Source organism: Lynx rufus, unplaced genomic scaffold, assembly GCF_022079265.1.
Source record: "Lynx rufus isolate CCGP_SWC_20201006 ecotype Redwood Valley unplaced genomic scaffold, mLynRuf1.p SCAF_24, whole genome shotgun sequence".
Lineage (NCBI taxonomy): Eukaryota > Metazoa > Chordata > Mammalia > Carnivora > Felidae > Lynx > Lynx rufus.
Genome location: NW_025814839.1, coordinates 3,102,206 through 3,246,384, shown reverse-complemented (window position 1 = coordinate 3,246,384; position 144,179 = coordinate 3,102,206). Strand labels below are relative to the sequence as shown.

Sequence of the window (144,179 nt, the reverse complement as noted above, 5' to 3'; positions counted from 1 at the left end):
ATATAATGTCGCCAGTAAGCACAATAAAGGAAAGTGAAGCAGAGTGAGTGGACACAGTGTGAGTGGGCAAGAGCGACCAGACAAAGCCTCAGTGGAGGTGATATTTGAGTAGAAGCCTGACTAAGTGAAGGTGTGAGCCATGCAGATGTCTAGGGGAAGACAGTTCCCAGAAGAGGGCCTGAGTGTGATGAAAGAAGCATTTGAGAGTTTTAAGGAAGGGCATGAAGTGATCTCATTTATGTTTGAGAAAGTTCTTTCTCGCTGCTGTGCGGAGAATGGATATGGGGAGGAGGTGGGAGGCTGCTGCAGTAATCTAGGCAAGAGATGGCAAGATATGGTGGGGAGAGGTGGTCTTCCTTGGGAAGTTAGCTTACAGGCAGTGCCAACAATTTGCTGTTAGGTAAGTATTGAATGAGGAAGAAGACATTTAAAGAATGATGCCAATGGTATTGGCCTAAGGAATTAGACAAATGGAATGCCACAAACTGAGATGGGGACGTTTGGGTGGCAAATGAATAATTCTGCCTTGAACTTGCTAGGTATAAGATAGCTCTCAGATAACTAAGGGTGATGCCCTTAGTTGAGAAGGGGATTGGAGCTGGTGTTTATGTATAATCAGTGTACAGATGGCTTTTAATGCTGTGCCGCTAAATGAGAACCCCTAGGAACTGAGCATGGAGAAGAGAGGTGATCATAGGCCTGAGCCCTAGGAATGTCAATTCTTAAATGTAAGGTCTTCCTCTTAGGGAATCCAGCAGAAGAGACTGGTAAGAAGTAATCATTGGGGTGGGAGGAAAACCGGGAGAATATGGAATCCCAGAAGCCAGTGAAACAAGTGTGTGAGGGAAGGAGTGACCTATTGTGTTCAGTGCTGCCAAGTGGGTATATGGACGTCATCAGAGACCTAGAGCCACGCGGTCCGTTCGTGTTAACTGCTGTATAGTATGCCATCGTGTGAATAGAAAAGGCTCATTCCTCTCTCTCCCACCATTTACATGAACATTTGCAGCGAACGTTCTTGAACATATCACTGATTTGAGCACATGTGGGGGGTTCCTCTTTGGAGTCTTTCTAGGAATGGAATCACTAGTTATTAAGGAAGATATGTACCTCTTCAACTTGACAAAACGATGCCAGATTGTTTCCCAGAACAGTGGTACCAGAGTTTATGCCTGTGCTCAGTGTTCAAGAGATGGCCCACATCTTTGCCAACATTTGCTGTTGCAGACTTTAGAATTCTTGCCACTCACATTTTCCTGAGTACTAGTGAGGTGGTGGGTCTCTGCCACTTGGGTTTCCTTTCGTGTGACCTGCCTGTTAATATCAGGCAGTTTTCAATGGAGTTGTCTTTTTTTTTTTTTTAAGTTGTATGATTTCTTTATATATATTCTGGACACTAAACCTCCATTAAATACATTGCAAATAATGTGTGTGTCACACCCAGTCTGTGGTGTGTCTTAACTTGGTAGGGTTGTGGGTATGTGTATGTGATATAAAAGCTTTTTGCTTTTCTTGTCGATGATGTTTTTAGAGAGAGCACCAGCAGGGAAGAGGGGCAGAGGGAGAGAGAGAATCCCAAGCAGGCTTCACACACAGCATGGAGCCTGACACAGGGCTTGATCCCACACCCTGGGATCATGAACTGAGCTGCAATCAAGAGTTGGACACTCAACTGACTGAGACACCCAGGCACCCCAAAATAGATTTGAGTTTTGATGAATCAAATCTATGTGTTTGCTTTGTTTTGTGTCTTATTTAATCAACCTTTCCCTATTTGAAGGTCATAAAAACACTTGCCAATATTTTTTTTTCTAAGACTTTAAAAGTTTTTTTTTTTTTTAATTATAAATGTTATGGTTAATGCATTGGAGATTCTGTGTAGGGTGTGAGGTAGGGATCTTTTATGTTTGCTTCCTCTTGTGAAGGCCAGGTCTTCTGACCTCTCCAGCCTCTTCCCACTGATCTGCATTGCCACCACCATCACACACATTTCCTACAGGGGAATAGGTCTGGTTGGGGCTTTTTTTTCCTAATCCACTGATCATATTGCCCATTCTTGGACTCATGCCTAGAAGTTTTCATTATTGAACTTCATAAGAAACTTGCTATCTGACAGGGCAAGCTGGGCAAAGGGAGGAGGATTATTTGTTTTTTGCTCTGAAGTCATTTGTCTTTAAACAGCTGTCCATAGTGTACTTAAAACAGCACTGGTCGAACTTGGGAAAAAGCTATTTGCCACTCACATATCAAGAACTAATCTGTGGCATAAAGAGGGGGGCCTCACTTTTCCGTGAAACTCTGGGTACTTTTACTTTTGACTTTCCACACCCTTGCCCCGCCAACTCTCACCTCCGGTTTTTCAGGTTGTGATGTCTCTGAACCATGGGGCCACTCTTCCGGTATTTACACGTGGTGGGTATTTTGTGACTGAGCTGTGGTACCAATTTCATTGGTTATTGCCAACCAGACCATAGTGACAGGCCTGACGGGTTCTGGGGTTTCCTGTTGCCTCATCGGCACTGAGACCCCGGATTCCAAAAATAAAAGCACAAGAAACCACCGTGACCTCACGGTCTCTGCTTGCACGGTCCTCTGAACGCCAGGGCTGTTTTCCGCCCCCCACGGCCTGGCCCGGCCTGGACCCTGCTCCCTGCCAGAGCAACGTGGGGCCTGAGTGGCCTGGACAGGCTCTGAGGGCCGTCCCCCCCACCTGAGAACTTGCTCATTGTCCCCCCTCTTCAGGCTGGCTCCCGCAGGGCCAAAGTGGCTCCGGCAGAGAGGATGAGCAAGTTCTTGAAGCATTTCACTGTCGTTGGGGACGATTACCATGCCTGGAACATCAACTACAAGAAATGGGAGAATGAGGAAGATGAGGAGGACGAGGAGGAGCAGCCGCCACCAACACCTGCCTCCGGTGAGGAGGGCAGAGCTGCCGACCCGGCTGCGGCCCCTGTCCCTGCGCCCAGGCCCCCCCTAGACTTCAGGACCACATTGAGGAAGCTGTTCAGCTCCCACAGGTTTCAGGTAGGTGGGCAGAGGCCCAAGATGCCCAGGGTGGGGCAGAGCTGTCAGCCAAGAGTCACGAGGCCAAGGTGGGAGCCCGTCTCTGCCACTGTATGCCTACTGAATGCTAACCGTGTGTCAGGTGCCCCGTCCAGCACTGGGCAGATCCCGTGTTGTCAGGGATAAAATAAGTCACAATCCAAAGTCAGTTAAAGGTCTAGCACCTGATGAGTGAATAAACAAAATGTAGTCTGTCCGTGCTCGGCCAGGAGGAGGAAGGAGGCACGGACACCTGCTACAAAGTGGAGGAGGCTTGACAACGTGGTACTCCATGAAAGGAGCCAGACACAAAGACCACAGAGCGTATGATTCCATTTATGTGAAATGTTCAAAATCGGCAAATCCGTAGAGACAGACAGCAGATTGGTGGTAACAAGTTGGAGGGAGGGTAGAATGGCAATGGTCTGCTTACCGGACACGGGTTTCCATTTGGAGTGATGAAAACGTTCCAGAACTACATAGTGGTGATGATTGTACCACCCTGTGAATGTGCTAAATGCCCCTGAACTATAAGCCAACTTAAAAATGATTCAAATGTTTTATGGTAGATTTTAGGTTATGCAGATTTTATGATACACAAAAAGTAAACTAAAGGGTAAACACTGGAGCCAGAAAAAAATGTTCCTGTGTTCATTCAGCAAACACTGAGTGCGTGCCCTGAGTTGAACAAAGCCAAGATGGGTCCCGTGTCCCAGACACATCACCCTGGGGGCTTCAGTCTCTAATGTTGTAGAGCGATCTGCATAGTGTAGCCCACGGCTGACCTCGGGGTGCAGTTAGGGGAGAACATGAGAGGGAGATGTGGACTTGAGAGAATAGCGAAGCGTCTGTTGGCATCTTCTGACTTCGAAAGACAAGCACAGGTCGAGTCTGGCTGGCCCCATCTCAGCCCCGAAGTGGGCAAGCAGTGTCTGGAAACGTGTTCTGAGAGCCCCAGGAGAATTCGGGAGGCCCAGGGATACTAAGGAAGCATGCAGCCCCCCAGGTCCTGTAATGGAGCCATTTTGGGGACCCTGTTGCTGGCGTCCTCCTAAAGCAAAATAAACCAGCGCCTCCCAAAGCTGACTTCCCTTCTGGAAGCAGAAACAGCCCTTGCCTCTCCCGTCACTGACTTTGTTCCAGGGTGAAATAGAAAAAAAAAAAAAAATTTTTTTTAAATTTTGGTCTTTTTCTCATTCTTGCGTAGCTTAGAGAAATGAAGCAGGCCAAAGAGCCCAACAAGCCTTGCAGCTCAGCACTTTCCTCTGCGGCTGTGACAGGAAAGGAAACGTGGTATTAAGTTGTTGGGGTTGAAATCCCAAACCCTCAATTTCAGGAGCAGAAGGAAGGCATCAGTTTCCCTTCAGCTGCAAGGGAAACCCTGGACCTCCCAGCTCTGGGAGGTCCTCCCGAGGGGGCACAGGGCTGGCCCCCTGCGCCAGGACCCCTAAGGACACTCCTACTGGATAAGCCGGACTGTGGAAACATAGAGATGCTTAGTCATTCACTCGACAGTCACTTCTCAAGCACACACTGCGTGCCAGGGGTACAGCAGCAGGCATGGCAGATGTGTCCCTGTCCTTATTCTTGAAGGACCCACGGTCTGTGGAGAGGCAGGCACTCCAGGAACCATCACCCAGACTGATGCTGGTTATGAGTGAAGGGAAGCCCTCTGTAAGAAAACAGAAGGGGGCTCCCAGAGATCCTGGGGGCAGGGAGCCACCTGACCCAGGATTGGGTGTCAGAAGACATGTAGTGGAGGAGGTGACATTTCACCTGACACCTGAAGCTTAGGCAGGGCTGAGCTCTGTGAATGGGGAGGGGAGGAGCTCTCCAGGCAGAGGGACTGTGTTTGCAAAGGGCCGAAATAGGAAAGGACCTGTCATATTCCTGGAATTGAGAAGGGTCCACATCGGCTTCCGTGTAGCAAGTAAAGGGATAACTTGGCGAGAGAGGAGGTGCTGGAAGGTCACCTGTGGGCAGTGGGCAGCCATGGAAAGTCGAAATGCGTGGGTGGGAGGGAGTGACACAACTAGATTTGTAGAGAGGCTCAGGGAGACCACCGCGGAGTGGGGATACCAGTGCAGGGGTTTGATCTCTGCCGGTAGAATCAGCACGCAAAAGGATTCTGGAATCCCTTTCTTGGATGCGTTCTCTACCTGTTCCCGTGGTTTGAGGCAGCCTAGGTGACCAGATATATAGTTAATTGCCATCACTTCTCACACAGGATGGTACAAGCAAGGGAAAGAATATAGGGCGTGTTGGGCCTCTGTGGAATCCATGGGTGGACAGGGTGGCTGAGCTGGGGAGGACGATTGTGAAGGTCAAGGAGCTTCACTTTATTACCTGCTCACTACAGCCGGGCCCTGTGCCTTATAAGCACCCTTCACACATTACCTCATGTAATGCTCCCTGTGTCATTCTAGGGTGTAAAATGTGGTCAACCGCATTTTCTCCAAGAGTACGCTGAAGCTTGGAGTTAACACTTGAGAGACGTGCCCAAGGTCTAGGCCAACGCAGGAGCCGGCCCGGTGCTGGCGGCCCCATAGCCTTCACTCTCACCATGGCCGTCTTTGCCCCATCTGGGTTTGGAATTAACCGGCTTCCCTGAATTCTCAGCTTTTCTCTTTGTGACATGACTCCCCTCAGAAATAGCACTGCCTTGTGAAGTGGCAATTTCAGGGTCTGGGGATGTTTTCACAGCGGTCAGGATTGGAGCCCAGACATTGTAGTTTTATGACCTTCGGTCTGTCTCACCTTTTTTAATTGAAGAAAAATTCACATAATCATTTTATTACAATTATTTAAGAGAGAGCGAGAGAGTGCACATGGATAGGGACAGAGAGAGGGAAAGAGAGACTTCCGAGCAGGCTCCACACTGACACAGTGTAGAGCCCAATGTGAGGCTCGAACTTACAAACCGTGAGATCGTGACCCAAGGCGAAATCAGGAGTCATTCACTTAACTGACTTGACTGAACCAGCCAGGTGCCCCTAAAGTTAATCATTTTAAAGTGAGCAATTCAGTGGCATTTTGTACATTCACAGTGTTGTGCCACCCCCACCACGGTCTAGTTCCAGAATGTTTTCATCACCCCAAAAGGAGATCCAGTACCCATTAAACAATAACCCTCGGGCCCCCGGGGACCACTAATCTGCTTTCTGTCTGTATGGATTTGCCCGTTCGGGACTTCATAGGAATGGAATCAGACAACGCGTGGTCTGGACGCCCGGCTTCTTCCTCCGCGTCACGTCTTCCCCGTCACTCATGCTGTAGTGTGCCAGTGCCGCTTCCGTTTTACGGCTGAATATTCAGTCTGCTTTTAATGTCTCTGTGCCTTGGTTTTAGACCAGACAAGCTCTCACATCCCTTCAGCTCTAAAATAAAACCAAGGATGAAGAAAGAAAGAAAAGGAAAAACAACCTGCCAGAGGCTGGAATCTTTATTGGGCTACTGAATTTGAATATGTGTGAAAACTTCATTACAGAGCAATTTGGCATGCAATTTTCACAGTAAACCATGTCACTGAACACTGTAATTACTGAAATAATTAGCTACGGGCTGAAATGGTCAAAGGGTTTACTAGTCCATCCTCACACAGGCCTAAACTTGGGTTTCAGCCCTAAACTGCGGGCACTGCCAAGAAAATGGCAGATGAACTTGCGGAATCTACCCCGGAGTGTTGGATGTAGGAAGGGCCCTGAGGGAGGCGAGGGAGGGTCCACAGTTCCCAAGGGAAGAGAGGGGTTACACGGCGTCCTTTGGGTCTCCTCCCATCGCTGCCATTTCCACCACCGGACCCCGTCACCCCCACCCTGCCATTATAGAGGCCTCACCAGCATCGTCACTGTCACCATGCCCCCCCACCCCCATTGGTGAGAGCACGCCCTCACTGCACCCCACTCTCACGGAGCCCGCAAGATGGTCCTCCTCCCACCACTCTCTTCAGTCCCCAGGAGACCCAGGACTCCCTCTGCCCTTGGCCCCCTAACGAGCACGCGTGAGCTGGGCAAATATTCGCGGCTCTGGACGGAAGCTATTTCGTGTGTCCCGTGGACATCACTGTAATCCGGCTGCCTGAAGCAGGCAGTCCCTGGAGGCCTTCCATGACTCAGATCTGTGAGACAGATCTTTTTAATTATTTACCGAACATCTGTTCTGGGCGTACCCTGGCAAGAAGATCTCCAGAAACAGAAAAATTAAAACTTAAAAAACATTTTCTTGCCATCTAGGAATCGGCAGTTTGGCTTGAGAGATGCTGAGACACAGTGAATGAATACGAAGACTGGTGGTGACGGAGTGTCACTCAGCCACACAGAGAAGCTCCAGGGGGACAGACACTTCCCAGCGGGTGGGGGGGGGGGGGCGGCGCAGGCAACAGGCCTGGAAGGCGCTTGACTGTGGGCCGCGGCCTCCCATCCTTGGCACCTTTACCCAGGATGGTTTCCCCTAGATGTTTCTGGCCTAATGTTTCTTGCGCCTTCCCTTGGTCTGCAGGTTATCATCATTTGCCTGGTCATTCTGGATGCCCTCCTGGTGCTCGCTGAGCTCATTCTGGACCTGAAGATCATCAAGGCTGACAAGAACGCCGTCAAGGTAGTGTGTCAGCAGCCCTTTAATACGGCTCAGTTCTGTTATCTTTCCTGAGGCGGGCAGAGTGGGGCAGACGGCACCCGCCTGGGAGTCGCAAGTCCTTAACAGAGTAGGTTGACTGGGTGCTTTTAACCAAAGAGCAGAGAAAATGTCTTTCTTTCCAAACTGTAGACAAGCATTTACTACAAACAAGAAACCTCATTTCGTGTGATGGCTCGAATCTCAAGTGGTGCTAGACCGCGGAGCTGGAGCCTGCTGCTGCTTCTAGAGGATCTGACCGAGAGAGGGCTACTGTCCCATCTTTAGGGGCAGACGAGCTATTTCTCTGCCTGTCAACATTCTGATGCGGTCCCCATGTTGGAGATGTGCCCACTGTTTATCCCCCAGTTCACAGCTGCTGCCTGAGCCTGCCCCAGACGTTTGTCCAGCCTTCCCAAGGCAGCTGCTAGCTTTTCTTCTGTGGCCAGCCCGAATCCTTCCGTAATATTTTTCCTCTCTCTCTAAACTTAATCACAGACATACCTGCTGTACTCACTCTCTTGTGCCTTTTTCTTCAACTTTTTATTATGAAAAATGGCAAATAAACATTTGCTGTATTTGCTTTCTCTATATCCACAAACACACCCATGTATTTTTCACCATTTGAAAGTAAGTTAGACATTAGGACACAAATATTTCAACTTGCTTAAGTATAAGGTCCTTCTGGGGCGCCTGGGTGGCTCAGTCGGTTGAGTGTCCAACTTCGGCTCAGGCCATGATTTTACAGCTTGTGAGTTCAAGCCTTGCATCGGGCTCTGTGTTGACAGTTCAGAGCCTGGAACCTGCTTCTGATTTTGCCCCTCTCTGCCCCTCCCGTTCTCTCTTTTTCTCTCAAAATAAACATTAAAAAATTTTTTTAGGGGCGCCTGGGTGGCGCAGTCGGTTAAGCGTCCGATTTCAGCCAGGTCACGATCTCGCGGTCCGTGAGTTCGAGCCCCGCGTCAGGCTCTGGGCTGATGGCTCGGAGCCTGGAGCCTGTTTCTGATTCTGTGTCTCCCTCTCTCTCTGCCCCTCCCCCGTTCATGCTCTGTCTCTCTCTGTCCCAAAAATAAATAAACGTTGAAAAAAAAAATTAAAAAAAAAAAATTTTTTTTTAATAAAATTTTAAAAAAAGGTCTTTCTCCTACAGAACCATAATATTATCAATTCCTGAAAAGTTATCAATGATTCTATAATAACCAGTTTATATTCAAATGTCCTCATTTGTCCCAAGAGTATCTGTTATAATGTTTTTATTTTTTCAAACTAGGATCCAGACGTCTGATATTATACTCGGTCATATCTCCACAGGCTCTTTTAATCTAGAAGAGTCCTCCCACCTTTAATTTTTTCCCCTTAGGACACTGACTTTTTGGAGTCCAGCCAGTCATCTTGTTAAGTGTCCCGTGATCTGGATTTGCCTGTTTCCACAGAGGTCCTTCCAGCTTGTTCCCCTATCCCCTGTACACCATAGGTGAGGTCCGGAGGCACAATTAGCAATAGTTCTTGGCTGGTGGGGTGTTTTCTTTATAGCAGAGCACATCGCTACCACTGATCCTCACTGAGACCACTTAAGGCAGTAATTGCTGAGCTGTTCCACTGTCCAGGGACACTTTCCCTTTGCAGTTATAGATAATCTGCAGTGACACTTGACTGCCATGCAAAAATCCTCTTCTCCACTTAGCGTCCACCTGATGGTCACTGTCTGAGTCAGTGAATACATTGGGGGATGCGAACTCAGATTTCCATCATTCATTTTACATCTAGTAGGTGGTAATTTTTTTATATATATAAAGAAGAGCTTTCCTTTCCCCCCCATGTGTGTATACATATCACTATGGGGGACTCGTGGATTTTTTGGGTGTATTCAGTGTATGATAATCATAGTCCTTCTGTTCACTGTTCAAATTGTCCCAAATTTGGTCACTGTGAGCCTCTTCAAACTGACTATATCTTTTTTTTTTTTTTTTTTTTTTAAATTTTTTTTTTCAACGTTTATTTATTTTTGGGACAGAGAGAGAGACAGAGCATGAACGGGGGAGGGCCAGAGAGAGAGGGAGACACAGAATGGGAAACAGGCTCCAGGCTCTGAGCCATCAGCCCAGAGCCCGACGCGGGGCTCGAACTCGCGGACCGCGAGATCGTGACCTGGCTGAAGTCGGACGCTTAACCGACTGCGCCACCCAGGCGCCCCAGACTATATCTTTTTAACATAACTCCGTAGGCTCTGAGCATTTCTTGCTCTCTGGCGCAAGACGATGTCCCAGCTGAGTTTGTACTTTCCCTGTCCTAGAATGGAAATGGTTACTTTAAGGAAACGTAGTATTTATAAATAAAGATCTAGCAATCCTCTTCAATTACCGTCTACCTGGGAGATAATTTCTCGTCAGTACGTAGGAGTCAGCCTTGGTCCTTTGCCCAGTGCTCCATATGGAGGTGCCATAATGCATCTGCCAGATGCCCTCTAATATTTCTATACTGCAAAGAATATAGAAGATCTTTTGTCTGTAAATGATGCTGCAGCGAATATCCCTACAACATGCCTTTGTGCACGTGTCAGTTTAGCTGTAGGATAGATTCCTAGCATTGGAGTCACCGGGCCAAAGGACATGGTTTTCAAATCCTGCCATTGCCCAACTGCCTGTCAGAGGGCAGGCAGGGCAGAGCCCCGGTCTGTGGTGTTCTGGCCGTATTCCCAGGCCAAGAACTGCACCCGTGGAGTTTGGGGTCAAATCAATGAGTTCACTCTCCGGTGCCCGGGCAGGTGCACTCAAGGCCAGCTCGTCTGTGTGCCCTGCCCCAACCTGTGACCAGCCCTGGATCTGCACTCACTGTGCTGCCTCTGTCCTCTCCAGGTGTTTCACTGCATGAGCATTGCCATCTTGACCTTCTTTATGATGGAGATTTTTCTAAAATTATATGTCTTCCGCTTGGAGTTCTTCCACCACAAGTTTGAAATCCTGGACACCATCGTGGTGGTGATTTCCTTCATCCTTGACATTGTCCTCCTGTTCCATGAGCACCAGTTTGAGGCTCTTGGCCTACTGATTCTGCTTCGGCTGTGGCGGGTGGCCCGGATCATCAACGGTATGTTCCCTGCACTCCCGGGCTGCAGAGGGAATTGGAGGGTGGGCACAGCCTGAGAGTGGACCCAGAGGCCATGGTTCTTCCTCCTTCTGGCTAGCATTTTCTAGGGAAAAAGGGGGTGACCTGAGTTTGTAGCCTCTGTGGCTACAAATCGACACGGCGTCACATGCTCAAAGAGGAACCACATTTCTCCTGTAGGCCTTGTTTTCATGATAATTAGAAGATATTTATAGAAGGGGTCAGACGAATGCCTCATTGGTCCCTACAGCTTGGTCCCCAGAGCACCTTTGTTGTTTGGTGTTTTCCCGAAGATTGTTCCACCGCACCCCACCCACTGGGAGGGGTACCATCCAGAAGGGGTGCAAGTAAGCTGACAAACGCTGCACCCTAGATTCTGGCCCTTTGAGGAAGTCACAGCACTTGTTAACATGAGGAAGACTTTGAGAACTGTTTTCCAAACTGACAAACTGGACAGTTTGGGGGCAGATAACACCTCTTAACATGACGCAGACTTTGGCTCTAGAGAACACGCTTGGGGAAAGAATGCTCTACCATATTCCTCATACATACCCTGTTGGTGCAGGGAGGCTGTTTCAGAGAAGCCATGTTTGTGCTGTTATTGGGTGGACACAGTGATCACCAACTGGTTCAGCTCTCCCTGAACGAGTCAGGGTTGTTCTGAAGCCTGTCTGTAGACCCACCGCACCAGAATCCCCTTCAGGGCTCTTGTTTTTTCACTGGAGAGTCTGATGCGACGTCTGGGTGGACCCTCGTGGGGTGTCTGTTTTTGAAGTGCTACCAGGTGACCTGGGCGTCCAGACAGGCTTGGGAATCCCTAGACAAGCGTCCAGCCCGACAGACTGTAGGTCAATGCCAGGAGAGTGAGGCAGGCCCGTCCTAGGATGTGCAGCTCCTTCACTGGGCAGCAACGAGTCCCACCCCGGCCTTCCGTGCTGGCGGTGAGGGGTCACATCTGCTCCGATGCGGGGCTCTGCCTGTGGGCACTGCGGGCTCCCACAGGCTTTAGGAGCCAGTTCAGATCTGATTAAAGTTTATTAAGAATATTCACTTGGGGGGCTGAGTGGGTTAAACATCCGACTCTTGATTTCGGCTCAGGTCATGATCTCACGGTTTGTGAGATTGAGCCCTGTGTCAGGCTCTGCACTGAGAGCAAGGATACTTGCTTGGGACTCTCTCCCATTCTCTCTCACAAAATAAGCAGACATTAAAAAAAAAATTAATTTGGGCTCCATCAAAGGAAATAAAGGAAGTTTTCCACTTTACTGAATATGCTTATGCTGATTATTTCATTCATCAAACAGAAATACTCTGTGCAAAGGTTAGCACAATTGAAATGGATCAACCATTACAAACTATGAATGACTCCGGAATAGTTACTACCCATTACTCTCCTATCACACCATTGTGAGATGTGCTTTTACAGATAAAACCAAAAGCCTGAGCTCTGTTCATTTTCTTGGTCCAAATGGTAGCAGGGCACAGGACTGCCTAATAATGCGCACTATTGCATCGCTATCAAATTTAGGGGCAGGACATGAAAGGTCTGAGAAAGCAACACAAGCTTCAACTGGATTCAGACAATCAAGAATGCTGGGGACTGGGGGCCAGTGCTCCCCGACCTATGGCTACTGAGTCCACACATGGTCACTCTTAGTTGGAAGGCACAGAGCATCCCCAGTTGCTGCACAGTCTTTTGAGGTCATGTCCCCACTGTGGCATGGGCATTTGGGAGCCACCAGATAAGGCCGATGACCCCCCTGTCAGCCAAGGCTTTGTTGATGGCCTGATAGCTGAATTGGCCATAGCTGTGAGAGGCGGAAAGTCAGGACAATGACAATTCCAAGGCCAAGCTTGAGCATTTCCAGCCTTGTACTTTCGTGGCTTTTGTGCAGAGTGCTAATAAGCCACGCCGTCATGAACACACTCTGTGTTAAGGAGCTTAACACTCACGTGGTCAGGGACTATTAAGGACTTCTTAGCCCATGTGGGCTAAAGGGAAATCTTTAGGAGCCAGTTCAGGTCTGATTAAAGTTCCTTAAGAATATTCATTTGGGGAGCACCTGGGTACTGAGTAGCTCAGAGATAAACTCTGACCCTCCTAGTTCTGATGTCTTTAAGGGACTGACCATGCTGTCACCAGCTGGACACTTTTATAAATAATACAGGGCTTTTTCCAAGTGGTTAAACTAGAAACCTATATCACTGAGACCCTTAATTATTTTACAGGAATAATTATCTCCGTTAAGACACGTTCAGAACGGCAACTATTGAGGTTAAAACAGATGAATATACAGTTGGCCGCCAAGATCCAACACCTTGAATTCAGCTGCTCTGAGAAGGTAAGACCACAGTTTTGGGAAAATGCCACCTGTCTGCCTTCAGTTCTGCACTTCTCCCTGCCAGGCCCTTGCTCGGACACAGGCCTCGACTAAGTCTTCCTTGTTCTTTCAGACTCAGGTTAGGCATCGCCTCCTTCCCCAGAGCTATGTCAGGTGTCCCTCCTCTGAGTACCTCCTGTCACTGGAGTCGCCCACTGGACCCCATCTGACTGAGGCAGGCTCCACTGGCAGACTCCAGTAGGAGTGTAGCATTCATTCGGCTGTGCATCCGGGGGACCCACTGAATGCTCGCCACATCTCTGGGGAGGCTCAGAAGGTAAACTGACTTGTTTGTCTGCTTTTGTAATGACAGGAACAAGAAATTGAAAGACTTAACAAGCTCTTGAGACAGCACGGACTTCTTGGTGAGGTCAACTAGATGCGCACCTGCTCCACCCCAAAGAGAAGACCCTGCTTCCACGGGCTTGTGTCTCTGAGAGAAAGACAGCTGCCTCTCCTGGGCCCGTTTCGGGGAGAGGTTTGGTTCGATGCCTTTGCCTCACCTCCACCCAGCTTGGATTCCGGGGTGGGGAGGGGGAAGGCAGGGGAAAGGCTTGCCCTTCCTTTCTTGGCGTGACCAAGAGCTTCCCATCCCGTCCTCACTCCACATCACCATGTATCATAAACTATATTCTCTCATGTTGACACTTTTGCTTGAAAATGAACGAAGCTGGACAACTACTAGTTGTATATAAAATTTTATCTCATCAGTGTACTTTTCACATTTCGCGTGTATATTGAGGAACCAGTGCCTTCTTTCATATGGGCATTCTGAAAGACAAAGGAAAAAAGAAAGCTACCTTAGCTACCAGCCCATTCTAGAACGTCTTCTCTTCCCAAGCTGTTCTCAACAGCTCCTCTTGGTGCATATTCCTCCAGGGAGGTTGTCCTCAGGTACCCAGCCCCTCCTCTGCCGCATCTAGCTTCTAACTGGCTCTACCCAGTTCCGCCACCTGACAACTTTTTTCTCAATTACTGTGCAATTAATGTATAAAAGCAACTCCCTCCCTCGGGACCTCCTACTCTATTCTTTCCAGCATCAACTGCTAGGAACTGCTCTGTGGTATTCCGTACAACCACCCGTTGGAGAGCTCCAGTGCCTGCCACCGAAATAGCAATTAGACCCAAGACTCCATGTAATGAAGGTGACACCGGGGAAAGATCCCCTCATGAGGCCCTGTGCTCTACTTGCATGATTTTGTACAATTTTGCTATTTTTGTATTCGTTTCCACGGGACCAGTAAAGGAAAGAAAACCTGGACTACAAACAATGAGTATTTTTAAAATAAGTCATGTTGAAGCAGAGGATGAATACACTGGATGAACCCTCGATGCCTGAGCTACTTCAGGGTCTGTCCCCTGTACCATCTTCCCAAAGCTGCAATTTGCTTTCCACACGTGACCTATGTGCCGACAGTACTGGAAATCACCAAGACCAGACGGTGCCCCATTCTAAGGTCACACTAAGTAGAATTTCCAAAAGGAAAAAGGAGGGAAGTGAGCGGAGAGAGGAGATGTGTGGTTTGAGGGCAACCCCACAGGTCAGAGGTGTAACACCACAGGAGGTCTCCAAGGGAGCCCACGCCCCACAGCACTTGATTCTAGAGGTGGGGTGTCATTTCCTTGATTAAAAACTTACGTCAAACAAAGGGGAAGAAGAAATTAAACGGCAGCTTGGCATTGATGGTTGGCCGAGCCCTGAAGCCCGCCTCTGCAGGTGCAGACACATCCACAAAAGTAACCGCAGTGGAAATAAGAACCGTTCTTTCATTTCCTGAGTTGGTCTGTAATAAAAAGAGCGATGCAAGCCCTGCCTTCCAGCGTGCTAACAAAGATGGGACATGTTGCGTTCTTTTCCGCACGTGACCGTGGTCAGTGCATCTCATAGGTATGCGGAGGGCCCATCAGCCACTAACTTGGATGAAAGATACCACTATTACCCAGGTTGTCCTAACCCATCAATGTCAATCGCAACTCAATTTTCAATGAATTTTAAGGATCAAATCTAAACAAGAACGCTAATGTGAATTCAACTGTTGTCAGAATTTTCTAACTAAATGACTGCTAAAGTGTTTAAATTTCAATAATTTTTTCACAGAATAAATTTTATTATCACACTTGAGTTTTGTCTGGACTTACATCTTAACCAATACCTTGATTTTTTTAAGTTTGTTTATTTTGAGAAAAGTGTGGGAGGGGCAAAAGGAGAGAGAATCTTAAGCAGGCTCCATACTCAGCGTGGAGCCCAACACAGGGCTCAATCCCATGACCCTGGGATCGTGACCTGAGCTGAAATCAAGAGTCTTGACGCCCATCCAAGCCACCCAGGGGCCCCTTAACCAATACCTTTCTACTCAAGTTAGACGTACCTCAGGAAATGAGGATGCAATTAGATTTGCAGTGACATTAACTATTTTAGCCTGTGGGTTCAGTAAGGATCCGTACTTTGTCCACTTCACTTCTATAACCAAAGCCACTGGGAGCTGGCAGGAATCCTGCAAAACAAAATGCCATTCACCAGTCTGAACATTACACAACCTCATGTCAAACTTAATCTGCAGTTCAGTTTTAATTATAAAATGTTTCGCATATTACAAAATGTTCTGAACAAGAGAGTGAATAGACTCTAGAAGTCAGACGAAAACAGCTGAGAGCACATATTTTAAAGTACTCAGTGCTCCAAAAATATTTTAACACCTAAAGCATCATTTTTCCGTGCTCTCCTGTTTCTAGAAAGACCAGCCATTATTGGGAAGTTGTGGAGATCCCAACACCAAACTGGAACACGGGGCTTCAAATGCCCCAACTTCAGCTCAGGGATTCTTTAGGGGAGAAACTGGCATTGGGTGGGGAGAGAAGAGAGGATGGGGTTATTCACAGAAATTAAACCTAATTGCAGATCACGTTAAAACACACCTGGAAGAAATGCAGTTGCTCTCTTTCCATTTATTTAATCTCATCAGTTGGCGATCAAGGTGTTACACAGGAACGTATAGAAATGAGTCTGTAAGGGGCGCCTGGGTGGCTCAGTCGGTTAAGCGTCCGACTTCGGCTCAGGTCATGATCTCACGGTCTGTGAGTTCGAGCCCCGCATCGGGCTCTGTGCTGACCGCTTGGAGCCTGGAGCCTGTTTCAGATTCTGTGTCTCCCTCTCTCTCTGACCCTCCCCCGTTCATGCTCTGTCTCTCCCTGTCTCAAAAATAAATAAACGTTAAAAAAAAAAAAATTAAAAAAAAAAAAGAAATGAGTCTGTAAGTTGTCAAAGATACTAAGTCTCCTGTGGACTGAGAGCATTGCTCCCACAGTTACACCTCCTGAGGCCTCTGCCCCCGGGCAGAACAGGCCAGCAGCCTCCCAACCTTTTTCTTGCCTTTACATCTGGTTTGTTGGCAAATGTGATAACCACTGAAGCTGCTTGACCGATAGAAGGGATTCCATTGTAATACTCGACTTCTGTGTGTGTGTTTGACATTTTCCCCACAATAACAAGTTTTTAAAAATACGCCTCTTTAGGGCACGAAAAGCTACCAAGCCTGCTAAATTTGGTGCCTGCCAAAAAGGCACTGGTGGAACTCCTTAGCTTGGAACTGCCTTTTAAGAAGTTTGCAGGCAAAAAAATCCCTGTGACTATCCTGTTATTAGAAGATGCGATACACCACTGGCAGAAACTAAGCTTATTAGCACAAGCTCTCATGTCTGCTACTGGAGTTTCCTGGAAGGGGAGTACAAAACCCACTCCAGGCTCTCTGAGCTCCCTGGACCAGCAAAACCCTGAAAACGCTAATGTCTGCACTGCCTCTCCTCCCAACCTGTTTTCCCCTCTGAGGGGTCCTAATAACTGGATGTCTCAACCCAACCGCCAGAAGCCAGAAGCAATTTGCCTCGCTCCGAGGTGGCAGACCCGAGCCAAGACATAGCAGCTGAACAGCAGGGACTGAGTAATCATGGGTCTCTGCCGGGGACTCAGGAGGAGGGCCGGATCAGAGCTAGAGAGCTAGTCCTCAGCCCCATTGTCCCCATGCTATAAATACGCTAAGCAGATAATGAGAGGCCCGAGAAGCTGCCACAAGCAAACGCTGGGCAATTAAAGGAGAAGATGGAGAGCACGCCTCCGGTGATGGGGACCAGCCCACGCTCTGACGGCTGAGACAAAAGAACAAGGTGGGCAGAGCAATCACATGTGATCAGGAACCTCTCTGTAGCATGTCAAGTTCCATTAAACTCTTCAGGGAACTTTGGAACTGAAAGCTCTCACGTGTGGGCTGCCTTTATAGACCAGGGAACGAGAGATGGGACAGCGATGTGGACAGGAGGAGTCTCTCTTTCTGTGACAGTCCATGTCATACTCCCCTGTCCTGTCACGATGCCTCATGTCACACCAGCAGTGATCGTAGGAAGTCAGGATGGTGATGGGTGGTAGTTTCCACGTTTGGAGCGGCTACTAGGCACCACGAATGTCCCTCATTTAACTCCACCACCCCGTGTGGCTGACACTGTAGCCCTCACTCCCTGTTTCACAGATGAGGAAACAGGCTCAAACCCTCAAGGGCAAGAGCGCTAATGAGGGGCAAAAACAGTTTTCAAGACCCAGGCCCATCTGACAGCAAAGCCTGGGCTCCGGCCCAGAGCCATCCATCTCCTCAACAGCTCCCCTACCTCCCCACGGGGAGCAGTGGGAATAGGAGAGACCACTCGCGCGCAGGGGCGGCCTTCCACTTCCCCTTTACCTTCATGTGGGGCGCCTGGGTGATGAAGTGGATGGGTACCCAGTCCAGCACATCCTGGGCCCGGGAATTTCCAAAAGGGGCCACATAATCCGGGAAGCCATGGCCCTTCAGGAGGCTCTTCACTTTCTGCACTGCAAGCTGACACGTGATGGCTTTGGTCAGTCTCGTGGGAAGGAAGAAGAGGTTGATGCAATGAGGCTGTTGTTCATTCCAACAGTTTTCACCGGCTCAACAACACACGTGCCCTCTCCAGTTTATTTTTATTTTCTCACTCCAAACCCATCATTTGACAGAAGCCAAACTGTCTCTAACTCTGAGAAACCTCGGTTAGCTCTGTACAAGCAGAGTTTCCATGGCCAAAAGTTTGGGAAATACTGCATGCCCACATCCCTCCTCAAGCACACTGGCATATTAGAGGCTCTCCTTACAGTAAGGAATCATGTTTTTAAATTTAGTTTGGTGTTGCTCAAACATATTGATTGGACCACAGACATACCCCTACTGACTCTTGTGGAAATGTAGTCCCTGAAACTCCCTCAGAGAAATACTGGTCTAAAGTGATCAGAACCAAAAATGGAAATGGAATGTGTTGGTCTAACCAAAACAATGCTATAATTACCCTGAGGGGAGGTAGGGATGGGAAGTGTAGGGTAGGAGAAGAAAGGGGTAAGAGCCAAATCTTGGTCTTCCATAGTGGGGACTCAATAATTCATAAGACCAAAATATCAAGAAGCAGCATTACATAAAGGTTATTCACAGATTTGGGAGTAAGTTTCCAAAAACTCAGGTATAGGAACTTCAAGAGATTGCCTGCAGAGGGGGGAAATGAGGGTAAGCCACGCGGAGCTGACATTTTACGTTATATGTATGATGTTAACACGGTAAAAACAGAGATCACATGCAGGCTTCCTCTCAATGGGCTTGTTGCACTATGTAAATTAAATTTCAGAAATATAGAAAGGACTTTCAGGGACAGCTTTTTTTGTTTTTTGTTTTTTTTGTTGTGAACTCAGATGCTATGTATGCAACCTTAAAACCAAATCTCCAAAAGCCTTGAGATTTTTACTCTGCCACATCTGATAAGAAAAATGATCTAAACAATTTTCCTTTGAATCATGACAAATGGTGTATGGCTGTGAAAACTAAAATTAGAAAACAAAGGTACTGTCACTAGTGCCAACAGGTCACACTGTGGCTTTCACGTGCGCTTGCAGGCTGATGGGGAGGTTCGACTGAGATGGGGGAAGAGTAGGAATGTCTTGTTTTCTGATCAACACAAGTTCCAAAAGAAACAAGTTTCTCTCTTACCTTAGCTTACAGCCAGATTGCATATCATAACCAAATAACACTGGGGTCCGGATCCCCTCGAGTGCTAAGCAGTCTTTCTCCGCTGTGCTTCGAAGAATAGTAAGTTGTCCATATCTGTTCATGGTCTGAATAATCCCAGATATTCACAGAAAGTTAAGGGACAATCACCCAGTACAAAAGCAGTCCGATTTTCAGGAGACAGTGACACATGTGTGACATGAAGTGAAACCCAAATATCCCTTCTCTAGGCATCTGCGATTTTGACAGTTATTTCCTGGGACAGAGCAAAAAACGGTTCTATTCTCCTTGATTAGGAGATCCTCAGAAGGAAAATCCTCAGAAACCGTTCCTCCTTTAAAATATTTCCAATTTTTCAAAATCACTAAATGTGTTTAAGAGTCTCTGTTTGGGGCGCCTGGGTGGCGCAGTCGGTTAAGCGTCCGACTTCAGCCAGGTCACGATCTCGCGGTCCGGGAGTTCGAGCCCCGCGTCAGGCTCTGGGCTGATGGCTCAGAGCCTGGAGCCTGTTTCTGATTCTGTGTCTCCCTCTCTCTCTGCCCCTCCCCCGTTCATGCTCTGTCTCTCTCTGTCCCAAAAATAAAAATAAACGTTGAAAAAAAAAAAAATTAAAAAAAAAAAAAGAGTCTCTGTTTAAGTATGCAATTAAATATATCTAAAAGTCTGTCAACTTTTCTGTCTTAAGATTTTCACTATAAAACACGTTTTCCAGGGTCACGCTGTTTCACCCCCAACCACCCCACGTACCTCACGTGCTCTGCGGCCAGACCCGCCACCCAACAGAGCCAACCAGAGAAGTCCTGGCCAGAACTAGTCTCCAGCTCACAGGACCCTCAGCAATAAAGACAAGAGCGACACACACAAGTGGACAGGGAAATCAACCTTGTCTACAGAACCAAAAAGGATATCCCTTCTGAGGCTGAAATCCAGCAGCTAATGGGAGCCCTACAACATAACCAGGGTTTCCACTGAGAGGAACCGGCTTTGTATTTTGCTGAAAGACAAAGAAGAAATGCCCCCAAATAATTCTTAATTTAATAAGGAAATAGGGTGAAAATAAAATGCTTTTCACAGTGAAATCTAGGATTTCCAACCAATAAAAGAATTCCTCCCCCCTACTCAGAACTATAAATATATCTGCTGAGTGTAGGAGTAGATCATTCTATAAAAGAACAAGCTCACATGGAAGAAAATCTTACTCCCAGAAAGGATAAGATACAAGGACTCTGCCTGATTTCCTCACAAACACATGCGACATAAACCCTTCATTTAGTACAAATGGATAGATGGTAATACTTCTAAATTGGGATACCTTTTCCCCTAAGAAGTTATGGTTTCTTTTTATTTGCAATTAAATATGTGTACAAAATTGATCAAACCTACCTGAATGAAACGAATTTCAAACTTTTGCTCAAGTGGAAGCATTGCACTGCTCACTGTCCCCAGAAGGAGAGAGAGATCAGCTTTGGTTATTTCCCCTGCATCTGTATATGTGAGGCTGTACTTGACCTGAAAACAAAACGATACTCCAAATCCACCTGTTCCTGCTGCATTTCTGTAGCTGTATTAATAATTCAAAATACATATAGAAGGCAAGTCCTTTCCCATTTCTCTATTCATGGAAGCTTTTCTGTCCTGGCTCATCAGACTTCAGGACGAGTTGCCTCACCACCCCCAGCTGACAGTGTCATCTGAGCCTCTCTGTACCGAGTTACGTGTATTCCAAATCAGCAGGTTTGAGCAGATCGTGATCAGTCCATCTCCGCAGGGGAAATGTGGTAAAACAACAGCAACGACAAATTTTGGTATATTCTTGAAAGTCACTAGGTTTGTGGAGAAAAACCACACGTGATGCTTTCAGAGACCCTAAAGAAGCATCCTCTAATGACAGAGCATGAAGGCAAGCAGGAGGGCAAGCCAAGAAAACCAACACATCAGAATGGGCCAGAGCCCCCTCTGAAGGGCGTCCAGGTCCTCCCTCGGGGCCACGCAGCCTGAGTCTGCCACACAGACTCTGCTTTCAAAGCCAAACTGGGCACCTACCTCAAGAACAACGTTAGTGCAGATTTTAACGTCCCCAGCCTCAACAAGAGTCTGGTTCAGTACATCTGTGTCCTCCAGTCGGGCTAGCGTTTTATTCAGAGACTCCATGAGGATGGACTGAACAGTGATAGGGATCTGCCAAGTAAAGGAGATGGCTCACTGAGGACACCGTCCAATAGAGATGAATCGGTTACAGTAACGAAAAACTGGAGACAAACTCCGCCGACAGACTGCCAAGCAGGGAAAAGCATGCCACACAACAGTATGCATATTATAGTTCCACACTTGCAAAAATACATTTGCTTATATGTAGATATATTTACACAGAAAATACTAGAGAAGGATATTACCAAATCTTTCAAAGTGGTTATCTCCGAAAATCTATGGTACACAAATGTTCACAGCAGCATTCCTAACAGCCAAAAACTGAAAACAATGCAATGATCCATCAACTGATAAATGGAAAAATGTAGTATGGCCATACAAAAGAATATTATTCATCCATAAAATGGAATGAAGTGCTGATTCATTCCACAACATAGATGAATCTTGAAAACATGATGCTAAGTGAAAGAAGCCAGACACAAAAGGTCACATATTACATGATCCCATTTATCGGAAATGTCCAGAACAGGCAAATCCACAGTGACAGAAAGTAGATTAGTGGTTGCCTAGGGGTTGACGGAGAGGATTAGAGAAGAATGAGGAGTGCCTGCTAATGAGCACAGGGGTTCTTTCTGAGGTGATGAAAATGTTCTGGGTGGCTCAGTTGGTTGAACGTCTGACTTCAGCTCATGTCACGATCTCACATTTCGTTAGTTCAAGCTCCACTTCAGGCTTGCTGGAGCCTGCTTCGGATCCCGTCTCCTCTCTCTTTGCCCCTCCGCAACATGCGCGCGCACGCTCGCTCTCTCTCACTCTCAAAAATAAACATTTTAAATTAATTAAAAAATGTTCTGGAATTAGGTAGTGGTGATGGTTACACAACCTTGTGAATATACTAAAAACTGCACAAATCGCACACTTAAAAATGGTGAGTTTTATGGTATGTGAATTGTATCTCACATTCACATATATTCACTTCCAGAGCACAGCTCCTACCGATAAATGCACTCATTCTGTACACACGAGCACATTCTGCACAGTCCCAGAACAAAGCTCCCTATACCCCCACACCCTCCCTGAATATACCCTTGGCCCACTTCACACCCAACTTCTACACACACCCTTACACACACACACACACACACACACACACAGTGGTGGGATCATGGTAAGAGAAAACAGAGACAGATAAATCTTTCAAGCAGAATCAGGAAGCTCTGCTTAACCCAATGCTATTAAAGGACATTTTTCATGGGGCACCTGGGTGCTCAGTCGGTGGAGTGTCCGACGCTTGACTTTGGTTCAGGTCATGATCTCACCATGTGTCGGTTCAAACCCCGTGTCGGGCTCTGGACGCTGACAGCATGGAACCTGCTTGGGATTCTCTCTCTCCCTCTCTCTCTCTGCCCCTCCCCTGCTTGCGTGCTCCTCTCTCTCTCCCTCCCTCAAAATAAATAACATTGTTTTAAAAAATAAAGGACATTTTTCATTTATGGCCACAGCCAGCAGAACAACAAGCAGCAAGCAATCCTTTAAATGGCTCAACCCTCTAGGGAGTTGGGCCTCTTCATACCATGTGACAAATCTGATGTTTGCTTTAAATGTCAGTACTCAGAAATCACTGTTTAGGAAGGAATCTAACTTGTATCTAGTTGTTTATATTGCTTTGAACTTTGCCCTCAATCATGTACCATGCTGTTTATAATTCAAAATTACTAGGTATTTAAGCTGTCATTTTATAGATAAATAAGTAGTTGTTACACATCTGCTCCCATGACCAAAAGGACCTGTAACTGTCCTTATAAGTCAAACCTCTAGGAACGTGACAGGGTTTGGAAGCAAAGACAAGCTGTCATGTGACAACAGTGGCAAAAGGGCACCACCAAGCACCACAACACCCTCTGCATAACAAGCCCACCAATCCACGTAAGACCTACATAGGGAGTCCCTTGCTATGAGTTAATGAACTCTTCGGTTTACGTCCTCAAAAGACAACTCTGGATCTCTTTATCTGAACCTACTGATCCCTGGTTCAGCACGAATCCTGGGTTCTAAGAAAGCGCACACCCTTCCACACCAGCCTGTGATGGAGCCATTCCAGTGGTATACAGACGTAGTTGGCAAAAACCGAAGGGCCCAGGTTAGACAAGCTTTGGAAAGACTGGTCTGGCAACAGCCACTGGAATAGTCACAGAATGAAAATGGTGGGGCTACTCTGGTTTCCTGAATGTCCTATTCAGTCCTATCCCACCCCCAAGCTACCCTGTGGCAAAGAACTAAAGCGTACGTAACGGTGGAAACATAGTGCCGTAACTTAATCTTTCATTGATGGTTCAATAGATATTAACAACGATTCCAGGCAAGCCTAACAGGCTGCACTTAACGGGGAGCCTAGATCCAATTTTTATACTCCTGATCCTCTAACAAATCTTGGAAGTTGCTTTTTAAAAATCTTTATAAACAATCTCTGATATTAGTTGATATATTTGTCCTTTAGAGCACAAGCTTTGGTATCACACAAATCTGAGTTCTAAGTCCCAGTGCCACTTCCTGACTGCATGGCCATAGGAGGCAGAGAAGGAATGTGTGTGAAGCTTGTAACTGGGGGCCTGGCACACAGTATAACTTGTCCAGTGTTGTGGTTGAGAGTTAGGTCTTTGGAGATTCCTATCCCAGCTCTGCCACTTCCCCACTGGGCAGCCTTGAGCAAGCTAATTCAACTGCTCTGTAACTCATGTGCCAGGGAGTGACAACAGGCCCTACTCCCAGGACTGCTGAGACTAACAGACTAATGGACTTCAGACGTGCATAGGAATGAGAACAGTGTTCAGCACGCAGCACGCCCCTTCCCATAACACCCATCATCCTCACACTAGGTCTTCCCTGCTTGATTGAACCAATCCCCTAGGCACTGATTCAATTAACACGTAACCCACTGAGTACCCAGTACATACTAGGCACCAGCTTACTACTATGGATATGTCATGAACAAGATGGACAGGATCGCTGTCCCCACAGACCGTTCACGTTTTGAATGGTAGAATCAAAGCACTTTGATTTGAGGTATTTGAAAGCTAGTCTATTGTATGGTTTTCAAACTGGGTTCCTGGGAGCCATAGGTTCCTCAGAAGGACTAAACAGGAGAGAGATGGGGAGGCCAGGCAGGTGGAGAGCTCTGGGCCCCACCCCTGCTCCAACCAGGGGCTTTGGATTCAATCCAACTTAACACAGTAGGGAGAGTTCTGCTTAAGATCACATTTGAAAAACTCTGAACAAGTTTGAAAACACCTTCACAGATGAGGAAATCCAGGCCTACACACAGAAGTGTGAAGTCCAAAATCACATGACTATTTCCTTTCAAATGTCTACCTCAAACACATTTGTGTCTAGAGACTTAACGAAATCAATTACAGTAGGTATCACTGTCCCAAGTGCTCCCTGGGCACCAGACACTGTGCAGAGTACCTATGTGCATTCTCCCACTCAAGCCTTACACCTTCTCTGGGGCACACACTTACCATCTGCTCAACAACTGGGGAGAGTGAGGCATATGTCATATGAGAAAATAATGGCGAAGTTGAATTTTGAACCAAGGTCAACCAATTCCATGAGCTTTGGTGGGAGACCATGACAAGGCCATCAACTTGGTCCTCCTTGCGAACTGTATTCACAGGCACAGGGTGCAGACCCAAAAATAAGGGGTAGATCCGTGTTCCTCTGCTCTAACATACCCACGAGAAGACCTTGGCCTCTCGACCACAGCCTGACAGAGCCTCTGGAGTGGGGTCGGACAGAATCGACACCCATACCTCAACCCCTGAAGCTATACCAAGAGGGTTCAGCTCCTACACAAGTGTGGACATTCACAGGACCATTCACTGTTTCTACCTTCTACCCCAGACAGATGGACAGACGGCATCCTGGTAGCTAACCAGCTCTCCTGACAGGAGACCAAGAAGACCTAAAGGGATGCCTGGAAAGCACAGAAGCCAATGGGTGTGAACCCACTGTCAATAACATAGCTAAACCATTTAAATATGAAAAAGTGCAAACTATGAAAACGGGGGTTTTGAAAATTTTGTATTTTTCAAAATTTTACAGATTTTCAAAATCTGTAATTACAAAAAGGTCCTCTACTAAGGAGTTTCCCTATTTCATTTCTGTTTGCCTTTTGGCAAATGTTTTTGTTATTGGCAGTAAGGTACCCTTCTAATCATAAGTGTATTCATTTCAAAGGGCTCAGAAATAAGACCATATATTACAATCTATCTTACTTTCCACCAAGAAATACTCTTACCTCTGCCTTTGTTCTTAAACCAGGCACCTAAACAAAAAGAAACAACAAATTTTGTTAAGTACAATGGAAAGAAACATTTCTATTGCTTTTTCAGACCGCAGGTTAAAGGATATATTCAACTTATCACAGACTTCACAAAGAAGAAAACAGTTTCCTTAATCAAGACTTGCCACCTACATATTTTTACATCTGTCTCCTAATCCAAAGGTAACTTTATGTCTTCCTTCTATATTCATTTCTTTTAGACTGGAAGCTTAATGGAACAGCCTGACAGAACTGGTCTCTGGAAGCCTCCATGCTTCACTGTAATCTTTACGTACTTTCTACATGGTCACCAGTGACACAGTACTGTGGGGGAGATGTGGCTCCTACCCTCCTAGGTCACCCTCCTGCACCTGTCCTCACTGGAAGGCCACTGTCACCGGCCCAGGTGATTCCACAGCCTCCTAACTGCTCTTCCTGCCTTTAGCCCAAACTACTCAATGGTGAGCTCCTGCGTCCCCAACACAGCAGAGTACTCTTCCGAAGGCCTCGACCTCCCTTCACTCTCCATCCCCGTCTCCCCCAACCTCACTTTTCATCATAAGACACCCTACCAGGCCAAAGGGAACTTAGGGGTGGGGGCTGAGTAGACATGTTTGGGGAGGCCTGAGCTGAGAGCGCGGAGACTGCACGCTTGAGGGGCTACTTCCAGCACCACCATGAGAGGTCAAATACCTGCAAGAATTCAAAGATCTACATGGCTGACTTATGAGGAGAGGGGAAGAGGGAAAGGGATGGGAGAGGAAAAGCTTAAACTTGGTTCTGAAAACTGCAGCCCAGATGAATACTGATGTCATGGACCACCCTCCTCCCTTCCCATTCCCCCCAAAATAAGGAAATCAGGAGGTGAGGGTTCACAGCAATCATATGGTTTTTCATTATTGAAAATAACTTTTACCTCTCACAACCCTCCATGCCATCCACCAAGTGGGCCAGTGGCCTCTCTTATTGACTCCCTTTCAGCTTTGGTCACTGCAACCAGAAAGAAGGGGCCTCGATAACACCGTGACCTCTTCTCCTTCTCCAGAAATCCTATCTCCTACCTGTCTTTTCCTGCTTATTTCATCAGTGAACCAGAACGTGGATTTTCTATTCTTTTCCAGCCTGCTTCTCAGAGAGGTATCTTTTTGGTGCTAATATGATTATTTCTGCCACAGACATTAAGATGTTTTTATAATTTCTAAAGTTTTCAGTTCTTAAATAAAGTCTTTTTTTATTCAGGAGACAGACCTTATCGGTTACCATGAAAATGAGCGAGAGCCCCCCGCCCCGCAAAAAAAAAAAAACCCACAATGACTAAAAGCAAAATATGAGCTATGTAAAAATAAAAATTACTTTAAGTGATTATTTCAATATCTTTGGTAACAGTATACTGAAGAACCAGAGGAGACAAATTTAAACTTGAATTGTCAATCAGGTACTGAAATTTTTCTATACTTGTCATTATTTCAAAAGAGCGCAAAGAACATGAGGCACCTGGGTGGCTCAGTTGGTTGGGCAGCCAACTTCAGCTCAGGTCATGATCTCACGGTTCGTGGGTTCGAGCCCCACATCGGGCTCTGTGCTGACACCTTGGAGCCTGGAGCCTGCTTCTGATTCTGTGTCTCCCCCTCTCTCTGACCCTCCTCTGCTCACGCTCTGTGTCTGTCTCTCAATAATAAATAAATCTTTAAAAAAAAATTTATAAAAAAAAAAAAGAGTGCAAAGAACAGAAAACAAACCTGATGAATAAGTTTCACTTCAAAATAATTCTTACCCTCAAAATTTTAGGGCTGCTGTAATAAGCCATGCCCAGGGCTTCAATTTCTTCACACTGTGCCAAATTTATCCTTCTGGTGCACTTAACAGCTTGGTTCACCAGAAATGCTAGAAATCATAACGTTCCCAAGGGGGGAAAAAGAGAGAGAGAAGAAATTTTTCAACTGTCCAATGGTAACTAAAAACCTGTAATCTAAGTAAAATCGTAAAATAAGTTATAACACAGATATACAACATGCTTCAAATAGGGTTTAAGAAATTGTGTTTTGAATAGGTTATACATTCACACAATTCAAAAGGCACAAAAGGATATTGAGAGTCTCTCTCCAACCCTTGTCCCCTTCCCCCCATCCCCGCCCCGGCCCAGCCACCACCAGAAACAACTGCTTGTCTCCAGAGACGATCAGCGTCAAGTTTGTTGTGTATCTTTCTGGAAATATTCTACGCAAATAAAAGCGTGGGTATATGTATTTTTAGTATTCCTTTCCCCTTTTAGAAACAAATATGTGCTATATATTCTGCCCTTCACCTTTTTTCACTGAACAATATATTTTGGAGTTCGGTCTAGCTCAGAATATGAAGAGATTTCTCCTTTTTTTTTTTAGGGATAATCAGTATTCTATCATAGATCTGCCACAATTTATTCAACCAGTTCCACATTAATGGACGCTTAAGTTATCTCTGGCTTTGCCATCACCAACAATGCTGCGATCTACAATTTTGCATGTGGGCCAGACATTCTGTAGAACCAACTCCTAGAAGCAGAACAGTGGGTCAAAGGGCATATTCACCTGCAATTTTGACACATACTGCTAAATTGCTCTTCACAGAGGCTGTACCAATTTATGGTCCCACCAGGTATGTAAGATCAATGCCTGGAGATCAAGACTCTCCAGAGTCTTAAATTTCTTAAGCTTTGCCAATCCACTGGATGGAAATGGTATCTCAGTTTGGTTTTAATTTACACTGTTCCTATTGTGAGCAAGATTGAGCATCTTTTCAACAGAATCCACTTCTATTCCTGTACGAAATGATGTTCCATTCGGCCACATGTGACCATACACTACTCAGCTAGCTTCTTCACTGTGATGCTGCCTTAAGGATTGGAGAGCCATGTCTGCTGCCTCCCACTGCCAGGACGGTGACTCCACAGTGTCTATGATGCTCCTGAAAGGAGAAGCAGGATCCATGGGAAGCAGCTGCATGGGCTGCTGAATGTTCCTCAGTTTCCTCATGGAAAAACACGTGGAAGCACTTAATACAATACCCAGCACAAAGTAGGTGTTTAATAAACATTAGCTATTGACAAACTTTAGCTCCAGTGAAGAAAGAACTCCCCCCAAGCTTGGCAGGGTTAAACAACGGTGGGCTGGTTTCAGGTAGTGAGTTCCCCATCACTACAAGTGCTCATGCAGTCACATGGTAGAAAAGATTTGGGCACTGGTTGGGAATCTAAACTGCATAACCTTTGAGACCTCTTTCAAAGATAGACTATTTCTAGTTATGAAGCCTGTTCCATTATGACTACTATAAATTTAAACTAAGAGCAAACTCTGTTTATAGAGAGAAAGAAAAAATTGCCCACTGTCTTACCTGCAGGGTTATCATCAGTGCAGAGAGATGACGTAAGGGGAGAGGGAAATCTCAAGAATGAATCTGAAGTCTGTAGACGAACCCCATACTGTGAACAGACCAACCAATAGCTATTATGGTGCTATTAAAAGCATTCATTCAACACTTACTAGACACCTACTATGTGCCAGACAGAGTTACAGGCATCAGGAACACAGTGATGAACAAAAAACAGATATGGTCCCTGCCCACACGGAGCTTACACCCATGTGCCCCATCCCTTTCTTTTAAGGATGTATGTCTCTGTGTGTGAACATTATTGTATTTGCAGGGTTTTTGTTTTGTTTTTTTATTACAGAATTCCTCCAGAGAGGTATATAAGAAGTTGACATAGCATCTTCCAATGCAGACAGAAACTGGGTAGCCAGCAACGGAAGTGAGACAGGTAATTATTTTTTATTAGCAATAATTATTTAATAACAGATACGGTATACATCAAAATCATAAAAATGATAGGCCTTCTTTCCCCAAACCAAACCATGTGAAACTTTTCCCCAATATTCAAATCAAAATTTGCAGCTATTGGGCATACAGCCAATTTTCTTGAATCTCGGTGCCAACAAGGATCTAGGGAAACAAGCCCTCTCCTTCACTGGGCCTGGGAGTTGAAACTCCTATAATCTTTCTGGAGGGCAACCTGAGACAGAGGTTTTAAACTTCCATTCATTTTGCCCAAGTTAATCCAGTTATAGGAATGTATCCTAAGGATTTAATCAGACAAAGATATACGTATCTATCAGAATGTTCCTTATGGATTATTTATGATAGCAAAAACCGTAAACAAATGTCTGTTAATAGTGGAATGGTTCAACAATAAATGATGATACATACACAGAGGGTATACTTTGTATCAGTGAACTGTAGCTCCGACAGTAGTCTGATAAGTTACTTTCCTAGACTGAAGTTTCTTTTTCTCATCGGTTAATGGGGACAAGACGCATTATTTCAGGGTTGTGTGAAGTAATGTCTGGAAAGCTTTGCACAGTGCCTGGCATGTGGAAAATGATCAAGAAATGGTAATTTTTATATTGATATGGGAAGATGCGTAAGATTTATCACTGAATAAAAAAGGAAGCTTACATAACAATGTAGATAACTACAAATCCTACTTCCATACAATACTATACATGTATATTTTTATAGATGCATTTAAAAATCAGGAATATATGCTGATCTATTAACAGTGATTTCCAATGTGTATTTTCATGGACATTATGGCCTTTCCATCATATGTACCTCGATGTTTTTACCTTTTAGAATTAGCACAGAATGTTTTTATATTTCTCTTTTAAGATGTTTCCAAAAAATCTGAAGTTTATTCAAAGTTAATGTATATTACATTGAAAAGTTTACTAGTATATATATAATACATATATATAGTATATATATATAGTATATAAAATAGCACACATTTTTCTAAAATCTGTAAAACTAAATACAGCTTGGAGAAGTGGACCAGGCACACAACTAATCCACTCTGTGTCCCCAACAGCATGACTCACACACTCTGCTGCGTCTTTTGAGGTGGAGAAGCACAAAGATTTCTGCAGAGAAAAATGCAGGCTTACTAAAGAATAAAAAAACCTTATGTTAGAATTCAACTACTCAATTTTAATCTTTGTGATCTTTGATTTGTAGGCATGAACATGAAGTTTTCCCCTCTGTCTCAGGGAAACCAGTTTTGCTGATAACATACTGAAAAATTAACTCACAAGGACAGGATATTTGCAACAAGATGAATGGACTTAATCAAGTTCTTGATTCACCTCATATTTTGCAGTATCTGGAGCATCTGACTGGATTGTGAAAGAAATCTCTGATTCTGAATTCAAGGAAAAACCATCAGATGTTTCCATCAATTTATCAAAATTATTTTCATCAGGCACTTCTGGATTAATAAATGATAATGCAGGTTTATCTGTTTTTAGAAAAAGTATTTTAAGTCAGCATACAATATAATATGAGCATTATATATAACACATAATATTTTGGAAACAGCTTTTAAGTAGCATTAAGGCTGATGTGAGGGGGGCCTGGGTGGCTCAGTCAGTTAAGTGTCCAACTTCGGCTCAGGTCATGATCTTGCAGTTCATGAGTTCAAGCCCCGTGTCAGGCTCTGTGCAGACAGCTCAGAGCCTGGAGCCTGCTTCAGACTCTGTATCTCCCTTGCTCTCTGCCCCTCCCCCACTCGTGCTTGCTTGCTCGCTCTCTCTCAAAAAGAAACATTAAATTTTTTTTTAAAGGCTGATATGAAAAAAAAAAGTGTCTCTTTCCATATTTACTTTACCCAAAATTTCTCGAGTCTTATTAAATAAACAGGATCCCTAGATTCGGCCTGTTTCTCTAACAGTGTGGAAGTAATGGTTTGTAAAGCCTGCAGGCGAAGCACAACAAAAGCCAATAATAATCAATCTTTCTGCAGCCCACGGACTGGGGAGCCAGCTGCATCAACCTCTGAGTTGCAGCTCTCTGCAGATGGTGACAGGGACAAAAGACTGTGTTTCTACCATCACGCAGCCACCTCCAACCAACGCCCAGGAGAACAATGTGCTGTGTATGGAATAGAGAGGAGGAAATGGGCTGGTATGCTCAGTTGCCTGGTCTTACGTCATAGGACCCGACAATAACTGACCAGTCATTACTTTAGATTACCAATCACAGTGCATTCGCCTGGTTTTCGACTGCAAGGGAACGAACTCAAAATATAAAGACGTTCTGAAAAGATGATGAAGTTTAAGCAATAAAACCATAAATATGTCTTTGATCTTGGATATCTTAATAACACTTTGCACTTATATGTACTTTTGGCTCTAGACCCCTATCTGAGCTCAATGCTCAGATAAAAATAAAGATCCTGTTTTCATGCAAATATTCTTAGTAAAAATAAAAGAGAAAAAAGGAAATTGAAACCAAAGCTGAACCTGATTTTCAACCATTAAAAAACCAGGAGAAAATAAAAAACTACATAAATATACACACAACCTAAATAAATCTAGATTCCTACGCATGCCTACATATTATAAACACCTGTGAAATAAAGTATGTAACTTCAAAAGACAACTACATAAGCACATTAGTTTTAATGAAAACACGCGTGCCCACAGGCCTATCAAGTTTTTGCAGTCGCCTGTGAAAAGGCCTCAGAAGATACACCTGAGCCAAACCATAACCTGAATGCTTTAAATCTAACTGAATGAGACATTTTTTCCATAAAAGAACTTTTTAAAGAAAAAATTTCCAGGGCTTCTCAAAGTATATCAGCATCAAATACTTACAGTTTGTAATATGAATGCAGAAAATAGATGGATTAATCTGGTCAACAAGTTTAAATATCCTTTGAGGTGGGTTTGCTGTAAAATTCAATGAATAGATGGCTGCTTTTTGACTACAAAACTGACTATCACCCCTGGAAATTAAAAAATAATAATACAAAATTTTAAGGCATATGCACACAATCTTAGCAAGATTATTTTAAAACTGTCAGATGCTTGTACTGTACTATGTTAACAACTACATGGAAGATATTTATGAAAGCGTGATGTTAGAACTGAATCCATTTTTATTTGGTTTATTCAGTGTTAAAATGTTCGGCATTTGAAACTCTTTCCTTTAACAGAGAAAATATTAAGACAAGTAGAATAACCTTTAAGGAAATCGTATCAAGTATAGAATATAGATCAGTGTATAATTTTGATGTAAATGAACCTTGTAAAACTCTGACACCATCAATTATAAAATTTTGCAGAACTTCAGATTGTTTACAAGTACCCAGAATGGATCCAAAATTCCTTGTCTTTAGAATAAAGCTGCCTTCAACAGACTGAAAATCAGAAAATGTGAAGTCATCTGGAAGTTTGCAGGCTTAGAAGTTAGGGTACAGTCAAGACTTCAACCAATCCCAGATTTGACAAAGTGTTATCATTTTGATACAGGTATGGTGTGAAGATAGCAAGGTAACAAAAATGGGATCATATTCTATGTGCTGCTTTTAAGACCTTTTCTCAGTATATACTGCCCAACGTTTCTCATGTCATCAATATGTTTTTGCAATACTATATGAAATGGCTTCATTCTATACCAATTTATTTAAGTAAGCTACCCCAATTTTTTTTAGCCAATTCTCTATTGTTGGTCTAGGTTGTTTCTCGCTTTCCCCAATTACATATAACGCTTTAACATCACCCTTGCACATATTTATGAACGTCTCCAGCTATTTCCTCAGGCTGTGTTCCCTGAGGTAGAATTGCTGGGTCAAAAGGTAGGTGTATTGTTCAAGGCTTCTGAGACATGCTGCCAGATTCCCTCCAGAAAGGGAAGACGCGTGCTCACCAGTACTGCAGTTAAGAGTGCCTATGTCCCGGGGCGCCTGGGTGGCACAGTCGGTTAAGCGTCCGACTTCAGCCAGGTCACGATCTCACGGTCCGTGAGTTTGAGCCCCGCGTCAGGCTCTGGGCTGATGGCTCAGAGCCTGGAGCCTGTTTCCGATTCTGTGTCTCCCTCTCTCTCTGCCCCTCGCCCGTTCATGCTCTGTCTCTCTCTGTCCCAAAAATAAATAAACGTTGAAAAAAAAAAATTTAAGAGTGCCTATGTCCCTGTACTATTGCCAAGAGTACACATTATTCAGTTTCTACACTTTGCCAATTTCACAGGCAAAAATCTGCTATCTCATTGTTTTAATTTGACTTTTCTCATTTACTAGTGAGTGTAAACATTTTTCCATATGGTTATTGCTCACTGGTATTTCTTCGGTAAGGTGCTTCTTCATACCTATTCAACATTTTTTATGAGGATATTTGTCTTCTCATTGGTTTGCAAGAATCCATTTTTTTTTTTTCAACGTTTATTTATTTTTTTTGGGACAGAGAGAGACACACAGCATGAACGGGGGAGGGGCAGAGAGAGAGGGAGACACAGAATCGGAAACAGGCTCCAGGCTCCGAGCCATCAGCCCAGAGCCTGACGCGGGGCTCGAACTCACGGACCGCGAGATCGTGACCTGGCTGAAGTCGGACGCTTAACCGACTGCGCCACCCAGGCGCCCCATCAAGAATCCATTTTTTAAGAATCTCGAGTGTCATGTGTTGTAAATATTTTTTCCCTGTTTGCTATCTTTCAATTTTATGGTGTTTTTTGTCATAAAGAAGTTTTAATCTTTTTTTTTTTTTTTAAGATTTTATTTTTGGGGCATGTGGGTGGCTCAGTCAGTTAAGCATTAGACTCTTGATCTCAGCTCAGGTCCTGATCTCAGGGTCATGAGTTCAAGCCTGGTGTTGGGCTCCATGCTGGGCATGAAGCCTTACTTAAAAAAAAATTTTTTTTAACCCAAAGGTTTTATTTTTAAGTAATCTCTACACCCAACATGGGGCTTGAACTCACAACCTTGACATGAAGAGTCACATGCTCTGTGGACTGAGCCAGCCAGGTACCCCTTGATTTTTTAAATAAAATTATCAATCTTTTATGGTTTGCCTGTGAGCTTATGCTTAAAAGACATTCCTTAACCCAAGAACAACAAATTTCACTTATATTTTTCATTTTTTCATTAATTTTTTTAACATTTTACTCTTTGATCTATTGGTAATTTACTGATATAACGCTATGACGCAGAAGTCTAACATTTTTACTTTTCAATAGTTACCATCTTACATCATTTACTGAGTGATCCAAACTTTACTCCATTGTTGTAAAATCATACTTACTATATATTAAACAGGAAAAAAATACATAGTATTTTGTGGGTTTTTTAAAATCAGTACACAGAACGGATTTTGGGACTATTCTCATCCTAATCTACCTATCTGTCTTGAAGCAATATGCATTACTTTCATTACTATAATGTTACGACATGTTTGAAAGCTGATAGTTTGCTCTTCTTATTCAATAATGTCTTGGCTGTTCTCAGGTTTATTCTTCTAGATGAATTTTCAATCATGCTGATGTATTATCCACCCCACCCCATCTGACAATGGAATTACACTTCAAATTAAGGTGTTTTTTTTTTTAACTATTTTTTTCTATTTATTTAATTACCTGAGAGACAGTGAGCAGGGGACAGGCAGAGAAAGAGGGAGAGACAGAATCCCAAGCACGCTGTGTGGTACCAGCACACAAACCATGAGATCATGACCTGAGCCAAAATCAGGAGCCGGATGCCCAAGTGAGCCACCCAGGCACCCCTACAAATTAAGTTTTTATAAGTTAAAGTGTTTACACAATGATTCTTCTCATCCCACTACAAAAATTATCTCTCCATGTATTCAAATGTTTTAGGTCTCGCACCATATTTCAGTTTTCTTCACATAAATTCTAAGTACTTACGTTTTATGTGACATTTCTATGGGGTGTTATGAATAGGATCCATTTTCATTATATTTTTTGATGGTTATTGCTGAAGTATAAGGAAGCTATCAATTTTATAAGTGGCTGCTTTTCCAAAAGCTCTGTATAATTCTAATGGCATATTGGTCATTACTGTGGGCATAAAGAACCTATAAATAGTATTTATGAGAAAAGATCCAGCACTAAAAAATTTACGAGGCCTACTGCGTCTTAAAGGATGTACAGGAGTTAGAGAGTGCAAGAATGGCATTGGCCAAGGATGGGTAATGTACTGATGGGGTCTAGAAAATTCTTGAGTACCAAAGTTCGGATGCATGGAGGAGACAAGACGGGTTAGTAGGAAGTAGGATCTGAAAGAGTTTGGGGATAGATCTGAATCGGGATAGATCTGAATCCAGGCTAAGAAGTATGTAGGTAATGAGAGCTTCTGAAGGCTTTTTTATAGCAAGCGACAAAATGAGGTGTGACCTTGTACAGAGGGAGTAGGAATGGACAGACACAGGGCTAGTGTAAAGAATTCAGTAGAACGGAACTCCTTACTCTTCCCCTTCCAGTCTGCCTGCTCTCAAATCCTGTGCAGCAGAGGGGTATCGGTTCTGCATATGTCTCTAGTCACGACCTTCAGCGTGGGGAGGAGGGCACCTGTTCATCCGTATCTCCGTTCAACCAGTTTCTTACTTGGTTCCCTGCCACCAGGCTTAGCCCCTGTGACCCATCATCACCCGTGCTGCCGCAGAACTGCTTAAGGTGGGAATCTAATCCCCTCACCCCCGGCATCCTGCAGAGTTCAGGACAAAACCCAAACCCTCAGTGTGCACACAAGGCCCCTCAGGATCTCACCCCGGCCACTGCAGCATACTCCTCTCGGTCCCGCTCTCCGGCCACACTCAGCTACCTGCAGTTAAGGCAACAGGCCAGGCCATACCCCCTCACTCCCAGGACTCTGTCACGTGGCTCCCTCGGCCTGGAATGCCCTCCCCGATTCCATGCTGGCCAACTTCACATCCTTCAGGACCCAGCTCAGATTGTCTTTTCTAGAAAGACTTCCTTAGTCCAACTGCCCAGGTTAGATGCCACTCTTCTCAGTTGTCTCAGTGCCTGGGGCAGCACTGCCACCATTCCTCTGTCTCCCTTTGTCAGTGAGCTCTTGGAGGGCAGGGCTGCATGTAGCTCATCTTCTACACTGGTGCTCATGGAAGCACGAGGTGTGAAAGACAGCTAGATGGAGAAGGCAAAGAAGAGGAAGGGGTCAGGGTAGCCTGCAGGTTCTGGCCTGGCTGTCTTCCTGAGAGGACAGTGGTAGAGAGGTCAAAAGAGAATACCAGAGGGCCGGTTAGGGGTGGAGGGGAGAAACTCACCCACAGAGTCAACTCACTTCTAATGAGGGCCAACTGTGTGGCAGGAGCTAGACTAGGCACTAGTGACAGAAAGTATGTAAGAGGGATATTAATCTTGCTTTCATGAACCTCACATCTGGTGAGGAAAACAGACATTAACCTAATAACCTTAACAATAAATTTACAAATCATTAATTAGCTGCTGACAGTTGAGCATATGTAAACAAACCTTTTATGAATTAGAACCTACATAATGAAAATAATTAATTAGGATTATTAATTTTTATTTCATTATTTCTACACTTCGTATTTAGGAGAAAGTCATAAGTAAAACTAACTCATGGGAATGCAAACTGGTGCAGCCACTCTGGAAAACAGTATGGAGGCTCCTCAAAAAATTAAAAATAGAACTACCCTATGACCCAGCAATTGCACTACTAGGTATTTATCCATGGGATACAGGTATGTTATTTCAAAGGGGCACATGCACCTCCATGTTTATAGCAGCGCTATCAACAATAGCCAAAGTATGGCAAGAGCCCAAAGACCCATTGATGGATGAATGGATAAAGAAGATGTGGGGGGCACCTGGGTGGCTCAGTGAGTTAAGCGTCCAACTTCGGCTCAGGTCATGATCTCACTGTTCATGAGTTCAAGCCCCACATGGGGCTCTGTGTTGACAGCTCAGAGCCCGGAGCCTGCTTCGGATTCTGTGTCTCCCTCTCTCTCTGCCCCCTCTCTGCTCATGCTATCTCTCTCTCTCTCTCTCTCTCTCAAAAATAAATACACTTTAAAAAAATTTTTTTTAAACAAATAAAAAGATGTGGAGAATATATATATCTCTCTCTCTCAAAAATAAACTTAAAAAAAATTTTTAAACAAATAAAAAGATATGGAGAATATATATATATGTACACACACACACACACACACAATGGAGTATTACTCGGCAATCAAAAAGAATGAAGTCTTGCCATTTGCAACTACGTGGATGGAACTAGAGGGTATTATGTTAAGTGAAATTAGCCAGTCAGAGAAAGACAAGTATTATACGACTTCACTCATATGAGGAATTTAAGATACAAAACCGATGAACATAAGGGAAGGGAAGCAAAAATAACATAAAAACAAGGAGATACAAAAACATAAGATACTCTTAAATACAGAGAACAAACTGAGGGTTGCTGGAGGGTTTGTGGGTAGGGAGATGGGCTAAATGGGTGAGGGGCATTAGGGAGGACACTTGTTGGGATGAGCACTGGGTGTTATACATAGGGGATGAATCACTTGAATCTACTCCTGAAATCATTATAGCACTATATGTTAACTAACTTGGATGTAAATTAAACAAATTTTTAAAAATGAATATTTATAAATGTAACTTTTTAAATGTAAATAAATAAATAAGTAAGGGGGGCAGAAAACTAACTCAAAAAAAATTCTGAGGTCCTTTCCTGAGGGCACTATGGATTCAGCTCTAATGTCTATACCAGGAGTCCACAAACCACACCTAATTTTGTAAAACTTCATTGAAACACAGTCATGCCCATTCATTTACACATTGTCTATGGCTGCTTTTGCTCATCAATGGTAGAGTTGAGGAAGTTGCAACAGAGACCACTGGTCTATGAAGCTTTTTTTTTAAGTTTATTATTTATTTTGAGAAAAAGAGTACACACAGGAGGGGCAGGGAGGGAGGGAGGGAGGGTGGGGAGAGAGAGGAACAGAGAGAGAAGCCCAAGCATACTCCACATTATCTTGGTGTGGAGCCTGATGCGGGGCTCGAACTCATGAACCGTGAAATCATGACTTGAGCCGCAATCAAGAGTTGGTCGCTCAACCGCCTAAGCCACCCAGGCACCCCTGGCCTGTGAAGCTTAAAATATTTACTATGTGGCCTTCCACAGGAAAAGCTTGCTGACCCATATTCTAAATAGTCTATATCTAAAATTCAGTATTGACTAATAAAAAAAAAAGATTCTAAATAATCATCTCGAATTGGAGCTGAAATCTCTCTCAGGCTCCTGTTACTTACTAAGGCAGAAAAGCAGAATGGTTTCTAACAAAGATTTAACTATGATGTAGCCCAGATAACCAGAAAAGTAATCTGACTACAACATACCATTCTCCAAACATTTTTACAATATTGGGAGTAGATTCACTTTCTCATTGATCAATAAAATAGTTCTTCATGGAAAAACACATCCTACTTCCAAAAAGCATTCAATCTGTCAAGTATCAACTGCTACAATTTACTACAAATTTAGCTACAGAGATAGCTAAATTTAAGTTAGCTATCTCTGAATAATAAATTGGTCCCATCCTGAATAAATTAACCTCTTTTAAGTGCTATATTTTTCAAAGAGCTTTGAAATCTGAATTACGAGAAACAAACCATTCAGTATATGTGCTGCCGAAGCGAGCACGAGAAACAAACCATTCAGAAGAGATTATTTCTTAACCTGATAATCAACTGGGAATGTTATTTGCCATTATTCTCCTATACAGTGTGAACTGTGAGAATCCCCAGATTTACACATCATAAAAGTATAAACAAAGCTTTCCTATCTGTTTAATTTTTTGTTACAAGTACTATATCCACAACAAAAGCTGTAAAATTAAACTGCACTTTTCACCCTACGCTATATACATGAGACTAATTCACCTATACAAATATGTGCACATTATCTGTTTACAAATCAGAGTGAAATGTAATTCAGTCTCTGGAAACAAAGATTTCCTTATACTCTTAACCAAGTAGACTCTCTCTTCTCTTTGGCCTGCACTATCAGCTGGCTGGATGCAAATAAGGCATACTCCAAACATATTGGTTTGGACAGCATGGCTTCTGAATGATGCAAAATTCAGGAAACCAGGTATGGGTTTTTCAGCCTGGAAGAGTTTTCACTTTCTGTCCTCAAATTTTATAATCTTGGTTCAATTCCATCAAAACTGCATGCATCACAAACTTACGTGACACTTGGAACTGAACAGGCAGAAAAGACACTGAAATCCACAGGGCTGCAATCAGGATCACAACAGCAGTTGACGTCACACTGCGCTGGAGACAAGTCACAGACACACAGAGCAGCAACTACAGAAACAAAAGAGGTGGGATGCAGAACTTCACAATCAGCAGGGAGTGACTGCCCCCTGCCACTGCAAAGTACCAAAAGTCCATATCATACAAAAGGTCCATTTGATTTTTCCCACTGCACTTCAGGTTGGGGGCGGAGAGGGAAATTTGTGAAGTGAAAATTAGTCAGTTTGAATACTCCTCAATCTGAAGTTTCCCCAAAATAGCTAATCATCTGACTCACTTGGAAAGTTCTGTTTGTGCTTTACCTACAAAGACTCTGATTTGGTAAGCTATGAAACCCAGACATTTGTGTTTTTCAAAACTATCCAGGTGATGCTGATAATTTAAGAACCAGCATGCTAAATCACTTGCCGGACCATAAGAACCTGGTGTAATAGTACAGATTCCCAAGCCCCTCCTCTGGAGACTCTGATTCAGAGGAAGAGCCCAATGAAGGCCACCAGGAATCAGGGTTCTCAATCTTATTTCTCTCCTCAGATGTCACCTTGCAGCTTTAAAACAGAGCCCACATTCAAACTATTAGCCAAGAATCAAACTGGCTCAGGTGCTTTGTACCTGGGGTTCTGGAAATATCTTTGGTAATTTAGACAATAAAACATGGGGGGGGGATAGAAAGGGTAGAAATCTCCCCAGTTCACAACATTTAATTTTTAATAATGACTATCTGGATTTTTAAATCTCTATTTTATTCTGTCAAACAGGGGAGAGATAACCCTTTTAAAGATGGCAGAGCATAAGAATGATAAACAGGGAATTCATGGTAGTAATTATTCCTGAGAAGAGGAGAATAAGATCATGCTTCAGTCTTACGTAAAATGTTTTGTTTCCTTTTTCAAAAAAAAAAAAATCTCATGCAAAACAAACAAGGATCTTAAGCAAATGGTGGTAGAGAGTCAATTCAACATTCTGATTTGCATGAATGAACTATTTCACAACAAAAATCAGCTTTACAAAATACACCTCAAAAAAGGTACAACAGCATCCTCTGGAAGGAGGTGTAAGAGGAAGGTTTTGCCAATAAATACACAATCCTTTCTTCATCTGAGACACAAAAGTTTTCCCCCTTAAGCTTACATACTTCCCTCTAGCCAAGGACTCTCCTATGTGCTTAGAGAAATGAAAAGGCAACGTGTGCAAGCTAATGTAAAAAAAAAAAAAAAGTGTTTAGGCTCCCTGCCTTATGTGCTTAAAATTACAATCTTGACTTGTTTTTCAGAACTCAAAACCCTTGTAAGTAACTATATGACCAGTAAGGACAAAGCAATAGTGTTTAAGAATGCCACTTAGGGAAGAAGAAAAAAAAAAAAGGTCTCTATCCAGGATGTGAGTGCACTTAATCAGCCAACAAGTATCTGCTGAGCGCTCCCAAGGTCTAAGTAGCGCTCAGCTGCTCTTCTAGACCTCTTAACATCTACATGCCTGGCTCTAGAGCAAGATATTAATGAACAGAGCTCAGACCAAGAATGAAGTTATCACTTTTCTCTTCTATCTATAACCCATTCTCCACTCCATCAGCCCCTGCTCCAACTCAGGGCAGGGGTGGGACCTAAAATCAGGCAACTAATTCACCTACCCAGAAAATGGGGATAACCCACACCATTGGGAATTAAATGAGATACATTAAGATGAAAAGCTTAGCACAGGGCCTGCTGCTACACGGTAAGCAGTTAATAAATGCCAACTGTCATTTCTTACCATTATAGTCACAGATCTAGAGAGGGGTCCTTTAAAAAGATGAAATGCAAATGCATCCCCCATACTGGAAAAACAGCCCTGAACACATGCCCAAATAATGATGGTTCAAGAATAGATTTATTGTGGGGAGAAAGTACATAAACAGATGGAATACTTAGATGGATAAAGGATAACCCAGTCCCAACCTTAGAGAATTGTGGATATTGAATTCTGTTCCTGTATATCATTTATTTACCTCCCCTAATTCACCAAATCGACAGTTTCAATATAGAAGTTTGGTTAATATATACTGAAACAGAAAATGTAAAAATGTATTTCTCTGTACGTTTCCTTACACACAATGTATAAAGGAGGCCATCTGGAAAAATGATGATTCAGGAACTGAAGTCCTAGAGTACATGGGGTCAGCCAATCACAACTTTTCAACTAATACTGAGCCTTACTCAAGATCTTTTTCTCTCACAAAGGAAAAAAAAAAAATACTGCATGCCTATTGGGGTTGCAGTCAGAGGACTTACAGTTTTGATGTTTTGGTCTGGTTTGTTTTTTGAGATCACAAACCCCTTTGAGAAACTGCTCACTGCTAAGAACCCTCACCCAGAAAAAAGCATATTCACAAAATTTTGCACTCTGAGCATCTCAGGGTTACAGCCACCCCCTTAAGTCATCCATGTCTTATCACATTATACAATATTCACTAATGTGTAACTCCAGCATTAGGTCACTTTCTGAGAAATATGTTAATTATCCCTCAGGATGAATCCTAAGAGGTGGGCATCACCCCTCACCTCATCGCTTCCCACCTCCAACTCAACATGAGAGGAATCCTGGGTTTTCATAACTGAAGTCAACAGACAAGGGCCTAGTCACACTTAGTAAACTAGACATCTGGCGTCTCTTTTTGATAAATCAAAAGTTCAACGCATCCTACGCATTCAACTTCCATAACTGCCCAGAAACTTTGGATTTACATAATTTCACCTTTGGCTGCAAAGGTGTAACAGTTCGTTCATTATTACCTCTAGCATAATGTTGTCCAGGACCACTGCAAGTAATTGCAAAGATTTTATACTGTCACACGCTCTGTGAGCCTCAATTTTCTCATGTGTAGGAGAGGGATAATGAGGTCTATCTACCCTTAAGGGCTGCTGAGAGACTCAAAGCCTATGAAATACTTAGAAATGCCTGCACACAGCTGCGTGTTCCATAAATATTAACTATCATTATTACATCCTCACCCGGGCTAACCGCTCCAGGTTGGATCACTCTGGATCCCCAGGAACTGCCACTTGGTACCCACCGTCCGTGACCGGAGTGGGCCTGGGGCCAGAGAAGGGCCCAGGGGCCTTGGGGGTTCCGGGGGGCCTAGGAGACAAGGCGGGTCGGAGAGTCATCCAGGCTGCCTCCGTAGAGTTGAAGCCCTCCGTCGTCACAGGCGGGGTGGCAGCGGCCTGGGCGCTCACGGAGGCGCAGCAATCCAGGAGCACAAGAAGGAGCGGCCGAAGGCCGGGGGAACCCATAGCCCAGCGGAACCCCACGCGACCCGCAGCGGGGACCCCGCGCGTTGCCTGGCAACCGCGGCCTGGCGCGGGGCATTATGGGAATGGTCCCGCGAGGCCACACGAGACCGCGGTGGGCGGGGCCTGGGTAAGGCCGGCTACGAGGGGCGGGGACAGGGGCGGGACGAGGGGGTGAAGACCTGGGGTGGCGTGAAGCTAGTGAAAGCTAGTAGGGGTAAAAGGCTTGTAAATCCCCGCAGCAGTTTGCAAGCCAACTTCCAGGCTTGTTTAAAAAATGCGTATTTCCAAGTACTTTCCCGGGATTCAGACTCAGTAAGTCTGGAGTAGCGTCCAGGAATATATATATACATATATATATTTTTTTTTTTAATTACGTGATTTTTTATGGTATTTTTGTGCTATATTATATTGCTAGACTCTATTTTTTATTTTTTATTTTAGAGAGAGCATGAGCAGGGGAGAGGGAGGGGGAGAGAGAGAGACAGAGAAAGAGAAAACTTAAGCAGGCTGCGCACTCAGCGAGGAACCCCACGTGAGGCTCAATCCCATGATCCTCGGAAGGTGACCTGAGCCGAAACCAAGAGTCCAATCCTTAATTGACTGAGCCACCCAGTCACCTCCAGGAATCAATATTTTTAACAAATGTCCTGACGCAACCAGTGACAGGAGGGAAATTTGGGAACCTATCCCCTAAAGCTACTAAATATTTTTTTTTAATTTCTAATGTTTATTTATTATTTTGAAAGAGAGAGACTGAGCGGAGGAGGGGCAAAGAGAGGGAGACACAGAATCAGAAGCAGGTTCCAGCCTCTGAGCTGTTAGCACACAGCTGGACAAGGGGCTTGAACCCACGGGCGTATGGTCATGACCTGAGCTGAAGTTGGACCTGAGCTGAAGTTGGTCGCTTAAACGACTAAGCTACACAGATGCCCCTAAAGCTATAAATACTAAAGGAACACAGAGAACACATCACAGCCCTTGAATTTCTCCATGTCATACACTGTTGACACTTGCTTTGCCTTTTTTGTTTTAGATGGCCAGATCTAAGGAGGTCGCCAGATAACTTCTAGTCACCCTGTTGTAATAAGGGGGACAAATGAACACTTTTTTTTACAGATAAAAAAAATTGATGAAAATTAAGCAGAATGATTTACAAGTTTTAAAAGAAAAGAAAGAAAACAAATCTGTATGTAATTCTACCAAAGGGGATGGAGACCACAAGACTTAAGAAAGCCCCTACAATCTAAACTGGCTTATTTATAAAGATACCCCAGTCCAGGGATGTTGGCTGTATCATTGACCCTTAATCTCCTTACAATTCAGAAGTAAATGTCAAGGGGCGCCTGGGTGGCGCAGTCGGTTAAGCGTCCGACTTCAGCCAGGTCACGATCTCGCGGTCCGTGAGTTCGAGCCCCGCGTCAGGCTCTGGGCTGATGGCTCAGAGCCTGGAGCCTGTTTCCGATTCTGTGTCTCCCTCTCTCTCTGCCCCTCCCCCGTTCATGCTCTGTCTCTCTCTGTCCCACAAATAAAATAAACGTTGAAAAAAAAAAATTTAAAAAAAAAAAAAAAAGCGAAAAAAAAAAAAAAAAGAAGTAAATGTCAAAATACTTAAAATCTCATGGTATTTACTCACGAGACACATTTACCAATTCAGAAAAATGCCAAAACAGTACATACATCTAGTTTGTTAAATTTAGCAAAACTAAATCATCAAAGTGGCACCTGTAGCACCTTTGTCTGGCATGCTGGACAAAGTGTAGAAAGATAAAATTGGATCAAATGTATACTACAGATATTTCCTTTTTTTTTTTCTACAAAGGATTACTTTAACATCTGACTGAAATTCTGGACCACTTTTAATAACTGGTGTAATGCTTCCCTTTAAAAAAAAAAAACACTGTATTTTCCAAACCTTTATTTCATAACTTCTAAATCCAGGACTTACTGTTGTTTTTTAAAACCTTCTCTTTAGGGGTGCCTGGGTGGCTCAGTCGGTTGGGCGTCGACTTCAGCTCTGGTTACAATCTCGCGGTCCGTGAGTTTGAGCCCCGCGTCGGGCTCTGGGCTGATGGCTCAGAACCTGGAGCCTGCTTCCGATTCTGTGTCTCCCTCTCTCTCTGCCCCTCCCCCATTCATGCTCTGTCTCTCTCTGTCCCAAAAATAAATAAACGTTAAAATAAATAAATAAATAAAACCTTCTCTTTACTTCCAGGTACTAATTTCCTTTCTTTCTTTCTTTCTTTTTTTTTTTTTTTTTTTGTTTAAGAGAGAGAGTGGTAGGTGCAGAGAGAGAAAGAGAATCTCAAGCAGACTCCACACTGTCACCACAGAGCCTGATGAGGGGCTCAAACTCACGAACCGTGAGATTGTGATCTGAGCCAAAATCAAGAGTCAGACACTGAACCAACTGAGCCACCCAAGAGCCCCCAGGTACTACTTTCCTTTCTATTCCTTAATATCTGTGAATCTCTTTGCCCTGTTTTCTGTTTTGAAATTTTAGGCTGTTGGATTAAATTTTGATGAGGTGTCTTTTGGCTCTAACATTTTCATTTTATGGTTTGGGAAATAATCTTCCCACCCTTTTTGTCCAATTTCAAACAGTCAGTAAGCAATTTTATGACATCTTGCAAAGTTGAAATGAGGGTTACAATCAACTCAAATCAATTTTGCAAACCTTAGGAACATTGAAACTTTTCATTTCACGGGTGACCCATTTCTGCCAGGCTTTTTTCATCTTTCAACCCAGAGGATCCTTTCTCCCTTCCTTCTCCCCTGCCTTTGGCAGGTTCCTTCATTAGGATGGAAAGGCACAAGGAAGGCTAAAATCAATTTCCATATTTATCCAAAACTGCATCATTTGGGTTGCGCATAAATGCTTGTGATTAAAAATGTCCATCTGTTTCTCTAGGATTACTGGCATTGAGAATTCCTTATAGTCTGTGCCAACGTTGGGAGGAATCAAGATAATTCAGCTTTTTGGAATTCTGAATTTGGAAGCTGCCTCATATGAGGAGGCTGAAAAACCAAAGACAGGAGCGGCTAGGTAGGAAAGTAGCTGAGGCTGACTTTTTAAGGCAGAGTTAGCCACTCTTTCTTGACCTTTGGTATGGTTTGGGGTACATTGGTTTCTAACCTGTCTAAAATTACGTATCCAGTTTTTCCTATCTTTATTCAATTTAGACAAATATTTTACAAATAGGGAGGCAGAACCATCAAGCTTTATAAAGGAACTGCTTAGCACCACAAGGAGTTAAGGCTATGTGAGGACAAAGGATTGACTCTACCATTTTGACTGAAGTGAACAGACCAGTAATTGATTTCTAAATCAACACCCAGAGGGAAAAAAAAAATAATCCTCAGCTTCTCTCCTCCTCTCATTCCTCATGTGTCCAGTCAACCACCAGGTGCTATTCTTGTTCTGGAACACTATGAGGACAGGAGGACTATTTGAGCAGACTTCACATTCTTGAAAGGTCCCAAATTTACAAGTTTGACCTTTCCTGAAAATGACGTAATAAATATGATCACAGACATACACTTACAGGAATGAAATAAGAATTCCTTGTTTACAAGACACTTTTTAAAAAAATGTTTATTTAGGGGTGCCTGGGTGGCGCAGTCGGTTAAGCGTCCGACTTCAGCCAGGTGACGATCTCGCGGTCCGGGAGTTCGAGCCCCGCATCAGGCTCTGGGCTGATGGCTCGGAGCCTGGAGCCAGTTTCCAATTCTGTGTCTCCCTCTCTCTCTGCCCCTCCCCCGTTCATGCTCTGTCTCTCTCTGTCCCAAAAATAAATAAACGTTGAAAAAAAAATTTTAAAAAAATGTTTATTTAGTTTTGAGAGAGAGAGACAGAGCATGAGCAGGGGGAGGGGCAGAGAGAGAGGGAGACACAGAATCTGAAGCAGGCTCCAGGCTCTGAGCTGTCAGCACAGAGCCCGACGCAGGGCTCGAACTCACGGACCGCGAGATCATGACCTGAGCCAAAGTCGGACACTTAACTGACTGAGCCACCCTGGCGCCCCTACTAGACAATTTTAAACCTGCCTCCTACTAATGGACCATACTGTAGTTGGAATAAACCAGTTGGTTTTTTAAGAATCATGTTTAGTGTTATTATTTATGAATTGAAACACTTCAATCACAATGAAAGTTACAAAAAAGAATAGCACATACACCATGATGTGTACCATGATCAGGTTTGACATTTTGACATATGTACTCATATTTCTTTCTAGTAATTTTTAAGAGGGATAATTTATATACAGTATACATCTCTTCGTATACAATTTTTGATGTACAGGTTTTTCTGACACATCAATGTACAGGGTTTTTTGGCATAGTGTTATAAATTTTAACAAACACATACAGTCATGTGACCACAATTACAATCAAGATGTAGAACAATTTGGGGTGCCCTGGTGGCTCCGTTGGTTAAGCGTCCAACTTCAGCTCAGGTCATGATCTCGCAGTTTGTGGGTTTGGGCCCGCATTGGGCTCTGTGCTGACAGCTCAGAGGCTGGAGCCTGCTTCAGATTCTGTGTCTCCCTCTCTCTCTGCCCCTACCCTGCTCATGCTCTCTCTCTCTCTCTCTCTCTCTCTCTCTCAAAAATAAACATGAAAAAAAGTTTTAAGATACAGAACAATTTTATCACCCTCAAAGTTTCCCTCATGCCCCTTTATAGTCAACCCCTCCCCCTGGCCCAGCCTTTCATAACAGTGATCTATTTTCTGTCCCTAAGGTTTTCCCTTCTCCAGAATGTCACATCAATGGACTCATACAGCATGCAGCCATTTGGTCCTGGCTTCTTTCACTTAGCCTAATGCCTTTGAGATTTATCCATGTTGTTTGTATCAACAATGTAAAAACACATAACATTAAACTTACCATCATAGTAAATTTTAAGTTCAGTAATGTTGAGTGTTTTCACATTGTTGTGCAATAGATCTCTAGAACTTTTTCATCTTACAACACTGAAACTCTACTAATTCCCCTTCCCCTCCCCACAGCCCTTCATAACCACCTTTCCTTTTTCTGTTTTTGTGATTCTACTTTAGATACTTCATATAAGTGGAACCACACAGTATTTGTCCTTTTGTGACCGGCTTATTATACTTAGCATATGTCCTGGAAGTTCATCCAGGTTGTAGCCTGTGACAGGATTTCCTTCTTTTTAAGCCTGTATAATATTTCATTGCAGGTATGTACCGCACTTCTTTTTTTAAAAAATTATCTGAGTGTAGTTGACACACAATGTTACCTTAGTTTCAGGTGCACAGCATAGTGACTGGACAAGTTTATATATTATGCTGTGTTTATAAGTGTAGCTACACCTGTTACCATACAACGGTATTATAATATCATTGTGTAGTCTTGGCACCCTGGTTGAAAATCATTTGACCATAGATGCAAAGGTTTATTTCAATCCACTCCTTTTTATTGCTGACAAGTATTCCATGATGGATATACCACCATTTCTTCATTCACCCGTTGAAAGTATTTGGGTCTTTCCAGTTCGGGCGATTCCAAATTAAGTCATTATAAACACTCACATACAGATTTTGTGCGAGTATCTATTTTCATTTATCTTGGGAACATACACCTAGGAGTCAGGTTTCTGTGTTGTATAGTGGGTGTGTGTTTAATGTTTAAGAAATTGCCCAACTTTTTCCCAAAGCAACTGCACATTTTGCATTCTCACCAGTAGCGTATGAGATTTCCAGCTGCTCCACATGCTCGTAAAAACTTGATATCATCAGTTTTGTTTTCATTTTTGTTTTTAGCTGTTCTAATAAGTGCATGGTGGTGTCTCACTGTGGCTTTATTAGTTGGCTTTTAATAAACTCAGTCATTTTGTGATGGCACAGATTCCATTACATTTTAATCTTGGGGCTGCCAGGAGCACTTGTTAAATGCTAAACAAAGAAATGAATTCTTTATTTTTCTGCAGGCGAAGGGCCGCAAGAAAAATGGAAGTGAGCTGGCCTCTTGGTGCAACTGAGGGGCACTGCTCTCTCCTCCCCCACTTCTATTTCTATGTCTGTGCTGTAAACATGTTTTCATCGTTGCCCTCAGGACCTACAGGTAGTTCTGCTTTTATTCACCCCTTATTGGAAGCCTGTTAGTGAATTCTTCTTGAGGAGAAGTCACTCTTCAATCTATTGTGCATGCATTACTTCTCAGTTAAAATCAAATTGAATTTTTTTTCAAGGTGCCTGGTTGGCTCAGCAGGTGGAGTATGTGACCCCTGATCTCAGGGTCATGAGTTTAAGCCCCATGTTGGGCACTGAACTTACTTTAAAAAAAATAGTAAAATGAAATTAATTTTTAAATTAAATGAACACAATGATAAAATTTTAAAGCCTATGTTCCCTCTCTTAACCTATTCTTATGTTCCATTAGGGGGAGAATTGGAAAATAGGGCAAATATCCTTCCTTCCTGCCAGCTTTGCCCGGTGTCTACTGCTTAAACTAGACTCGAAAGCAAATTTTAAAGGTTTGAACATTTTCAAGTCTAAAATAAAATTAGACTCAAACAAATACTGTAGGCTTGTCCTACAGGAAGTGCTTACTTTCTAGAATTATTGAAAATATGTCACTCTTCTTAAAAATTGTTTAAAGGGATGGCACAGAGGGAGACCAGTTGACTACATGGGTAGCTTCTGATGGTCACTGGTCACCGTGATCTACAGGCTGGCCCTCCATTCTAACATTTCAGAAACAAAATCTTTTCAGATCAGCCCATCATTACTGGGTCATGGTAAGCAGATCTTCCAGAGATCAGAAGAAGAGATGTCCATTTATTGTTCTGCCTTATCCCTCAAATCTCACCTCCTCCAGGAGGCCCTCCTGCCCTGACCCACCAAGGAGACAGACCCTCACAAATTTCGGAGCAAGACCAGTTTGTGTTAATCTAATTCCATCTCTTATTAACTGGGTACTTAACTTTTCTGATAAAATCCATCATGCTGATGTTTCTAATTAAAATCAAGACTATGAGGCGCTTGGCTGGCTCAGCCAGTGAAGTGGTGATTTTTGATCTCTGGGTTGTAGGTTCAAGCCCCATGTTGAGTATAGAGATTACTTAAAAATAAAATCTTTAAAAAACCAAAAAGTAAAAAAAAAAAAAAAAAGTAAAAATAAATAAAATCAAGACTAGAGGGGTTTTACTTAAACACATTGATCTTGCATGTGTATTTCTTTTTTCCCATACCATAAAGGTTGGTTTTCAATAGCTCCAATATAATTCATTATTTGATTTATCCCAAAAAATACACTTAGCACAGTGCTAAATCTCAGAATAACAATGTCAATATTATCGCTAAATACATGGTTATTGAAAAAACAGGAGAAAGGGCACCTGGGTGGTTCAGTTGGTTAAGCATCTGACTTCAGCTCAGGTCATGATCTCACAGTTCATGAGTTCAAGCCCCACATTAGGCTTGCTGCTGTCAACGCAGAACCCACTTCAGATCCTCTGTCCCACTCTCTCTCTCTCTGCCCTCCCAAGCTCACACTATCTCTCTAAAATAAATAAACATTATTTATTTGTTTGTTTGTTTATATTTTAAAAACCCAGGAGATTTCTTTTTAGCTGCATGCTTTCATTTAATCCCTCTGTTTTTAGCATGTTGTCTCCACTCCTTTCTCTGAATACTATCTCTAAACTTAGAGCTGCTCTGTTTGATGTTCTCCAAAGAATAAACACCTAATCTTCTACAAGGATCAGTGCAAGGAGTCACGGGAGGGGAATCTGAGATTATGTTATTGGAATCTTAGTGTATGTTACTGGTACAATTAATGCTCTGCTTTCACTCCCACCTCTCACCCCAGGTACTTGGGACCTTCAATCCCTGAGCCCTTCTGGGACTCAACAGCTGCGACTGGCTTGCTCCTCATTGGCCTCTCCTTCTGCAAAACCTAGGGTTTTTCCACTCAGCCAAATCATCCATCCACTCTCTAGCCTCCAAAAAGGATTTGATATCTCTCGTGAGCAGTCATCAGCTTTCCGATTCTGTGTGGTAAGGTTAGACCTCTTTGATGCTTCTTTTACCATGTTAGTAGTGTTTCAGGAGAGCACAGAAATAAGTGGCCGGGTTCTGTCCATGTATTTCTGTATGTTTCATGTAAACATTTTCCATATCAGGTATAGAGAGGTAGCATAGAAAAATGATTAAAAGTATACGTTATGGCCCCACGGTGTTTGGGTTCAGATCCCTAGTTCTGCTACTTGCTAGCTGTGTAGTCTTGGGCATGCTTTCTATGCTCAGATTCCTCATCTATAAAATAGGGATAATAGTGATACCAGTCTCAAAATGGTGTGTGTGGCATGGTAATGGATGTTTATTAAGAACTCCAAAAGGTTACAAATGTTATTAAAGAAAGGGTACTTGGGGCGCCTGGGTGGCGCAGTCGGTTAAGCGTCCGACTTCAGCCAGGTCACGATGTCGCGGTCCGCGGTCCGCGAGTTCGAGCCCCGCATCAGGCTCTGGGCTGACGGCTCGGAGCCTGGAGCCTGTTCCCGATTCTGTGTCTCCCTCTCTCTCTGCCCCTCCCCCGTTCATGCTCTGTCTCCCTCTGTCCCAAAAATAAATAAACGTTGGAAAAAAAAATTTTTTTTTAAAAAAAGAAAGGGTACAGGTTTTCTTAATTGGAAAGGACAAAATGGGATGTCTGGTTGGCTCAGTCAACAGAGCATGTGACTCTTGATCTCAGGGTCATGAGTTCAAACCCCACGTTCCGCATAGAGCCTACCTTAAAAAAAAAAAAAAAAGGAAAGACAAAATGATGTTGATTAATTCTGCCAAAAGCTAGAAGAGAACAATTAATTCTCTGGAAAATCTTGTCGTGAAGTTGACTGTATTTACCTTAGGGCTTTAGTGGCTTTGAATCCTGCAGATTCACTTTTTCCCTGCAGGTGGCAACCTTTGTCACCAAAACTTAGTTCCTCAGCTAGGGCTGACCCTGAGGGGGGAAATAAACCCTATAACTTTATTCTTTCATTGGTTTGATCGTTTCCTCAGTAAGTATTTACCGAGTACCTACTGTGTGCCAGGAACCAGGGAAACAGTAGTGGTCAAGTACACACCAGCACTGCCTTCTCAAACTTATGGTTTGCAATAGCCCTGGAACTTACTTCAAAGAAGCTGAGAGGACCCTCCCTCCCCCCACATCCCTCTTCCAAGAAAACCTTCCATATGAATGTGCTTGGGTGTGCAAGTCCTAATTAGAGTTCTACTAAGAAACAGAATGTCCTCTGGAGCAAGAATGATGCTGTAAAGGACGTTACTTAACACCAATACTTTCTCAGGCCTTCTTGCACTTAAAGACTTTCCTAAGTCCCACCCTCCAATGAAAGGGTTGGGAGACTAAGAGGCATTGAGATAGTCACCAGTGCAGAAAGAGGTGTTGCAGTGTTGAAGTAGCTGGACGGGAGGATTTAGGAATTACAGGCCAAAGATAACAACTCTCAAAGTGTCCCCCAAATTTTTAAGCCAGACATCTCCTTTTGAAGAAAACATTATCCAGAATTTGGAATTAAGACCAAAAGAGGGCGGCGTAGTTCTTTCCATGTTAAATGGGACATTGTTTAACAAACCCACCCAAGGATGAATTCTCTAACAGGGGTCTGGAAACTTTTCTTATAAAGGTCTAAATAGTAAATATTTTAGGCTTTCAGGCTATATTCTCAACTATTCAACTCTGGTGTCTTAGCACTCTCATTGTACAGCAAAGGCAGCCTTAGACAATATGTAAAATGCCTATGGCTGTGTTCCAATAAAACTTTATTACAAATGTAAGCAGCAGGGCCAGATTTGGCCTTCTGGTCATATATATAAGACAAAGAATGTAACTTTTTTTGCCTAGCTATTTACTATTGGTTAAAGGCTCAGGTTTTTGTCTGGTAGAAAATTTCAAATCATTTCTAACCAGTACGAAAAAATAAACTCTGAAATTTATAGTTTCTATTACCCTGTGGAGATTAACCAGTTTTGTATCTAAGTTTCCTACTTCTCAAAATGCTCTCTGAACCAGCTTTACTATATTACTGTCTCCTCTTTAACAAGTTAAATAAATTTTTGACGTTTATCCTGTATTTGAATGAGTCATGTAACTTTTGACATTGTTATTTGTTATACTCTTGTTGTTCTCTAGCAATTATTGTTCCCTCATTATCATGGAGGGTAGCAAAGAAAGAATTTAGGAACTTCATCCTAATCTGTTGTCAAACTCAGAGAAGAGAAACCCCCTGTGGTAGGGGCAGAGTTTTTGTGTCTTTGGCAAGGAATTTTTTTAAAAGACCGTATCATTTCCCCCTGATTCCCCTTGGCATGAATACGGAACAATTCTTTATATTAACAAAAAATAGACTATGGGAGGATTCATTCTATCTTACCCAACCTCCGTTGACCTCTAGGATTTCACTTCCACATTTTAGTCCTGAAATCCTGGCTCCCGCAAATCTACTTTTTTAAAAAATGTTTTTTATTTATTTTTGAGAGAGAGAGAGCAAGCAGGGGAGGGACAGAGAGAAAAGGAGACACAGAATCTGAAGCAGTTCTGGGTTCTGAGCTTTCAGCACAGAGCCCCGTGCAGGGCTCAAACTCACGAACCACGAGATCACGACCTAAGCTGAAGTTGGCTGCTTAACCGACTGAGCCACCCAGGCACCCCTCAAATCTACTTTTTATTTATTTATTTTTTTTAACGTCTATTTATTCTTGAGACAGAGAGAGACAGAGCATGAACGGGGGAGGGGCAGAGAGAGAGGGAGACACAGAATGGGAAGCAGGCTCCAGGCTCTGAGCCATCAGCCCAGAGCCTGACGTGGGGCTCGAACTCACGGACCGTGAGATCGTGACCCGGGCTGAAGTCGGACGCTCAACCGACTGAGCCACCCAGGCGCCCCTCAAATCTACTTTTTTTTTTTTTTTTTTTTTTTTGGGGGGACAGAGAGAGACAGAGCATGAACGGGGGAGGGGCAGAGAGAGAGGGAGACACAGAGTCGGAAACAGGCTCCAGGCTCTGAGCCATCAGCCCAGAGCCCGACGCGGGGCTCGAACTCACGGACCGCGAGATCGTGACCTGGCTGAAGTCGGACGCTTAACCGACTGCGCCACCCAGGCGCCCCTCAAATCTACTTTTTAAAGCAAGCTCCTCACCATGGTGTTATGAACTAAATGTTGATGTCCCTCAAAATTCATATGTTAACGCCCTAATCCCCAATGTTACTGAAATTGGAAACAGGGCTTTTAAGATGTAATTAAAGTTAAATGAGGTCATAAGGATGGTGATTATGGATGAGGTCATAGGCAAGCCACAAAGAGAGGCCTCACTAGAACCCAACCATGCTGGCACGCTGATCCCAGACTTTCAGAACTGTGAGAAAATAAATGGCTGTTGTTTAAGCCACCCAGTTTATGGTATTTTGCTATGGCTGCCAAAGCTAAGACATCACCAAATGTATTCCCAGCCCAGGACATTTACACTTGTTCCCCCTGCCTGGAATGCGCTTCTTCCAGAATTATGAATGATTGGCTGTTTTTCCGCAAATTTTCACTTAGGTTTCAGATGAAATGATACCTTTCAGAGTAGCCTTCTCTGCTCACCCTAATGTAGCCTCCCCACTGTAGTCATTTACCTGATCACGAGATCGTCTCTTTGCATGTCTATTGGACAATGGCTTTTCTCTTCAGAAATGCCCTTCCTCAGGGCTCCTGGTTGGCTCAGTCACTTGGGCGTCCAGCTTTGGCTCAGGTCATGATCCCACAGTTCATGGGTTCGAGCCCTGTGTTGGGCTCTGTGCTAACAGCTCAGAGCCTGGAGCCTGGAGCCTGCTTTGGATTCTGTGTCTCCCTCTCTCTCTGCCCCTCCCCTGCTCACTCTCTGTCTCTCAAAAATAAATAAATGTAAAAAAAAAAAATTTTTTTTTAAAGAAATGCCTTTCCTCATTAAAAGATAAACTGAGTCACATTAAAAGTTTTAGAAGTTACTTGAACACAAATCCATTTGAATCAGGCAGCACCAAACCAGAAATGGTTAGGAGAGCTCCACCAACAGGAGCTAGGAGCAAGACTTCTAAGAGAAGACCAGGAAGCAAAGCAAAGCAATTACTTGATTGGCTGTACCTTAAGCGATTGCCTTATGTGAGAGAGCCCAGTTGGCTGTTTGTGCTTAGGTTTCAATTTCTTAACCTTGAGGCATTTACAGACTTAGCTTTTGGTTCACTTATATAGGCTGCTCGGGCACTAAGCCACCTCACTCTAATGGCTTCTTTGTTTAATTAATGTAACACCCCACTGGGCATTTTTCATATTTTTCTACTTTGTTATTGAGCTCTTTTTCTTTATTAATGTGAAGAAGTTCTTTATGTACTCTGGATACTAATCCTTTTTGACTTTATGCATTACAAATATCATCTCTCAGTCTATGGCTTATCTTTTTATTTAAAAACATTTTGGGGGTAGTTGGCTGGCTCAGTTGGAAGAACATGCAACTCTTGATCTTGGGGTTATGAATTCAAGCCCCATATTGGGTGTAGAGATTACTTAAATAAATAAAAAACTTAAGAGAAATATTTTAATGATGTCTTCTGTTGTGTAGAAGCTTTAAAAAATGTTATCTGTGGTAAAATATGCATGACATGAAATTCCTGTTAATGGGTAAAATATGCATAACAAAATTCATGTTAATTTATGTTAACATAAAATATGTATAACATGAAATTAAGTGTACAGTGTACAGTTCAGGGGCATTAAGTACATTCACGTTGTTCTGCAACCATCACCACTGCCCATCTTCAGAACTCTTTTCATCTTGCAAAACTGAGACTCCATCTACATGAAAAAATAACTCCCCATGCCTTCCATCCTCCAGTCCATAGCAACCACCATTCTACTTTCTGCCTCTATAAATTTGGCTACTCTGAGTACCTCATGTAAGTGGAATCATATAGTATTTGTCTTTCTGTGTGTGGCTTGTCTCATTAGCATAATGTCTTCAAAATTCATCCATGTTCGAGCCTGCATCAGAATTCCCTTCCTTTCTAAGGCTGACTAATATTTCACTGCATGGAAAGACCACATTTTGTTTATCTGTTCATCCACTGATGAGTACTTGGGTTGGCCCCATCTTTTGGCTATTGTGAATAATACGGCTATGAACATGGATGTGCAAATAACTGTTCAAGTCTCAGTTTTCAATTCTTTTGGGTATATGCTCACAAGTGGAATTGCTGGATCATATGGTAATTCTATGTTTAATTTTTGAGGAACTGTCATACTGATTTCCACAGCAGCTATACCATTTTACATTGCCACCAATAGTGCACAAGGGTTCCCAATTCTCCACATCCCTGGTAACATTTGTTACTTTCCGGTTTATTAGAATAATGATAATAATATAACAATAAAAATAATTATTATTTTATAGTAACCATCCTAATGTGTGTGAGGTGCTATCTCTGCAGTTTTGATGTTCATTTCCTTAATGATTAGTGATGTTGAGCATTTTTGCCTGTGCTTATTGACCGTTTTGTATATCTTCTTTGGAGAAATGTCTGTTGAAGTCCTTTGCCCATTTTTAAATCTTTTTTTTCTTTTTGTTGTTGTTTAGTTGTGAGAGTTCTTTATATTGTATTATATTATAATCTAAAATATATATAGTATAAATATATATATTTATATAATTTAATTAATAATATATATAATATAAATATATTTATATATTATATTCTGGATATTAACTCCTTGTCAGATATATTACTTGCATATATTTTCTCCCATCCCATGCTTGCCTTTTCACTCTGTTGATTACGATCTTTGATAAACATAAGTTTTAAATTTTGATTTAATCTAATTTATCTATTTTTTCTTTTGTTGCCTGTGCTTTTGGAGTCATAGCCAAGAAATCATTGCCAAATCCAATGTTGTGAAGCTTTTCCTCCATATTTTCTTCTAAGAGTTTTAGAGTTTTAGCTCTCATGTATAGGTCTTTGATCCATTTTGAGGAAATTTTAACTTTTAACATAATCAAATTGGTCAATTTTTTTTTAATTTTTAAAAATGCTATTTTTATTTATTTTGAGAGAGAGAGAGAGAGAGAGAACAAGCAGGGAAGGGGCAGAGAGAGGGGGAGAGAGAAATCCCAAGCAGGCTCTGCACTGCCAGCGCATAGCCTGATGTGGGGCTCAAACTCATGACCATGAGATCATGACATGAACTGAAACCAAGAGTCAGATGCTTAACCAACTGAGCCACCCAGGTGCCATTGATCAAAATTTTTCTTAACAATGTGTGTATTTTTATATATTATTGAAGTCATCATTTCCTATCTCAATATTCTATATTTTCTTCTAAAAAGCTTTAAAGATTTGCTTTTGACCCCTGGAATTTACTCTTGTATATTGTGTGAGTTAGGGGTCCAGTTTAGTTTTTTTTTAATTTTTCCAAAGGGATAACCAATGTCCTCACATCATTTAAAAATAATTTTTTTCCTGGGGCACCTGGCTGACTCAGTCGGTGGAGCATGCAACTCTTGATCTTGGGGTTGTGGATTTGAGTCCCACGTTGGGTTTAGAGATTGCTTAAAAATAAAATCTTTAAAAATAATAAGTACCATTTCCCCCATTAATCTGTAATATTACCTCAGCTTCCTCTCAAGTTTCCATATATGCATGAGTCTCTTCTCCCTCTTAATACCTGCCTAGCTGAGCCTTCAAAAACTCATTTCCCTTTCATATCTATCTGGTCTACTAAGCTCACAGTTCTAGCTTTAAAAAATCCCCGCCTTACTCCATCCAGTTTAGTAAGCCAGTCCTTTATTTGTCTGTCACTCTTCCGCTGGTTCTGTTCCGGTAGTATGACAGAAGCATATTTTTAAAAACAACCTCATCCCTCCCTGATTTCCTCAGCAAACCTGTTTCCCAGAGACAAAATCTTCTGGGTATAAGCTTCATTAACTGCCTTCTTAGCTGTTAGGTTTTCATTAGCATTCTCTACCTCAACCCATAAAGAAACATTATCTCCTGTTTAGTAGGGGCCCTGTTCTTTTTCTTTGTTTTCATTAATAAAATATACCCCCCATTCTATGGGTAAAGTTGAAGTCTGAGCTCCCTAAAGCCAAAGCCATGATCAAGGTTTATGTAATGAACAAAGCAAAGCTATTCTGGGATCTCAGTAGTGAAATGAGCCTTACCAGCATGTGACAAGCCAAATGTTAAGAAATCAGCCCCTCTGTGGGTCTTGTTCATGGCCCTGAATGAAACTCAGAACAACCTACAGAAGAACAGATTTGGGGCTATTAACTTTGTGGTGTCCACCTACACCCTGCATTTGTGCTGCCAGGAGGCTACAATCACACAAACAAGAGCTCTGCCGACCCTGTATAATTTAGCTGCCTCTGCTGTTTTAAAGTTTAGCTTAAAGCTTTGCTGAAAGACATAATACAAGAAGCAAAAACTGTCTGCCCACCAGAGCCTAAATGTTTGGAGACTAAAGTTCTGCCCTCTTTAAGGTAAGCCTTTCCTGGGACAAAAAGATTTTTTTCCAATGGCCTAATCCCTGTCCCCGCCACCTGCTGAGGTCAAAGCTGTGCTCACATGGGTTAGGTCAAGGCCTGCCCCAGCGGCCCTTGTACACAGGCCCCTGCCAGTTAAAATCCTGCCAAACAACTGTAGCTGTCACAAACTGCCCAGGTCAAAAACCCACTTGACCCACAATTACCTTTAAGCCTAGGGCCCTGACTGCACCAGAAACCTGATCTCCATGTGCTATTTTAGCCCCCCAAGTGTCAGTCGGCATGCCCGCCTCTCAAAGTTTTCCGAAAAGAAAACTAACATGTTGGGGGTTTATGGGGTGATAATTAATTATACCCTTCTCAGCCTTTCCAAATTCTAAACCCACTAAGAAGGAGATGTAGCAATCAGGCTGCCAGGGCTCAAAAGTATCAGCTTTATAAGGCTGATTGGAGAATGTGGCTTCATTGTGCACTCAGTTCCCCCTCCGGATTACATTGATTCACCTGATCCCGGGCTGGATTACTGCAAGCCTCCTCCAGAGGGACAGGCTCCCAAAGGTGGAGGAGGAAACACGAGTACCCCAGAGTCAGGCCACAGCAAGAAAGAAAAAAAGAGAAAGGGACTGGGCAACATGCTCAGCATCTTCTCCCAAACACACTGATCAGACCAATCACTCCTCACCCCATGGAAGGAGCTTTTCCTTCACTAGTTTTTCTAATGAGAAGTGGGAGCTCCTCCTCCTCTATGTAAATAAGCAGAGGATAAGTTCTCTTCTCACAGTTGTCTTGGGTTGAGGACTTATTCTCAGTTCAATCAATGTAGCCATGGTACCTGGATCACATGATGTGCTTGTCAGGATTCACCATATTGCAAGCTGAACTCAAAGTGACTTAAGCAAAACAGGGAATTAACACGAGTTCCTTTTTCAGGTAAAGCTGGATTCAGGGGTTTGCTCAATGTCCCCAGGCCTCCATTTCTTACCATCTGTAGGCTCTGCTTCTCTTTGTATTACTGCCTTTATTCTCAGGCTAGCTCCTCCTAGGTAGTGGCAAAAATGGCCATCTGCAGCTCCATTCTTGCAGTTTCACCACCTTCCAAACCCTGGTGAGAATTTCTCCTTCTTAATACTTCCAGCAAAATTCCATAGTGGAATTTCATTGACCCACCTTGGGTTACGTTGCCTTCACTCTGGACTAATCACTGTGACCAAGAGAATGTAATGTTCTGATTGATGATACCTGGGCCATGCGTCCACCGCTGGTCCAGGTCCACCCAGTCTGCACGAACCAAGGGGGTGTTGGAGTGCACCTCCAAGGAAAATCAAAATACCATTATCAGAGAACGGATTCTAGGTGGGAAAAACATGACCGTCGCACATAATGCAAAGCAGGGTAATTTCAATTAAAAGAACAGCTTGTGGCTAGTTCCTTCAAAGGGCTTTACAGGGCAGGCGCCAAGAGTTTCCTGGACACCTCTCCTGTTCACTCCGTCTCCACCCATTAACTTCATATGGGATGAACATGCTGCTTGCTCCCTTTCCTTAACTGTAAAATAAGTTGCTTGTTTAATGTGATCTCTAAAGTTCTTTTATTCAACAGCATTCGCTAATTTGATTTATTTAGCATCTATATACATGCCAAGCACTGTTCTGGACACGTGAGTAAAAAAAAAAAATAGACAAAATCCCCTGCTTTCCTGGAACTTACATTTTAGTCAGTGGGGGAGCCAAACATTAAACAAAATAAGTAAGTCCTACGTGCTATGAAGGAAACTGCAGGTGGGACTCTTGGGTCGTCCCATGGTGACGTAGTCACAGCAGATGGTATAGGTAAAGCACATGGCAAGTGTTCAGTCTATGGTATCTATTATTTTCACTCTATTATTCTTTTCATCACTCTTGTTTTTTATTATTTTGTTATAATTCTATTATTATTTATTACTTTATTATTACTACTGGCATATTAAAAGCATTGGGTGACCCCTTGGTGTCTCCAGCATTAAGAACCCTCAGCTTAGGGGGCACCTGGGTGGCTCAGTCGGTTGAGCGTCGGACTTCGGCTCAGGTCATGATCTCACAGCTCATGAGTTTGAGCCCCACGTCGGGCTCTGTGCTGACAGGTCGGAGCCTGGAGCCTGCTTCTGATTCTGTGTCTCCCTCTCTCTGTCTGCCCCTCCCCCACTCATGCTCTGTCTGTCTCTCTCTCTCTCTTTCTCAGAAATAAACATAAAAAAAAGTTAAAAAAAAAAAAAAAGGAACCCTCAGCTTAGGATGTAAGGCCCTCTGCCATAGGTCCTAAACTATTTTTTTACTAAACTTTTTTTTTTTAACTTTATTTGTTTATTGTGAGAGAGAGAGGGGGGGGAAGAGAATCATAAGCAGGCTCTGCGCTGACAGTGCAGCCCCTATGTGGGGCTCGAACTCATGAACTGCAAGATCATGACCTAAGCTGAAACCAAGAGTCAGATGCCTAACCAACTGAGCTACCCAGGCGCCCCAGGTCCTAAACTATTTTTTAAATTGAGATGTAACTCACATACTATAACATTCCCCGTTTAAAGTGTACGGTTCAATGCTTTTTAGTATATTCATAAGGTTGTACGACCATCACCACTATCTAATTCCAGAACATTTTCATTACCCCAAAAAGAAACCCCACACCCATTAATAGTCACTTCCCATTTCTCCCACACCCTAGCCTATGGCAACCACTAATCTGCTTTCTGTCTCTATGGGTTTGCTTACTCTGGATATTTCATATAAACAGAATCCTACAACATGTGGTCTTTGGGGACTGGTTTCATCATGTTTTCAAGGGTCATCCATGTTGAGGTATGTATTAGTGCTTCTCTCCTTTAATGGCTGAATGGTTCCTAAACTACTTTCCTAGCCCCATTTCTCATTTTTCTTCACTCAAACCCTAAGGTTGAGCTGCACTGGATTACTTGTCCTTCTCCATACTCTGCTTTTGTTTTCTTTCTTTCTTTCTTTCTTTCTTTCTTTCTTTCTTTCTTTCTTTCATGTTTATTTTTAAGAGAGAGAGCGCCAGCAGAGGAGTGGGATGGGGAGGGGCAGAGAGAGAGGGAGACACAGAATCCGAAGCAGGCTCCAGGCTCCAAGCTGTCAGCACAGAGCCTGATGCGAGGCTTGAACCCACAAACTGTGAGATCATGACCTGAGCGAAGTCGGGCGCTCATCCAGCTGAGCCACCCAGGCGCCCCTTTTGTTTCATTTCCTGCCCCTCCTCAGACCTCTCTCTGTGCATTCACACCTCTCACAAATGTCACCTCTTCACAAAGTGCCCTGAGTGTTCTCCCTCCCCCCACAAAGGGTCCCATTTTTCCTCCCCATGCTCCTTTTTTTTATTTCAACCGATGATGCTTATTTTTTCTATATATTTACTTAACTTTAACCCTCCTACTCCACTGTGATTGCCATGAAGGCACTAACTTTTTAAAATCCCTTTCCCACAGCTTCAAATGTAACAAGTGCTCATCAAATATTTGCTAACTTGCATGGCATTGGTATAACCCAGTGGTTCTAAACTGGGGACAGTTTTGTTCCCCAGGGGACATTTAGCAATATCTGGAGAGCTTTTTGGTTGCCCTAACTAGGAGGTGAGGTGTGCTACTGACATCTAGTAGATAGAGGTCAGGGTTGCTGCTAAGCAGCTTCCAATGCACAGGGTAGTCCCCTATGCACCGCCCCCCTCCCCCCTAACACACACACCAAAAAAATTATCTGGCCTTAAATGTCAATAGTGGCAAAGTTGAGAAACATTGCCACAAACTAATTAATGCTCCTTTGGAATAGGTTAGCAAAAAGAAGTTAGGAGAGATCAGTGTATGACTTTGGCAGAAAATCTTATTAAAGAAATTTTTTTCTTTTTTTAGGAGCTGAGGGTAACTCCAGTGCAAACCTCTTTCCTAATGCCATAGTAGGTGCCCTGGGAACACAGATGGTATTTTCACCACTTGTTCGCCTTTGAGAGTGACAACTGACCTCCCAGGAATCTTTGAAGTGCTAGGAATGTAATTCTGTTAAGGAAGAAAACTCTTAGGGATTTTTAAATCTATCAAAATGTCAAAAGTGAATAGTACTTCTGGGGGAGGGCAGAGGAAGGTGTTTTTTTAAAGTACCCTCTTCTGGGGGTGCCTGAGTGGCTTAGTCGGTCAAGCATCTGACTTTGGCTCAGGTCATGATCTTGGGGTCTGTGAGTTTGAGCCCCCGCACTGGGCTCTGTTCTGATAGCTCAGAGCCTGGAACCTGTTTCAGATTCTGTGTCTCCCTCTCTCTCTGCTCCTTCCCCACTTGCGCACTCTGTCTCTCTCCCCAAAATAAATAAACATTTAAAAAGATCTAAAGTATCTTCTTCTGGCTTCCCCATGATGGTGAAACTTTTCAGATCTATCTCTGGAATAAATGATTCAAGGGAACCTGAGGCCTTGTCTCCTCTCCTTTCTAAAAACTGCAAAGGAGTTTTGAGAAAGGATTCTGTTCACATTGTGCTCCAGTGAGCAACTCACTTGCAGGAAACTCATTTGCAGGAAACTCAAGGCACCCGTATCATTTAACTGAACACAGCAGCCCCATCAGAGCAGAGGTTACCAGCTTCAGAGGCACTCATCTCATCCAACCGGTTCTTGGGAGTGACACGGAAATTAGATAATATATGCTCTGAAAATGAAAGGTAGGACAGTCTGAAGGAGTTTGACGAGGCAAGGAATAGGGGTTGACGTGCTATTTTAAAAAGTTTGTCCTTGGGGTAGAATTACCTGACAGCCCGGCTGGGATTTGGTAGTGGTGTGTGTGGTTGAAAGAACAACCTTTAGCACAGCTGGCATAGACATAAATGCCAAGCAGGGGATCCACAAGACTCTACCCCCTCTTCTGGACGTGCTCCAATTCTTGTGGGCCATAAAGAATAGTAAGGCGGGACTGCGTTCTTGGAATCGCCATATCTTTTATCCAGTAAATGAACTTTTATTTAGTCTGCATAGTTGACAAAATGCCCTTGCTATGTGAAGTGATTTATTCAGTCCAATTTTTATGAAAACCCTTAAGGACAGAAACATATAGAGTACTCGGCACACTGAAACACAGAAGTGTTTAATGATGACAGTAATTAGGATAATGCAACAATGTGCTTTGAGTGAATGTTTGGCAGGACTTTAGATATATTAAGAATCACTTAAATATATATATTATATACTTTTTATATTTTATATATAAATATATATAAATATATATATTATATTATAAAATATATATATTATAAAAATATATAAAATATTTATATATATAAAAGATATATGTATATATATATAAAGATAGATATATATAAAGATAGATATATATAAAGATATATAAAAAAGAATCACTTAAAGAATGAAATGGGAGTCCCCAGAGTAACTGCAGTTCTGTAAAAAGTGAATTGGAAGAAGACCAACGCATCTGAGTGATATTTATGTTTTAATAAAATTAAAAATTATTCCAAATTGGATCACTTGCCTCAAATCTCAATTTTCTTTTGTAACCACCCTTCAATCATTCTTGTATTCAATGTTATTTTTTATATTATTTATGGTTTCTATTCAATTATTTCCTCTTTTATTCAACATGCAATTACAAACTCCCTACCATGTGCCAGGCTTTACATTGGATTCTAATAATACAATGGCAAATGATTCTTGGCCTTGAAATTTTAGCAAATAGAACTATTCATTCATTCTTTCATTCATTTACTGAAGTATCCACTGTGTGCGCATACATTCTGGGTATACAGCAACAAAGAACATAGGACCCTGAGATAATAAAATTACATTCTAGTGAGTAGAAGGAAGAGCAAGAGCAAAGGTCCTGAAGCAGCTGTGAGCATGGCTAGAGCCCAGCTAGTGAAGGGGACATGGCACCAAATGGGATGGAGAGGTACCCAGAGCTAGATTATGTATGGTATGGTATGTAATCTGGCATGGTATGTAATCTGTACGTGCATACACACATACAAACATATTGCACATATTGGGTGAGCTAACCTTTCCATTAGATTACAAACTCGCCGTTAAATTTAGTTATTTAACCTAAATAATTTCAGAAGAAGTGTGTTAATAGTCAAACTTTGGAGAAGCCTACTGTGCTGTTTTTATTAGGGGTGGGCTGAGAGCTTGATAGAAAAAGTAAAAGAACTGCCTTTCTTGCCAAGGGCTGTCCTTCTGAAGAGAAGAGGTAGCAGCCATAGAAGGAGAGAGGAGAGACCTCATCTTTGCAAGTCTTTGGCACTGCACCTCTTCTGGGCAACTCAAGCTAGAGGTCAGAAGACCTGCTCATACAGGTGGGCCCTCAAGATAATTAAGATTTGGGGCAAAGAAGTTTGGGGCTTGGAATTTTTTTATTACCAATTGGCAGAACCATTTGCAAAGTCTGAAACACTTCTATATAGCCATATCTACAGTGACCATTTTTGTATCTACATCACTATCTTCTCATTCAACCCCTAGTCTAATAAGGACAGTAACATCTCCCCGAATTTTCCTAAATAATATGCAAAACGGCTCTTATTTCCAGATTTCTGCCTCTTAACCCTTCCAGGATATAAATTCTGGAGATGTCACTAGAGTAGTATTATGTGACCTGACTCTAGTTTCTTTTGGATTTTTCTTTTAAGGGATGGTGGCGTTATTTAAAACAATAGCCTTTAAAATACATGGTTAAAACAGGGAGGAAACTTTCAAACAGCCCATCTGTAATTCTCAGTAAATGAATTTAGGTCCCGCGTCTGGGGAATCCTCAAACGTCCTGGATGGTAGGCAGTGAAGTAAACAGAGACTACAACTCCCAGGAGACATTGTGTCCACTCCCTCTGCGCACGCTCGACCTCAAAGGCAGCCTGAGGCACGGGGCCCGAGAGGGCGTGGCTTGGGCCCGAGCCGCGAGCCGTGGGCGGGGCTATAGGCGTGGCCACGGGGGGGGCGGCGCTGCCGGCGCGGCCCGGAACACGCTAGTGGAGCGGAAGATGGCGGCGGCAGCGGTGGCTGCAGCCGGGACCCCAGTCGGGCTGAGGCGGAGGAGCCGCCGGCTCTGACCTCGCTCTGGCTCCGGTGCGCGCGGCGCAGCGTGTGCGAGGCCCCGCGCGTCGGGCAGGGGCGGCGCCGGCGGCTGTGCGCCGCCCTGAGGAGCGCTCCGGCAGCGGCGCTGCTGCGGCTGAAGAGAGAGCCGGCTCCGGGCCTCCGCGTCCTCCTGCTCCCCGGGCCCCCCGCCTCCTCGGGGGGGCGGCGGCGGCGATGTTCTCGGTCCTCTCGTACGGGCGGCTGGTGGCCCGCGCCGTCCTCGGCGGCCTCTCGCAGACCGACCCCAGGGCCGGTGGCGGCGGCGGCGGTGACTACGGGCTGGTGACGGCCGGCTGCGGCTTCGGCAAAGACTTCCGTAAGGGCCTTCTCAAGAAGGGCGCGTGCTACGGGGACGACGCGTGCTTCGTGGCCCGGCACCGCTCAGCAGACGTGCTCGGTGAGTCCCCGGCTCGGGTCCCCCCGTCTCAGCCCCGGATCCGCCTCCTGGGGACTTCCCTGCTCCGGGCTTTCCCCAGTTCTCCGGGCGGTGAGAGGAGCCCGAGAGCCAGTAGTAGCTGCAGGGAGGGAGCGCTTACTATGTGCCAGGCGCGATGCCAAGCGCTCCAAGGTGCGTTTTCCGTTGGAACAACCCCCATTTTAGAGATGAGGAAACTGAGCCGCAGAGCGGTCGAGCTCTGTGCTCAAGGTCACCCAGCCTGAGATGTGACCAGTTTGTCCGAGTCCAGAACCGCACTGTTAGTCACTTGGCTCTGCTAGTCCCGACGACCTCGTCCCTTCCCCCGGAGACACCTGCAGACTCCTAACCTCGCTCTTGTTCCCTCCCTGCCTCCTCCCTCTGCGTGCCCCGGAGATCTCTGATTCTTCGCGTACTCCTGACGCCGCAGCCTGTCCACGGGCTGCGGGATCCAGAGCGGACTGTCGCGAGCCCCAGACAGCCCGGCCGCATTCTTTGACCGCCTCGATGGTGACCAGATCTCCATCCTTTTCGGAGTCTCGCAGGCGGTGGCGGTGGCGGTGGCGCTGGCCTGGTGAAAAAACAATCGCAGTACCTTCTCCCAAACTGATCTTGCCCGCTTGAGGTCACTTGGGGTGGAAGAGAATCTCCTTGACCCAAAATAGAATGGTCGAACCTTCTTCAAACTGCAGCCAAGAAAGCCTTGAGAAATTGGTTCAAGCCTTTTCAGGCCACAGGTGCTTCCGAAGGGCCTGTTCCAGTTACACCTTTGGGGACGGGAGACTAGCGTGAGAACTTACAGAAAGGGCTAGATATAATTCAGAAGCAATCAGAAAGTTTGTCATAACGTACGTCTTTGGAGACAATGTGTATGCTATAGAATCGTATGCCATTGAATCTCCTTTAATGAGTAAAGCACTTCCTTTGAAATTGAAGGACATGCTGTCATTGAATTGGGTTCAAATGTCACTTTGGTTTCACTTCCCAGGTGAGATTGAGTTTTTGATTACTTTAAATTTCATATGCTGGGGCAAAGTTTGGCGTTGGAACAAATGGTCCTGTAACTTTTTATGACAATAATTATTTTTTAATTTGATCTCAGAATAACTGCTTATTATCTTTGTTTCTACTACATGTAGTGTTTGTGAACATGGTATAGAAAGGTTGTTCTCAATTTATGAATGACCCCATTACCTGGGTAGAAAAAATCATTTAGTGTTTAGGCAACACTCTTGATGTTAACTGTAAGAGGGTGGGAGAGGGTTCCTTAGGTGAAGGAGCTTGTAGATATCCTACAACTCCACTTTGAAGTCGGCTTGACCCTGATTCTGTGTATTTTTTTTAAAGGGCTGTCAGGAGCTGTCTTTTTCCATTACATTTAGAAGCTTCATTTAATGAGCTTGTGACCTGTGCTGCTTTTTCAAATTGCACTCATAGTGTAACAGGATAGGTGACAATGAGCCACTAAGGTTCCCCCTTGTAAATCTATGTAGTGGCTTTTGTGAAATATTTGCAATTTGATTGATGATTTGGGGACATTTTAATGAGCCAAATCCCTGTACTTAAGCTTGATTTAAAATTTTTGAAAGGGGCGCCTGGGTGTCTCAGTCAGTTGAGTGTCTGACTTTGGCTCAGGTCATGATCTCGTGGGTCTGTGAGTTAAAGCCCTGCGTCGGGCACTGTGCTGACAGCTCAGAGCCTGGAGCCTGTTTCGGATTCTGTGTCTCCCTCTCTCTCTGCCCCTCCCCCACTCATGCCCTGTCTCTGTGTGTGTGTGTGTGTGTGTGTGTGTGTGTGTGTGTGTGTGTTCTCTCTCTGTCAAAAATAAATAAACATTAAAAAAAAATTTTTTTTTGAAGGCTACTTTCTTAATGAAGTGGGGGTATTTCTAAGGATGGGGGAATTTTGGTCAAACCCATTTTGAAAGATAAACCTATCATCTTGGCAGAAACCCTGCCTAATTTGGTGCTGAGCCTTGCCAGGCTGGCTCTGTGATCTGTGATTTTGGTCAAGAGCCTCTCGACTCATTTTCCTCATCTAAACTAGAGGATGGACTACCACTAGAGAGTGGACTACGTGACCCTTAGGGACTTCTGACCATCAGATCATATTTTCTTTTTGTTTTGAAAAGACGGCACCCTTTGCTATTTTGCATCTGAAGTAACGGGCATCACTTCCTATCTTATTCACATGGGTACCTTCAGTATATTTCTTCTGTTTTATGTTTGGTGCTAAAGCAGTGGTTCTTAACTATCCTTGTTTCACAGTCTCAGGATTTTTGAGTGCCCAAGGGCTCTCTCTCCAGAAAAATGTGCATGGAGGCAAAATTTTGTACAGGCATTCAAGGACTTCACTATGAAGTCTATCTGTGTACGACCTAGAGGTGCATGCACGGGGACCAGATTAGGAACTGCAGCTCCGTACCCCTTCCAAAAGGGAGGCTGCCAGGCATAACCAAACACGTGCTGCTTATGTCACCTAGGGGTGGTCTTTGGCCATATTTGACAAGAGCCATTTTAAGAGAGAGAGAGACTGAGTGTGTGTGTGTTTTGCGTACAAATCAGGGAAGACAGGTTCTCTTGGACTGTCCTGTTTTGGAGGAGCTCTTCCAGAGAGCCATCTTGGGAGCCACCGGAAGCAACTGAGTTGGCCTCCTTTCTTTGGCTTCCACTTTGTGTGATGGTTACTTCTATTTTATTGACACCATCCCCTCACAGGCAGCTCTGGTTATCTCTGGCTGTGAGAGAGGCGAAGCATCTCAGCACATCTTTAGTAGTGCTTTTTCTCTAGAAGTTGGAGTTCTAAACTGAAATGTGTTAAAAGACCGTTGAATGATGTTATGTTGAACCTCAGTGCTTCAAACCTTCTAGTTTTACAGATAATTCATTTTCTTTGGGTTGACACCATTTGTTGCTAAGTATATGTGCAACTCACTGTGGTCATTTAGAACTCCTTGACTATTTGGAGTAAAAGCTGTTTCTTTTTGTATTAGAAAGAGAAAACTGTTGTTTTTCTTTAATTTAGAATTGATCTGTTCTATTAGTCATGCAGTGACTAAAAGTACCTGGTGCATTACAACATTCTGTAGAGTCCCCACTGGATTTCTTTTAGGAAAAACCGACTATGGTGGGTGTGGTGAGACATAGGAACCACTCCTATCCCTTGGAAAATTGGCAAAGGTGCTTTCTCTTTATTAGGTCCAACAGGAGGAAACCAGTACCAGCAGGGGCTATATGTACACTTTTCTTTTCTCTTCTTCCTTGTGGCTAATCCTGAGTTCTTTCATTACTCTATGTGGCATGGATGCCTAAGTACACAAAAATATGAGAGCTGCCTAGTGTGTAACTGCTAGGCCTCCCACAGCCCTAAGCTACTTAACAATAGAATCCAAGACTGTTGAGAGTTGTAAGACTTAGAAACCTTGGAGACCAGTGAGAAGATGGACGCCTACAGAGGGTCAAATGATTTTGCTTAGGTTACTCCACTAGTTAATAGCAGCACTAGGACTAGCACCCAGACTCCCCATTCCTGTCCTCTTTCCGTTGCATCACTAGTTAGATTTTCTTGAAAAGATAGGTGAATTCAAAACCAGTCTGTCTTTAGGTACTGTTTGTCCTTTTAATGCTTTTCTGCTTAAGGGTGTGTGTGTGTGTATTTACAACTTCTGCATTCACACTATGACTCATAATTAAAATGCAACAAAAACTCCTCTGCATACTAAAGCACAGTTAACTGAAACCACTTCTTTACAAATGGCAGCATGGTCTCTGCCATCTAAAATCTGACCTCTGAAAATTGAGTATTTGTAATGTAATTCTTAAAAAACTGCAGGATATTTATTTAAGCTAGACTTAACTTGAAACCTTAAAGAGAAATGAAAACAATGTCATATTCTAGCCTTTAGGTATGATTTTGATCGTGGCCAGGATTTCTGAAGTGTTTTTGTAAGTAATGGAAGTCTTAAAAGTAGTTGTCTTTAAGGTGTAAGGATTATGTGAACAATATAAACATTAAAAGTGTATTTAGGAAGTGAATACATTAGGTAGAATTTTATGTTTTCCAACAGTCATGATAATTTTAATGTATTTGATTGAACTTCTGTACCCAAAAGTGAGTTATCCTTTTAGTAGCAAAGTAGTCACCCTGGGAGAGTGTGTATGTATGCTAATTTAAGCCTTTGAAGAAGTCCTCTTTGAAACTTGCCTCAGCTAAAATTTACGCTGTATCAGGAAACTAGTGTTATTACTATATAGTCATAATTTTCTGAAAGCCAAATTTTAGCCTGATCTACATATTGACAGCAGACATGACCTTGGTTGAAGTTTAAAAAATTGAGGTATAGAATTCATCTGCCATAACATTTACCTTTTATAATTAAAAAATTTGGGGGGCACCTGGGTGGCTCAGTCAGTTGAGTATCCCACTCTTGGTTTTGGCTCAGGTCATGATCTCATGGTTTTTTGGAGTCGAGCCCCACATCAGGCTCTGTGCTGGCAGCTCAGAGCCTGCTTGGGATTCTCTCTCTCCCTCTCTCTCTCTCTGCCCCTACCCTGCACATGCTGTCTCTGTCTCTCAAAAATAAATAAATCTTAAAAAAAATTAGTACATTTAGTACTAAATTTAGTATTTAGTACATTCACAAGATTGTTCAGCTGCCACCACTGACTAGTTCCAGAACATGTTCATCCCCACACAAAAAAAAACCCCTGTGCATTAGCAGTCACTCCCCGTCTCCCCTCCCTCAACCCCTGGCAACAGAAAGTGGATTCTGACAATAGATTTGCCTATTCTGGACATCTCATATAAATGGAATCATACAAAATGTGGCCTTTTGTATCTAGCTTTTTTCACTTAGTATATTTTCAAAATCTGCTCACATTATAGTTTGTATCAGTGCTTCATTCCTTTTAATGGCTGAATAATATTCTGTTATATGGAAGGACCGCATTTGTTTATCCATTCATCTATTAATGGACATTGGGTTGTTTCTACTTTTTAGCTGTTGTGAATAGTGCTGTTGTGACACATTCATGTACAGGCTTTTGTATGAACGTATATTTTTCATTCTCTTGGGTATATATCTAGAAATGGAATTATTGGGTCTTATTATAACTATAACTTTGAGGAATATAGTTGTTTTTTATATAATTATTTTTACATACTTATAATTATCCAAGGGAAATTTTTTTAAAAGGTAAAAATCAAATGTAAGTTCTAAGATTAATCAGTACTTTAAATATGCCTGATTTCATAATCTATGTACTTTCAAGAGAAAATTGTGGAATATTAAGGAAATATGAGAGTTGTGGGTTTAGTAAAAGAGCCTTTAGGACCCATAGAAGCAACAGGGCTTAAGAAGTCACTGGCCAAAAAAGGAAAGAAAAAAAAAGCCATGCATTTGACTAGTTGCTGTCTGATTTTTCTGAGTGTTCTTTCATTGTGTAATAAATAAGATTACAGGGTTGCTGGGTAGAGGAATTTTGCTGTTTGTTTTTTAAACCCTTTCTCCCTGATATTTTTCTCATTTTGTTATACAGATATATTGTACTTTTCTTAAGATTCTTATAAGGCACATTATTTTTAAAGTCATGTCCTCATTTGTTATACTGTCAGAACTACTTTTCCTTTGTTCAGTCTTTAATCTAGAGATTTCTCAAGCTTAGTTTTAAATTTTCCTAACTCTCAGCTTCTCTCTCAATGTGTTAATCTTTTTAAAGGATTCTAGATGAATCTTTTTTATAGAGCAAGTAACTGAATTTTGAAAGCATGACTGTTTATACTTTTTAGAAAATACATTTTTTTTAAAAAGGTTTTAAATTGTAGCAGAAGGTAAGATGCATATGTTAGTTAGCTGGTTGTGGTGGGGTTTTTTCGGAGGGTGGAGGAGAAGGGGCTGGATCTAAGGAGGCTGTTCCCTGAACTTTAGCACTGCTTTATGAAACTGGGCAATACATAACCTGAATAGTAGCAACAGTATCCAAATGGAGTTTGTACTCATGTGTGACTCACGAAGCATTATATCCGGGCCACAGTATTTGACCTACAACCATGTCCTTTGAGTAAATGCTGATGTCAAGTTCAAGCTGAATGTCAAATGCATTTTATGTAAGTCCTGTGCCTTTTAGAGAGGCCTTACTTGGGGCTTTAGGTTCAGAATTTTCAGGAAAATGCTTTAGGAAAGTAAGTTAACAGTATTTTCTTTCTAAAGAAATTTGACTTTTTAGGGGCACCTGGGTGGCTCAGTTGGTTAAGCATCTGACTTCGGCTCAGGTCAGGATCTCACACTCTGTGGGTTCTAGCCCCACCTTGGGCTCTGCCCTGACAGTGCAGAGTCTGCTTAAGATTCTCAGTGTGTCTGTCTGTCTGTCTGTCTGTCTCTCTCTCTCTCTCTGCCCCTCCCCTGCTCGTGCTCTCTCAAAAATAAGTAAATAAACATTTTTTTTTAATTTGAAAAAAAAGCAATTAGACTTTTCAAACCAGAAGTTCTAGTTAAGCTGAAAAACAGTGTGCGTTGTGAGTTTGCCTTTCAAAATTAGTGTTAACTTTTGATCTCATTTTAAGAAGTGATGCCCTGGATCCTAATTTTTGTCATTAGTAATAAAATTTAGTGATCTATTTTGTTTGGGAGTTGTCAAATATTTTAAAAATCTGGTATTTTTCTATTTCCTTGAGAGCTAAGTCATTTGTTTCCTATTATTAAACAATACACACAATTTACAGAATTGCATCATAAATCAAGACTTTTTGCAAAAGCTGACTCATTGCAGAGGGCATTAGACTGATAACATACTTAATCATTTAAACTTGAGTTGGCAAGTGGCACAGCTCTTTCAATTTAGTTTAAAATTTTGAAGAAGAAAAGATGTTCAGTTCTTTTGAATAAGATCCCAAACAGGATTTTGGATGGATTGTGGGGTGGGGTACAAAGCTTTTCCTTGAAGAGTGGAAACACTTCACTCAGTTTTTCCTAAGCATTTATTCAGTATCTTGACACAATATATGATTCATCAGTGCTTTATATGTAGTGCTTTAGATTTTACAATGCATTTTTGTGTTTAACATTATTTAATCTTTTAACTAAAATAGCTGTTCTTATCTCCATTTAATCTGCATCTGTTTCCTCATCTGTGAAGTTGACTCCTCAATAAGGTCGTTAACAGCTGGTATCATAGCTGGGACTTGGGCCTAAGTTTCCTGCTTGGTTATCTGGTGCTTTTAAATAAATGCTTTTGTTTTGTGCTTTAGAAAGTAACCCATGTTCAGAAAAGCACAGTATAAAACACTTGTACATCATAATTCAGCTGTAGTCAGTGTGGCTTCCTCTAGCCTTTGTGTATGTACAACAATATATATATTATTAAATAAAATTGAGTTAATAGTAATGTTATTTTTTGTAATGTAAATTGAGCATATTTCCTTACATAATTGCATCACATTTTACTGCGTGCATAGTCCATAATTCATTTAGCCAGTCATCTATTTTTCGTTATTTAGATTATTGCCAGTTTTCTTTCATTTTTTAAAAGATTTTATTTATTAAGTTTTATTTATGTAAGTAATCTCTACACCCAATGTGAGGCTCAAACTCACACCCCAAAATCAAGAATCGCATGCTCTACTGACTGAGCCAGCCAGATGCCCCAATTGCCAATTTTCTGTTTTGAGTAACATTAGAATGAATGAATATCTGCATCTGAATATTTCCTTAGAATAAATTCCTTGAAGAGTTCTTGTGTCAAAGGCTACAAACACTTGCAAGGCCTCTGATATGAATTTTAGCATAGGTCCCTTCAAAAAGGTTATAGTAATTTATCCTTTTCCAATTGTTATGAAATTGCTCTCATTAGTAAGCTTATTATTGATCTTGAGTCTGTCACATTTAATTAACAATTTATAAATTTACCAGGTTCTTAAACAGTTGTTTTGTGGTGAATAAGTTTGGTGAATAGTTCTAGAATTGATTGAATTGTTGGTATGAATCCCACAGGCTACAAAATGACTGCAAAAACTTTGCCAGAGACTACAAAAGTGACTTACTACAAAGAATGCTTTCTGTTGAAAGACCCAGTACTATTTTGACTCAGGCCAATTCTAACACATTTTTGTACCGATTTTTCTTTTACTCATTAACAGACTATTTTGAAAAGAAAGGGAATTTCTTTTTGCGAGTCTGTGTGCCACTATGACTGTACATTTTGATCTTTCAAGGATGCTACCCAGCAAGTTTTTTGATTTATCAGAATTTGTCCATGCTGTCATTTGATGTCTATGAAAAAGATTAGCTGTGCTGAATGAAGCAAACAAAAAGTGCTTCTGTTTTCACATCAATGTTTGGATAGCAGTTTAGGATAAGAAAATAGAGGTGAGCTATTTGCATAAGAGCTAGAAAACGGTTCATGGTCTTTAAGTCAACCACTAATTGGTAATATGGTCATTAATGTTTCTATGAAATGAGGAACTCTAAACAAAGATGTCTTATGCATACATTGTTTTTAAAAATTCACTTCTCTTAGTTCTTGAGCATCAACTTTGATCTTATCATTGCTTTTCTTGTTCATGTATGCTAAATTCACTCAACAGTTAGTGGTCTTTGGATAACAAAGTGTGTTTTGTGAATACATTCCATGTATACATATAAATTTCTTTACAGATCAGATGAATTCAGTGAAGTAAATTAATACTAATCGATAACCCTCTTTTATTCTTTTTTTTTTCCTTCTTTTATCAGAGTTTCAAATTGAAAAATGGTTGGCCTGACATTTTGTTAGGCTTAATTAGACTTTTGTCAGGTAGTAACACTTAAAGAAGAAACATTTCCAACATTTTTAAGTGGTTAAAACTAAAGTAAAAGGACATGGGGCAGTATTCTTACCCTCTGAATCATTATTGCAACGTCTCTGAAAACATATATGTGATGGTGTAATAAAGAAGAAAGGAAAATTTGCGAAGGTTAAAATGGAGCCTTTGCTTCAAAACTAGCTCATGCAATAAATGTAATGTATGTGAAAAAGAAAGCATAGCTGTATGTTAACCTTTATTTTATAGTTTCTAAATCAGGTTCCCTTTTCTTGCAGTGTGATTTAGAATCCCAGAATCTTAGTTCTTAAAGGAACTCGAGAGAATTTGTCCTTCCTGTCGCTTATTTCACAGATAAGAAAAGTAAAGCTTAGAGAAGTGATTTGGCCAGTTTCCTACAGCAGGTTAGTGGCAAAGAAAGCTGGGAGTGGTGTTCTCTCCTGACTCCCTTTTAGGATTCTTTCCATCAAACTTTCTTATAATGGTCTGTGACGGGAGCATCCTGTAGCTAGCATAACACCTTGTGCAACTCTACGATAAAATATTGGGTAAGTTCTCTTTTTGGAGTTCTCAGATGAAAGTTTGTATACCAGAGTGTTGGTATTGTAACTTTTCAGTACAGTCACCTGAATTCATTGTTTACAAGTTGCTTCCTTGGTGGAGAAGACTGAGAACAAAACAGACTTCAGCCTGGAAGTTTCATAGTGGGGCAGGGAAGGCCACAGGAACAGGATAAAGAATACACATCAGGTGTTATGGAAGCCTGGAGTCAGGCCTCGAGAGATGGGTTTTCAGTAAATGGAGGCAAATGAGAAAAATGGTGAAGCTCTCCAGATTGAGGGATCAGCAGAGACACTGGAGATTCTCTGAACTACAGCTGTTTTGTGGCTAAAGAGTAATTTGGGCCAGCTGGGTGGGTTTGGGAGGGTGGTTGAGAATTGTTAGAAAATAGGTTGAGACCAAACTGGAAGGTCACAATTGCTGTGTTAAGTAATTGGGTGTTTCATTTTTGTTGTTGTTAGGAAGCTATAGAAAATGTTTTCACTTTTGTTTTGAGTTTGGTTTGGTCATTTTTGAAGAGGTACCACATTCAAATGGTACAAAATTCAAAAGATACTATAAATTTAAAAAGGTGCAGAGTAAAATGTCTCTCTTGTTCTTGTCTTCTAGCTGCAAAGTTCCTCTCCCAGAAGGAACTAATGTTACCGGTTTCTTATGTATCCTTCTAGAGAATGTTTTTACATATACAAGTAAAAAAGTGTATATACATGGAAGGTATTTGACTAGAAGAATAACATGGACATAGTAAGCTTGTAAAAAGCAAAAAAGAAAGAAACGAAAATGATACAAAGAGTGTAATGGGAGAACAGGAAGCAAAAGACCAGTTAGGAAGCTACTGAAATAGTCTGAGTTAGAAAAGGCTTTAACTAGGGCAGTGGAAAGTAGTTGGGCTTCAGACTCATTGCAGACATAGAACCAATAGTCCTCAGTGATAATTGGACAAAGAGGATGAAAGAGAAAAGAGGAATTGAAGTTGATTTTGAGGTTTTGCATCTGGAAGCTTCCTTAAGGTTTCTAGCCTACAAGTGTGGGTGGGTTGGGCTGCAAGAGAAGGAAATGCAAGAGAAGGATAAAATTTGGGAATGGGAAACAGGGAATTGCTTGTTGGGAGAGGCATTTCAGAGGTGGAATCATCTGGCTCGTAGAATGTTTAAGTCCAGCTGGCCTTAACTAAGTTCTGAGTGCTCCAGTAGTGATTCTCATTAGAATCACCTGTGCAGTTGGTTTGCCATACTTTGCTAGGATGTCCAGGTCCATCCTGGGCATACTGACTCAGGAGGTGGGACTTGGATTCCACAGGTAATGTCATTGTGCAGCAAGAATTGAGAACTGTTATGCCAGCTACTAGGCCAGCACCCAGAGATGAAAAGGATGGTTGGTTAGCAATGTGAAAGAGACTCCGCCCTGAAGGGGAGTCACAATATAAAGAGAAAGGAGACAGGAAAGTTGTGATAGAGGTGCTGTGATTATTGTAGTGACTGAAGGGAATGGTTTAGGCCAATTTATATATCACCAGTTGTTATGTAAGATTTTCCATTTAAAATAAGGAATATCTAAATCTGAACCCTGGCACCTAGCAGACAGCAGGCACTGAAGAGATATTTGTTCACTAAGGTTATTTCAGAATCACTTCTGAAAAAGGAAAACTAATTTCTTCAAAGTGTAGGTGGATCTGTTTTTCCTTGTATATTTTGTAGAGACGTATATGTTTGTTCCTTAATTCCTGTTAAATGTTTAATGAGATACTGAATGGTGGTGGATGTGTGATGGGAAAAGTTGAATGGACTCCATTCATCTTTTATATATTACCTGTGAGTGGGAATTGTCTTTTGGTTGTGACCACAGAACAGTGGTTGTAAACTACAAACACTGATCAAAGATTGCTTGGTATAGACTGTTCTATATGCTGTTATTTGGTCTTAGAGAGGCATAAGTCTCTCTTACTGCATGTCGACTATGAGCTGAGCACCCATTTACGGGTGAAGATGCTAAGGCTCAAAGAGCTATCCAAGGGACACCCTTGGATACACATTACCCTGGTCCTGGAGCTGCAGTTTGAACCCAGATCTGACTCCAAAGCCTGTGCCCTTGCCTAGTGTATATACACTGCTTTTCAAGTCAGAAATGATCATTTAAAACTTTGTTTTACTAGGGTGATCTTTGCTGAGTCTGAATACTACCTTGGCATTAGCTATTCCTAGGCTAATAGTTGAGCAAAGTCCCTTCATTAAAGCAAATAAAGGCCTCAGTTGAACTAACTAGTTCAGTGGGCCTCAAGGACTTTGGTGGTTTCAGGCCAGTCCTTTCCTTCAGGAGACCTCCTTTATAAGCCTGAACTCCTGCAGTGAATTGTTTGGGCTGATTGGTGGTCAGAGGTTCCTGGCTGGAATGTAATAAATAGGCATTTACCTGGAGGTCAGGTTTCTCAGCTCTTAAGAGTTCTACCCTCACCTTTATTACTGCACTTTATCCATATTAGTCAGAATCTTAAGGAACTGCCCAAATTGCCTCTCTTGTCAACCTCCTCCCCCATGACTCATGTTTTCATCTTTCAAGGCACGGATCAGGCACTTCTCTTCTCCATGAATACTTTCTTGATTCCTTCAGCTAGATGTAATCTGATCTTTAGTTTTTATTGGTGCATGTTTATTTTGTTAGAGCCATTTATCATAAACCTCTCCAAACCCTTCTTCCCTGCCACAGTCACTACCACTTGATTTTAAGCTGCCTGGGCAGGAAATCTTTTATTATATGTAAATCCCTTTAGCTCCCTTTCACTACAATGTCATGCATATAGAAAATGTTCAGTAAACTGTGTTGAATAACTTTAATATTGAATGTAAGTGTAAAATATAGTTCTAACTGGATTTATATAGGTTTTATAATCCCTCCCATAAAGGTAACATATATACTCATTACTGAAAAATGGGAATATCGTGGAAAATGGAAAGAAGAAAAAAAAATTATTGGTCCTACCACTCAAATATCATTACTTAGTGAAACAGTGTGTAGGAAAAAAAATTAGTGTTTAGAAATTAAGGGACAGTTCTCCACTTGGCAGGCTTATTCAGAGGAATTATGTTCTCATTTTTTAAAAAAAGAGTGTTTGTGCCAGGGCTACATGTGACTCTTGACCTCTCCCAGAGGGTGGTATTTTAGTAAAGGCCAGCTCTTATTTTTATAGATGGGTGAGAAAAGCAGGGAGGTAAATAAGTATCCTCTTTGGGGTTAGGTCAAGGATATATAGCTTAATTGTCATAAATATTATGTTAACCTTTAAGACCAGAATTCTAGATCTAATCTTATAAATTACAAGCAAAAGGAAAAATTCTTTTTTAGCCTAAAGGGCCAGTACAAGTAGGTACACATCAGATAACTAACTAGGCTTTAATTGCTGTTGTTTTCTTATTTAAACATTAAATCATTAGGTGTTATATAACATTTTCTAATATTTAGAAACAGAAGTCTTGGCTTTAATAGAAGCCCTTAATTCTATGACACACTAAGGGCCCTGCCCATACACTTCACAGTTCACAATAAGTGTGAGCCCATGATTTGCCTGTTGCTTCCTTCGGTTCAGAAAGCACAGCGAACAGCATTTAGCATTTGAGGAAGATACTGTTGCAGCTCAGAAAGGAGTGAAGTGACCTTTTCTGTGACTTCACCTTCAACTCTTCAGTTTGATGAGAAGGTAGTGATTCATACCCAAGTCTATAAGATACCAAGTTCCCCAAGTCACGCTGAGCCAGACATTCCACATTAAGTGTTGGTATTTAAACAGAAGAGCTAAAGTTAGAGGAAGAACATTTTAATTTTAATTTTATTTTATTTTGCCTTCACAGTATCATTTCCTAATCCTTTTAGCATTTTTCACTACTTTTTTAAGGCAAAGCAACTGCCCAGAATTGTCTGGAAATTACCATCTCTAGATAATGAAGTATTCTGGGCAGTAGGGGTGAGTGTGTGTGTGTGTGTGTGTGTGTGTACATTTTAATTTGATTAATCACAAAGTAATTTTGTGTTTACTAAGCTAGTAAGAAATAGCAGCTATATTGTTTAGAATTCTAAAACATAAAATGGACCATTCTGCTTTGGATCCTTATTTAAGTGCCTCAGACAGTTCCCTTTCTTTAGCAGAATTTGAGTTTTGTTTATAGGTTCCACTTTCACACATTTTACCACAGAGTTGAACCTTTCTTCCCTTCCATTCTTTCAGCTTCATGGCCTCAGCTCTGAGTTTGCTGTTCTGCTTAGAGATCTTGAATTCTTGACGTAGATTTGTTCTCCGGAGAATCAGAAGAAGCAGGTTTTGTTGTGATTAATGAAGAATGGTTGCTTTGGGGAAACTTTTTGCAAAGGGAATATATCACTTGCTTGTTAAAGCAGAAAGAACATCATAATCTATATAATTTCACCTCTAGAGAACTGAAAGGACTGTTAGTCAAAGCAAATTGTACTTTTCTGAATAACTCAACTGTTGAATTTTTTTTTTTCAGTAATTCTGCTTTTTATTCCCTTTGGGATAATTATTTGCAGATACAACATTTCACAGTCCTGAATCACAGGGGAGTGTTCTTAATGCCCAAATAGTTGAGGCTTCAGCAATGTTGATACAAATATGATCTATTCTATTTGATAGAAATTGAGTTTATACTCTGATCTCATTTTTCTTTAGTTATAATGCTTCATGTTGTGATGTCTCTAGACAAAGAAGATTAGCTCGGAGAACACTAGATGATAGTATTTGAAAAAGAACCTTTTCATCTGAAAAGGAGCTGGCCATAGCACTGCAATAAATACTGCCTAGCCAGGGCTTCATTAGATGAATACTTGCTGCAGAAAGTGTAAAAACAGATATCCTGATCCCTCCTTATTCAACTCTTGTGATCCAGCCAGAATCTTACTCAGTTTCTCTTCTGGAGTTTCAATTCACTATCAAGTACCCATCTTAGTAGATAGGAGATGTGTTTCACTGATGGAAAAACAATCCCTGTCGAACTGTCTTGCTTCACTAGAGTGTGAGGCTCAATGTAAAATGCCTCAAGATCATCAAAAATGCAAAGAATAAAGCTATTACCTTTGGGTACTAGATAATATCTGAAATTCTCCCAGAGTCTATTTTTAGATAAAATTGTCAAATCTTTTTTCACTGATACATAAAAATTGAAATTTAGAATTTATTCTCTAGGCGTCACTTTCTTCTGGAAAATGTTTGCTTTGTAACTAATTGCATGTCAGTCTGAAGGTGAGTGTAGTAGGAAGGGCTTAAGAATGGCAACCTCGGGGCGCCTGGGTGGCGCAGTCGGTTAAGCGTCCGACTTCAGCCAGGTCACAATCTCACGGTCCGTGAGTTCGAGCCCCGCGTCAGGCTCTGGGCTGATGGCTCAGAGCCTGGAGCCTGTTTCCGATTCTGTGTCTCCCTCTCTGTCTGCCCCTCCCCCGTTCATGCTCTGTCTCTCTCTGTCCCAAAAATAAATAAACGTTGAAAAAAAAAATTAAAAAAAAAAAAAAAAGAATGGCAACCTCATGCTTATGGCTGATAATGGACCATACTAGAGAGACACAGACTAATGTTGGCTTAGTTCAGAGTCTTTTTCAAGGTGAGCCTTTTGCAGCTAGGTGACCATAAGTAATTGGAAAGATAGGATTGTTAAGCTTCCACAATTTCAGCTTATGAAATCTTTTCTCCTTCAACTTTTGGCCTAGAACAAAGCTATTAAGTAAAAATTTAAGTTTAATAAAAAGCCAAATGATTTTTTTAAAGTACGCAAAATTTTGTTTTTATATGATTATAAGTAAGGAAAAGACAAAAATGTGTTAATAAATGAAAATTGGCTGTTACTTTAAGAATTTTCTTTTTATAGAAAGATACACTTAAATGATGGGAAACACACCAGAATTATCCTATCTTCTTTTCTCTTAACTCTTCACTTTAGAAAAACAGTCTACAGGAAACTTACCAAAATATTATGTGGAAAATTATAATCATCATAAATATTTTCTGGTTGATTATCTTCCACTTTACAAAACTGGCATTTCCACGTAAATAGTACACCTAAGTGAATTTTCTGTGTTCTGTAGTCTCCTCTCAGCCTTTTGCTTGGCTATTTCAGATATGTAACCATTATCTTACTCTAATAATGGTTTTAATTGGATTTGGGGGGTCAAAGGAAACACTTAAGCTAGATATATGCTGACAGAATGTTATTAATGGAGACATAAGATGATTATAGTGAATTAAAGGAAATAGCTTCTATATTCAGTGTAAACTCTCTGGTGGCATTCAAAGCATTCCCAGTCATTAATTCAGGCCTACCTTTTCAGCTTCACCTCTTTTCACCTCTAAAGAAATTATATCATTTTGCCAAACTGGACTATTTCCTTAAACTTTAATCAGTTGTAAAAAACTTAATCAGTTATCTGTGATTGTAATTTGATGCCTGGAGTAAAATGCAATTCACAAATGAGCTATTTGACCAGGAATTCTCATTCCTAAGGTCCCCACTTGACTCCTTGAACTTACTACTCTCTGTGTTCTCCCTGAGCATCTAATCCCCCCTTAATGGCGTTACTTCCCAATCTTTGTCAAAGATGTGGCTCTGATTACCTCCCCAGCTGCAGACTTACAGTTCCTGACTTTTCATACATAACATTTCCTTAAAAATGTCCTCCTGGTGCCTAAAACTCAGCATACCCAAGACAATTCAATATTTTCTAGAGGCATTTCCACTCCTTTCCCAACTGGAGAGTCATCTAATCAATACTCATTCCTGAAATCCAGAAACCTGTTGACATAAAGTACGTTGATATCAAGTCCAGGTGTCTTTCTGTATTCATTCCTTTGTATTTCTAGTGAGTATTCTATTTTTCTCGTTACGTCTAAACTAAAATCTTGCAGCTGATGCCTGACCTCCATCCTCTTCCCAACCCATTCTCTCCACTGCTATCAGTATTATTCTTCTAAAATATAGATTAGAAAAAAAAAGAAAAAAAAATATAGATTAGATTATATCACTTTTACCCAGGAAACTTGATGACTTTATTGTCTATAGCAGTGCTATATATACTGTAAACTACATAATGTAATCTTAAATTTTGTAGTAGCCACATTTAAAAGAGTAAAAATGAGGGGCGCCTGGGTGGCGCAGTCGGTTAAGCGTCCGACTTCAGCCAGGTCACGATCTCGCGGTCCGGGAGTTCGAGCCCCGCGTCGGGCTCTGGGCTGATGGCTCAGAGCCTGGAACCTGTTTCCGACTCTGTGTCTCCCTGTCTCTCTGCCCCTCCCCCGTTCATGCTCTGTCTCTCTCTGTCTCAAAAATAAATAAACGTTGAAAAAAAAAAGTAAAAAAAAAAGTAAAAATGAAACAGATGCGGTTAATTTCAATTAATATATTTTATTTAACCCACAATATCTAAAACATTTCAATCTATTCAGTGTAAAACTATCACTAAAGTATTTTATAGTTTTTTTTGTACTACATTTTTGGAATCCAGTGTTATTTTACATTTAACAGCACATCTCAATTCAAACTAGCCACATTTCAAACTCAGTAGCCACATGTGTCTAATAGCTCCCATATCAGTTCAAGTCTATAGCGTAAAGTTTAAAGTTCTTGGATCACAACTCTGAGCCCACAACTTCAGCTCCTGCCCTGCATTTTTCAACTTAACTTCTCAGCACCCAAACCCCGGCCACACCTAATTGTCTACCATTTTTTTCCTGTTATTACTTTCCTTTGCCTGTGGAAGTGACTTACCTTCCAGGGCCTAATCTGAATGTTATGTCCTAAGCGAAGGCTTGCTCCATTCCCACAGGGCACCATGAGCATTAACCATTTGTTCTTGACCCTCCTATAGCAGCATTTATGGGAGCTGTGTGTCTAGTTCCTGTGTGAGTAGTTGCTGCCCACTAAGAATGTGAGCTGCTTTCTCATAGGTAGGATGTGTCTCCCTCAGCCCCGTTTCTAGTATTTACTGTGGTCTCCCTTTGCTCTTAGGTATGTTCTTATTTGCCGTTTCATATCTTTGGGATCTTAAGCAATCTCTCCTTTAACAGTTGTTTTTGTTACCTTTGAAATGTATTCTGAGTGAAATTTCTCTTTATATCTGGATTAATTCCACTTTAAAAGGTGTTATTCCTTTGTGGATGGAAGCTTTTGCTTGTGCATGAGAGGAAATACTCATTTCCTTGTAGAAATAATTGCCTAATAGGAATTAAACTAGGTTTCAAATATACATGTGGTAGGTTATTCTGGTTTTAGCCTGATTCTAATCCCAAATATGACTCTTCCTATTACATAACTTGTTCTTTGTGAGTAAATTATTTATGTATACTAAGGCGTTTTTTTCCCACAGCTTTATTGAACAGTTTATAGGCTTTTTGAATCTCCTTCTTGCCCTAAAGAGATTTCTCCAATGGAGCTTTGCCTAGGATTTTTTCCCGTAGAAAAGCAAACAGGTGCTTGAAAGGTTACACTCTATTCTGGGAGAAATCTGATTAATGTTGAAGGGCTGTGTCAGGTCAGACTCTATAACCTGCTGACAGATTATTTAGTGAGTGCCAGGATCAACTCTCAACGTTATCTCAGATTTTAATGGTTTTCTTGTGAAGGGCATTTGCAGATGAAACCACTTTGTATTTAAAATTAATTGTGGCTCTTAGAGACTGGTTAAAAAGAAATTCTTTCCTCAAGCAGGCAGTAATTTGAAAAGAACGAATGATTCATCAGATGAAGTTGCAACGGTTATAATTAACACAAATTGTTGCATTTAAAATAATGGTGAGGGGTACCTGGCTGGCTCAGTGGAACATGTGGCTGTAGGTCTTCGGGTTGTGAGTTCAAGCCCAATGTTGGGTGTAAAAATTACTTAAAAATAAAATATTTAAAAAATAAAATAATGGTGAAATCTTACCCCCAATAAGAATTCCTCAAAAGAAGTTCCTATTAAACTATCTTAAATTCTGTGAAAATTTTCCAGATATCCTCAAAATTGCTTGAAAAACAAAAAGTGATACTTGTTCCTGGTAGGGTAGACCTCAGTCATCCTTGATACTTGTCTTTCTCCACCACTGCTATACCTCCATCCAGTACCCCAATGAGTCCTTCTGTTACACTGGATCTCCAATCTCTGCACACTGACTGCACTGCCACCATTTCACCACTGAGTTACTAAGATAGATTCCTGATTCGTCCCCTTTTTCTGCTCTTGCTCTCCACACAGCCAGCAGAAGAATCTTTTTTCTTTCTTATTATCATTGATAATAATAATGGAAATTTTAAATAATGTATAGTGGAAAATTTGTATAACGGAAAATTTCAAATATATATCAAAGTAGAGAAATGAGAGTGCTTCTCATTCCACTTTATAGTTTTCCATTCATGGCCAATCTTACTTCATCCATTCCTCCATCACTCCTCCCCCCTATTGTTTTGAAAAAAATCCCAGACACCATATCATTTAATCAACTAATTTGGAACTGCCCCATAGTGAAATTTTGCTTACTGGTTGGTCATAAAGGTAAGAAAAGTTGCTGTCCTAAGAGGGATATTGCTTGCCACCTTCCTTATACTCTCTTCCAATTATGTTTCCTCTCATTTTTTTCAGGATGTATTCCACTTCTGTTTGAGAAATGCAGTCACCAGAAAACAGAGTTTCATGTGTCCATTTCAAATTTGTTTGTTTGGTTTTTCTGGGTCCATTTCATGTTAAGCCAGTTTTTTCAGGATGCATATATAGACAGACACTCTCCTACTTTTGTACCAAATAAGTTCTTTAAAATGTGTGTGAAAGTTGAACATACAAAAATGTAAATATGTATGTGGGGAGGATGTTTAATGCTCAGCAAGCCTTAAAAATTATAAAATTCCTAATATTTTTATTATAAAATCAATACATAATCATTATAAAAATAAATTTTAAATAGTTCAGAACAGTATGAAGTTAAAAAGCTAAAGTCTCACCATTTGTTCACTGATCATTTTCAGTCTCTTATTTCCAAAACTACTATTAATACTTCTTATAGATCCTTCCAGAAAGGTTGATATATGGTCATTTAAAGCCTTAATAATGTATATATATCTGATCTTTTAGTTCCCTCAGTTCATTTAAACTTAGACAGAAATTGATTTTAATGTTGAACAACTAGCTTTGGGTTTTGTAAGGAGTTGAATAGGAGGTGGTATGATGTTGACTTTGGTGTCTTACTGACTTTCTTAAACACTAGTTTCCTTTTGATAAAGGAGTCTTGTGTACACTCTGAACTCATCAGCAGCTCTATGGACCCATGCAAATCTCAATACCATTGCTATCCAATGGAAGTACAATGTGAGGGGCCCCTGGGTGGCTCGGTCGGTTGAGGGTCTGACTCTTGATTTCAGCTCAGGTCATGATTCCAGGGTTGTGGGATTGGGCTCCACATTAAGTGTGGAGCCTGCTTAAGATTCTTTCTCTCCCTCTGCCCCTCTCCCCTCTGCGTACTCTCTCTCACTCTCTCTCTCTCTCGGGGGGGGGGGGGGGGGGGGGGAAAGGTGAACCGCACATGTCATTTTAAATTTCCTAGTATTCACATTAATAAAACAAATAGAAACACGTGAAATTAATTTTAATCTTTAGCACATTATATCCAAAATATTATTTCAACATGTAATCAATATAAAAATTTAGTGAGATATTTTACCCTTTTCTTATACTAAGTTTTCAAAATCCAATGTGTGTTTTATACTCAGAGGACTTCTTAATTTGGATCAGCACCATTTCAAAGGCTCAGTAGTCACTTGTGGTAGTGGCTGTTGTATTAGACAGTGCTGACCTGTACAGAATAGTGGCTGTCTCTGAGGGAGGAGGAAAGAGGATGGGATATGTTTTTAATTATTTCTTTATTTGATAGTTACTGATCAAAATTTGAAGTTAGAGTTTGCTGTGTTTGATATCCTGAATGATTGCCAGCTCTGACTCTGTTGTATTATCACTATCATCAGCATTTTTTTTTAAAAATCAGTTTTCATTCTTATAAAATAGAACACAGTAATAACATAAATACTTCTATACGAAGATGATAATCCTGCTGAAGTTGAACTCTTGGCTAATAGGCAATGCCACCCTGTGGTAACACACATCAATTTATGAAAGATCGAATTCTAAGTAGAGAATGTGAATTAGGAGTATTAGTGTATAATACATTATTTTTGAGAGAGAGACAGAGCACACACGGAAGAGGCAGAGAGAGAGGGGGACAGAGGATTTGAAGCAGGCTCTGCATTGACAGCAAGCACCGAGCCTGATGTGGGGCTCAAACCCACGAACCATGATATCATGACCTGAGCAGAAGTCAAGATGCTTAACCATCTGAGCCACCCAGGTGCCCTTTAGTGTATAATACATTAAATATGAGCACTTTTCATTCTGAATTCCAGGGTAAATACATGTACTAGTATGTAGTAAAATTAACTGTTAGTAGGAGACAGGAATAAAAATTCCTGAGAGGTCAGTAAGAACATCCTTTCAATGTAATTTTTTTGTTTTGTTTTTAGGGGTTGCTGATGGTGTAGGAGGATGGAGAGACTATGGAGTTGATCCATCTCAGTTCTCAGGGACTTTAATGCGGACGTGTGAACGGTTAGTAAAAGAAGGACGGTTCGTCCCAAGTAATCCCATTGGAATCCTCACCACGAGCTACTGTGAGTTGCTGCAAAATAAAGTACCCTTGCTTGGTAAGTAGCTATGCTGTGTGTTTTCCTCTATAAAGAAGCTCAGGAGATGGTCAACAAAAACAAGAAAATCACTTGGCAACCCACCTTTTTTTCTGAGGCTCTTTATTAAGCAGAGTTTGATAGAAAAGCTCTGAGCTTCTCTCACTCTCTACGTAAGTACTACTGCTTGGAGGGGATGTAAATAGGTGCGGCCACTTTGGAAAACAATTTGGTATTATGGAATAAAGTTAAATGTAAACAGAGTGTATGACATAGCAGTTCCACTCCTAGGTCTATACCCTAGACCAGAGAAGCTCTTGCATATCCGTGTACCAAGAGATAGGTACAGGAATGCTCATATAACAGCAGAAGACTCAGAACAAATCTAGAAAGTCCATTTACTGTAGAAAAATGCATTTTGAAAAGGAACAACTTAAAGCTGCACGCAATATTCAGGAACATGATGTTGAGGGAAAATAGAACATTGTGGAATATCACCTAACAGTTTCATTCCACATTTCAAATTCAGAAACATAAATAAGTAAAACCATATTGTTCAGGGTTTCCAAAATGTGATAAAAGAAGAAAGAAAAGTAAGTGGTTGTATAATTCAGGATAGTGGTCCTCTCCAGGGGAGGAAGAAAGGGAATGGGATTGGGTATGTAAAATTAAGTTGATTACCTGTGGGGAGTTCAAGTTGCATTTAGGTACCCTAGACTGCTAGCAGGTAGCTGATTAGTCTGTGAGATAGCATGACACAAAATAGATCCCCATTAATCTTGTATTAGAAAACTTCCAAATATCTAGTGTGTGTTTATCTGGTGTGCTAATAGAGCATCTTTTGGCCAAAGCTTCTACATTTGTTTGTTAAATGGTTTCCTGGGAACTTACCCAACAACTTACCCAGCCTTCTGAGCAAGCTCTCAGAAGGCTGTTACTAAGTTTCTGCTAATTGCCAGCATCTTTCTGGTTAGTAGAAGTAGCCTCCTTCCCAGTCACCATCCATTTTTAAAATCAGCCTCTGATCAGTGTTAATGGAGATTTCCATGTTGTAAAATTTTGCCTTCAATTTAAATCTTTTATAGGAAGGCGTTCTTTTTATCATGCTGCCATCTTCTGTCTTAGTGCTGTGACTAATCAGCTTGTTTTCCTTCTAACTGAAGAGAAACCTTGTCTTGAGGTTTCAATATACCGCTTTGTCTTAATCCGCTATTTTGGACATGTAATCTGGAGCTTGCCTGGCACAGTGAAACACCCTAGATTCTATTTCTAGCACCTCTGTCAACTTTCCATATGACTTTGGGAAAACTACTTAACCTCTGACCCCCTTGCTTCATTTGTTCAATGGAGAGATCTTTTTCTGTGAAAAGGAACAACTCAAAGCTTCATGCAATACTCAGAAGCATGTTGAGGGAAAGAGAGCATTGCAGAATACTATCTAAAAGTCTAACATCTAACAAAGAGCCTATAGACACAGATTCCAGGTCCCAACTCCTGCTTGTTCCCATGAGTCCTTTGCCAACACCCCCTGTCAATTCACTGTAACTTGGAATGAGCAATTGCAAAGCAACAACTATCCTGATTTTGTACTTTGAAAGCTTTAGCTTTGTTTTTTGCTATGTTTCTTTCTTATCCCTTCTTCCTTTCCTATTTACCCTCATGTAGTTGGAAGGTCTTAAAATAAATGTAAGGACATATTAGAAGTTTTCTTACATTGAATATTATAATCACTTCTTTTCTCCTAAAAGACATATTGAAATAATCCTTCATTACCATGTTTGATACATATACGCTTCTTTCACCTAATCTACACTCCTTTAAGCTGTTTAAACTCAAGCATCTTTTGGCGAAGACAGCCTGCTGAATTTTACTGAGCCTCTGATATAACCGCAAATAATGATAACTTTAGGTAATTCTTTTTTTTTTTTAATCCAGGAATTGCTAAAAAGCCTATAACACAATTCCAATATAAAGGTCAACTACTCATTTCTTAAGAATTTCTAGCTGCTTTTATATCCAGGTTGGCATCACAGGCTAATTGTCAATATATAATTTCTCAGAAAACAATAAGTGGAGTTAGGTCTTATAAAACCAACATATCTTAAGAATTTGAGGGGGTGAGTCATAATAAGGTTCTTTCTTTACTGCACAAAAGGCTCCATAGTAGTTTACAAAATTAGGGGCCAGTGATAAAAATTATTTCCATTTTAGCATGAGTGATTTGCTTGGGTCCCTGTCTGGATTGTCAGTGGTCTGAACATCTTGACCCTGTTGTCCTCAGCACTTTTTTTCTTCATTTCCTGCTTGTTCCTCTACAAATACACAAGAATAATGTATTCCAGGATTAGGCTCTCAGGGCCCGAGCCATGTGCACACATCAGTTACTTGAAGAGGCAGAGGAGGAGTATATACTCCCAAATCCAGATGATTCCGTAACACCGGGCTTACCTTCATTTGTACTGCTTTGCGTGTTAAAGCTCTGTCATTCACAAGGACCGTTTTGACTCCAACTCAGCAGGTGACCGTGATGGCCACAGGGGTGGCAAAACAATAGCCTGGGTTTGTCAGTGAGTAATAATGAGTCAACATGAGTCCTTCCTGCCCCAGGTTTTTCAAGGCTATGCTACTCATCTGTCATTTTTCCTCCTCAGATTAATCCCATCAGCTTTCAGAAGATCTTTTGTGTGGTGATTCTATTAATGAAAAGTGATTGGAGTTTTTGTGCATTGAGTTAGGAAGGAAAGGTAATTGGTGATCTTAACGTAAGCTATGCAGATTATCTGGTGGCACTGCCAGTTCGTTACAGTGCTGTGTTTTTCTCTGATGTTTAGTGGGCTAGCGACTAAATAGCTTAGCGTTAGGGTGTCCGATTAGATAACAGGGAAATGGAATTTCTGAACATTATGATGAGATAAATATTTTAAGTGTTTTTATATTAACTTACACATTTTTATTAAGGAAAAGTTAATAAATTACCCATAATCCCACAAAGGAAACTATTAATATTTTAGTGATTATGCTCCCTTATTTTTCTTTTGTGTATGTTTGTGCATAGAATAACGGTAATATGAATTGTGCATCTACCGTGTGCTTATAGCAGCCCCATGAGATAGATCCATAGGTACTTCTGTTTCTCATTTTGTTAGGAAGAAACTGAGGCCTAGAGAGAATAAGTGACTTGCCCACAGTCACACAGCTAGAAAATAATGGAGCCCTGGGATTTAACGCAGCTGGTTCCACAGCCTGTTTATTTTTTTTCATTTTGCTTTTAACAGACATCTTAACAGTTTAGCTTTTGCCTACTATTATCTTTTTAAAATTACATTAAATTTTACTTTTTTTGAATTACAATTTAAGTTTGAGAACACTTTTTAAGGACACTTAAAAAAAATTTTTTAATGTTTATTTTTGAGAGAGAGCAAGCAAGAGAACCAGCGGGAGAGGGACAGAGAGAGAGGGAGACACAGAATCCAAAGCAGGCTCCAAGCTCCGAGCTATCAGCACAGAGTCCGGGGCAGGGCTCAAACTCGCAAACCATGAGATCATGACCTGAGCTGAAGTCGGTTGCTTAACCAATTGAGCCACCCAGGTGCCCCTATTTAAGGAAACTTTAATGCCAACTTGTAATCTACTTGTTTCGCTTAAGTTATCTTTCGTTTGCAAATATATTTCTCTTAACAATTTTAGTGACTATCGGATAGCTAACACTTACTATGTGTTGTAAGTGTTTGACATGCTTTAACTAACTTTATCCTCACAAACTACACTAAGAGGTAGGTACTGTTATCCCTGTTTTGTAGATGAGGAAACTGAGGTGCAAAGAGCTTAAGTAAGTTGCCCAGGTCACCAGGTGAGTAAGCGACAGAACCAGCATTCAGATGGGGCCAGGCTGACCGCAGAGTCTGTACTGCTAAGTATTCCGTGATAGTGTGCAGCCTCCTGCTGTTACATCCTCCTGGAGGTGCTGTAACTGATTTAACCAGTCTCTTAATGTCAAATGTTGAGGTTGTTTCTAGTTCTTCAACAATGCTTTTGTACTTAACTTTGTTCACGTCTCTAGTTGTTTCTTAGGAATTGCTAAATCAAGTGATACACACATTTCCCAATGTTGTATTGCCCTTCAGAAAGGTTGTTTAGTTTTACCCTCCCACCATCATGGAATAAGAATGACCATGTTCGGGGCGCCTGGGTGGCGCAGTCGGTTAAGCGTCCGACTTCAGCCAGGTCACGATCTCGCGGTCCGTGAGTTCGAGCCCCGCGTCAGGCTCTGGGCTGATGGCTCGGAGCCTGGAGCCTGTTTCCGATTCTGTGTCTCCCTCTCTCTGCCTCTCCCCCGTTCATGCTCTGTCTCTCTCTCTGTCCCAAAAATAAATAAGTGTTGAAAAAAAAAAAAAATTAAAAAAAAAAAAAAAAAAAAAAAGAATGACCATGTTCCCTGCACTCTTGTCAACACCACGCAGGATTTTTTTTTCTTTTTTTTTTTTTTTTTGGACTCTTGTTAAACTAATAGGCAAAATGGCTACTAGTGTGATGATGATTTTTTCATATATTTAAAGACCATTTACATTTACTTCTTGGTGAACTGTTTATTTTTCTATTTTGCCACTTTTTCTGTAGGTATAAGTTTAAATTTTAGTACTTGAAGGCAGTAGTACTGGTGGTACATCAGCTTTTCGATCTGCAGAAGGTCATGTGAGCTGTGTGCTGCAAAGCTACACAGAAGCTTTTGCTCTCTGCTTGGACATGCTCGCTTCTCTCTGAACATTAATGGTCTCTGTAAGGTCAACAGGTGGATCCCATAGGCTACCTGAGAAAAATTGGTCTTGTCACTTCATAGCAAGTCAGTCTTTGATGAAGGTTCCTCATGACCTCAACAGATGGAAATCTGGTTAAATATTATAGTTATGTGCCCTCTTAAATTTTAGTGAATTTCATGGAGAAGGCTTCCTGCTGATGACTAATGAGAAATGTCAGGAAAACATAACATTCTTATTCTGGCATTTAAGTATTAAAACTTAAAATTTCAACAACATGGTTTTGAGCACTTGGCACAGATTATAGTGCTATTGAAATGAAAAAAGTATGGTTAGATACCAGCCATTTTTATTGTTTTCTGTCTCTGCAAATGAAAGATTTCAGATTCAGGGGCCTGCTTACTATGTGTAATATTTCTTTCCCTATTATGTTGACCCTGATCAGGTTACTATTGACACTTGTCGGAGATTTGGAGCATGACTAAGATAGGCAAAGGAGGTTCCAGTTGTGGCATATTGCTTTTTGGGGTGATGTGATAAAAATGTGGATGCAAAGATAGGAAGGTAGAAAGAAAAAATAAACGGGGATCATTTTTGTTTCTAGGTAGCAGTACTGCCTGCATTGTGGTGCTGGACAGAACTAGCCACCGCTTACACACAGCAAACCTGGGCGATTCGGGCTTCCTGGTTGTCAGGGGTGGTGAAGTTGTGCACCGATCAGATGAGCAGCAGCATTACTTCAACACTCCATTCCAGCTCTCAATTGCACCACCTGAAGCCGAGGGAGTCGTCCTGAGTGACAGGTAATCTCCCCTCTTGGCCATTACATTAAGAGCCAGTAGGACATGGCTCGCCCACATCCTCCTCCCATCCCCCTTTACCTACAGTGGAGATGGGCATTTTCAGTTCTCATGTGACATAAGGCACATTGAGAATGTTCTCATCAAAAAGATCTTTTAGTTTGACTTTGAAAGATATTTTGCTGGCTATTGCAGCCAAGTTGAATTCTAACAAACACCCAATAATTTGACAAGACTGAAAATATTCTTCAAGCTTACAGAATATCAGTTTTTCATACCAAGACCAACATGGTATATACGGTTATATTTGTTAAATTGTGCTGGAGAAGTGAATCATTGTCTATGCATGCCACTGCCCGTATGAGAATTTGCATATGTTGTTAGGGAAGAGTTCAAACAGACATCTGCTTTATTTATCAGAATAACTTCCTGATTCTCAGGGCCTCCTATTATATGCATCAAATAGAACTTTTAAATTGTCAAGACCTTTCAAGACAATAACTACTTTTCTGAATCAACTTTTACAGTTTATCTTTCCTAAGATCAGAGTACAGAATAAGGCTAAGACAGTCTCAGATTCCTCTTCCTTTAACAACCTTATGGGACCTGGCACAAACATATTTGATTGTGCCAGACTATGATTATGATTCATGAATGTTGTAAAATGGGTAATGAACCTTTTGTAAAATTAGAAGTAGTCTTGGAAAGGTCTGTTGTCTCTACTTAATAGTTCTTATTAAGCCAGATTTTGAGTGCAAACTAAGATAGAATTATTACTGCTATCTTTTAAACTGGAATGAGTATATTGTATAATTAGGTATTCAGGATTGTCCATCTAGGTCTGTTGCTGACTCCTACAGAGAGGGAAGCATTTTTTTACTTTCAGATTAAGGTATGTTACCATAATTGGAAGAATATTTCATTATAGTCCCTTCTTCATTTGGCTCTAACATATATTCATATTTGCCATATTGGAGTGAGGAGAAAGCAGAACCCCAGGGGGTGGTAGATACCAAGCTCAGCTAACAGGTACAGAGAGCAGTGTTTTAATTTTCCCTTATTGGATTCTTGTTATTTTGGCATCTGAGTGCTAGAGCTGCCCTGCCATACCTCACACGCTATCTTTGGGACAGTCTGGTTAGGGCAGCGCTCTGGCCTGCCAGCGAGGTGGAGGTTGCTTCCCCCTGGAGCCCACAGACAGCTTGCTAGCATGTGACTTCAGCTCGTGTTTCAGTGCAGTCAAAAGTTTCCAGCAGCACAGTATGTTCAATCAAAACGGGCAAAACTGCAGCTGGCGGAACACCAAGCTCATGGGTGGGAGTGTTGGGAGAAGAGGACAAACCGTCCAATGGTAGCGAGTCTCGCACAGGCAGGATAGCAAAGGACACTCCTGGGGAAGAAAAACCTCAGCAGAAAATAGAGCTTCACTGCCAACCTGGTCATTAATCTAAACTTCTAGAATCTGATTTGTTTCCAAAGTCTGAGCAACTGTGAAGTGTCTTGCATTGTTTCTCTTTATTCCACAGAAGAAATCGACCTGGTTTCCACCAGTTTTACAGTCTTTTTTCCTCCTGCTGAATGACATTTCTTTTGTTACTCGGTTCCTCATATCTATAAAGTATAATTTTTCCTTAATTTACAGGTTTCCTTTAGTTTCCTTTTGGTTTGCTGTCTTTACAAAATATTTGTGATATAAATGTGTAAGTGATATGTGTAAGCCAAAGCCCATCACAGAACTTTGAAATGTGCTACTTCTTTTCCTCAGTCAGGAGTAGATGAACCAGAAATTTTCTCAGTGCACTTTGTATAAATCCCCAGCAGGCGTGGGTGGGTGGGTTTTTATGTTTTCTCTTCACATATTTTATAACAGTTACACAAACAAGTTTTGGGATTTTTCTGTCAAGCTCAGGGTACTTGGTTCTGGCTTCTCCTTTCTGGATCAGTGTGTAAATTTTTTTCTTTGCATTTGTTCCCTAATTACAGGTTAAGGCAGATTATTAGATATTTCACCTTTCCTTCACCTTGGAGGCTTGGATTCAGTGAAGCTGGCCTTTGGAGATGGCTGAGAACCAGCCTTTGGGAGAGGGCCATTGACTCTTTGAGTATATGATCTTTTCTCCCCACCTGAGATCCCCGCCCCCCCCCCCCACTCCACTTCTTGTATCTGTTTTCATCAGGTGTTATCACAGAAAAACAAACAAAAAACCACTCCCATCTATCTTTTTTAAAGTTGCATACAAAAAGATGTAGTGAAAAATCTACCTCCTATCCCATCCCCCAGCAATACATTCTCTCTCCTCAGCCACTGTTGTCTGTTCTTTGTGTCCTTCCAGATTTATTCTCTGCATATGGAAGCGTCTGTTTATGAATCTACCCCCCCCTACACACACACACACATGCACACAATGTCTGTACATTCCTCTCTTCATTAACAATGTGTTAAACAGTTTTTCCCAATTTGGAGGGTTACTTTGTTTCTTCACTTATTAGATATTTCTTGAAGACCTACTTTGCACCAGGCATACTAATAATTAAATACTTAGGTGATGACAGGGTGCCTGGGTGGCTTAGTCAGTTAAGTGTCTGACTTCAGCTCAGGTCATGATCTTGTGTTTGTGAGTTTGAGCCCCGTGTCAGGCTCTGTGCTGACGGCTCAGAGCCTGGATGGAGCCTGCTTCGGATTCTGTGTCTCCCTCTCTCTCTGCCCCTCCCGCGCTTGCATTCATTCTCTCTCTCTCTCTCTCTCTCTCTCTCTCTCTCTCTCTCTCAACAATAAATAAACGTTAAAAAAAAAAAAAACTTACACGATGAGCACTCTTTAAGCCCTGGAGACACACAGTCCCTACTCTGCCTTACTAGTCCATACTAATACTAATCTAGTAGTAATACTAGTGATTACTGGCACTATAGTGAGAAATACCATTGTAGGTATTTCATGTGAATTAATTCTTACAGGATTTGCATGCTCTCTTCCATGGTGCTCTCTTGTTACACTATTATGGCAGCCTCCTGAGAGCCAGAGTCAAGCCTGCAGGGAAACTGATGAGTAGAAAATGAATAAGAGAGGATGGAATTTGGCTCTAAAGAATTAGGAAATAAAGACTCATTTCTACTAGGCTTTTAGAGGCATGTTAGTTCTGACTCAGAAAAGAACCCTTCCTCCTTTTAAGCCATATGTGACTAATCATCAAACTCAGTCTTACTTGGTAGTTTCAGTTAAGCTTTTGAAACATTTATATCAGATTTTTCAATTAATTTTTTTCAAGGTTAGGAATTTCAGAACAACTGGGGTTTTTTTTTTTTAATGTTTTTTATTCTTTTTTGAGAGAGAGAGGGAGAGCAAGCCAGCACGAGCGGGGGAGGGGCAGAGAGAGAGGGAGACACAGAATCCAAAGCAGGCTCCAGGCTCTGAGCTGTCAGCACAGAGCCCGACGCGGGGCTCGAACTTGTGAACTGTGAGATCATGACCTGAGCTGAAGTCCGACACTTAACCTACTGAGCCACCAGGCGCCCTGTGACTGGGTTTTTTTTAATTTTTTTTTTTATTCTGTTATTATAAATTAGTTTTTCTTATAGCCTCATTACAATATAACATAGTGCCTGTTGGAAACTTTCACCATATCTCTGAAGGCCTCTTGTAACTTTGCCCCTACCCTGTCCTTGTCACAGCCCGGATGCTGCTGATAGCACATCTTTTGATGTCCAGTTAGGAGACATTATCCTGACGGCAACAGATGGACTTTTTGACAACATGCCTGATTATATGATCCTTCAGGAGCTAAAAAAGTTAAAGGTAATTAACTCAAAGGTTAGTTCGTGGAAGGAGAGGCCCTCTCTGGGCAGCTAAGTTTTATTGGTACAATTGTATTATCTCTTTTTGTAGGAAAGGACTCTTGTAAATTTAGGAAAGAAATAATAGTTCTGGTCTTTCAAGCAATTGTAAATGGAAATAGTCACAATTGGAGTACTTGAGAAAAAAAGAGGTTTCCCACCTACACCTTTTAGTAGAGTGGTAAAGGTTAAAAAAAAAAAAAAAAAGAGTGGTAAAGGTAGGAAAGTCCAGATGAGACATTTCTTGTATTTTTAATTGTATTTTAATGGTGCTGGTTCCTGGTTGTCTTTTTCTCCTTTTATTTCTTAACAGACTCAGCAGGTGTTGAGGTCGGGAAAGACAAGAAATCACCACACTAGAGCCAGCCAGGCCAAGGGGAACAGGCAGCTAGGGGCCTTGATGTCATCTGAGCTGTCCCAGTAACTAAAAGTTCAGACTTGGCCCATATAGAGAGTGGAAGGAAGTGAAAACCAGTTTTTCCATATTTTCCTGGCTTTGTAAAAGTACTAACTCTGGGGAAAATTAGTCTTTTCCTAGGTCCTTACCAGTAAGCAGTTATGACTTAAAGTAAGTTGCTGAACTTTTTTTAAGCAATATTTTCCTCACCTTTAAAATGGTGGGGGCTACCATGGTCTTAGTTAATCCTCACCACAATGCTATCATAATTTATAGACTAAGACCATGTATACGAGGTCCTTAGTGTCATGCCCCATCTGTGGGATACAGTAAAGGTCAGGTGCTTACATGGAGCTGGCCCTGTGCTCTGTGTGGTGACAGAGTGGTAAGCAGAAATGACACATTCCTTGCATTTGGAGCTGACATTCTAGTGGAGAAAGATAATACAAAGAAAGAAATATATAATAAATGTTGGTGGCTTAGAAAGAAACTAAAGCAGGGTGAAGGAACAGAGAATAAAGCAAGCTGCTGTTTTAGAAAGATTGGCCGGGGAAGGCCTCTTTGAGGAAGCGACATTGAAGCAGAAGCCTGTTATTTATTTATACTAAAACTATTCCGAGTCTTAGCATGTTAGAGCTAAAGTGGACCTTGTTTCCCATCCCCATTTTACAGATGAGGAGGTTGAAGCAGCAAGGATAAGGGTATGGATCAAGATCACACAGCTAAACAAGAATCTTTCATCATGATATAAAATTCTGAAGGTATTTTCAATAGGACACCTGGCAGCTCTCACTTGGAGAGCAAACTGTGTGGTTGGCCAGGGTCGCATTCCTAAGCAAGGAAACTTTTGAGGTCCTCCCTGAAGTGCTACCAAAATCCACCTTTTCAGTCCTGTCCAGATTTAGCAAGAATACCTTAAGAATTCCAAATGGGAAAAAAAGCAGAAACGGAAATCCAACCTTCAGGGCCCAAGGCCACCTGAGCAAAGAATGACATCTGACTGACATCTTGTGCAGGCAGCACTGGTGGCCTTGTTCATTTTACTGAAGGTGTAATGTTTTAATGTCTTCTCTAACTAGAGTAAAAACTGAAATGCTGGAAACTGTGGCTAGATAAATGTTACTGTCTCAAAAAGTGGTATTTACAAAAAGTGTATGTACTTGTGTGCAGAAATCCTATGAGGCATTGTGTAAAAATAACTCCCTCATCCTTTCGTCTTAGAATTCAAATTATGAGAGTATACAACAGACGGCAAGAAGCATTGCTGAGCAAGCCCATGAGCTGGCCTATGACCCAAATTATATGTCACCTTTTGCACAGTTTGCATGTGACAATGGATTGAATGTGAGAGGTAAGCATTCCTTAGGAAGGTCATAGGGACTAACTGGGGACATAGTAGGATGGGAGCATTCTGGGCTGTGGGGTGAGGTAAACTAGAGCACTGGGGTGAGACCGGTAAGATATCCTCTTCAGTTGGGAGCCCGTGGCTTTGAGCCTGGTCAGCAGGCCCTAGCACTGAAGGACAAGAGCAAGTACCTGTCATCGTGTCTTCCCCACAGAGGATGCCCACCAGAACTGAACTCCATTGGCTGTAGAGGCAGGCGGAACCTGAAGCCCTTTATTGCCACCACTGCACTGCTTGGACCTGAGCCCAAAAGGCCTCTAAGTCTGCCTAGAGGCCCTGGACATTCCTAACAGCTTAACATTCTGCCCTTCACGGGTCTGACATTTCACTTCTCCCTTCCTCTGGCCTTGTGGGACTCGTTGACGATATTTGCCTGCCAGATTACCACAGCAGGTTTTGAAGAGGAAAGCAATGTTAAACTGCCCTTGCCTCAAGAGTCCTTCTATCTGCTGAACGATATGTAACTTCGGGAGCAGGCCAGCAGCTCAGTCTTAGAGCTGGGGTGACATGTTGTGCTGTCGTATCAGAACTTGTGGAGTTGGTCAGTGTCTTGCTGGTACAATGTTGTGACATGTAAAGCACTTCTTAGCCCTCCAGGAAGTATTAAAATAGAAAAAAGCACATGCCATAGCTGTTTGGCAGATTAGAATACAAGACTATTCCTAGTTTCAAAACATTAGATATGTTTGTCCAAATTAGGATTGTGAGTAAAAGCCTGTAACTTTCTCATCAGGCAGAATTTATCCCAACCAGATTTGTCTAGTTTACTGCGATTGCTGTAGACAGAGGATGTGGTAGCCATTTTAATAGAGCTCCTGTGGTAAAGAAGCAGCGAAGGTTTTTTTTAAACCTCAGTTAAACTACGTGTCATTTTTTTTTTAACTATTTCTCTTTATCAGATATTTTCCATATCAAATACTTTTCTACTAGAGCATGTTGACACATCAAACCTGCCTTACTTGCAAACTTTTATCTCCTAGTACCTGCTTAGGCTTACATTTTTAATTGACTTTTCCTTTTAAGATCTCTGAATACATTTTCATTTTCATTTTCATTTTCATTTTCATTTTAGGTGGAAAGCCAGATGACATCACCGTCCTTCTTTCAATAGTGGCTGAGTATACAGACTGACCCGCCTAGGTGTCAACTCCGGCCTTTCCTTTCATCTTCCCAAGTTCTCCCCTGCCACATGTGCTGATCCTGCTGGCGGGACCGTGTTTCTTTGCCACTGATCTCGATGGCCGGTGATGTAAGCCTTTGCCTGTCTTTTTGAGACCCGGTTGAGATCTTTGTGGAGAACCACTACTGTCGTTTGTTCACTAGCTCATTATCTGCCAGCAACTTTGAAGAGAATCAAGATTTGAAGATAGGCCTTCACTTCCTACTGTCCTTTCTCCGATGGGATGGAGGTTTTCGAGGCCAAAATGGCTATTGCGTTTCCAAAATGGTTTAGGCATTGAAAATGATGATGTTGGTAACGTGAATTCAAAATTACAGCGTGTAAAAGGGATTTTTAAAGTCTAACACAAATTGTATGTTATGGTACATCTACTAGAAACATACATTATCATCAAAAGAAACGTTACACACGTACTATACAGTCTTTGTTATGATGATTGGGTGTGGCTTTATGTTTTCATTATAAACTCCTCTTTTTCAGGGGCTTATAATTCTGCTCTAAAACACTGCTCTGGATTATGAAGTCTTTATCCCAGGAGCTTTTTTGTTACAAATTGGAAGAAAACTTCAGTTTAGTTCTATGGATGCAAATGTTCTGTGGTTTTTAAAAAATGCCTAATTGTACTCCTGTAAGGAAAGTTTCGGCAGTTTATTGAGTGGTCCAAATCGTAGGCTGGTGGCCTGATCTGCAGGAGGGGTGAGGGAGACTCCCTACCAACATTTTTCAATGGAAATATTATTCAATATTGTAAACTCCTCAAAGCCTAGAAATTTAATGTTGTGGATGAAGTTCCTCCCAGCTGTCAGATACGATGCCCCTGTGTGGGAGTCCCGGGGCCACAGGCCTCACAGTGGACAGCTGTAACTTTGAATTTTATTGGCTTTTACAGTCGTGCTACTCCTGGTCTCCCTGTCAGACCTGTCATTAGTAGCCTTGCTCTCCGTAGAGCGTGCACCACATTCGGGGAGTCTGTGTGGAAAGAGCACCTTGGGCGATGGCAACAGCACAAGAGTCCACAGGGAAAACTCCTGGTGATGATCTGACATTTGCATTTGCCCTACACAGAAATTTAGGGGTTTCTGAATCAAGCTTAATGTTTACAGTTTCCGAATAGCCATCTTGCAGTGTATAGTTTCCTTATAAAACTACCCCGCATTCAGTTTTCCCTTTATCTGCAAGCCCAGACTTATTTTTAAGATTTGTGTACAAGTCGACTGCTGTAAAGATATATATTTTTGGGTCAGTTTTTTTTCCTTCATTAACTTGGTGGTAGAAAATATATATATATATATATATATATATATATATATATATATATACACACACACACACTTAGAAATTCTTAAATTAAAGCCATGTTTTATATATAAGTCAGGTAACATTGGTGTATAGATGAGAATGCAATTAAACCTGATGAGAATCTACTGGAGGAGAATACAGAAAGTCTCTTTCTCTAAAGGAGATACTTATTCCCTGGTTTATTGCATTAAAACTTATGTTTGAGGTTACCTCAACTTGTTTTAAAAGATTTTGTTTTGTGAATTTGTACTGTATATTTGAGTAACTGTCAAGCTTTTGTTTTATTTAAAATTGTTTAACATGTACCATGTACATGTCATTACTATATTTCAATGCATCATGCTTGTAACAGGCATTTCATTTATAATAAGAATGAGTTATTCATTTGTAAGCCGTTCAGTAATTTATCTACTATTCCTAAATTGGCATAATGTTAGATATCTATTTTGAATCACCTTTAATTACATGTCAGAATGCCTTAACTACCCTAACTTGACAAAACAGAATTCTTTGGTAGAGGAGATAGGGGACGGGGCAGGGGGATGGAGGGGAGACTGTTGAAATAATGAGTAGCCATCGTGCTTTGATAAAACACAGAAGCGTGAGTGGCAAGGGGTGGGGTATTTATTTTGCACAAACTGTTTGCAGTCTCTGTGTATTTAAAAAGTAAAGAAAGTTGCATCCAGAAGGGTTTTGTTGGAAGGAATACATTTATACTTGGACTGACAATTTCAGTTCTTTTGTTTGGGTTTTTAATTATTTCTGGTCAGAGGTATGTAGCCTTATGATCTGGATATATTTTGCATTAATTTTCCAATGCCTACATTTAATTCCTTGTAAGAGCAGTTCTGTTCAAGTCACTGGCTTTCCTCTGCTCTCATTTAACCCTTCAAACACAATCTTTATAAAGCTAGATTGGTGGTGTTTTACACAACACATTTATTTAATCAACTTACTTTTTTTGAGAAATGACTGTTAGAAACCGACATTGTTTGTGTCAGTGATGTTGAAAGTAGCAGGACAAGAATTGAGTTTCACAGTGGAACCGACTTTGGACCTGGCCTGTAGATTAGTGACACAGTATTTTCTCTATTTTCTTTTGCCCTGTCCTTTGTGTGTTGAGCACTTCATTTTGTGACTGGGGGTTGGGGGGAGTGGTCAGTTGAAGTGCTGCTTAACAGGGAACTCTCCTTCCACTCCCAGCGATCAGAGGCTCTGCTGGATCCATACTGGAATTTTCCAGGTCACAGAACCCAAGTCTCTGGGGGGTGTGACTGAGATATACTACTTGGTGGGTCTGATTCTGAACTTGATGTGTGTGTTAGTTATATTTTAAATCAAGCGGTATAAACACACACACACACACACACACACACACACACACACATTTGCCTCATCCAATGGACTTTTATAACAAAAGAGAATTTGGATTTCTAATTTACAAATGGCAAATTATTTATCCCTCTCTGGATGCACCAAAGACCAGTAAAGTTTATAGCTTTTCCATCTATATTTATAAAGCAATACTGTATTATAAAAATCAATATTTTTATCACATGCTTGAAATTTTTATTTTATTCTGTTTTAAAATGTGCACTCTAAACATATCAGAACCTTATTTCTTCCTGTGAACTTAAGCTGCCTGCGCACAAAAAAATTTACTGAATGGATAATGCAGTAGAATCCATAGGCTCTTCAAAACTGAAAGAAGAAATGGGGGTGGGGGAAACAAGTTATTTGTCCTGAATTACTGTCCTGGCTTGATGTGGTTGATAGGTACTAAATCACAAAAGAATTCATTCCAGGTATGCATGTCTGGGGGGGCGGGCTGTGTCTAGATTAGAAACTAGATTTTAAGCTTTGCGTGATAGGAGTGTGTCCTCTCCTGTCAGCTGCATTTGTTCTGGATAGAACAGTAGCCTTCAGTACCACCTTCAGTAGCACCAACCCACCACCTTGAGTAACGAGGCAGGAGTTGTTGGGATTCACTGAGTCGGTTTTGAGCATTTTGGAGATTGTAAACAAGATTGGCTAGAACTGTAAATGTTTGTCCTCTGGAATAAGTTCATGGTTCCTTGTCACCTTATACCAGCTATCTTTGGTAGAAGCTACAGCATCCAATTTCCCTGGAAACTATCACATTTTGCAGTGAAAAAATTTTACAATATGAAAAACAAAGCAAAATCTACTTATAAAATTGAAAATGTGAAGCAGAAAAGGATTTGGATTCTATTTGCTAAAAAAAAATTCTTTGCAAAATTGAACTTCTCAAACTAAACATCAACAGTGTCCATGGCAAAATTTTAACTGTTAGCAGGTAGTTTGTGGCAAAGATGGCTAAATAATGAAGCAAATTTGAATTTGTGTATACTAATGAGCTGCTTTTTTCTGTTGAGACTATCATTGTTTGTCTTACCCAAGAGGCAATGACCTGAATTGGATGTCTGAAATATAACTTATGCAGGAATAGTTCTGTAAATACATTTAAATAAACTGTAAAGATATTTAATAAATATAGTATTTATACTAATCTGCGTTAACTCCTCTTAATTTGAACCTTAACTACGTAAGACACCAGCCCTTGGCATTTTGTGGGTCTCTGTCAAGTCCTCATTTCCAAGGCTCTTAGTCATGCCAGCAGTACTCCTTACTTTGTAGCTATCATTTTCTGTCTTTTACTAGTTTATCCCACTTAGCTCTTTTTCACCAGCTGGTTTACTACATCAGTTTAGCTGCCTCAAAAATTCATCAAAATGGACTGATAATTGAATGTAAAATATAGATGTTTTCCCAACTGAGAAGGCTTTTGCATCTTCCAAAAATGGTATGGAATGAAGCCACAAAAAAATCTGGTGTCATTTAAACTTAGCATTCTGTATGCAAATTATAAAACCCAAATTACATACAATTTAATAGTGTGACTATCTCTTCCAGACTTGTGCTGCATCCAGGCAATTATTGGTGAGGGTGCCTTCACAACGTGCACCCCTCTGCGCATTTCAGCGAGCGAACCAGAAACTTCATCCTCTGCAAGGAGACCTCCGGTTACTCTTGGGTACACCTGCTCTCTTTGTAGTCATCCGCAATCGTTAGGAATTTACGAAATTTCAGTGTTAATCATCAGTGTAAGCATAAGATATGTAAATCTTTAGCCTACAGTGTGAAAGGACTTGAAATTATGTGGGCATTGCCAATTTCCACAAAAAGCTTGGTGAAAGCCCATTTTCATTCACTGAGGAACGTTTTGGGATGAACTTGAGTTTTTATTAGGTTATTGTGGGTAGCTCTGACTCATTGACTAAGCTACAAGAGCCAAATTCATTCTGGTTTTAGTTAGAACTCTGTTCACAGTTCTAAAGTTTACTAATTCACTCTGCCACCTTTGTGTATGAAATCCTCACAAAACATACAACTGCTTGCCAGTTGAACATTTCCTTGTGATGTGTTGGTTCACAAAGACTCCACAGTAAGATGTTACAGAAGTCAAGAGTTTGTCAGGTTATAATGGACTCTAAACAGGTTTGGGGGAGGGAGAGGCAGGCGTAAAATTACATAACAATGGTTTTGTGCCAGATTTTTTAGTCTGTTTGTTCAGGTAGGAAGCTGATTCTCAGACGGACAAAGAACAGAGACATTTGTAATCTACCTCATTTTACTCCAAACCTAGGGTCCCTGGCAGTGGAGGCTGCTGATCTATGTCAGATAACAGAAATAATTCTTTGGCATCAGTTCCATTAGATTCTTTTCTGCATCACACTGCAAAATGTAAAAACCACATATGAAAATCAGAACAATTTAAGGCTACAAAATAAAATTTTACAATACCTAAAAAAACTCCAAAGTGAGGGGGGGTAGCTATTATTTTTATTCCAGACTTTTTTTTCCAGAGATTGTTTTACTTAAAGTATAAAAAGCAATGAACAAAAAAAGTCATGCGTTACACGAGAAAAGATTGCATAACTTTTAACTGTCTGAAAGCACCCAAACTCAAATGTTTGCAATCAAATACAAAAGCTACCTACTAGTCACAAGACCACAGGCCATATTGACGCATTCCAAAGAGCTGCTGAAGAAAGTCTAAATACCTTTATAAAAACTGGCAAAGAAAATGCTAAAAGCTCTAGTGTGAACGTGCACTGAATTGGAGAACTAGAATGGGCTTTTTCCCTGCACGGGAAAACTCTTCTGCCTCCCAAGTAGCATAATGGATTTAAAGTAAATATGTCCACTTAACAAGCAGCTATTTCTAGATACGGCTGTTATACCAGATGATGATGTTGAGAAAAGCAGAAACCCATCCCCCATTTCGAGGAAGGCCAAGACAATATCTTTATTGACTAAATGTGAAAACGTGTCTGAGGTTGCAAGTGAGCTAGCAAATGGGCTGAGGGCCAATTCAGCCATCATTAAGTGTTAGAATGTGGAAAAACTGCCATCATTCATGTCCTCTTCACTGTCACTTGCTGTTGCCAGACTGTCAAAAGGGTGGTTGAAGCATTCTTGCTGGTCAGAAGAAATTGCTCCAAAGAACATGCAAGAAAACTGGAGGGAAAGAAGTTACTCCACTGTTTATTCAAGTGAAAGTGCTCGTTAGATGCCCCAGGTACCAGCCCCTTTTCAGAAACTTGGCCAATATGGTCCCCTAACGTTAACGGTGATGGTTCATGGAACACCCCAAACCTTCATGACTGGTCCGGCACATCCTAAAACAAAACCTTTCCCTGACTTCAAGGCACAGTTTGGGATAAGTGATGTGCTTCTGACTCTTCTAAGCCATTAAAAAAAAATTTTTTTTAAGTTTATTTATTTGAGAGACAGAGTGGAGGAGGGGCAGAGAGAGAGGGAGTGTAGAGCTCTGTCAGCACAGAGCCCAGTGTGGGGCTCAAATTAACGAACCATGAGACCTGAGCTGAAACCAAGAGTGGGACACTTAACCAACTGAGCCACCTAGGTGCCCCCTGCCTGAGCCATTAAAACTCACACCAAGGCAGTGGGAGACAAAGGGACCTTCTGCGGGCTACTTGACTAATTCATCTTCCCTTTCCCTCCTGCTTCAGCAGAGGCTACCACTCCCAGCTAAGGCCAATCCTTCCCTCCCTGTCTCTGCCTCCCAGGCCTCTCCTCTCTTGAATAGGAATATCACCACTGTAATCAAATGTCACTTATCTCTTTTTTTCTTAATATTTATTTATTTTTGAGAGACAGAGCAAACGGGAGGGGCAGAGAGAGGGAGGCAGAGGATCTGAAGCGGGCTCTGCACTGACAGCAGAGAGCCTGATGCCAGGCTCCAACTCACCAACCGTGAGACCATGACCTGAGTTGAAGTCAGGCACCTAACCTACGGAGCCACCCAAGCGCCCCTCTCATCTTTAAGATATAAAATAGCCTTATCCCATTCCCCACTTCCAACCGTTGCCTGACCTCTGCTGTACAGTTGTCTGCATTTACTGTCTCCATTTTCTCATTCTCCTATTCCTCAATCCTATCTGAAAAAGCTGCTGACCCCATCACTTCACAAACTGTTCTTGTGGTCACCCCAAATCACCACATCCTTGTCAATGACCATTTGGGGTCTTCATCCCATTTGATACTCACTGACTCTTCTCATACCTTCCCCCTGCCACACTCTCCTGGTTGCCTTTAGAATTTTCAGCTGGCTCACCCTTTGAATTGGGGTTTCGCAGTCAGCACTACAGACATTTTGGGGCTGAGGGTTTTTCATTGTGGGGACTGTGCTGTGAAGCAGGGGATGTTGAGCGGCACCCATGGCCTCTATCCACTAGATGCCAGTAGCATTCCCCGCCCCCCACCAAACTGCAACATCCAAAAAGCCCCTAGACATCGCTCAGTGTCTTCTGGGGAGCATAACCGCCCAGGTTAAGAACCACTGCTTTAGGGGCACCTTGGTGGTTCAGTCAGCTAAACGTCCGACTCTTGATTTCAGCTCAGGTTATGAGCTCATGGTGTGTGAGATCAAGTCCCATGTCGGGCTCTGTGCTGACAGTGCAGAGCCTGCTTAGGATTCTCTGTCCCTCTCTCTCTGCCCCTACCCCACACTCGCATACTCTCTCTCTCTCAAAAATAAATAGACATTAAAAAAAAAAAAAAAGACATGGAGCCTGCTTAAGATTCTCTCCTTCTTCTGCCCCTCCGAGGCTCTCATGCACACGCACACCCTCTCTTCCTCCCTCTCTCTCAAAACATAAATAAAAATAATTAAATAAATAATTTGCCTCAGTAAAACTGCACCCAAAATAATAAGCTACCTAGAAATAAGCCTAACCAAAGAGGTGAAAGATGTGTACTCTGAAAACTGCAAAGCACTACTGAGAGATTGCAGAGGACACAAAGAAATGGAAAGGCATTCCACGCTCATGGATTGGAAGAATAAATATTGTTAAAATGTCTGTACTACCCAAAGCAATCTACTCATTTAGTGCAATTCCTACCAAAACACCAACAGCATTTTTACAAAAACAGAACACACAATCCTAAAGTTTGTATGGAACCACAAAAGACCCTAAATAGCCAAAGCAATCTTGAAAGAAAAGCAAAGCTGGAGGCATCACAATTCCGGACTTCAAGTTAAATTACAAAGCTGTAGTAATCAAAACAGTACGGTACTGGCACAAAACCAGACACAAAGATCAATGGAAGAGAATAGAAAATCCAGAAATAAACCCACAATTACATGGCCAATTAATCTTCCATGAAAGAATATCCAATGGGACAAAGAATGTCTCTTCAACAAATGGAGTTGGGAAAACTGGACCACTTACTTACACCATACACAAAAATAAATTCAAAATGGATTAAAGATCTAAATGGGAGACCTGAAATCACAAAAATCCTAGAAGAAAACACAAGCAGTAACTTCTTTGACACAGGCAGTAGCAACTTCTTTATAGATATGTCTCCTGAGGCAAGGGAAACAAAAGCAAAAATAAACTATTGGGACTACATCAAAATAAAAAGCTTCTGCACAGTGCAGGAAACAATCAACAAAACTAAAAGGCAACCTACAGAATGGGGAAGTGGTTTGCAAATGACCTATCCAGTACAGGGGTAGTATCCAAAATATGTAAAGAATTTATGAAACTCGAGCAACCTGGGTGACTCAGCTGGTTAAGCATCCGACTCTTGATTTCAGCTCAGGTCATGATCTCATGGTTCGTGAGTTTGAACCCCACAACAGACTCCACGCTTACAGTGCAGAGCCTACTTGGGTTCCCTCTTTTTCCCTCTCTCTACCCCACACCTGCTTCCGTGCTGTCTCTCTCTCTCTCAAAATAAATAAATATTTAAGCAGAAAAAACAACACACTTTTAGGAATTTGCCTTGAAGATACACTTTCGACAATATGAAAATACATGTGTAAAAGTTATTCACTGCAGCTTTGTAACTGCAAAATAGAAGGGGGGATTATCTAAATGCCCACATATAAGAGAATGGTTGAATTAATTATGGTACATCACAGGTGAAATACTACACAACTGTTGGGGGGGGGAGGGGAAACATAGAAAGTGACAGGGAGTGATTTGCAGTACATACTAGTAGGTGCAAAAAGCCAAGCGGAAAACAGCATGTATAGTATTAGAAAGGAGAAGAAATAAAATATATGCATCTGCTCATTTGTGCAAAACTAACACAAATGATCAATGAAAAACTAATGAGATGTATTCTCTACAAAGAGTACAAAGAAGGGAGTGATGATCCCTTCTTTGTCTCTGCAGAGACGCTTGCATAGTTCTGACTTCTAGTGCTGTTCACGGGTCAGCACTCAAAGACCAAATCAACAAGGATTTGGGGAGAACCAGAATGGAAGACAAGCAAACAAAGGTATCCATATGATGATTAATATAACCATACTGAAATATGAGTGAAGGAAGAAACTGCCCTAAGTAACTTTGAAAAACGGTCTTTTGGGGGCGCCTGGGTGGCGCAGTCGGTTAAGCGTCCGACTTCAGCCAGGTCACGATCTCACGGTCCGGGAGTTCGAGCCCCGCGTCGGGCTCTGGGCTGATGGCTCAGAGCCTGGAGCCTGTTTCCGATTCTGTGTCTCTCTCTCTGCCCCTCCCCCGTTCATGCTCTGTCTCTCTCTGTCCCAAAAATAAATAAACGTTGAAAAAAAAAATTTAGAAAAACGGTCTTTTGAATATATACTTTATAGCTAAAGACACAAAAATGTTCACAAATATTATACCTCTGTTAGCAGATTCATTTTTCCAGGGGTATGGGTTAGCAATTCTGAAACTACGTTCTTGGATTGAACAATAAGTAAACATGTTGTGGATAGTAACAGCCAAGTTTCTCATTGTCAGACAGGAGTTACAAAGAAAAGGGGGTGGTGGTGTTGGACTGGAACTGGAGGTATCATTATGAATGCATGGGTTTTCGTGTACATATGTATGTATGTACACAAATAGATACAAAAATCGATCAGTATGTGTGTATGTGTCAATAAATGCATATGTTTCCTAGTTCTGTCTGCTGAGAGGCCCTAGAAGCAAGGAAACCCAAGTACAAAGGAGCACAAAACCTACTACCCACAAGTTGTTTTTGTCTACCATCCCCAATCAAAGGAACCAGGACTCTGGGAGAAATGGCTGATTCCATTTGGGTTGGAGTCAGAGAAATACAAGTTAAGCCTAGCACACTTTAAATTTCCCAAAAGTAAGTAAGTGCTCAAAAAATGCTGGAGACATGCCAAAGAGATAGTCTCCCAGTGGCCAAATATGGAGAGTTCAAGCAACAAAATAAATGATAGTTATGGATCATTACCCAGAAAGTAATATTAATATCCAAGAGTATTTTGTGATCTAAATAACAATAACAGATGAGGGGAAGGAAAGTTATTAAAGTGCAATTTCATCAGATAATAGAAAAACTACCCACCAAAAAATTACCATTTGTCAAGCATCACAGTAATAACTATTTTAAACCAAAAAAGCACCAATGGATGCTAAAATTAGTAGGCAAAAAGTATGATGAGAAACAGGATATTCATGTAGTTTCAAAGTATCTTCTACCATGACACCTTCAATTACTAACAGAAAAAAGTACCTTTACAGTGGAGAGATCTGGCAGATAACACCTTAATTATATGATAAAAATTAGGATTACCAAGGCAAGTCTCCATCATGTGCCTCCAGATATGATGTAGAAGAACACAGCGTCATTCTGTTGTATTCTTACTAAAAATACACAGCTGAAATTTAACCATGAAGAAATCAGGAAAATTCAAAATCAGGGATATTCTAGTGAAGTGTCAAGGTAAAGAAAGGCAAAACAAGATTTAGAAAATGTTCCAGACTAAAGGAGACTGTTAACATTTAGGGAATCTGGGTAAATGGTATGTGGGAATTATATACTAAATTCTGTGAGTCTGAATTTATTTCAAAATTTAAAAAAATTGATGTGCATGTGTACAAGTATGAGTGTGTACATATGCACAGAAAAAGTCTTAACAGGTAGAGTAATAATAAAAGTGTTCATAATGATTATCTCTGAAAATCTCTTATTTGTACTTTCTGATTTTTCTCTGATGAACTGATAATTGTTACTGTTACACATAAATGTTAGCATTTGGAGAGTCTGCGAGAAGGGTATGTAGGAATTCTTTGTACTAATTTTGCAACTTTTTAGAAGTGAAATTATTTTAAAACGACAAGTTAAAAATAAACGAAACAAACAGGATGGGCCATATTATCGTAAGAATGTCACTAGCACCATAATGGCTACAATTTTAGTCTGGTTCACAGGTGATGGCCCTCTAGTGTGCATGGCAGATAACTGCTAATCAACTAGAGATACAACTTTAGTCATTCTCAGCTTGCTCAACCAAATGACTGACAGGTGGTGTTACTAGAGAGGAAATCTATCTGCCATTCCCGGCGTGGAGTGTGTTCTGTAATGGGGCAAGAGGGAGGGAAGGAGGAGGCCCAGTGAAGAGCATAGGAAATATCTTAGGGACGGTCCCGGAATGCCATTCCGAGGAGTTTGGGTGTAATCTCATGGGAAAAAAGGAATGATCCAAGAGTTTTGAAGACAGGAGAGTGACGTGTAAAAATAACATTTAATGAGCGCCGACCATGTGCCAGCCCCATATATTGGTTCAATTAGTTTCCACAGTTCTAATTAATGGGTAGCTGGGGCGCCTGGGTGGCGCAGTCGGTTGAGCGTCCGACTTCAGCCAGGTCACGATCTCGCGGTCCGGGAGTTCGAGCCCCGCATCAGGCTCTGGGCGGATGGCTCGGAGCCTGGAGCCTGTTTCCGATTCTGTGTCTCCCTGTCTCTCTGCCCCTCCCCCGTTCATGCTCTGTCTCTCTCTGTCCCAAAAATAAATAAAAATGTTGAAAAAAAATTTTAATTAATGGGTAGTATTATTATTATCTCCATTTTACTGATTAAAAAAAAAAAAAAAAAACCTAAGACAAAGAGGAGTAACTTGTCCTAGTCACACAGCTAGTAAGTGGCAAGCAGGGATGTGAACCCAGGAACTCTAAATCTGGAGCCAGCACTCTGAACCCCTGTACTCCATCCTCAGCTAGAAGGTTTGCACAAAATCTTCTAAAATACTTTGAGGAGAACCAGAGTGCAGGGGAATGGAGGCATGGAGGCCAACTTGAAGGCTCACAGTAGTTTGGGAGGAAGATGGTATGGGGATAAATACTTAACCATATTGGAATTTCAGTTTTGCAGGAATTTGCCACATTAAGGCAAATAATTCCCTTTAAAAATAGAATTTCCTTTTTAGAATTTAAGTGACATGATGGGAAATTTGAAGAAGAGTACCTGTAATGGTGCTCATGGAGCTTACAGTTCTTTATACATGTCACTTTCCCTACTGAGGAAACGGGCAATCTTAGTGAATTTCAGGGAGGTGAAGCAGTCAGAAAATGTTTTTGTGTTGTTATCTGTGAAAAAGTAAGCACATAACGTGTGACCAAAAAAAGGAGGGGGAAAACACTTTCGTATAATCAAAGGACAAATTTCTGTTTTCACTTTATGGCCAAGCTAGGAATACAGAAGAGAAAACTGTCAACTGCTAGGAATGTAACAGGTATTCAGTAAACACTTATAGGGGCACTTAGGTGGCTCAGTGGGTTGAGCTCCGACTTCAGCTCAGGTCGTGATCTTGCAGTCTGTGAGTTCAAGCCCCGCATTGGGCTCTGTGCTGACAGCTCAGAACTCGGAGCTTGCTTCGGATCTTGTGTTTCCCTCTCTCTCTGCCCCTCCCATGCTCATGCTCTGTCTCTCTGTCTCTGTCTCTGTCTCTCTCTCTCTCTCTCTCTCAAAAATAAAATAAACATTAAAAATTTTTAAAGAGGGGTGCCTGGGTGGCTCAGTTGGTTAAGCGTCCAACTTCGGCTCAGGTCATGATCTCAAGGTCAGTAGATTTAAGCCCCATGTTGGGCTCTGTGCTGACAGCCTGGAGCCTGCTTCAGACTCTGTGTCTCCCTCTCTCTGTGCCCCTCCCCCGCTCAAGTTCTGTCTCTCAAAAATAAATAAATGTTAAAATTTTTTTTAATTTTTTAAAGAAAAAAATAAACACTCATAGCATCAAACTGAATAATAAATGGAGTTTACAACCCAATTTTACTATTCTAAAAATCTTTTATACAGCATAAAAGATAGCGACTTTTACAAATATTCTTTCTCCCTTCAATTTTCTAATTCTAAGAAACTCATATTTCCAGTAAAAGAAGCTTGAATAAAACATTAATGTAAACATGTTAAATTGGGACTGGTATTTCAGATACTTCAGTTTTCTAATAAATCCTATTTATCTTCAGCTCAATAGATATAATAAGGTTTAACACAACAGCACTCCATAAAGCTTATTATCCACCTAGTAAAATGTTGGTAATACAAATGTTATTAGCTGGGACTCCACTATGAAAAAATTTATGATGTTTGTTAGGATGAAATTTGTATTTGTACTACAATGAGTAAAGGGTTTCCCAGCCAAATTTGAAAACTAAAATGAGGACACTTATTTTAGAAAAGAAATTATATGACTTTAGCAAAGTATTTGTACTCACAGATAAGTATCTTGTAAGAAATCATAATTTATTCTTTTAAACAAGTGACCCAAATCTCTACTTGAATATACTTTGTTACTCAATGAGCAATTTTTAACTCGTTTGTACGGACAGCCTATATAAGTCAGTCTTTGCACCATCTCAGACTGGTTTCACCTCTGCCCTATCAAAAAGTAAGGATGAACTAAATTCAGGATATTGGGGTGAGCTTGGGCAAGAGACTGCAAAAGGAGACAGATGATGAGAATTCCTGACTGAGACACGGTCGGGTCGGTCGCGTCTCAACGCTTTCCCTTTACCTTCCTCAGATACGGAGACCCCGGCACCTCCTCCGTGTCGCTGACGCTGCTTTCCGACACTTCACTCCTGTCTCCATTCGCTCTTTTCATTATGGGGCTGCCACAGTTTTCCAGTGCAGAGACATCTGTGAGAGTCTCCTTCGGATAAAGCCTTTTAGGTGCTACTTTTCTCAGGATACATTCTGGGGCCTTGCTGGTTACATTTTTACCAGCCTCTGAATTTGAACTCAGCGGCTCTGACCTGAGGTATTAAGAGATTAAATGAACGAACTGTTTGCCTGGAAATATATATTTTCATATAACTGATGAAGCAATATGGGATGACAGTGATAACACTGGTTTAGAGAATATATTGAAACAACACAGAACTAGTTGTTGAAAGTTAAAATTTACATATATGATTATTTAGAAATTCTCCCTACAGATTCAAATTCTTCAGTAAAGCAACCCACTGTTCATGAGACAAACCTGTGATGTAGTAACAGGACCAAAAGTTAGAAAAAAAGTCAAATACTAAACATCTGTATGATAATATTTTATACAGTCAATAAAAATCATGTTTCCAGGGCCACCTGGCCAACTCAGTCTGTAGAGCATGTGACTCTTGATCTCACGGTTGTGAGTTTGGGCCCCCTGTTGTATGCAGAAATTACTTAGAAATAAAATCTTAAAGAAAAACCATGTTTCCGAATCATAATCAGTGATACTGGAACATATTCACAATATATTCTGTGGGGGAAAAACAAGATACAAAACTACATACGCTATATGATCCTGATCTTATTTTAAAACGCAAGTATATACAAAATAAGAGAAAAAAAAGGTGAGGCAAATGTTAGCAGTGGCTATCTCTAGGTAGTGCAATTTTGATTATCTTCTTTCTACTTTTCTGTATTTTCCAAATTTCCCATAGTACCTTTAAGCTACTTTTACAGTGAAGAACCCTGCACCAAAAAAAAAAAAAAAAAAAGTTACTAAGAGACAAAAAAAAGGAAAGAAAAACAATGGCTGTCTCCTTGTCTGAGAAAGAGAGTTCTAGGCAGTGAATAAAAACTGTCCGGTGAAGCTTAACACCATATCCCTCCTAAAAAATGACTACCAAAAATGGAAATGAGTTTTGGGTAGTAACAAAGATAAACCAAAACTATTAAATTCTGATCAGAACAGAAAAAGCAAATTTCTAACACATGACTGAGGATATCTCAATGCTAGTTAGGTCCTACCATAGCTCTTCCTGATTCAGTCAATCTGATGTAATGTTTTGTTCCTAAATGAATGCCGATGAATTATTTCAGAATAAGATTGCAATGGCTTTTTCCCAAACAATAAAAACGTTGAAACATTGGCCTTACCTTTTTTGTTTTTGGGAAAGACACAGTGACTGCGGAGAAGATGCTCTACTTGGCTCATCAGCTAATGTAGCCAAAATAAAGTTAGCTTCCAATAACATATCATCAATACTTAAAGCCATAGGTCTAAAAAAAGGCAAAGTCAGAACAAACATCATACACATTTTCTGATGGACACTGGGAAAACATTAAAAAATGACACTTAATTCAAGAGTAAAAGGAGATCATAGAAGTAGAAGTCCTTTTTGTCTTTTCACAAAGTTAACGCAGTCCTAAGGGCTGAACGGACCTTAGACATCATCAGATCTAATTTCATAAAACACATCTATCCTAACCTAATCTCATTTGAAATTTTAGTTCTGAAATACCATAGAAAATATCATAGCTTCATAGAGATTAGACTTATTTAAGCCATGTATAATTTTCTAATTAGGCAATTTATTTGGCACCATGTCAAATTTATAAGTGTTTTCACTCTGCAGAATATATCTTTCTCAATTACCAATTAAAAAATGCCCTGTTATGGCATCCTTCAAAATTCTAGTTTGATAAGTGTTGCTGATAAAGTAAGCAATTCCTGAGGTGTGAATTAACTGCAAAGCGATCCAAAGGGTTTTATTATTGATATATAACAACAATTTAAAAAAAAAAAACTCAGAAAACTTCCCAAGGACTTACTTCCCAGGAAAATCAAAATGAATGGCTATAGGAGCATGTGTAGCTTCTGAAAACGTCAGTATTCCCTGAAAGAAAATAAGAGGAAAATAGTTGAAATCTTTATTTAAAAATTACCAGTGAAATTTTGACACAAATTTTTGTTTACCTTCAATTCTTTGAAGCAAAATGTTATTTCACTATCAACTCCAATTTGAAAGAAGTCAAACTCATCTGGGCGAACAAACATCTCACTGTACACAGAACTGGTCAAATCTGTTCAATATTATAGGAAAATAAAGAATAAAATTAGTTCCAGAGGTACTTGTGAAATTTTTTAAAAATGGTTTTTTTTTTGAGAGAGAGAGAGAGAGAGAGTGCATGTGTGAGCATGGTGACACAGAGAGATGGAGAGAGAGAATCCCAAGCTGGTTCCACACTGTCAGCACAGAGCCCAATGTGGGGCTCGATCTCACCAACTGTGAGATCATGACCTGAGCTGAAATCAAGAGTCGGATGCTCAACCCACTGAGCCACCCAGGCACCCTATTTGTTAAATTTTAATATGAAAATACAACTGTAAGTGGTAGATTAAAAATAGCCACAAGTCCTTTGACATCCCTTCATTGAGAGATGGGGTCTATGTCTATGTCCCCCTCTCCTGAATTTGGGTAGGAGGGCTCTCTGACTACTGCGACCAATAGGATATGGCGCTATAGGTGAAATGACCTGGTGCTGGTTTCTGAAGAGACTGGCAACTTCTACTTCCTCTATTCTCTATCCACTTCCTCTATCCTATAACACTCACTCTTGGAACTCAGCCACCATGCTGAGTTCATGCTATATAAAGTCCAAGTTAATGGAGAGGCCATATCTATGCAGTCACTCTGGTTAACGGCCCAACTGTGTTCCCAAGATCAACTACCAGACATCTTGGATGTCTTCAGATGATTCCAGACCCGGCCGCTATCTAACTACAATTGCATGAAAGACCCCCAAGTGAGAACTGTCTAGCTGAGCCTCACAAACCCACAGAAACATAAGTGACAAGAATAAATTATTTTGTTTTTCACTGCAAAAATGTTTGATATAAATGCTCAGAAATATATACACACACACGAGTACCTTTTCTTCCATTTTCTTTTTACACCTTACTTGAAGTGTAATTAACATACACTGTTATATTAGTTTCACATATATAATAATTCAACAATTCTATACATTCCTCAGTATTCATCAATATAAGTGTATGCTTAATCCCCTTTATCTATATCAACCATCCCCCTACTTACCTTCCCTCTGCCAACCACTGGTTTGTTCTCTATACTTACGAGAATGGGCAAGGGGCGCCTGGGTGGCTCAGTTGGTTAATTGTCCAACTTCAGTTCAGGTCATGATCTCACAGTTTGTGGGTTCAAGCCCCACATCGGGCTCTGTGCTGACAGCTCAGAGCTCAGAGCCTGGAGCCTGCTTGGGATTCTGTGTTTCATTCTCTCTCTGCCCCTCCCCCACTTGTGCTCTGTCTCTGTCTCTCAAAAATAAACGTAAAAAAAAAAAATTTTTTTTTTAAAAAGAGAGAGAATGCTGGGGCACCTGGGTGGCTCAGTCAGTTAAGTCTTTGGCTCAGGTCATGATATCACAGCTCATGAGTTCAAGCCCCACATTGGGCTCTGCCTGGAACCTGCTTCAGATTCTGTGTCTCCCTCTCTCTCTGCCCACCCCTGCTCATGCTCTGTCTCTCTCTCTCCTTCAAAAATAAATAAACATTAAAAAAAAATAAAAGAGAATGCTTTTTGTTTGTTTCTCTTCTTTGTTTGTTCATTTGTTTCTTAAATTCCACATGAGTGAAATCATACAGTATTTTTCCTTCTCTGATTGATTTATTGCATTTAACATTATATCCTTTAGGTACACCCACGTTGTTTTAAATGGAAAATTTTCATTCCTTTTTATGGCTGAGTAATATTACATTATATACATACCACATCTTCTTTATCCATTCGTCTATGGATGGACTTGGGTTGCTTCCGAATCTTGGCTGTTCTAAATAATGCTACAGTGAACACAGGGGTGCATATATCTTTTCAAGTCAGTGTTTACATTTTCTTTGGGTAAATACCCAATAGTGGAATTATTGGATCATATTGTATTTGGGTTTTTTTTTTAAGTTTATTTAAGAGAGAGAGAGAGACAGCAAGCACAAGCAGCGAAGGTGCAGAGAGAGAGGTAGAGAGAAGATCCCAAGCACAGAGCCTGAGACAGGGCTCAATCTCACAAACCATGAGACCGTGACCTGAGCTGAAATCAAGGGTTGGACGCTTAACCAACTGAGCCACCCACATGCCCCTAGTATTTCAATTTTTAATTTTTTCAGTAAACTCTATACTATTTTACACAGAGGCTGCACCAATTTATATTCCCACCATCAGTGCAAAAGAGTTCTTTTTTCTCAACATCCTCGCCAACACTTATTATTTCTATGTTTTTTATTTTAGCCGTTCTGACAGCTTTAAGATGATTATCTCATTGTGTGTTGTGTTTTTTTTTCTTTAAAGGAAGACAGACTACCACATGCAGCACCTCATTTGTATGTGTCTCAAGTCTTGGAAGCTTGACTACCCAAGTTCTCCTGCAAAAGGACCGTGAGAGCTTGTTTGAAGGTTGTAGCAGGGGAGAGCAGCTACTTGTATACCGTTGACCAAAGAACAGTCCTCTATCAGGGAAGGTCATCCTCTTCAACTGAGCACACAGCTTCTGGAGGGACACACATCAAGCGGTAAGGGAGGAAGGGGACACCTGCCTAGCCAGACAGATTAGCCAAATCAACCCTGGCAATGGATGGGGTGACAGATGTTGCAGCCAGGTCACCCTCTCATCCTCATTGTGGTTTTGATTTGCATTTCCCTGCTGATGAGCGATGTTGAGCATCTTTTCATATGTCTGTGGCCATCTGTATGCCTTCTTCGGAAAAATGGGTATTTAGGTCCTCTGCCCTTTTTTTATTGAATTACTTTTAATAGCTTCACAGTATTTCATTACTTTCACTCAACCAATCTTCTGTCGTTAAATCTAAAGTATACAAGGAGATGTCCCAAACTATTAAAACTGCTTATTTCTGGATAGTGGGATTTCAGGTGACTTTTTTTTTTTTTTAGTGTTTGTGTTTTTTATTTTCTTCAATGGACATGAATTATGTAAGAACAAAGGATAAACAGTATATACTTTTTAAAAGGATCAAACACTACCCTAAAAATACATTATTATCAAACAAGAAGGCTCATGTCACTCCCATTGTACTAGTACAGAGTAAGTTCAATAATAAACAGATGGGGCTCGGGAGTTAAGCATCCAACTTTGGCTCAGGTCATGATCTCACAGTTCATGGATTCGAGCCCCGCATCAGGCTCTGTGCTGACAACTCGGAGCCTGGAGCCTGCTTCAGATTCTGTGTCTCCCACTCTCTCTGTCCCTCCCCCACTTGCACTCTGTCTCTGTCTCTCAAAAATGAATGAATGTTTAAAAAAACTTAAAAAATAAAATGAATCATTGGGTCTCCAATTGCTACTTGTGCCCATAAGTCCCCAGTCAACCATAACTATAACTACTCATTAGAAAGCTTCTCACAAGGGACAGTGTCTCCTGGTGAGACACAATGGCCATCTTTATTCAGAGATGGCACTACGGAATATAAAACAGACCCTTTTACTAGAATAAGCATATATTTTCCAAATCATGCACTTCTGGGTGTCAAAAAACAATGCTAGATAAGACTTCAGAGAAACAATAATAACACAGTGGTATTGGGCCTGTGCCTTGAAGCCTACATTCAGATAATATTCCAGCACTACTAACTGTGTGACACCAGGCAAGTCACTTAGTTTCTCTGTGCTTCATATTCTTCACATGGAAAAATGGGCATAATAGTACCCACATCACAGAGTTGTTACAAACATTACATGAATTCACAACTGGAAACCATTTAGAAAAGAACATGGCACCAACTAAATACCACAAAAGTCATCTGATCCAATTTTAGCCCTGGTTCTACTGGTTTTTCACTTCAAATAATACAATTCCCTCCCTTCATATTCTTTACTGCTATCTCCCTCTCTCTCTCTCTCTCTCTCTCTCACACACACACACACACACACACACACACACACACACAATTACCCAAAATTAAAGAGTCTCAAACAGCTTGTGTCTGAAAGACCCTAGTCAATTTTCTTGGTAGCAAAACTCCCAATTTAATCATGCCTTAGTTTCTCCATTAAATCCAGGTAACTCTTGGAAGAGCTGACTTAAGACGTAGTCACATTTTCTGCCGTGTGTATTTGCCATCTGGAATATCTTACATCTCTAATTTGGAGCTACTTTTTCTTCTTAGGTGATCAAAGCTAATCTCAATTGGATTGCTCCCTCTTAATTTTTTTTTTTTTTGTGCCAAACACAAAGGGTGATAAAAGATGAAAAACAGGGGCACCTGGTTGGCTTTTTGGAAAAGCATGCAACTCTTGATCTTGGGGTTGTGAGTTTGAGCCCCACAGTGGATGTAGAAATTACTAAAAACAAAACAAAACAAAAAAACCTTTAAAAAAAGATGAAAAACAGATCTTAAAATCTTAACTGAAGATATACTTTTCTCAGTAACCATTCTCCTAATTGTATATTTTTAAATCTTTTTTAATGTTTATTTTTGAGAGAGAGAGAATGAACATGCATGCCCATGCTCTTGTGGGGGAGGGGCAGAGAGAGAGGGAGACACAGAGTCCAAACCAGGCTCCAGGCTCTGAGCTGGCAGCACAGAGCCTGATGCAAGGGTCTAACTAATGAACCATGAGATCATGACCTGAGCTGAAGTCGAATGCTTAACCAACTAAGCCACCCAGGCACCCCACCATTCTCCTAATTTTAAAACACCTGAATTTCCAAAAACAAACTCAACATGGATGAAAGACCTAAATGTAAGACAGGAAACAATCAAAATCCTAGAGGAGAAAGCAGGCAAAAACCTCTTTGACCTTGGCCACAGCAACTTCTTACTCAACAAGTCTCCAGAAGCAAGGGAAACCAAAGCAAAAATGAAATATTGGGACTTCATCAAAATAAAAAGCTTCTGCACAGCGAAGGAAACAATCAGCACAACCAAAAGTCAACCGACAGAATGGAAGAAGATATTTGCAAATGACATATCAGATAAAGGGTTAGTATGCAAAATCTATAAAGAACTTATCAAACTCAACACCCAAAAAAACAAATAATAAGTGAAGAAATGTGCAAAAGACATGAATAGACACTTCTCCAAAGAAGACATCCAGATGGCCAACTGACACATGAAAAAATGCTCAACATCACTCATCATCAGGGAAATACAAATCAAAACCACAATGAGATACCACCTCACAGCTGTCAGAATGGCTAACATTAACAACTCAAGCAACGACAGATGTTGGCGAGGATGCGGAGAAAAAGGATCTCTTTTGCACTGCTGGTGGGAATGCAAACTGGTGCAGCCACTCTGGAAAACAATATGGAGGTTCCTCAAAAATTTAAAAATAGAACTACCCTACGACCCAGCAATTGCACTACTAGGTATTTATCCAAGGGATACAGTTGTGCTGTTTCGAAGGGGCACATGCACCCCGATGTTTACAGTAGCGCTATCAACAATAGCCAAAGTATGGAAAGAGCCCAAATGTCCATCTATGGATGAATGTATAAAGAAGATGTGGTATATATATACAATGGGGTATTACTCGGCAATCAAAAAGAATCTTGTCATTTGAAACTGTGTGGATGGAACTAGAAGGTACTATGCTAAGCGAAATTAGAGAAAGACAAATATCATATTATTTCACTCACATGAAGAATTTAAGATACAAAACAGATGAACATAAGGGAAGGGAAGCAAAAATAATATAAAAACAAGGAGGGGAACAAAACATAAAAGACTCTTAAATACAGAAAACAAACAGAGAGTTGCCAGAGGGGGTGTGAGAGGGGGGATAAGCTAAATGGATTAAGAGGCATTAAGGAATCTACTCCTGAAATCATTGTTGCACTATATGCTAGCTTGGATATAAATTAAAAAATCAATCAATTAATTAATATAAAAAATAAAACAACCTGAATTTCAAAGCCAAATATTTTAATTATTGGTTATGTTCCATTTCCTGGATCTCTCAAAAATTTTAATGATCTTTCTACATCTTACTGCTTTTTAGACAAGAATAAATGTCATGCCACTAATGTTTACTGTGGTCAGTAATCAAGAAAGTCAGGAAGTGACATTCCATCCAAGTGCCGTGACAGATGTAGTCCTTACCCACTGGTTCGTCACTGGAACTCTTAAGGCAAACACTGAGTGGGGTAACAGCAAGAGTAACTTCTTCTTGACTTGATGTGAAAAGAACAATTGCCTCAGCAAGAACTCTACAAAATGTAAAGAAAAGTACTGCGTTATTTGAAAAACAAGCAGAAAAAAAAGTCTTATTAAATAAGACTCAAATCTTTAATCTGGAAATAAACAGGTTAGGATAGATTTTTAAAAACTTACCAAAAAAAAAAAACGTATTTTCTTTTTTCTATGTGAGCTGCAATATTTTTAGTGTATTTTAAAATGGCAACTTCAGGGGTGCCTGGGTGGCGCAGTCGGTTAAGCGTCCGACTTCAGCCAGGTCACGATCTCGCGGTCCGTGAGTTCAAGCCCCGAGTCAGGCTCTGGGCTGATGGCTCAGAGCCTGGAGCCTGTTTCCGATTCTGTGTCTCCCTCTCTCTCTGCCCCTCCCCTGTTCATGCTCTGTCTCTCTCTGTCCCAAAATAAATAAATAAACGTTGAAAAAAAATTTTAAATGGCAACTTCATTTGACAGGCCAAGAAAATAGTAAAATATATTCTTAGTAAGACATGTGAAAGCTGCAAGATAAACCAGACACTGGAAGAAAATGTTTTTAATTCTATGTTTTTATATGATCAATATATATTTTTAATGGCCTGCAATCATACGCCTAAGAGAGATATAAGAAAACAGAGCTGTTCAAATAGAACCTGCTGGAGACCCAGGTGAGGGTAGAGGTTTACAAACAGCCTGCTGCCTATATTCTCTTTCCTGTTGTTATTTGTCCTACATTATACCTATACTTTCAAGGTTGTCTTGACATCCCAAATGCCCTTTTATCCTGGGGCTCCCTTTTTAAAAACAGCTTTATTGATACAGAATTCACATACTGTACAATTCACAGATTTAAAGTTTTAATTTGTATTTCCCTAACTACTAATGATGGTGAGCACCTTTTCATGTGCTTTTCAGTCATTTGTATATCTTCTTTGGCAAAATATCTATTCAAATCCTTTGCCAGCTCTTAATTATGTTATCTTTTTATTATTGCATTACAACTTCTGGGATACTTTTTAAATTGAGGTGTTGTTAGATAAAAAATGAGATTCTTAGAATTTATGTGATGTTGATGTTAACCTGATGCTAGACATTAGCTCAGCAGTGTTTCTTGATGCCAAAATGTCAGGAACACCTGCCAAATTCATCTAGCAACTTTTCCAGTGTTGGGGGGAGGTGTTTTATAAGATACCAAATAACCTGACGTTAAAAAATGACAACAGGGGCGCCTGGATGGCTCAGCCGGTTGCGTCCATCTTTGGCTCAGGTCATGATGTCATGGTTCGTGGGTTGAGCTGTGCTGACAGCTCAGAGCCTGGAGCCTGCTTCAGATTCTGTGTCTCTGTCTCTCTCTGCCCCTCCCCCCCTTCAAAAGTAAATAAACATTAAAAAAATTTTTTAAAGACTCAGAAGGCAATATATAAATGCAAAGTATTATTAGGTAATATATTTCTATCTTGGTATCACTTAATATAAAAATCCAGTAATAGGATATTTTTAGAACTTTCTTGCCACTAAATCATCATTGCTACCATTAAGCAGTTATATCATCTACTATTATCTTTTTCATGGTTTCCTCTTCACTTTGTAAGGTGATTTCTACAAGTTAAATATTAGCTTTTTTAAAAAACATAACTGATTACAAAGCTTAATTCCTTACTATGTGCCCATATTCAGAAAAAGAAAAATAAATACCAGAGAATTCATTACCTCGGTTGAATCACTAGTGTATTAGAACACATATTCTTTTCAAAAATAACTTGCAAGGGCTGACTTTCTTGAAAACATACATTATGAGTTCTTCTAATACCTTAAAAAGAATAAATAAACCTTTTAATAATTTTAAGTGCAAAACAAACTATTTAAAAAGTCTAAGTGTCGCAGCCAAACAAAATTAAAGTAACATTTACTATCTATCAGGCAGGTGCATACATAGCTTGAAGGAACACTGTTCCTCCATAAATGTGTTTATCGCCCCCTAGTGGACATTATGCAACATGCCGGGTCCTTGGACAGTATCAGTAGAGCTCCCAAGTTCTTTTGAAATACAGGTTAATTCTTAAATTGTGTGTAAGATAGTGATTGCCCATTACAGTTCACGTACTTACAATTCCCTTTCACTACCTTTTATCCACGTCTATTATTTCCAGATTTCTGGGGCTCTCGGAAGTCAGACATGAACATCTGGTCTGTGAATTCTTTTCTTCCGAGAGGAAGAAGAGAGGAAGAGTGTATAGCTGTAACGACTATGACCCCAGGTGCCAGGAACTGTAGTACACATTTTACATACATGACCTCTGATCTTCACAATATTCCTATGGTGTAAGCACTTACACTCAGAAGAGGAAACTGTAGCTGAGAGAGACTGACTTTTCAAGGCTATGCTATTTTAACATGTATAGTCAAAATTTGAATCTAAGTTTGAATACAGAGCCAATGTAATAAAATCCAAGTGGGCTGTAACTTTCTACAGCATAATAATGTTGCAATGAGTATCAAAAGGGCTCACTAGAAACAATGTTTCTCAACTAACTGGGATTTTTTGGTACCAAATTAATAACAGCAACATTTATTAATTTCTTAAGTATTTACTGACCACCTACTATGTACAAAGCTGCATTAGTTACTTTTTTTATGGATAACAAACCAAAATAACAAACATTTGTTGTTTCTCACAATTCGACTGAGTCCTTCTGGTTTAGGCTGGCTTAGCTGTGGCTGGACATTTTGGATGGCTTCACTTTCAGGTCTAGGGCCTCAGTAGACAACAGGCATGGCGGGGGCCTGCGGGGCCAGCGGAGGCCTCTCACCACATGGTCCCTCATCCTCCATAAGTCTATACTGTGCTGCATTTATTCTCATGCTGAGGAAAAGTTCCTACTTTAACAGGGGAAACTGCCAGGCCTCTTAAGGCCTAGGCTTGGAACTCACAGAATATCACTTCTATTGCATCTAATTGATAAAGCCCAAGGCAAGCCATGATTCCAGCTGGGGAATCAGACTCCAGCTTTTGAAGAGGGGGGTGTTGCAAATAATTTGTGAGATCTTTTTTTTTTGGTAATCTACTACACAAGAACAATTTTAGGAGCTGGGGATTAGCAAAGAACAAATCAGACAAAAATCTCTATCCTCATAGTGTTTACATGCTAGGGAGAGGAGACAGACAATAAGAAAATAAATAAGTAAATAATTAATATGTCACAGGGTGATAAAGACCACAGAAAAGCAAAGCAGGAAAGACACTAGGGAGTGCCAGTGGTGGTAGGTAGCAATTGCAAATAGAGAGGTCATGAAAGACCTCATGGAAATGACACCATCTGAGTGAAGACTTGGAGGAAGTGAAACGGCAAGTTACATGCTACCTGGGAGAAGGAGCTTACTGGGCAGAGGGCTTCCAACCCATGTAGGACCTCACTGGCCATTGAAAGATCATTGGCTAATACCCTGTGTAAAATGGGGAAGGTGGTTTTGGGTTGTTTTTTTTTGTTTTTTTTGTTTTTTTTGTTTTTTTTGAGAGAGAGTTTTGAGCGCTAGAGTAACATAAGCTGACCTATTTCATCTTTGCTTTCGTCCATAAATTTTAGATGTACTACAAAGAGCATGGCATTGTGAAGGATCACTGTGATTTCTATTTGGGGAAGACACAAATCTAAAAAGTTGGCATAGCTTACCTATTTTAAAAAATATTTTCAAGTTACTTTTGGAGGGACACGTAATAGATAGATGCTGATGGTAAAAAGTTCAAAAGATACCAGAGAGACAGTGAAAAGTAAGTCAACCTCCACTCCTGACTCCTGCCAGCCCTGTATCCTCCACAGAGGCAACTACCGTTACCGTTTTCGCAGGTACTGTTCACAAACAGCCCCGGCACACACAGCACAAGCATACCTCTAAATATTTCCCTCAAGCGAATACTGGCATTGCCAAAGATGTCCAGGCTGAGAAATGTCTAATCTGTCATTCCTGATGCTCCTTTTCTTGCCATCGGCTTCCTTCACCTTTTACCTTATGAACAGGTGCTAAACACTTTCAACCTGTGCCTTTGATCACACTGCTCCCTCATCACAGAATGCCTTCCCATTTCTGCCTGCTGGAAACTTACCCAGATGTGATGCCACTAACCAGAAAGCCTTTCCTCTTCAGCTTTCTCTCCTTCGAGTCTCTGGCTCAAAGAACATCCACTGTCCCTTGTTCGAGTAATTTGGCTTGATGTACCTCTTCGCTGTGGTTTTTCTAGTTTCTAGTTTAATAACAATAACAATCTCCCTTGGTAGCATGCAAATGGCATAAACATTTAGAAGTCCTGTTTCCCCCCTGGGTCATTTATAGGCTTTATCTTATGCTGCACAAAGCACTGGACTGTAGTGAGACAAGGGATTTTTCATCAGAATTGACTTCTGGGCCACCTGGGTGGCTCCGTGGGTTAAGCGTCAGACTCTGGATTTCGGTTCAGGTCATGACCACATGGTTCGTGAATTTGAGCCCTGCATTGGGCTGACGGTGCAAAGCCTGCTTGGGATTCTCTCTCTCTCCCTCTCTCTGCCCCTCCCCGACTTGTGCTCTCTCTCACTATAAGTAAACCTTAAAAAAAAAAAAAAAGAGGAACTGACTGCATTCTTTGATAAAATAGTACTATTAACAACAACAACAACAACAGCTGAATTAACGCAAATGCTTAGTAATGTATTTGGCCTAAATTCTGGCATAAGCTCGCTATCTTCTCACAGAACAGTAACAACAATTTAGGGCCCAGGAGCCAGTCGATGGACCAGTGGGTGACCAGTGAGTAGTGGGTGTCTCATACCATCTGCTCCTGCCATGGGATTCCTGGCGCTATGAAAGAATTCTACCTGCCACTTCATAAGCTCTATTTCAAACTTCCCTCAATGGGTCCAGAGAACTCTTTCAAACCTGAAGGGGTACAGCTAAGGACGAACCATTAGTTTGGAGATGTTACATTTGTAGAGTTTAGAATTTTAGGGGCTAGTGATACTTCAAAAATCTTGTAAGTTATTCAAATATTCCTCAATCCCTGTAAGTTCACCATTGAGTTTAAAATCATTAGCACATCTGTAGAATGCCCAAAACTTGAAAACTTGAAGGAGTCCAACCTTCTTGACATCACTTCATTAATATATGCGTATGATTCAAAGTTTCATTTTCATTCAGTATCCCAGTGCACTCCTCTTATGGAAGCTCCCCTCTGTTGGAGTCCTGTCCCCTTGCGCCAGGACAGAACATATTAGCAGGTGGTTCATATACGAGTGTGTTCTTCAGGAACTCATGGACTCATTTTTAGAAACTCTAGGGCCAGTGCAAAAGAAAAGTATGGAGAATTGGTAGAATTATTAATGACATAAATATTTCAGCTAAATCTTGCTTCTCAGTGGTATAAATCCTTTTTTATCTATTTGCAGATGCTAAATAATTCAAGAAATCACTGTTACAGAAACTTTTCATGGTTAGATTTAGAGAAGTCAGTCCTTTTTAGTAGCTCGGTTTTTTTCAAGTGTTTTCTATCAGTGAAGAGAGCCAGATTTACATCACTATCCTTAATTTCTTACCAAATCCCAAATATGTATTTCTAGCAGCTTATTGGCTATCCCTGCCCAGGTGATTTTTCTCAACTAAATTTGAACATTTCTCCACCAGATTATAAATATAAAGTTGCAAGCTTTATTTTCTGGGTACACACAGTTTGGGGAAGTATAACTACTTACCTAATTAAGTAGCAGCATCTATCTCCTATGTTCCCCTTCTTTCCTGAGCTGTCCCTTCCCCATTTTGCAGCTGCCATGAGGTTTGGGTGGGATTGACTCTACTTCCAGCATCACTGATGGGCCCTCATTGGTAGAAATTAATTGGTATAATTTTATCCCCCCCTACAATTAAATTTGGACCAGGTGTGATGCTTAAAGAGTGAATTTCCTGGCCACGAAGATTAGTTTAGGTTGGTCCAATCAGAGCAAAGGCAAGAACTTTTGTTTAATGGATACATGAGGTAAGGCTCTCGCTCCCACTGGATGTGAAAGAGGAAGCATCTAGCCTCAGCTGCTGCTGCAAGCCACCTTATTATTGAAAGTTTATCAGAGAAACTAGCCTTAGGATAAGTCACGTGGAGGAAAGGAGAGCTGAGTGAATTTTAAAAAGAAAAAGGAGAGGGAGGGGCACCTGGGTGGCTCAGTCAGTTGAGCGTCTGACTTCAGCTCAGGTTGTGATCTCACACTCCATGAGTTCGAGCCTTGTGTCGGGCTCTGTGCTGACAGCTCAGAGCCTGGAACCTGCTTCAGATTCTGTGTCTCCCCCTCTCTCTGCCCCTCCCCTACTCATGCTCTGTCTCCCTCTGTCTCAAAAATAAATAAAAACATTTTTAAAAATTTAAAAAAAAAAAGAAAAAGGAGAGGGGCACCTAGGTGGCTCAGTCAGTTGAGTGTCTGACTTCAGCTCAGGCCATAATCTCGTGGGTCGTGAGTTCAAACCCCACATAGGGCTTGCCGCTGTCAGCGGAGAGCCTGCTTCGGATCCTCTGTCTCCCTCTCTCTCTGACCACCCCCACTCATGCTCTGTCTCTCAAAAAATAAAATAAAAAGGAGAAGGAAAAGAAGCAGCAGCTGCTGCAGCCTGAACCAAACCCACACCTGTTACCCAATTTTGAACTTTTCATTTCCATGAGCCAATATTTCTCCTTATTGTTAAAGTTAGTTTGAGTTAGATTTTCTGTGTTTTTTTTTTCCTGTTACTTGCAACTTAAAGCATCCCAACTCATATAGCTTTCCTACAAAAGCTACTGAAAATCAACCAATTAGAGTGCCTGGGTGGCTCAGTCAGTTAAGTGTCAACCCTTGATTTCAGCCCAGGTCATGATCTCACGGTTCGTGAGTTTGAGCCCTACGTTGGAATCCATGCTATTAGTGCAGAGCTTGCTTGGGATTCTCTCTCTCTGCCCCTCCCTTGCTCGTGCTTTCTCTCTCTCAAAATAAATGAATAAACTTTAAAAAAAACAACCAATCACAAGTATGTATTAGACAGTAATCTAATCAATCTGCTTGAGAGATTCTTAAGAAACTGAAAAGTTGGTTGTTTAAAATCTAGCTGGAAATAAGGGTTGAGGGTAATTGTAATGACAACAGTCATTGACTCTCTAGTACTTCCTCCATGTCAGACACCACACTATGTGCTTCACACAAGTGATCTCGCTTTACATTCACAACAACCTCCAAATGCGAGGGTAAGAGTATCCCCATTTTACAGAAAAGAAAATGAAAGTTCAGAGAGCTGATAAGAGAAACACTCTCCAAAGGCCAGATATACAAAGGAAGCCCTGTTAGATTTCTAAGTTAGCATGACTGTTCATAAATTTTGTTCAAACCAAAAGGCTGATTAATGGCCTGCCATGCACACGTTGTACATCTGCTTTGAGAATGAGTAGCCTAATGAAAATCACATTGTCAATGCTCCTGCTCCTGCATTCCTCGTGATTCCTGCCTATATGCTAATCTAACATCTTTCGAGCTTTTACAAAATGTAGAAACGTATATAACCCTGTAAGAACTGCTCATTCTCTAGAGCACTTTCTCCCCCGCGAAGAGTGTGTTTCCCAGGCAGCTGTCCTAACTTGGGCTCGAATAAACTCTTTCTTACTTTCAGAGATTCTAAAAGCTTTGTTCAATTTGTGTTGACAAAGCTTATGCACTTTCACAAAGCTAATAGGAAGCATAGAAGGGGCGCCTGGGTGGTTCTGTCGATTAAGTGTCTGACATTGACTCAAGTCATGATCTCATGGTTCCTGGGTTCGAGCCCCGCGTCAGGCTCTGTGCTAACAGCACAGATTCTGTGTCTCCCTCTCTCTCTGCCCCTCCCCCACATGTGCTCTGTCTCTCTCTCTCTCTCTCTCTCTCTCTCTCTCTCTCTCTCTCTCAAGTAAATAAACATTAAAAAAAAAAAATAAGATGGGGTGCCTGGGTGGCTCAGTCGGTTAAGCGTCCGACTTCGGCTCAGGTCATGATCTCACGGTCCGTGAGTTTGACCCATGCGTCGGGCTCTGTGCTGATGGCTCAGAGCCTGGAGCCTGTTTTGGATTCTGTGTCTCCCTCTCTCTCTCTGACCCTCCCCTGTTCATGCTCTGTCTGTCTCAAAAATAAATAAACGTTAAAAAAAATTAAAAACAAAAAAGAAGAAGCAGCAGCACAGAAGAATCCATACACAAGTCTGTGATGTCAAGGCCTGCTGTGCTTTTAATCATGCTCTTTATGTGATTCTGCTATTACATGAACTAAAGTTCAAAGAAGGGGGAAATCATGTTAAATCATTGATATTTTGCAGGGGAAAAATTAAAGATTATAATACAAATATGAGGTGAAATTTAAGTAAGACATATAAGATAATTGTAACACTACAATAACCTTCCAGAAGACCATTCCGTTACAAAAAAAGATGTGGACTAATATCACAAGCATGAGCTTTTTTTTTTTTTCTGATGTTTATTTATTTTGATAGAGACAGAGTGTGAGTGGGGTAGGGGCAGAGAGAGAGGGAGACACAGAATCTGAAACAGGCTTCAGGCTCTGAGCTGTCCACACGGAGCCCAATGTGGGGCTCAAACCCATGAACTGTGAAATAAATCATGACCTGAGCCAAAGTCGAACGCTTAACCAACTGAGCCACCCAAGCGCCCAGCACGAGCTTTTTTAAAGCATACAATTCTACATGCTAATGTCAAATAAAATAGCAGCAATCATAATACATACAACAAGCTAACAGAGAATGTGCCAATGTTCTTTTAAACACTTTAGAGCTATAACTTCCTCTAACTCATCAAATCCTTCCCTAAAACCCAAGGAAGCTGGTACTAACACGACCCTATTTTACACTGGGGGGGAAATGAGGCAAACAGATGGAAAATAATTTGCTCAAAGTATCAGCAAAGAAAGGGCAGAGCAGGATTCCACCCTAGACCTTATGGCCTCCAGAGTCCATGCTCTTAACCACCGTGCTATACATACTTAAGCATGTAAATGTCCCATGGGTACGTTTGAATATCTACCACGCAAGGCTGGGAGGCAGGAAATCTGTTTTACAGCTTTGTGTAACAGAGAGAACGTATAAAAGTTTTGGCTCCTATTACTGTGACTTACTAATTTTGTGACTGTGGGCCAGTTACCATGCTTCCTTCAGCCCCAGATATAATACTATGTGCCTCTTGGAGGACTTTCAATACAGGTAGGCATTATTCTTTTCTGTTCTTACCAAAGAACGCTGTTACCAAGGCACTCTTACAGAATATCATCAAGCAGCCAGTTAATTTTAGAATCACCAGTTGTTTGAATTCAAAAAGACATTTAAAAAAATTTTTGGTTTGTATACAGGCCAAGCTTGTGCCACTGATAAGTCAAAAGAGGAAAAACTGAATACAAATCATTTCATAATACTTCTACAGAGAAAAGATAATACTTTCCAAGTATTTACAATGGCCCTACAACAAAACCACATAAATTCTAAGCAGTAATGCAATGAGAAGTTTTGACATGCACTTTCAATATTCTAAACATGAAAAATATTAACAAAAAACACATGATACTTTAGCTTTAATTATACCTACCATGTCTGCAGAAGAATTCAATAACCACTTTACATTTATCAGATCTGGTGAATATTTTGCACTTCTCTACATTTCTTTCGAGGGAATTCAGGCATCTAAAGATGGGCAGAATTGACTGTAACACAAATACGTTATAGAACATGGTTTGGTGTTTGGTTGTTTGATTAGTTTAAAAGAACTAACAAGAGTATGTATATTTATAAATGAATAGATTTGTTCCCCACGCCCTTTAAGCCATATATTAAATGCAAGGTAGATGTTATATCATATATAATAAATATTCCTGCAATACAAGAGAAAAACAGGGCCACTTATATTTACCTTCATTCCCAATTTGCAATTTAAGTTTGATGAAGTCGAATCATTATCATTCATTTTCATTGAGGTTGACCATTGATAATGTTGAAAAAACACAGGAGAGAAGAGAACACATCCGTATGCTGACCGACAAGAATTCACAGATCTTAAAGCAAGCTGGAAAAATAATAGTTATTAAGGAAAAAAATCAACGTTCTTTAAAGGATTCATTCAAAAAATTCTATTATGTGTAACACTGCAATTAAATATAGGATGTTAACTGCATTCTATGGACTACATTTTACATATGAATTATTATAGATATTATAATTGCATTATCCACTATGCATTGAATTTGCATACCTACACACACAGGTACACATCTATGTTGAACACGTATAGGTATTAACTCTAATATCTTGCATGTTGAAACTGTAAAGTTGTAAACACCTTTTAACTCTAATGCTCAAAGTGGCAGAAAGCAACGTAAAAGGGGGTAAAAAGATTGCAGCAAAACGGCAATCTCTTGTCCTGTCTAAAGGGAGAAACCATCCATCAGCACCAGCCAACTATTTCCGCTTGGGAATGCTGGCCCCAAACTGTCAGATATTAAGTTTTCAAGAGAAGCAGAAAACTCCGATCTTTATGTGGACTCCCAATTTTTTAAGTTTAGAAAATTATTTCTTTTTTTTTTTTTAAACACAGTGCAGTCCCACAAAACACTTCTGCAAGCAATATCTAGCTTCTCAACCACCAGTTTGCAATTTCTGGCTTAAATCTCTTGTGGTTCTCTGCATGTTTTTTAAGTTTAATATGCTCTAAATGTATTCAGATATGGAAAATAAAGATGAACAATGAAAGGGATAATTACAATTTCTGGATTTCATAGTAAACATTCAATCTGGACTGGGATCTATAAATAACTTCTTTTGCCTTAATAGATGGTCTATTGGTCACTTTTCTTACTTACACCTTTTTCAGATGGGTCTAACCACAGCTCGTCACTGACTCGTGATAGAGCTTGGATTGCTTTCCCAAATACTACGGAGCAAAAGAAAGGTATGGTTTACATTTTTTCTCTCAAACAATAACAGCAAATTGTAAGACTACTTCAGCATTCACAGGACTCAAGATAAATTCATAAAGAACCGTCTTTTATAGGCTAATGCTACAAATTGCTTTAAATACAGAATAATACTCTTGACAAAATGCTAGACACATAGTAAGAGATCAATAAATTTACAGAATGAGTGTGCAAAATGATAAAATACAGTAACATTCTTCCTTTCTGTACTGTAGCAAGCCAATTTCCATACTAATGTATTTTTAGACTTGGTTTACCACCCCCCACCCCTGCCCAAAAAAAGAACTGTGAAAATAGAGCATGGAGAGGTTGAAGGGATTCAATAACTTCACAGGTGGCAAGGTCAAAACAAGTCACATGAAAGAAATTAGAGGCATTTAAGATGCATCTCTGAAATTTGAAGGTAGCACGCAAAATGCCAGATCTCAGATCTCACCAAACACACTCAGATGCCCTGTAACAGAGGCTAGGATGAATGATATATTGGTCTAATCTGGTATGACACAGTTCATATTCTTATGAATTATGAATAAGTACAAAATGTGACAAATGGATATGGAATACTATGCTGCAATAAAAATGGATGGCCACAGCAATCCATGGAACAGTAGAAAAAAGAAAAATTAATTCCAGAACATAAAATCAGGTTACAATATTAAGAATCAAGGGTGTGTGAATTGGGTGTGCCAGTGTCAAACTGAGATGGGACGACCAATGGTGGGGGGGGGAGGGGAAAGAGGCATTTCTCCCTTTTACCACTTCACATTCAACACTTTTTCCTAGAGCTGCCTGTTGCAGACCCTTCATTCCTCCAATGACTAGGTTTTGAGCACCCACTATGTTTGGGGTACAACCCAAGGCAATGGGAGTAGAGCAGTGAACAGGACAGGAACGGTTCTGCCCTCACCATACATATAGTCCAGGAGAAAAAGCAAAAACAATCATACAAATTGCTTATCGAGAACTGAGCTGTATACTGCAAGAGAACTTCCTAGAACTCTGAGAACATGGAACAGCTGAGGGCCTGTGCTTCCCTTTCCTGTTCATTACTACTATTCCATATTTGTCCTCAACACAGAGCAAGCCAGCCACAACACAAGATGCCTTTCTAGGATCACTTCACACCTTACAAAATGTAGGAAACCACTGTTTTCCTAAATAGAAACTTTAGGAAGTTTCTGAAAAACCTTGTTTAAGTACTATTTGTAACATGTAATAGTTCCTATACATTCCCATCTATTATTGAGCTCTTTACATGCATCTCCATTTCATTCCTACAAGGCCTATAACGAAAACGTTACTATTCTCATTTTACAGATGAAGAAACTGAGCACCGCCCCCCCCCCCCCCCCCCGCGCCAAGTGATTCAGTGGCTTGTTCCAGGTCACACGTCAAAAAATAGCATTTGGAATAAAAAAACAGGTTGATGCTTTTCTCGTGGCACTAAAACACTTCAAGGGTCTAAACATTATTTTTTCTCCCAACTCCACCCAACACTGTCCTTATCAGCGCTCCCAATCTCTGTTCCAATGTGCAACTTCATTTCATGGACACCCAAGAAAATAAATACTACGCATAAATAAAAGCAGATGGGCTCTCTTTCTTCCCTCAGAAGCTACTAGAAGCTTGGGTGGGCGGCGGCTGTTTGTGGCCAGGCCTTGTGTCGCCAGTCATTGAGCATAAGAGCAAAGGAGAAGACCCTGAGGCTGAACCTGAGGCTTTCTCTTTTCTTATTCTTTTACTTTTTTTTTTTTTTTTTTTGGTTTTCCTTTTTCTACAAAGGTAGGCAAAAAAGGTCGCTCCACCTTTCACCTGACTGCCGCTCATCCCGCACTTCAGCATGGCCGCAGCCCTAACAAGCAGGGCCCCGAGGCGCGCCTCAGCTCGACGGCCCCAGGTGCCCGGATGTCGGCCGCACCCTCCGAAGCTTCGAGATCTTACTCCTCCCGCCACCCTCCCTTTCCCAAAGGGCAGCTAAGTTTGACGTCGCGGAAGGGCCTGTACGGGCCTCCGTAGGCCGTCTCCCGTCGACCTCCTCTGTCATTGGTTGAGAGCGAGGTGGGCGGGTCGCCCCGGAGCCCGAGGAAGAAGGCGGCGGCGGCGGTGGTGACTGAGCGCAGCCCTGTGACAGGATGGTGAGGAGTGCAGATGCGGCGGCCGAGGCCTAGCTCTCGGCCGCGGTGCTGCATCGTTGGGAGACGTTGGGAGTCTCTGAGCGAGGGCATGGGCGATCTCGGGGGCGTGGCGGGCGCAGCCCAGGTCCGGGCCTGGAGAAGGCCCAGGGGGAGGGCAGGGGAGGATCAGGGGCAGCCACCGCTGGGTGCGGCCGGCTCGCACCCCCGCCCCAGGGACCAGAGGACGTCCGAGGGGGAAAGGGCCCCCCTCAGCGACTCGTCCTGCCACGAGACCCGCGCGCCCGAGCCGGGAAAGACCTTTGGGCCTGGTCCTCTGGCTCCTGAGAAAGGGGCATGGTCCCCTCCGTTTCCAGACGTTTCCCTACTCCTTTTCCTTAAAAGGCACCTCCCGCTGGTGAGGGTATACCAGTTGCCTGCCGCTTGCGTGGAAAGCTGGCTTCTCGGATGCAAAATGGGAACTAACGAGCAGAATCCCCTATCCATTTTAGTTTGCCGTCCGAGGAAAGGGAATACAAACTATCCCCTTAGCCCCTGCAATTTAGTGCAGCTGCCATTGAAAATTGGTAGTGAGTCCTCAAAGGACTGGATGGGGCTCTTAGAATGGCTGGAACTGTTGTTTCCTTAATGGTTTATGAGCTCCTTGAAATTGGAAACATTTGTGAATGTGTACATTTTTTCCGGGTAAGGAGCCAGTGTGGGTGCCGGGGCGGGGGGTAGTTTTGTGGAGCTTCACCTCGTCAGACTCATCAGACTGCCCTGCCCGCTTCAAGGCCAAACCCCACCCGCTGGCCTCCAGTAGGTGTCCGCCCCTACGACCGTCTTATATAAAAACTCGGGAGCTGCTACTGGAGAGGACTCGGAGCTACGATCAGATTTTCAAAGGTGTCCTTCACTCCCTGAAAAGTTAACCTGTTCAGAAGGAGCTCTGATTATCTTGGTGTTTGTGTTGGTGAGGGTAACTGTAAAGGGACTTCTATTTCTGATGGGCATCCATTGCACGTTTTAAGATTCCCACGATTGTGTGACAAGCATAGCCTTGGAGGTGGTTGTAGACGCGACAGCCAAAGATTTATGGTCTGTGCGTCTTTGTATACGTGAAAGGTTTTTAACCCCGTTGATTTTTGCTTCTAAGCAGACTCCAGTTTGGAGTGATCCGTTTACAATAATTTTGAGGCAGTTATTCCTGAGAGAAGATGACATATGATTCCATAATCACGTTCCTGAAGGGTTTTTTTGAGAAATGAACACTTTAAAAAAAATTGTTTTTTTTAACGTTTATTTATTTTTGAGACAGAGAGCATGAACAGGGGAGGGTCAGAGAGAGGGAGACACAGAATCTGAAACAGGCTCCAGGCACTGAGCTGTCAGCACAGAGCCCAACACAGGACTCGAACCCACAGACTGTGAGATCATGACCTGAGCCGAAGTCAGACGCTCAACCGACTGAGCCACCCAGGCGCCCCGAGAAATGAACACTTTTTAAGGGGAGTTACACTGGAACATTACTTGTCACGTGAGATAGAACTGGGCAAAATTTAGCATTAGCGGACTCTTTCATGATTAAAAACTTTTTATTTGGCAAAGGAGACTAGAAATATTCAACACCTGGTATACAGGGTCTGTGGGCAGCAAATTCAGGTGTGGAGAAGGTCCAGTTCGTAGCTGGAGGAATGTGTTTGGTTTTGTATCATTCGTTGGTGGCTTCATTACTTGATAATGTATTCATAGTGCTGTGTTAGATCTTCTGTACAAAATAATGATCTAGCTGCAGCATAAATTTTCCAACTACTAGAATTTTGAGCATAAGAGAATTAAAATCAGTATACTTGAGGAATTAGTCCTTACGCATCCAGAAAATGTTAGCTTTCATTTACATTGTTACTGGTGAATTTTCCAAATTGTTTTACAAAATTTGAAACAGAACAGGAAACAAAAGAGATTGGAATCATGGTAGAGAAGAGTAGGAGAAGTAGAAAAAATCGACAAGGCAAATTTCTTTTACAGTGCGTTTGTGTGTGTGTGTCCGTGTGTGTGTCATGTTTAAAAATCCAGCAAATGGTTCTTTTGGTATTGTTTTGAGCAAAGCCAATTTTTAACATTTTCTTTCATAACACTCAGAAATCATTAACAAGTGTTTGCATATTCATTTGATATGAGTTTTTGTTGCTCTGTTTTTGGTTTGTTTCTTTTCGTTGCTTTCTTTTAACATTGGTCATGTTTCACCCTTTTTTTTCATTCCCCTGTCTGCAATCAACTTCTTCATTCCACTAAGGCTGGGCACAGAGTAAGTTTCTTCTCTTAGCTCCTACTAACAATGGTGGTCGGGTGGCTGATTACTGGGATTTCACCCTTTTACAATCTATCAAATAGGAAATAACCAAATTCCTATGCTTTGATTGGGTTGGTTCTTTATTTAAATTTAACAAAGCTGCCATTTCTAGGATCTTTTGCTGTCTCAAAAGACTACAAACTTTGCCTAACCTGAACTGTCAAAAGTGTGGAATTTGGGCAAGGACGTTCCTCAGAGTATGACATTTGTTACGTGACACTATCTCCCCTATAACTTAGTCACCTATATGAAATGAGAGTCTTACTAAGAATCTTTACTACTTTGAGATAATTTTTGTTTGGTCATTCATATAGTTATATCTTTAGACTGCTAATATTTTTAGACTTAGGCATAATCCGTAATACGTGATAGAATTTAGGTCATCAGTCATTATAAAGTATCATGTCTTACTAATATTCTTTCTAGCACATTCAGATTCAACAGCTGATTATCAGTCCCAAATATTTTGAACCTGCTATATATAGACGTATTCCCTTTTATGAGTAGTTGGAGGGTTTTTTTTTTTTTAATATAGACATCTATTTTCTACCTTTTTCTCAAATGCCAGCTTCCCACATTAACTATGTACTTCAATCCATATCTGAAGGGATCCCCCTCTAAAGATGAAGATTGTTCTGTCTCCAGGTACTTTTGCATTGATTACCAGTGAGGGTGGAAACTTCATAGTGGTCTTTAGTTTTACAGTAAGATGTTTTATCCACTAAGATCTGGATTGAAACAATTAAGTCATTGAGCAAATAACCAGCTGAAACCACACTTTAAAAAGAAGAAACTTATTTAACAATTTCTTTTAAAGTATGCTAATTGTGTAACCTCGTGTTACCTCAGTTACTCTGTGTCCTGATAACAGCTCCTTTCCTTTGTAATCATGTTGATATTTGTTGCAAGATGAATCAAGTTTGTTTTAGTAATAATTTTAGTTTGACACATTTTCATTTTTGATTAATTTCAGTTTACAAAGTCTATGGTGGCAAAACTATTTTCTGATTGTATCGTATTTATTTAATGTTTTCTTTGTTAATATTAAGGAATAGTCATGCCTTCTTTAAAAGCAGTTAAAGGGCATGTACATTTATGGATGGAATGTCTGTGGGAAAACATCCTGTTACAGAATGAGGGTGCTTATACTAATCAACATAAGAAATTGATTATTGTCCTTTGGGGGGCAGATATTACTTCAAAATGACCTTTTGACAATATTCCATTAAATGACTGAATCAAATGTTTATATTCAAATCTTGAATTTTCAAAATTAAAATTTCACAGGATTGAGGTTTTTTTTTTTACTCTTTTATACTTAAGTGCAAAATTTATTTTTGTCATCTGAGACTATGTTGCAACTCTAAACCACCTCCTGCTAAATTCATGACTTATTTAGTTGATCTCTTTTTTGTTTTGTTTTGTTTTAATCTCTAATGCACATGAAAGACTGTGAAAATGTTATTTTAAATTTGGGAACCAAACTGAGGGTACATAGGCAATTTAATCTAGGCAGTAGAAATATGACAGGATTTTTAATAAGGAAAGAAGATAACAGAGATCATAATTCAAAAGCACGTGTTTGTCCTATCGAAACTCTTTGAAGCATAGGCTGTTTTTATTCCCATATACTGTAGAACTAATTGTTTTAAGTAAAATATTATAAATTTTGGCTACTGCTCCTCCATATAGTTTAGTAAACAGTCTAGTAAACAAATTACAGAATTAAGTTTTTTCTCTATCACTACATTTTTAGCAATTCTCTTTATTAATGTTCCTGGAACATTGGAATCAGTATATTAGGTTTTACATTATAGCTGGAGAACTAGGAATTACCGTATCACACCTCAAAAATGCCAAATCCCATAGGACCCAGTAGTGTATTTTTCATTTTGCAATTTTTTAAGTGTCATTTATAGGTCTCTAAATGAATTGCTTTAGAAAGCCCAATTTTATTCTTGGTAAATTGAATGATGACCTGTATTGTGAATGCACACCTATTTATGACCAAAGTAAGGTTGATTAGAACAGAGTAGGTTACCATATGTGTGTTTGTTTAAATGGTCATGTTAAGAACTGTATGGATAACTTCTGCTCTTATGGGTTCTGGAATCTCTGCTTAATTTAATTTAAAAGGGGAGTTAAGAGAGAACATCTTGTTTTGACATCATGTTTGACATGACACCTTGTCTCACCTTGACACTTTAAAGTTGGTGTTGGTATTAGGAGACCTGCACATCCCACACCGGTGCAACAGTTTGCCGGCTAAATTCAAAAAACTGCTGGTGCCAGGAAAGATTCAGCACATTCTCTGTACTGGAAACCTTTGCACCAAAGAGAGTTATGACTATCTCAAGACTCTGGCCGGTGATGTTCATATTGTGAGAGGAGACTTCGATGAGGTGATGTATTTCTCTTTCCATTCACAACTATTCTTTTTCTTAATTCTTACATATATAAGCTTTATTCTTTACACCTTAGTTTTTCAATTGTGAAGGTCTTTTGTTGTTGTTAATATCCCAAATGCAATTTTTTAAGTTTATTTATTTATTTTGAGCAAGGTGGGGGGGGCGGGGGGGGAGCAGCGGGGAGAGAATCCCAAGGAGGCTCCACACTCTGAACTGAGCCTGACGTTGGGTTCGATCCCATTACCGTAAGTAAGATCATGACCTGAGCGGAAATCAAGTCGTTGGATGCTCAACCAACTAAGCCATGCAGGTGCCCCCCAGATACCAATTTCCTACACATACTTGTTTCTTACTCTTTGCAAATCACTGATAGTAGATTACTCAATAAGCATATTAAATACTTGTTCTGACTAAATTGATATGGACTAAAAGTGATTGTGTTGCTATTTTTTGTAGTGATATCATTTAGTTTATAAAGTTTTTTTTTAATTTTTTTAATGTTTATTATTTTTGAGAGAGAGTGCGAGCAGAGGAGGGGCAGAGAGAGAGAGAGAAGCAGGCTCCAGGCTCCTAGCTGTCAACACAGAACCTGATGAGGAGCTCGAACTCACAAACTGTGAGATCATGAAGTCAGATGCTTAACTGACTGAGACACCCAGGAGCCCTATAAAGTTTTTATCACTTCTCACCACCACCTCTACTACCCTGTTCCAAGCCACCATATCACTCTTATATTCCAGCTTTCTCATTCTACCCTTCCTTCCTCCACAATTTGTTCTCTACGTAGCAACCAGTGTGATCCTTTTTAGGCGAAGTAACATCACTCTGCTGAAAACCCTGCTGTGGCTCCCTAACTCCAGGGTTGACAATAAAGGGGCATGAGGAAGTTTTGAGGACTTGATAGAACTGCTCTGGGTTTGATTGTGGCAGAGCTTACATAACTATATTTGTCAAAAACCCTTGAATTGCACACTAAAAAGGGTAAATTTACTGTATGTGAATTATACCTCAATAAACCTGACTTTAAGGAAAAAAGTTAGAAGTTCTGGGATTCCAGCTTTGCCCATTAGTTAATAATGAGATTTTAGGCAAATTACATCCTCTTAGTTTCCTCTCACGTAAATGATTGGAATAGATGATTTTTAAGGCCCCTACTCATACTAACACTGTATGATTTAGCATGATAAATCTGATTCTAGTGTAAAAAATTGCCTTTTATTTCTGGGAATATAAGCTTTTTCATAAATTAACTTAATTGGTGCTGTTTAATGGGATTCCTTTATATCAAACTGAGTAAGTATAGTGTCTTTTTCTTTTTTTAGTGGATTAAAAAAAAAAAAGAGTTCAGGGATACCTGGGTGGTTCAGTCAGTTTAGCATCTGACTCTTGGGTTTCAGCTCAGGTCATGATCTTGTCGTTCATGAGTTTGAGCCCTGCATCAGGCTCTGCACTGACAGTGAGGAGCCTGTTTGGGATTCTCTCTGTCTCCCTCCGTCCCTCCTTTGCACACGTTCTCTCCCCCCTCTCAAAATAACTTAAAAAAATAAAATAAATTAAAAAAAGATTTTGGGTAACTTTCCACCTGAGAGCAAAAGACAGGGAGATGAGAAGGAAGGCACAGACTTCTTGTCAATAATCAGAATATAGGTTTGGTTTGTTAAAAACATATTTGGGTTTCCGCTTGTGTTATGCTAAAGACAGTTTCAGTAGCAAGAATTAAAATTTTTTGCTTCTGATTGCTAAATTCACAGACCCTGGAGCCATACTACCAGGGTTTAGATCTTGGCTCAACCACTTATTACTAAGGTGTGACCTTAAGCAAGTTATTTTAACCTCTCTGTGCCTCAGTTTCCTCATCCATAAAATGGGGGTCATAACAGAAGCTACCTTTTAGGATTATTTGTAAGTATTAAATAGGTTGATGTTTATAAAGCCCTTGGGATAGTGCCTGCTTCATACTAAGTACTGAATAAGTGTTAACTATCATTATTATTTGAAACCATCTATATAATTATTAAAGCCTGAGATATAATTTGAACACACCTAGCTTATAGGTCGTATGCCTAGAATTCTTAGGTAGAGGAAACTCACAAATTTGGGGGAGTAATTATTCTCCACAGCATGCCCCAAAGAACCTATATTCTACAAAAAAAAAACAAAAAACAAAAACACAAGAAAGGGATTGCATGATAAATTCCAGTTTACCTGGAGTAAGTTATGTTTTGAGCATAATTGTAGCCTTAGAGACTGAGGAGAAATCAAGTATTTAACAAATGGGGTTGCCTGGGTGGCTCAGTTGGTTAAGCATCTAACTTTGGCTCAGGTTATGATCTCATAGCTCATGAGTTTGAGCCCTGCGTAGGGCTCTGTGCTGACAGCTCAGAGTCTGGAGCCTGCTTCGGATTCTGTGTCTCCCTCTCTGTCCCTCCCCTGGTTGTGCTCTCTCTCTCAGAAATAAATAAACATTTAAAAATATATATTTAATAGGGGTGCCTGGGTGGCTCAGTTGGTTGGGTGTCTGACTTTGGCTCAGGTCATGATCTAGTGGTCCGTGAGTTCAAGCCCCGTATTGGGCTCTGTGCTGACAGCTCAGAGCCTGGAGCCTGCTTTGGATTCTCTGTCTCCCTTTCTCTCTGACCATCTCCTTCTCACACTCTCTTTCTCTCTCAAAAATAAACATTAAAAAGATTTTTTAAAATATGTACATATTTAATAAATGTATTGGTTGTGCAGCACTGTATCAAAACATCCATATGGGATTGAATGTTTAAGCAGGTTTTTTTTAAACATAAGTATCTCTGAAATATATATATGTTTTCATGTCTGTTTCTTATCTTAGAATCTGAATTATCCAGAACAGAAAGTTGTGACTGTTGGGCAGTTCAAAATTGGTTTGATCCATGGGCATCAAGTTATTCCTTGGGGAGACATGGCCAGCTTAGCCCTGTTGCAGAGGCAGTTTGATGTGGACATTCTTATTTCGGGACACACACACAAATTTGAAGCATTTGAGCATGAAAATAAATTTTACATTAATCCAGGTTCTGCCACTGGAGCATATAATGCCTTGGAAACGTGAGTAGGAATTTGGGGATTTTTTAAAGTTAATAATTGCATGTGTTGTGTTTCATAAAGGAGAAATGCAGCCATTTCAGTGATAGCCTTTTTGGCATTCTTCTTTGGGTGATTATTTTTAATACATAACAACTCGAATTCTCCTTGAATCCAAATTGTCATTGTAAATTGAAATTTTTAGTGCGGTGCTTTTTAGTACAAAACACTGACATTATTTATATTTTCTTTCAGAAACATTATTCCTTCATTTGTGTTGATGGATATCCAGGCTTCTACAGTTGTCACTTATGTGTATCAGCTAATTGGAGATGATGTGAAAGTAGAACGAATTGAATACAAAAAATCTTAAAAGCCAGGCCTATCTTGCTGGTTTTTTTTTTCATTCCGTGTTCAAATCAAGTAATTAAACATTTATGAGCCACAGAATTGTATCACTTTTATAATATTTTGCAGTAAAATATAATATCTTCTGTTAATACAGTGTTCCAAGCTTCTTATAAACTGTTAAGAATATATTCCGTTCCCATATATGATTTATATGAAAAAATGTCCACCACCCAGTAAATGGTCACGTGTTAAGAAAAATTTATCCTTGTAAATATCTTCAAAGTTGATATTTGGAACTTTATTACAAAAGTAGTGCATGAGGAAAAAGAATCTAGACTTTCTTGTATACATTTTTCTCTTCACTAATAAACAATTAACCTTTCATTTATACTTTCTTGGTAAACTTGTTTTAATTTTTTAAAATCATAAAAGGGGTGACTGGCTGGTCAAGCATCCAACTCTTAATTTTGGCTTGGGTCATGATCTCACAGTTTGTGAGATCTGTGCTGACAAGGCAGAGACTGTTTGGGATTCCTGCCCACCCCCCCACCTCTCCCCTGCACCTGTGTGTGTGCACTCTCTCTCTCTCTCTCTCAAAATAAATAAACTTTAAAAAAAAAGAAATAAAATAGGCTCCTGGGTGGCTCAGTCGGTTAAGCACCCAACTTTGGCTCAGATCATGATCTTGTGGTTCATGGGTTTGAGCCCTGCATTGGGCTCTCTGCTGTCCGTGTGGAACCCACTTCAGTTCCTCAGTCTCTCTCTTTCTGCCCCTTCCCCGCTCTCTCTCTCTCAAAAATAAATACACATTTTTTTTAAAGTTAAAAATTCTTGGGGCGCCTTGGGTGGCTCAGTCAGTTGAGCGTCCAACTTCAGCTCAGGTCATGATCTCACAGTCCATGGGTTCGAGCCCTGCATCGGGCTCTGTGCTGACAGCTCAGAGCCTGGAGCCTTCTTTGGATTCTGTGTCTCCCTCTCTCTCTGCCCCTCCCCCGCTCATGCTCTGTCTCTCTCTGTCAAAAATAAATAAAACATTAAAAAATAATAAATAAAGTTAAACATTATTTTAAATAAAAAATAAAAGGAAATTAAATGCACCTAGGCATTAAAGTGATGAGGTAGATGGAGTGACCTTTCAGGGTGCTCTCATTTCTTACAACATTCTGGGTCATAATGTTGGGCTCAGATTTGATTTTCCAAAGAATATACTATATTGACATATTAAATCAGCAATAATTCCTCAAACTGTTGCTTTAAATTGCCCTATTCCTGTTTTTCAAGTTTTAACTGTGTGTATGTGTATGTGTGTACATGTATTTTTTTAAACAGTAATGTTTAGAAATTCCGGAAGCACACTAGAGTGAATACATAATGTAAAG

The 144,179-nt window shown here is 41.1% G+C and overlaps 5 protein-coding genes across 12 annotated transcripts in view; 3 read left to right on the top strand and 2 right to left on the bottom strand.

Moving 5' to 3' along the window:
• Window positions 1-15,261, top strand: part of HVCN1 (hydrogen voltage gated channel 1) — a 37,141-nt gene extending 21,880 nt beyond the window's left edge. For 6 of the 7 annotated variants that reach the window (XM_047088317.1, XM_047088316.1, XM_047088314.1 and 3 more), the window contains 5 exons: window positions 2,743-3,024; window positions 7,540-7,638; window positions 10,509-10,740; window positions 12,988-13,100; window positions 13,453-15,261. In XM_047088317.1, coding sequence (XP_046944273.1) covers window positions 2,782-3,024; window positions 7,540-7,638; window positions 10,509-10,740; window positions 12,988-13,100; window positions 13,453-13,518 — 753 coding nt within the window. In that variant the 5' untranslated portion in view covers window positions 2,743-2,781 and the 3' untranslated portion in view covers window positions 13,519-15,261. Of the gene's footprint in view, window positions 1-2,378; window positions 2,413-2,742; window positions 3,025-7,539; window positions 7,639-10,508; window positions 10,741-12,987; window positions 13,101-13,452 lie in introns of those variants that run through there. The other variant, XM_047088313.1, reaches the window with a different exon arrangement.
• Window positions 13,822-43,091, bottom strand: TCTN1 (tectonic family member 1). The gene is made up of 14 exons (XM_047088321.1): window positions 42,841-43,091; window positions 39,719-39,839; window positions 32,345-32,475; window positions 30,836-30,987; window positions 29,031-29,118; window positions 27,436-27,545; window positions 25,638-25,664; window positions 21,236-21,370; window positions 20,576-20,701; window positions 20,101-20,186; window positions 19,175-19,315; window positions 17,867-18,029; window positions 15,509-15,634; window positions 13,822-14,923 (listed from the first exon to the last, which is right to left on the bottom strand). The coding sequence occupies exons 1-14, from the start codon at window positions 43,058-43,060 to the stop codon at window positions 14,780-14,782; spliced, it is 1,770 nt and encodes a 589-aa protein (XP_046944277.1). The 5' UTR covers window positions 43,061-43,091; the 3' UTR covers window positions 13,822-14,779.
• A 22,497-nt stretch (window positions 43,092-65,588) lies between these two features.
• PPTC7 (protein phosphatase targeting COQ7) lies at window positions 65,589-100,770 on the top strand. Its single transcript, XM_047088237.1, has 6 exons — window positions 65,589-66,076; window positions 86,983-87,162; window positions 92,500-92,698; window positions 96,365-96,488; window positions 98,145-98,274; window positions 99,401-100,770. The coding sequence occupies exons 1-6, from the start codon at window positions 65,854-65,856 to the stop codon at window positions 99,457-99,459; spliced, it is 915 nt and encodes a 304-aa protein (XP_046944193.1). The 5' UTR covers window positions 65,589-65,853; the 3' UTR covers window positions 99,460-100,770.
• Window positions 100,771-104,306: 3,536 nt separating this feature from the next.
• Window positions 104,307-132,475, bottom strand: RAD9B (RAD9 checkpoint clamp component B). Its single transcript, XM_047088290.1, is given in 11 exon segments — window positions 104,307-104,525; window positions 104,528-104,563; window positions 113,151-113,391; window positions 114,503-114,625; window positions 115,178-115,242; window positions 115,323-115,429; window positions 121,479-121,585; window positions 123,258-123,357; window positions 131,146-131,260; window positions 131,467-131,619; window positions 132,413-132,475. Coding segments are annotated over 10 exon segments (1,020 nt in total). The 5' UTR covers window positions 131,527-131,619; window positions 132,413-132,475; the 3' UTR covers window positions 104,307-104,459.
• A 2,108-nt stretch (window positions 132,476-134,583) lies between these two features.
• VPS29 (VPS29 retromer complex component) lies at window positions 134,584-143,190 on the top strand. Of its 2 annotated transcripts, XM_047088164.1 has the most exons (5): window positions 134,584-134,661; window positions 136,934-136,945; window positions 139,201-139,392; window positions 142,238-142,473; window positions 142,705-143,190. In XM_047088164.1, exons 1-5 carry the CDS (start codon window positions 134,659-134,661, stop codon window positions 142,820-142,822), a joined length of 561 nt encoding a protein of 186 aa, XP_046944120.1. In that variant the 5' UTR covers window positions 134,584-134,658; the 3' UTR covers window positions 142,823-143,190. The 2 variants fall into 2 exon arrangements, with proteins under 2 accessions (XP_046944120.1, XP_046944121.1); XM_047088165.1 differs by lacking the exon at window positions 136,934-136,945 and having other exon boundaries at window positions 134,598-134,661.
• Window positions 143,191-144,179: the final 989 nt, after the last annotated feature.

Excerpts from the sequence above, each read along its gene's own strand:
- TCTN1 (XM_047088321.1), bottom strand. The coding sequence starts at position 43,060 with ATGGGTTCCCCCGGCCTTCGGCCGCTCCTTCTTGTGCTCCTGGATTGC. Across the intron at positions 30,988-32,344 it reads CTGCATTCATATTACAAACT|ATAAACCTGCATTATCATTT; the intron begins GTAAGTATTTGA and ends TTCTAAAAACAG. Across the intron at positions 25,665-27,435 it reads GCAGCCCTAAAATTTTGAGG|GTGCCTGGTTTAAGAACAAA; the intron begins GTAAGAATTATT and ends CTTTTTGTTTAG.
- PPTC7 (XM_047088237.1), top strand. The coding sequence starts at position 65,854 with ATGTTCTCGGTCCTCTCGTACGGGCGGCTGGTGGCCCGCGCCGTCCTC. Across the intron at positions 66,077-86,982 it reads CCGCTCAGCAGACGTGCTCG|GGGTTGCTGATGGTGTAGGA; the intron begins GTGAGTCCCCGG and ends TTTTGTTTTTAG. Across the intron at positions 96,489-98,144 it reads AGGAGCTAAAAAAGTTAAAG|AATTCAAATTATGAGAGTAT; the intron begins GTAATTAACTCA and ends CTTTCGTCTTAG.
- VPS29 (XM_047088164.1), top strand. Across the intron at positions 139,393-142,237 it reads TGAGAGGAGACTTCGATGAG|AATCTGAATTATCCAGAACA; the intron begins GTGATGTATTTC and ends TTCTTATCTTAG. Across the intron at positions 142,474-142,704 it reads GCATATAATGCCTTGGAAAC|AAACATTATTCCTTCATTTG; the intron begins GTGAGTAGGAAT and ends ATTTTCTTTCAG.